General features: G+C 47.9%; 6 protein-coding genes across 15 annotated transcripts; 1 reads left to right on the top strand and 5 right to left on the bottom strand.

Moving 5' to 3' along the window:
- Window positions 1–3204: 3204 nt before the first annotated feature.
- LOC132003470 (CMRF35-like molecule 8) lies at window positions 3205–14644 on the top strand. 3 transcript variants are annotated; one of them, XM_059378959.1, is made up of 8 exons: window positions 3205–3479; window positions 5745–6080; window positions 6854–7019; window positions 9253–9347; window positions 12489–12526; window positions 12953–13051; window positions 13839–14002; window positions 14229–14644. In XM_059378959.1, exons 1-7 carry the CDS (start codon window positions 3419–3421, stop codon window positions 13971–13973), a joined length of 930 nt encoding a protein of 309 aa, XP_059234942.1. In that variant the 5' UTR covers window positions 3205–3418; the 3' UTR covers window positions 13974–14002; window positions 14229–14644. The 3 variants fall into 3 exon arrangements, with proteins under 3 accessions (XP_059234942.1, XP_059234941.1, XP_059234943.1); XM_059378958.1 differs by having other exon boundaries at window positions 14226–14644; XM_059378960.1 differs by having other exon boundaries at window positions 6911–7019; window positions 13839–14644.
- Window positions 14645–40980: 26336 nt separating this feature from the next.
- CD300LB (CD300 molecule like family member b) lies at window positions 40981–51134 on the bottom strand. 2 transcript variants are annotated; one of them, XM_059378606.1, is made up of 4 exons: window positions 50891–51134; window positions 44641–44970; window positions 43054–43141; window positions 40981–42197 (listed from the first exon to the last, which is right to left on the bottom strand). In XM_059378606.1, exons 1-4 carry the CDS (start codon window positions 50928–50930, stop codon window positions 42053–42055), a joined length of 603 nt encoding a protein of 200 aa, XP_059234589.1. In that variant the 5' UTR covers window positions 50931–51134; the 3' UTR covers window positions 40981–42052. The 2 variants fall into 2 exon arrangements, with proteins under 2 accessions (XP_059234589.1, XP_059234590.1); XM_059378607.1 differs by having other exon boundaries at window positions 44641–44745.
- A 1304-nt stretch (window positions 51135–52438) lies between these two features.
- Window positions 52439–58912, bottom strand: LOC132003696 (CMRF35-like molecule 6). Its single transcript, XM_059379372.1, has 5 exons — window positions 58472–58912; window positions 57631–57966; window positions 56011–56089; window positions 55388–55441; window positions 52439–54872 (listed from the first exon to the last, which is right to left on the bottom strand). Exons 1-5 carry the CDS (start codon window positions 58530–58532, stop codon window positions 54788–54790), a joined length of 615 nt encoding a protein of 204 aa, XP_059235355.1. The 5' UTR covers window positions 58533–58912; the 3' UTR covers window positions 52439–54787.
- Window positions 58913–65412: 6500 nt separating this feature from the next.
- Window positions 65413–71606, bottom strand: LOC132004242 (CMRF35-like molecule 6). Of its 3 annotated transcripts, none has more exons than XM_059380470.1 (5): window positions 71187–71605; window positions 70354–70689; window positions 68603–68726; window positions 68043–68096; window positions 65413–66050 (listed from the first exon to the last, which is right to left on the bottom strand). In XM_059380470.1, exons 1-5 carry the CDS (start codon window positions 71245–71247, stop codon window positions 65924–65926), a joined length of 702 nt encoding a protein of 233 aa, XP_059236453.1. In that variant the 5' UTR covers window positions 71248–71605; the 3' UTR covers window positions 65413–65923. The 3 variants fall into 3 exon arrangements, with proteins under 3 accessions (XP_059236453.1, XP_059236455.1, XP_059236454.1); XM_059380472.1 differs by having other exon boundaries at window positions 70354–70473; window positions 71187–71603; XM_059380471.1 differs by lacking the exon at window positions 68043–68096 and having other exon boundaries at window positions 71187–71606.
- A 19040-nt stretch (window positions 71607–90646) lies between these two features.
- On the bottom strand, window positions 90647–102439 carry LOC132004239 (uncharacterized). 5 transcript variants are annotated; one of them, XM_059380465.1, is made up of 7 exons: window positions 101883–102435; window positions 101026–101361; window positions 99430–99576; window positions 95902–96259; window positions 94606–94863; window positions 93699–93958; window positions 90647–91287 (listed from the first exon to the last, which is right to left on the bottom strand). In XM_059380465.1, the coding sequence occupies exons 1-6, from the start codon at window positions 102190–102192 to the stop codon at window positions 93727–93729; spliced, it is 1641 nt and encodes a 546-aa protein (XP_059236448.1). In that variant the 5' UTR covers window positions 102193–102435; the 3' UTR covers window positions 90647–91287; window positions 93699–93726. The 5 variants fall into 5 exon arrangements, with proteins under 5 accessions (XP_059236448.1, XP_059236451.1, XP_059236446.1 ...); XM_059380468.1 differs by lacking the exon at window positions 90647–91287 and having other exon boundaries at window positions 92956–93958; window positions 101026–101145; window positions 101883–102439; XM_059380463.1 differs by lacking the exon at window positions 90647–91287 and having other exon boundaries at window positions 92956–93958.
- Window positions 102440–113469: 11030 nt separating this feature from the next.
- Window positions 113470–119865, bottom strand: LOC132004240 (protein CD300H-like). Its single transcript, XM_059380469.1, has 3 exons — window positions 119667–119865; window positions 114804–115161; window positions 113470–113758 (listed from the first exon to the last, which is right to left on the bottom strand). Exons 1-3 carry the CDS (start codon window positions 119797–119799, stop codon window positions 113518–113520), a joined length of 732 nt encoding a protein of 243 aa, XP_059236452.1. The 5' UTR covers window positions 119800–119865; the 3' UTR covers window positions 113470–113517.
- Between the last annotated feature and the right edge of the window lie 20335 nt (window positions 119866–140200).

Here is a 140200-nt window from a genome sequence, read left to right as displayed (position 1 = left end):
AGAGTCACGGATGCCCTTCTTGCTACTGTGACTGGGACTCGGAGGAGCCTCCCAGGGCTGCCCCTCAGGGCTACCCCTCCACGTAGACCCTGGAGCAGACCCCCGGTGGAGGCCCCTGCTGAGCTCCGTAGGCCCCCATGAGATCAGGTCTCTGTCCCAGTCCTCTCTCTGGGGTGCGGACGCCTGTGAGGGGGGCAGGGCCTGCATGGAGCTGCGGCTGTGTGCACAGGAAGCCTCGGGAGCCCTCTGGAGGACAGAGAGTGCTCTCAGGCCTCTGGCCGGTCCTGCCCCATCTGCTCACCCACAGTGTCATCTCAGTCTAGAACACAGCATGCCCGGGGCCAAGCTGGAGAGTGTGTTATAGACCATGACCCCGCTGGTTGTAGACTGTGTCCCTGGGACTATGCAATGCACTGGAATGTGGGTTGGTCATGCTTGCCTGGGCCCCTAGAAGGTCTGGTTCCTTGACATGGGCAGGTGGGTGGCATGCGGGCAGTCCCGGGGAGTCCAGCGGAGAGGCAGGCTGGGCCAGACGGGGAAACCAGACACTTCCGGGGCTCTGTCCTCCTTCCCAGCTTCTCATTCCCGGTTATCCTTTTTACCTCCAGAGATCCCGAAGATATCAGCCCCCTGGAAACAAAGCATCTGGCGCAGGTGCTGGTTCCCCCCTCCTGCTTCATTACGGACTCGCCCAACGGTCAGCAACCCTCCCCGGCCAGCCGGTCATGCGGCCACTTCCTGCCGGTCAGCCCTCAGTGCCCGGCCTCTTGGCTTTTGGCCACACCTGAGGGACCCCCACAGTGGCGGAGGGGCCTAGATCTCTAGAAAGGAAAAGGCAGAGTGATGGGGAGCCATCGACTGCCCAGGAGAGAGGGCAGCTGAGATTGTGCCACCTTGGAAAGGGAAGTTCTGCTGAATGGCCCCACAGCTACCCCCCGCCCCGATCTTTTCTGAGGCGCCTACCGTTCTCAGGACTCCAGGCAGCGCCTGCTGCTACGACTGGGTCTACCCAGGGAGCCCCCATGCAGCACTGTCCACCCCTGTCCCAGCTGGCCTCCGAGCACGTGTGTCCACCCTGGGAAGGAGCTCCGAACCCGATGATCCCTAGGCCTATGGTTCTCAGGCTTCGTCTTCCCCTAAATCATGCCCACTAGTAGTTGTTACGGAATAGGGAGAAAGTGTCACTTCCCTAACCTTCTGACAGCATGGGGCAATTAAAAAAAAAATTTACTTGTTTATTTTAGAGAGAGAGAGAGAGAGAGCAGGTGGTAGGGCAGAGGGAGAGGGAGAGAGAGTCTCAAGATGACTCCATGCAGAGCACGGAACCCGGCGCAGGGCTCGATCTCGAGATCCTGAGGTCATGACCTGAGGTCGGATGCTTAACCGACTGTGCCACTCAGATGTCCCATCACAGGAAAATTTGTCTCATTTCGTTTCTTCCTCGGTGTTTGTGGACAGGATGGGGCCACCAGGATCAAGTCCCCTGCCCTTCCCCCTCCAGGAGTCCAGGTGTTTCCTTGGGTTCCTAAGAGAAACCTCCCCCAACAGGTTACTTGTGAAGCCCACACTCCCTATCGAATCTTATTTTCCTATTGTTTTGCTTTCTTTTTTTTTAATTTTAAAAAATTTTGGGGGCACCTGGGTGGCTCAGTGGGTTAAAGCCTCTGCCTTCGGCTCAGGTCATGATCCCAGGGTCCTGGGATCCAGTCCCACGTCGGGCTCTCTGCTTGGCCAGGAGCCTGCTTCCCTTCCTCTCTTTCTGCCTGCTTCTCTGCCTACTTGTGATCTCTGTCTGTCAAATAAATAAATAAAATCTTTAAAAAAATTTATTTTGTTTGTTACTTATTTTTTATATTTATTAATTAGGCTTCACACCCAGCATGGAGCCCAGTGTGGGGCTTAAACTCACAACCCTGAGATCTGAGCCCAGATCAAGAGTCAGACTCTTCACTCACTGAGCCAACCAGGTGCCTTTCTTTAGAGTAAAGATGTATTTCCAGGTGACATTGTTACCTCACCTTTGAGTATTTTTATGATTATTATACTGTTTATTTCCCCAGATTGGCTGTGATTGTTGACACCTTGAAGGAGCCACAGAATTTACCCACGGTTGTGCCAGTGCCAAGTGGACAAGCCACAGGAGATCCTAGCCTCCTGCTTCTCAGTCTGGTGCGTCCCCCTTTAAACCTTGACATTCAAGACCACAGCAGTGCCTTTGGGTGGTTGAACTGGAAAATATGCACTTCTGGGGAAACTTTATAATTACTAGACCAAGCAAACCACCAAGTATGACCCCTCTCCCACAGTCTCCTGTTCCACTCAAGATCTTGATCTTGGATCTCTGTGAGCTTTGATTAAACGATGACTGTACTGTCTTAGAAATTCTTCCGATGCCTACCTAACTCTGTGCTTGGAATCTTCCAGAGGAGAATGGGCAAGTCTTCTGGGTTCCCTTGTGCCTTACCAGGGAAGGTGCTCCTGTGGCCAGAATGGAGGAGGAAAGTGAAAATCCTTTAAGAAGCGGGGAAAGGACATTCTTGGGACTTCAGAGCTAGTGCAGGGCTCCCTCCAGGCAACACTTGGGGTAACCACAAGCACCCAGATGACATGTCACACGTTAGGGTTGGTTTCCTCTGCTCATGTGGCTGTTCTGTGCAAGCTGAGCACTTGTCACGGGAGATGTGCATGCGTGTGTGTGTGTGTGTGTGTGTGTGTGTGCATATTTAGAATCTGAACTCTCGGTGGATCAGGGCACGGGGGTCCTTGTAAGCTTGCTAAGTCCCCACTCTGTGCTCTGGGACCACTAGGGGCTGCAGAGGAAGGAAGGTCACAGCCTGAGGACACGTTTCCAAGAGTAAGAAACATTCAGGGACTCTGAAGTCACCATGCCAGCTTAGGAGGTCTGGTTCTTGAGCTGGGAGCTACTAGAAGGGGAGCTCCCTGGGGTGGCCTCACTGTGGGTGCCCCCAGGGCTGGAGAAGGACGCTGGCTCTGGCTCCGCCCCACTGGGTGCTCACCCTGACCACAAGGAAACCAGAGGAATTACTGGGCCCAGAGGAAGGAAACCAGGCCTTGTGGTCTTGGGGTGTGATGGAGGGGGGCAGGGCACAGGCCTGCGGCCCTGTAGGGGAGCGGGGGTCCTGGCACTGGAAGTGCGTGTGGCATCTGGGACACAGGTGGGATGGGTAGGAGGGTGCGTGGGTCGTGGGGGGTCTCAGCTTACCATCGTCCATGGAGGCTTCGTTCCCGCGGTGTCCTTCATTTTCTGACAGCTCTAGGAGCAGAGCCTAAAGGTACTAAACCAGGAAGCTGCAGGGACAAGGAAAAGCAGAAGTGGGAGGCTTGAAGACTAGACCCTCCTCCTCCAAGGGGCCTGAAGACGCCTGGCAGTGCTGCAGGTGACGTCTGTGCCGGAGAGATGAGCCGGCGGGGCCGGGTCCCGTGGCTGTCCTGGGCTCTGCTGCTTCTCTGGGTCCCAGGTAAGGGGCTGCCCAGACTGAGCCTGCCCCGGGGAGGGGGGCTTGGGGAGCAGGGCTGCTGGGGAGGCAGCGGCAGGTCCGACCTCGGAGCAGGGTGCAGTCTGTCCAGCACGGACGTGGACAGATGGAAGGACTGCACCCTGGAGGGGCCAGACGCGGCTCTGGCCATCCGCCTCACCTTCCCTGAGCCACCGCGGGGTGCCCAGAGGGGCTTTGTGGGCAGTTTTGGGTGAATTATTACAGGAGAAGGAGGCGAGAGCAGGTGACAGCAGCGTGGGTGGGAGAGTGGCCGCTGAGCCCGCCATGGGGAGGGGGTGTGTCTGGTGCAGGGGGTGGGAGGGCTGGGGACTGGCAGGGGCAGCCCACGGTGTCAGGGACACGGAGGCGTGTAGCCAGGGTAGCTCGAGGGATCTGGCTTTCCCATGGCAGGGAGATGGGGACAGAGCAGAGGGGAAGGCGGTGGGGACGAAGGGGAGGGCAGAGAAGCTGTGGGGAGGGGACGGAGGGGAGCTTCTCCAGGGAGCAGAGGGCTCCCTGCTTCTGGGGATCTGACATCTGTGTCCCTCAGGAGCTCGCCGCTCACAGGCGGGCACAACCTCGTCAGGTCAATCCCCGGGATACTCAAATCATTTTGGTTGTTTCGATGATAAATGGTATGTTTTCTCTAACTCTATCTGCTAACTCGTTGTCCATGGGAACGCTCTTCCTTTTGTATAGTAATTTGGAAGCGGTCACCCCAGCACGGCTAGTCTGTCCCTTACCCTCTGGGGTGTCCTTGTGTTTCATGGGATCTGTCTGCAGTGGGCGTTTGTGGTTCCTTCTGGATATCCATTTGTCTTGTTTGTTTCTCTCATCGGCCACAGGCTCGTGCGGCCGAATGATACCCAGGACGGAGGTGGCAGGAACCATCTCTGCCTTGTCCCTGCGGAGGGCAGCTGCCCAGTGGTTCCCATGAAGCCTGAAGAAGGCGTCCACTTGTGTCTCTTAACAAACGGTAGCAATGGGTGTAGGAAGCTTTTTCATGATCTGTGAAGATGATTATTTTTTCTTCTTTGGACTATTAAGACAGTGAATTATATTAAGAAATTTGAGCCAGATTTTTTCTCAGTGTATCATGCTACCTTCATGAAAGGAATTAGGGAGGTTTTCCCGCTTCTGCATTCTCTACAAATGTGTAAGTGCAATTGGAACTGTTTGTTCCTTGAAGGTTTGAGAGAACTAATTTACAAAACTGTCTGGGTTTTCCTTTTTTTTTTTGGTTTGGGGGAAGACAAAGAACTTTTTTTTTTTTTTCCATTTTCTCCAAGCTTTATTGAGTTTTAAGTACCAAATATAAATTCTGCATATTTATCATGTACAATGTGATTTTTTTTTGTTTTTTTTTTAAAGATTTTATTTATTTTTTGACAAAGAGAGAGAGAGCTCACAAGTAGGCAGAGAGGCAGGCAGAGAGAGACGGAGAAGCAGGCTCCCCGCTGAGCAGAGAGCCCGATGTGGGCCTCGATCCCAGGACCCTGAGATCATGACCTGATCCAAAGGCAGAGGCTTTAACCCACTGAGCCACGCAGGTGCCCCAGTGTGATAGTTTGATATACATGGCACCTTACAGACTTATTGCCAGGAAAAGTCTCCTTGCTAACACCCATCTTCACAGGTCTGCATTAAAAAGATAAATATTCTGGGCCAATATCAGTAATGTATATTTTTCTAAATATAGAAAATTATCAGTTTCATATAGGTTTACAGACTTAGTGGTAGAGGCTTACAAATAACCCTGGCTATTTTTCTTATGAGTTGTGTGTGTGTCTCTCCTGTGTTTTCTTGATTTGGCTACTCTCAGCATGTTTGTCTCTCCCATATGAAACATCAGTTTTCCAATGTATACGTTCATTCTACTGTTCTTCTGTTTCTTAATTCACTAATTTCTACACTGACCTTACTCTTTCTTTCCTCCTGGGTAGGGAGTATATGTGTGTGTTCCTCTCCTGACTTCCTGATTTGGAGGATTCACTTGTTCAGCTGGGGTTTGCTGGGATAAGATTTCATGACCCTGAGCAGCCAGAGAGGAGGCTGGAGTGTGGAGGAAGGGGCTGCTGTGATACACACACACACACACACACACACACACACACACAGACTTTGAGCATGACAGAAAAGAAGAAGAGGGGTGACCAATGTGAGATGGGGCAACTTTGGGGGGTGACTCCAGGGGTGCCCTAACCCAGGCCTCTCTGGTGAAGGGTCACCCTCGGCTGTGTTTTCCAGGTTGTTGGTCTCTGCGTGGCCCCACCTCCGTGATGAGCACCGTGGGGGGATCCGTGAGCGTGCAGTGTCAGTACGAGGAGGAATTCAGAGAGAATGACAAGTACTGGTGCAAGAGCCCATGTGTGTGGAGTTCGGTAAAAACCAAAGGGGCAGACAGAGAAGTGAGGAAGGGCCGTGTGTCCATCAGGGACCATCCTGCAAACCTCACCTTCACAGTGACCTTGGAGAACCTCACAGAGGATGATGCTGGGACATACAAGTGTGGGATTGATACATCAGTTCTCCAAGGGTATTTTCGTGACCGCACCTTCCCAGTTTTGGTGTCTGTGGACCCAGGTGAGCTGTGCGCACCCCTCCCCCAGCGCCAGCACCAGCACCAGGGCTGCCTGAAGGGTCTCAGGTTGGAATGGCTGAGGCAGGAATCAGGTCAGAGCCTTGGAGCAAACTATGAGCATGTGTGTGTGTGTGTGTGTGTGTGTGTGTGTGTGTGTGTGCGTGCGCGTGTGTGTGTGTGTACACGCACACACACATGCACACGTGTGTGTAGGACAGGTAGTAATAGAGAGAAAGAGAGTCAGGGAGGCTTCCTGGAGGAGTCGGCTCCTCTGCTCAGTCTCTAGAAGGCAAGGTGTACAAAGGAGAGAGGGGGAGCGCTGGTGCCAGCCCTGCTGACCCAGAGAGCCGCGCTGTGGGAAGGTGGGAGCCGAGCGGAGAGGCAGGTGCCCGCCCAGCGGAGAAGGTGCTGGAAGCAGCAGGAGCTCCAGTCGGGTCAGATTTGCAGGTTACACAGAGGTCTCAGGCAGACGGCCCGTGGCTATGACAGGACGGGGACAAGGCTCGAGTGCAGGGATGACCTGGGGCTCTCCCGAAGTCATGACCCTCCTTCTCAGGATGGAATCAGGACTACTGGGAGCGAGCAGGGCCCGTGTCCCGTTTGGAAATGCTCACTTGGCTCAGGAGAGCCCTGGGGAGACTTTGGCTCCTGGGGTCGTCCGTCCTGCTTCCAGCCCGAGTGAGCATTTTGTGTGAAATCAAACCAAAAAGGCCTTGGCAAGCAGAGGGAGAGTCCGAGAGAGCTATCCTGGGTCTGATTTGTGTTTCCACACCAGCAACAATGCCTGCCCCACGTGTCAGCATCATTGTAACCCAAGTGTCAACAACCACAGCTAAAATTACGACCACGCCGTCCCCGCCCTCCTCCGGGGCCCGGACCACCGTGGGAGCCACCTGCAGTGCAAGCAGCCAGGAGGAGTTCCTGCCGAGCCAAGGCCCGGGGTAAGGTGCCCGGACCCCTGTCCCCTGTCCCGGAGGTGGGCTCTCCCCTCAGGGATTGCTCCAGGCCAGGGAGAGGCCACGGCGGGGCTGGAAAGAGGAAATCCAGCGAGGGCTGACGATCCTACCAGGCACCTGCTACTTGCCTGTGTGTCGGTTCTCATCCCACTAGAGCCCTGTGTCAGCACAGCTCCGTGGTCCCGAGGAGCAGACAGTGTGTGTGTGGTGGGGTGGGTGGCGGTGCTTAGAGAGGTTAAGCGATTCGCAGGGTCACATAGCTATGAGAGGCAGGCTGGGCTTCAGCCCAGGTGACCCAGAATCTTGAATTTTTTCTTCCAAACTTGCGATTCTTGACCTTTTGGGGTCATGAGAATCCCACATTTATAGACTCTCTCCAGGAAAACACACGCAGATGTAAACCATTTCTGAGGTTTTCGGACTCCTTATACCCCCACCACGTAGTTTCCTGGGATTCAGCTCTGGCACTGACCCCTGGAGTTTGCACAGACCCAGCAGCCGGGGGGGGGGGGGGGGGGCTCAGCCCCATGAGACTGCCTGACTTTGGAGGCCAGAGCACTTTGGGGATCCCCAGGCCATCAGGTTTCTGGTTAACTGGTTATAAATTTGGGGGTTCCCATGACCCCCTTTGGTTTGATGATTGGCTAGATAGCTCAGAGAATCCAAGAAAGTGCTATACTTACAAATATGGTTTTATCATAAAAAATAAAGGCCGGGACCTGCCAAAGAAGAGGCACACAGGGCGAGGTCGGTCCTGAGCCCAGAGCTTCCCTGATGACTCCCAGGGGAACTGGGGCACGTCGCCCTCCTGGGACATCGATTTGCTCACCAACCAGGCAGCTCCTCCAAGCTTTGCTGCCCACAACTCTTCAAGGGGTTCCTTTACATAGGCGTGATTGGTTGAGTCATTGGCCACGTGATTGATCTCAATTCCAGCCCCGCTCTGCTCGCTGAATTTCAGGCTGACTCAGAGCCCCAAGTCTGTATAATCATGGGGTTAGGCCTTCTGATGACCAGCCCCAACCCTGACTTCATCTCTTAGCATGAACTCAAGTCTGATCCAAGGGACCCAATAGCAAAGGCACGCACACTCTTAGGGAAATCCCAAGGATTTAGAGCCTTCCTTCCAGGAGCCAGGGGCAAAGTCCATCCAGATTTTTTTCTTTTTTAAAAATCATTTCTACACCAACGTGGGGGCTCAAACACATGACCCTGCTGTCAAGAATCTCGTGCTCTACCGACAGCCCCCCAGGCACCCTCATTCAGATTCCTTATTATATGACCCCCTGAATCCCTCCCACGGGCCTCCTGTCAACCCGAGGGACAGTCTTGACATCAGGCAAGGTGAAATGCAAGCCCTGAACACATCACTTCCAGAACTGACTGCAGATACACACACAGGGCCGAGCTAGGCTTTGTGCAGCTTGGATCCTGTGCAATCTGGAGTGTGGGGGCCGAGGTGCATCTTTGAGGGAAAGACTAGAACATCGTGAATGCAAACTAGACATAAAAGAGGGGTCTGGTAACGTGAGGGACCCAACGTCAGCTTCCCATCTGCTGCGGCTTGTTCACGGCATCTGCCATAGAAAGGGCAGAGCTACCGGGCGCCTGGGTTGCTCAGTCGGAGAAGCATCCGACTCTTGATTCAGGTTCAGGTCGTGATCTCGGAGTTGTGGGATTGAGCTCTGTGTCCAGCCCCACGCTCAGCAAAGTCTGCCTGAGAGTCTCTTGCTCTCTCTAAATAAATAAATAAATCCTGAAAAAAGAAAAAGAAAGAAAGAAATGGCAGAAGTACAAGATGGATTTTTGGAATCATGTTTGCAGTTGCAGGAGACTGGGAGAAATGCCAAGTAAGAGGGAAGAATTAAATAAATGATGGTCTGGAGTAGTATACACGCCATGGAATAGTATGCAGCTGTGAAAAAGAGTGGGGGTCGTCTTTATGCACGGATATGGAGAGATGTCCCCCATGTACTGCCAAGTACAAATACAGTGCTGGCTTATGCCTCCTTTGTGTGAATGAAGAAGGAAAATAATGTACATTTCTATTTTCTTATATCTGGGAAAGAGCCTCTGGAAGGTTCTTAAGTATACTGCATGTGTGTAGAAAGGAGACTATACACTCTCTTTTTTTGAAATGTGATCTTATCATCTATTGCAAATGAGGGGGGCACGGCAAGCTCCCACCTGCTCAACACTGCCCTGTGTCCCCCTCTAGGCTCCAAGTTCTCCTCTCCTTGTTGGCACTTCTGCTGCTTCTGCTGGGGGGCAGCTCGCTGCTGGCCTGGAGGATGGTTTGCAGACGGCTCAAATGTGAGTCAGTCCCCAGCCAACTGGGGAGTGGGCCGGCACACCCTCTCGTTTTCGAGGCTCTATGTCCTAGTTCCCCAGAATGGGCATCACACACGTACCCTCAATCCACACATCCTGGCTGGCCCTCAAGGCCAGACCCCAGAGGGGGCATCTCCGCTATGTGGGAGGGGGGGTCCCTAGAAGGGAGTCTGTAAAACCATCACCTTCTTCTGTTTAACACCCTTCCATGGGGGCGCCTTGGTGGCTCAGTGGGTTAAGCCTCTGCCTTTGGCTTGGGTCGTGGTCTCAGGGTCCTGGGATCGAGCCCACATCAGGTTCTCTGCTCAGCAGGGAACCTGCTTCCCCCTCTCTCTCTGTCTGCCTCTCTGCCTACCTGTGATCTCTCTCTCTCTGTCAAATAAAATAAAATCTTTAAAAAAGCAAAAATAAAGCCCTTTCATGACCTCCCACACCCTCAAAAGTTCAGGTCTCTCCACTGACAGTCCCGCCCCCCCCCGCCCATTGTCATACTCAGGACAGCTGCTGCTCCCAACCTCCTAGGACCTAGGGGAGCTATACCTTCAGTCTTCCCTTCTGCGTTTGCTCTGGGCCCCTGGGGTGCCTGCTCTGCCTTCTCTCACTGGCTCTTTCCTGGTGGGCTTCAGGGCCCTTGGACTTCTTTCCCTCTGGCTCTTTCTCCTGCCCCTCACAAAGCAACTGGGGGGCCCTTCCTGGCTGCACCCCTCTGCACACACCATTGGGCCCGTTTCCCTGCTGATTGTCCCCACCTGCTTCCTTGCCTGTCTCCCTGCCAGCGTGGGCTACTCTTCAAGACCAGGGAGGAACCCGAGAAGGCACACGGTCATATTTGTTAAATTAACGTATTGTTAAATATCTCCCACCACAAGGGCACCCCAGATGCTGTGGACATCCTGGGGTCTACTTGCTCTCCTCTGGGCTCAAATTAAAAGAGAGAACAGAGGGGCGTCTGGGTGGCTCAGTTGTTAACCATCTGCCTTCGGCTCAGGTCATGATCCTGAGGTCTTGGGATCGAGCCCCACATCGGGCTCCCTGCTCGGCGGGGAGCCTGCTTCTCCCTCTGCCTGCCGTTCCCCCTGCCTGTGCTCTCTCTCTCTCGCTGTGTATCTCTGTCAAATAAATAAATAAAATAGATGGGACCTTCTTGTTGCTGGCTGGAGATCCAGCTGTCACCCAAAGGAGCTCAGATTTCTGCCTGCATTGGAATGTGGAACCTTACATTTCCTTCTTGTTCTAGAACTTTCTGACTCTAACAGCCGGTTCTCAGGGGGATCTATGTCCAGCCTTAGGGGAGGAGGCAGTGTTCTGGAAGCTGGTGCATGGCCACCCTGAGCTCTTACTTCCCGGACTCCCACTACCCCTCCCCACGGTGGGGGTCAGGCCTTCAGAAGAGAAGTCAGCCCAGCATGTGTGTGCCTGACGTAGGGAAGGAAAACCACTTCCTCTTCCCCATCTGCTTCTCTCATATCACTTTTGAGGGCCCTTCCCTTCATTGGGCCCATGTGATGTGGGCCTCCCCAGGGTGCGGGGGATTTTCCCAGCCCCAATTGCTACAGACCTCTCTGCCCTTTCACCTAGAGAGCCTCCCTTCTAAAAAAAAAGGGGGGGGGGATACGAGATGGTTCTAGAACATTCAAAAGATAAGTAAAAGCACAAAGAAGGAAATAAATTCCCCATAATAAATAAGAAAGAAAACTCCCAACACTCAGAGAGAGAGCTAACCACGGACATTTGAGGTGTGTCCTTCTAGCTGCTTTTCTCTCTTTTTAAAAGTAAATTGAATTAATTAACTTGAGAGCGAGAGAGAGCATGTGCTCAGGCATGTGTCGGGGGAGGGGCAGAGGGAGAGGGAGAGAATCCTCAAGTGACTCCCTGTTGAGCCCTTGGTGGGGCTCGACCCCACAACCCTGAGACCAGGACCTGAGCCAAAATCTAGGGTCAGACACGCAAGCGACTGAGCCACCCAGGCCCCCCTCAACTCCCAGCTACTGTTTTCAGTGCTTATTTATGTAGATATGATTTCTCACTTACGGTTTGCTTCATACCATAATCCCTCTTTTAAACCTTTTTTTTTTTTTTTGCACTTAACCTATTGTATCATTTTCCCTGCCCTAGAATGTTCTAGAAGTCTCTTACTGCAGAGTTGGACAGTGTGTTTGTGGGTGGGGGGGATTACACCTTGCTTCACTGATCCTCTGTAACAGGAGAAAAGCCTTCTGTTCAAATATCCTGACTCTCCCATCCCATCCCTGCCAGTCTCAGCTCCTGTCCCCTCCCCGCCCCCTCCCCTGTCCCAGAGCCTGATGCCTGCTCAGTCACAACCGCTGGCTGACGGTTCTCCCCTCAGCCTGCTTGCCGCGCTCTCGCTCATGCCCTCCTTCCCTCCCTCACACACCCAGCACCACTGTCCCGAGCACCCGCTGTGACACCAGGCCCTGTGCCGGGCTCTGGGTGACACCGCTGCGACCGGGTTAGACAGAACTCCACCTTCGGTGTTCCAGCGGGCTCCCGGTCACATTCCTTCCCCGACGATGTCCCTGCAGCTACACCAAAGGCATTCCCGGCCACGTGTGCATCCCCTGGGAGGACCCAACCTGCTCCTTGGGGCTCCAGGGGGCAAGGTCAGGGGCGCACAGAGCCTGACTCCGAGGCAGGATTCCTGCAGAGCAACGTTGTGGGCCCCAGGAGCCCGAGGTCGTGTGCCCCGAGCCACCTTCATGCTCAAGTTCCCAGTTCGGGGATGTTAAGTATATTCACGTTTTGGTGAAAGAGATCTCCAGGGCCATTTCATCCTGACAACGAGTCCTCCTAAAGGGGTGTCCCTTTTCCTGTCTTCTTCTGCCGGGGAACCATCTTTGAGTGGCTGTTTCGAGAACTAGCTTTGGTTTGGCCACTCTTCCCAAGCCAGAGCGCCTTCCTGCTGGCTCCATTCTTCACGCCTTCCATTCTCCTTTTTCTTCTTCACAAATTCACCCTCTCGGCAAAGCCTTGAACTCCTACCCTGTGGCAGATCGGAAGCAGCAAGTCCCTAGGGCCAGATTTTCTAGGGAACGGGATTTTAGGGAGTCCCATTCCTGCTTCGTTCTGGGATTCAAACTTCTAACGCTTCTCCTGTCTCTTTAGCTGGCGAGAATCCAAAGCAACTGCGGTCCCCCAGTCAGGTAAGACAGGCTGGGGGTGTACAGGAGTGGCTGGCGGGGAGAACAGAGGAGGTTGGGGGCGTGAGCAATCCCACTGGCCCCTGGAGGTCTGAATGCATCATCAGGGGATGGAGTGGGGTGCTCGCCCAGAGCAGGGAGAGTGATCCCTGGGAGATCTGGTCACTGGGTCTTGTCTTGAACCCTGGCCAATCTGTCCCCACTCCCAGCCCCCATACAAAGTGGAATGGGGGAGGGTCCTTTGATGCTGACCTGGGGGGCATTCCAATACTGCCGGAGATGACCGGAGTAGGGGCTGGGGTAGGAAGGCTGGGGCATCCAGGGCATCGAGGGAAGGGGGAGATATCTGCACACAGGCAGGAACAGAGACCCCTCTGGGCTGGACCATGGAGGGGCTCCGTGGAAACCCACAAAACCCCCCCATTTCAGCAAGGGGAACCCCACTATGCGAATCTGGAGCTGCAGACGTGGCCCCTTCGGGAAGAGCCCATGCACCCGAGGCAGCCAGAGGTGGAATACAGCACAGTGGTGAGTGTCAGGGCCTGGTTCCCACACGGGGTTCCTGGACTCCGCTAGGGGTACCATTCTGGGGGGTGGCAGCAGGCGGAGAGGGGAATGAGAGGGGCTGGCTTGGTGATCTCTCCAGCACAGGGCCATACACAATGCAGGGCAAGTGTCGATTCAGCCAGAGCTTGGTGTCATTGTAGCTGGGAGAGGAAGGGGCTTTCGGGGAGGTCAGTGATAGTCAATAGTCAGTAAAGCATATCATTTATTAAGCACCTACTGTGTACCACACACCGATATGCAAGCCTGAGATTTCCTGCTGTTTGGGGTACCATCATCTCTTTGGTATCAACTCTGCTTTTCAGGTTTTGAATCAATGACCCCCCCCCCCGCCCCGACCGTCAGTCAACCCTTAGGCACATAGACTGTAAAATGAAACATGGAAGAGATCCCCCCACCCCGCAACCCCAGGGTCAAGACCCACCTGCTAGTGAAAGAGTTCGGGGAAAACAAGAGTTCCTTGTTTTTCTAACTTGGGGATTAATGATCTCAAAGTAGATCCCAGGCAGCCCTCCACCCCCGCCCCGCCAAGCCCCATGTCCACATCTGGGTCTGATGCCTGGGACTTTGTGCTGTGTTTTCACAGATGGGGTGAAGCAGGGGTGTGGACAGGACAGTGAAGAAGTCCGGACCCCCCTCCCCAATGAAGGCCCCCTGCCATAAGTCCCCTCCCCCTTGGGTATCCCCTGTCTCCATCCTGAGCTGGGGGCCCATGCTTCTCTCTCTGAGCTACCCGTCTCTCTCTCTGCAGAAGGCTCCCAGGGAAGAACCTTACTACTCGACTGTGATATTTGACTTCCAGAGTGGGGGTTCTGAGGCCAACAGCATTCGCTCCCAGAGGACCCGGGATGAGGAGACACAGTACAGTGTGATTAAGAAGACATAATCCTGTGTCACCAGCCCCATCATGTGGAGGTCTCTGTGGGCCACAGAATACCAGGGCCCGGGCCCTCAGCCCTCACTGATGTCTGCCTCAGGCTGCTCCCCTCAACGGTCACCAATAAGGCAGCTGGGTGCCATCAGCTTGGTTGGCTTTGTTTAGGATGAGTGGGAGTGGGATTCCAGTGGGGACCTGTAGGGAACCCTCCATCCCACAGGCTCTTGTCACACCCTTCCTCTCTTCCCTGCTTCCTTCCAGCAGTGTGTGGAGGGCAGAAGCTCAGTCCCATGTGGCTCCAGGAAAAGACTTGACCCTCATAGGAGGGTACCTACAAAGTTTATAAATTACAGCTCCATGGACATGTCTGGAATCACTGCGGCATGGGGAGAACTGGAGGAGGGATCAGAATACAAAGACCCTGAAGATGGAGTCTCCCTTGTGTCATGGACAAGGACCCTGTGGCCCAGAGAGCAGAGACTTGCCCATGGTTCCAGAACCAGTGGCACGTTGCTCTGGACTCTTAGATAAACTTTATTTTTAATATTAAGAGATATCAAAAAAAAAGAGAGATATCAATACAGTTTAAAATAACCTTCAGAGAGAAGAAAAAAAATTATTTAAGCCATGCCTGCTACGTGCCTACGATCCTATATTAAAGAACACTCTTCCCTTTTGAAGTCTGAATAGTATTCCATTTCGAGGATCTATCTCACTATGCGCATGCTTTCATCCACCGATGAACACTATTTGGTTTTTGTGTTTTAGCTACTGTGAATATGTTGCCATGAACATGGTGTGTAAATGTCTCTTTGAAAGCCTGATTTTAATTCTTCTAGATATATACCCAGAAGTGGAGTTGCTGAATCATTAGCTACATCTATTTTTAAGCTTTTGAGGAATTACCATCCTGTTTTCAACAATAGCTGTACCATTTCACATTCCCACCAGCAGGGCACAAGGCTTCCAATCTCCCCATGTGCTCCCCAACACTTGTTTTATGTTTTTTGTTTGCTTGTTTTGACAGTAGCCCTCCTAACAGATGTGGTATATCATTGTAATTTTGATTGGCATGACCAATGGCAAGCATCTTTTCATGTGTTTGGTGTCCAGCTGTGTGTCTTCTTTAAAAACATGTCTGTTCAAGTCCTCTGTCCAGTTTTGAACTGAGTTTTGTTGTTGTTGTTGTTGAATTTTAGTTGTCTATATAATATGGATATTAATCCCTTGTCAGATATATAATTTGAAAATATTTTATCTCATTCTGTAGGCAACCTTCTAACTCTGTTGATAGCATCTTTGATGTATAAAACTTAATTTTTTTTAAAAAAAGATTTCATTTATTTATCTGAGAGAGAGAGGGAGAGGGAGAGCAAGAGAGGGAGTGAGCACCAGAGTGGGGAGTAGCAGGGGGAGAGGGAGAATTAGGCTCCTCACTGATCAGGGAGCCCAACACGGGACTGGATCCCAGGACACTGGGATCATGACCTGAGCTGAAGACAGACACTCAACAGACTGAGCCACCCAGTCACCCTTGATGCACAAAACTTTAATTTTCTTAATGTCCCATCTATTTTTTCTTTTGTTGCTTGTTCCTTTTGGGTCAGATCCAAAAAATCATTGCTGAATACAATGTTGTGAAGCTTTTGCCCTGTTTCCTTCTACGAGTTTTATAGGTTCACATCCTATATTTAGGTCTTTGATCTATTTTGAGTTTGTTTTTGTATATGCTGTTAGGTAAGGGACCAGCTTAATTCTTTCGCATGTGGACATCCTGTTTTTCCAGCATCGTTTATTGAAAAGACTATCCTTTCCCCATTGAATGGCCTTGACCCCTTTGTTGACAATCATTTGGCCACACATATGAGGGTTTATTTCCAGACTCTATTTTACTCCATTCATTTCTATGCCTGACTTCATGTCGGCATCACTGTGTTTTTTTTTTTAAAGATTTATTTGTTTATTTTAGAAAGAGAGAGAGAGAGAGAGAGAGAGAGAGTGCAGAGGGTAGGGACAGAGGGAAGGAGAGAGAGAGAGAAAATCTCAAGTAGACGCCTTGCTGAGTATGGAGTCCAACACAGGGCTCAATCCTAGGACTCTGAGATCATGACCTGAGTGGAAACCAAAGGTCTGATGCTTAAATGACTGAGCCACCCAGTTGCCCCAGCATCACTGTCTTTTAATTACTGTGGCTTTGTAGGAAGTTTTGGAACCAGAAATGTGGGTCCTCCAGTTCTTCTTTTTCAATATTGTTTTTACTATTCCCATGAGATCCCACAAGATTCTGTATAAATTTTAGGATGGGTTTTTCTATTTCTGCAAAAAAATATCTCTGGGATTTTGATAGGCATTGTATTGAATCAGTAGATCACTTTGAGTAGGATTGACATCTTAACAATATTAAGCCTTCCAGTCCATGTACATGGGCTGTCCTTTCATTTATTTGTGTCTCATTTCTCTCGGCAATGTTTTGTACTTTTCATGACACAAATCTTATATCTCCTTGATTAAATTAATTCCTAAGTATTTTATCTTATTTAAAAAATTGTATTGTCAATGGAATTGTTTTCATAAATTCCTTTCCAGATTGTTCATTGTTAATGTATGGAAATGCAACTGATTTTTGTGTGTTGGCTTTGTATCTTGCTACTTTGCTGAATTCATTTATTGGTTCTAGCTTTTTTTTTTGGTGGAATATTTAGGTTTTTCTACATGTAAGACCATATCATTTTCAAACAGAGATAATTTTACTTCTTCCTTTACAATCTGGATGACTTTTATTTATTTTTCTTGCCTAATTACTCTGTCAGAACTTCCAAAGCTATGTTCAATAGAAAAAGCACAAGTGAGTATCTTTGCCTCATTCCTGACCTTAGAGGAAAAGGCCTTAGTCTTTCACAGTTGAGCACGATGTGGATTTTTCATACATGGCTTTTATTATGTTGAGGTAGTTTGCTTCTTTTTCTAGTTTGTTGGGTGTTTTTGACCATGAAAGAGTGTTGGGATTTTGCCAAATACTTTTCCTGCATCAACTGAAATGACCATTTTTTCCCTTCTTCATTCTATTAATGTAGTGTATTTCATTGATCGATTTTTTCCATTGAAACATGTTTGCATCCCAGGAATAAATCCCACTTGATCATAGTGTGTGATCCTTTTGCTATTTTTGCTGAATTCAGTTGATTAGTATTTTGTTGAGGATTTTTTTGCATCAATGTTCATAAGGAATAGGGGATTAGTTTTCTTTTCTTGCAGTGATTTGTTTGGTTTTGGTATCAGGATGATGATACTGGCCTCATACAAGGAGTCTGGAAATGTTGCTTCTTTCTGTGAGTTTTGGAAGAGTATAGGAAGGATTGGTATTCATTTTTCTTTAAATGTTTGATACAATTAATCTGGGAAGCCATCTGCTTATAAGCTTTTCTCATCAGGATATTTTTGGTTACTGATTCAGTCTCCTTATTTGTTATCAGTCTGTTCAGACTTCTCCCCTCCCCCCTCCCCCCTCCCCTTTCCCCCGTCTCCCTTCCCCTTTCTCTTCTTCTTCTTGTTCTTCTGCTGAGAGAGAGAGAGAGAACATGTGAGTGGGGGGAGGAGCAGAGGGGAAGGCAGAGAGAGAATTGCAAGCAGACTCTCTGCTGAGTGCAGAGGCCAATGTGGGACTTGGTCTCACAAACCCGAGTTCATGGCCTGAGCCGAAATTAAGAGTCAAATACTTAAATGAGCCACCCAAGAGCCCCCAAAACTTTCTTTTCTTGATTCAGTCTTGCTAGTGTGTAGGAATTTGCTCATTTCATCATTATCCACTTTGTTGGTGTACAGCTGTTTACAGCAGTTTCTTGTAAATCGATCTGATCCTACGGAGTCATAGTAATGCTCTCACTTTCATTCCTGATTTTGGTAATTTCAGTTTTCTTTCTTTCTTTTTGTTTGTTTGGCCCCCATCTAGGTCAAGTTTTGTCAGTTTTTTTTTAATTTAATTAATTTATTTGACATACAGAGAGCACAAGTAGGCAGAGAGGCAGTGAGGGGGGGGGGGGGGAAGCAGGCTCCCTGCTGAGCAGAAAGCCCGATGCGGGGCTCCATCCCAGGACCCTGAGATCATGACCTGAGCTGAAGGCAGAGGCTTAACCCACTGAGCCACCCAGGTGCCCCAAGTTTTGTCAGTTTTGTTGATCTTTTGAAGAAACAAGTTTTGGTTTCATTGATTTTCTCTATTTTTTTTTTCCTATTCTCTATCTTGTTTATCTGTGCTCTAATCCTCATTATTTCCTTTTTTCTGGTAGCTTTTGGTTTATTGTGTTCTTTTTTTTTTTTTTTAATTCCCTAAATTGTAAAGTTAGGCTGTTTATTTGAGGTCTTTCTCAATTTTTAACATGAGCCTTTACAGCTATAAATCTCTCCCTTAGCACTGCTTTTGTTCATCCCATGTTAGGTATGTGGCATTCTTGTTGTCATTCATCTTTGAGTATTTTCTAATTCCTTCTTTGATCCATGGTTGTGTAAGAGTATGTTGTTGAGTTTCTATCAATTTGTGAATTTTCTGATTTTACCTCTGTTAATTATTTCTAACTTCATCCTGTTATGGTCAAAGAAAGTATTTTGTATGCTCTCTATTTTTAAAAATCTACTGAGATGTAGTCGTGACCTCACATATGGTTGACTCTAGAAAATTCCCACATGTACTAGAGAATGTGCTGTTGTTGGGTAGAGTGTTCTGTGTTCATCTGTTAGATCTCGTTGACTTACTATGTTGTTCAAGTCTTCATTTCGTTTATCTCCTGTCTTGTTTTCCATCCATTACTGAGAGTGGGTCATTGACGTCTTCAACTATTATCATAGAACTCTCTGTTCCTCCCTTCAGTTCTGTCAGTTTTGCTTCATATATTTTAATGGTCTGCTGTTAGCAAGACTGAATCAATCACATGTGTGTGATTGTTAAATATTCTCGCTGTCACTACTGATCCAACTTTATGCTGTCTGAGAAATAAACCTGAACATGATTTAAAACAGAGGGACGTGGTAGAAGATAGGATCTAAGACCTAAGGGGTTATTTGAAGGACTCTTTCTCTTCAAATGCAGAGGATTTAAAATCTTTATTTAGTCTGAATTTCCACCAATTAGGAAGAAATCCTCTGTAAAATGCCAAGTTCTAGAGTATGAGTATGTGTAATTGACGCTAGCTTCTATAACAACCACAACCATGCCAATAAAACCAGCTGGAGTGGCAGTGGGGGCTAGATCAAGAGGGTATTTCTGTTATAACTGCACACTGCCTCCACACTCCTGCCCCATGAACCTCTAAGGCATGGTGGGGGATAAATTTCCCAGTGTAGATCACCTATCATGGTGGCTACCCCTGGAGAGCCCTTAATGTCACTTTCTCAGTGATATTAATGGTCTCAGTTAGGACCATCCCAATTTTCCAGAGAAGTTCAGACAGCACAAGGGAGTGTGCTGGCTCTCCAGCTTTCCCCCCCCCCCCCAGAAGTCTTGTTGCTTTAATCTACACGAATTTGTCCAGCTCCCTTTTAGGAAGCTCTGAATACCCAAGGGCATTGGGAAAGGCAATCTCTGTCAAGTCAGACTTCTTAAAAGTTCTTTTATAGCCTTCTTCCAGGGCCCCTGGGGGATGTGCATCTTATAATCACATCATGAAGAATGGCAACATGGTGACTCTTCCCTGAACAAAGATTTGTTCTGGGGTGGTTGTTCAGGAAATGTCACAACCAACATTTTATTTGATTTCATATTTTTAATTTTATTTATTAGAAATTAAGCAATGTATTACATGACTTAGAACTCAAAATTTACAGGAGAAGGGACAGTGAAATTCAGCGTCTTTATTATGCCTATCTCCAGTCATCCAGAGATAATGTTAATATTTCTTATGTTTCTTCCCTGAGATATTTAATAATAGTGTACATCTGTATGGCATGTATCTGTATTCTATGTACCTTCCTATCTATATAACTATCTATTATCTATTTATCAATCATACATATGAATATATGATACATGTATATCTCATATACATATGAGATCTATCTATCTATCTGTCCCCGAACTTCAGTTTTCTTGTTTGTAGATGGGGAAATAGCCTGATAGTTCTCCATATATTTGTGGTGAAGTTACAATGACAGAGAAGGATGCCTCCTTAGATCGCACAATACAGTAGCAATGAAGGCAGCTGATACAAAATAATGCCCCTGCCCACTGAGAGTCAACAGTCTGCCTCATGTTGGTCTTCACTCCCCAGTCCTCTGAGTCAAACCATCATGCCCTCCACTGACCTCTGCTAATCCTTCTTATGCTCGAGCCAGGGACGCTGAAGATGCTGAAGGGTCAGAGGCTTAACCTGAAAAGAAGAATCCTCGAACTCAGAACTGTCGCTTCCTGCTGGAATGGGGGGGTTGGGGGAGTGGAAACCTTTCTTTTACTAGGGAGCTATCCACTGTTCTCCCCTCCCCACCACAGGGAAGGTAGTTATGAAATGGTACCCGATGCATTTCTTTTGCTCTTGCTTTTTCTTCTGCTCCATTCATTCCACTAAGCCTGCTGCTTCTGTAGCCTTGGGGCTGGCACCGCACAGCTGGAAAGCAGAGGACAAAGGCTGCTTGCCTCTGTAGTTCCAAAACCTTCAAGGATGTGCTGGCAGAAGAAATGTGCCCAGACCAGAGATGTTGAGCGAAAGGTAAGGAGCACGAGAGAACTTTCCAGCCTCAAACCAGACAAGGATGGCCTGGACAGGGAACGGGGGAGAAGGAGGATGGTGGCCAGGGGTGGGGCTGAGCCCTGACTCAAAGGTGCCCAGATCACCGGCACAAAGACCTGCAATGGGCCACTCGAGGCAGCCACTGGCCACAGGTGGGTCCTAGCTCATGAAATGTGCTAGTCTCCGTGAAGGGGGCTGTAAGTCTAAGGCTTATTACAAATAAGAGAAAGTTAAAAAAATAAAGAAAGAAATAAGAGAGAAAGTAAAATCTCTCACTGATAATTCAACACCATGATTACATGTTGAAATGGTTATACTTTGCCTATAGTGAGGCAAATAGAATACATTACTAAGATCAAGTTTGTTTTCTTTCTTTCTCTCTCTGGGAATGGGTAAGCTGAAGTTTACTCATGCAGTAGAAACTTTGCAGTAGTGGAAAGAGATGGCTTTCTTTATCTTATAGAAGAAGAACTACTGGCCAAAGAGGTTACTTGAAATGACAAATACCAAGAAGAGGGGTAATAGAAGGTGTGATTCTTACATCCAGGCCTCCTGGATCTTAGCATTTTAAAAACCTTTATTTTGAAACAATTTCAAACTTACAGAAAAAATATGAAAACAATACCAAAAAGTCCTGCATATCCATTACCCAGATTCACTCATTTTTTAAAAAAGATTTTATTTATTTAGTTGAGAGAGGAAGAGGGAGAGAATGAGAGCAGGGTGAGGGGCAGAGGCAGAGGGAGAAGCAGGCTCCCCGCTGATCAGGAAGCCTGATGTGAAGTGGGTCTCCACCCCCAGACCCTGAGATCGCAACCTGAGCCAAAGGCAGATGCTTAACTGACTGAATCACCCAGGCTCCCCCTCCCACGCTGCCCCCTGTCTTTTAAAGATTTTATTTCAGATTCGTTTATTTATTTTAATTTTATTTATTTGACAGAGATCACAAGTAGGCAGAGAGGGAGGCAGAGAGAGAAAGAGAGGAAAGCAGGCTCCCTGCTGAGCAGAGAGCCCGACATAGGGCTGGATCCCAGGACCCTGAGATCATGACCTGAGCCGAAGGCAGAGGCTTAACCCACTGAGCCACCCAGATGCCCCTCAGATTCACGTATTTTTAAAAACATCTTGCCACATTTGTTTTCTTAATCTGTATAAACACGTTTTTATGTTTATCTGTATAAATACAATTTTTCCCCCAGAAGCTTCTGTGAATAGGTTACTTACCTGACTTCCACGGGAGTAAGCCTGGGATACTCGGGGGCTGTCCTTCTGTGTGTCCCGTGGTGTCAGATGACGTCCTTCCCCACTTGTGCCTCGCCTTGCTTTGTAGTTCAGATTCGCCTTCACAGACTGCCAACGTGATAAATATTTTCAGGATTAAATAACGTTAGGTTAGGGATTCCTGGGTGGCTCAGTTGGTTAAGCCACTGCCTTCGGCTCAGGTCATGATTCCAGGGTCCTGGGATCGAGTCCCGCATCTGGCTCCTTGCTTGGCAGGGAGCCTGCTTCTCTCTCCACCTCTGCCTGCTTGTGGGTGCGTGCGCTCTCTCTCTCTCTGATAAATAAATAAAATCTTTTTAAAAACAACAACAACAACAACAACAAAAAAACAACAAAAAACCCACGTTGGGTTAAACATCAGTATATTTACAGCTGGCCCAAGGAGGTGGAAGATATTTCTAAATTAGCCCGAGTCCTTTTGAAGGATGACCCAGGGCTTCTTATCAGGGTTTAGAAAATGATTTCAAGACTACGTTGGTTTGTTTTTAAACCTTGCCACCCAGCAAGTCTGCTTTGGATAAACCCCTTGATGCAACTCAGCCCGGAGAGACACAGAGGGAACTGACTACTGTGTGTCTCCACCCTGTGGCCACATCTGGAATCACACATCCTGGATTCTAAGGCCACCTCGCCTTTGCTGGGGCTGGCAGGCCTGTGCAGAAGGAATTCTGTATTTTCCAGGTCAATGCAGCTGAGAAGGGCAAGGGCCTGAAATTGGGAAGGGAGAGGAAGACCCCTACTTGGCTTGGCAGTTCCCCTACCCAGCCACCCTTGGGGTGTCATTGTGCAGAAAACTCAATTCCTCCCCAACATTGAGATCCCTTATTTTGAATCCAATCGCCTCTTTCCAGTTCCTGGGTTTTCCCAGCCTGAATTCAGCATGTCAGAGGGAAGGGCGGTCTCCCCACCTGTAGTTGGCATGGCGCACTGGGTGTCCGACAGAACAGGTGTTAAGTCTCAGATCTGCGCTTACCAGCTCTCGGGGCGGGGGCTGGGGCTGGCCATCAAGGCCATCGGTAACCAAGGATGTCCTAGTGCTCCTCCAGTGCTCGCTCCCTTACTAGGCTCAGGAGCAAGTTCTTTATAAAGGCTCTCACCACTCCCTTACCCCCACCCCTCCTTTTTGTGGTCTCCAGACACCCCTGACCTGGATTCTCGTTGCAGAGAGCTCTTTGTTAGCAATTCTTCAGTTTTTCACTGGCTAATTTCTAGCAATTCTGAATTTGTCCCTCTGACTCCCCTTTGCCTCCCGTGCGAATCTGGGCCACCTGGGGCAAATGAACCCATAACACATCCTAACACCCAAGCCGAGGGCAGATCCTTGGTTCCATGTGTCTGGGAGGGAAAGTGGAAATGGGAATGGCAGGGTCTACTTTCAGGATCGCTGAGGGCGTCCTCGGGTGCGCTGAATAGAGGTCTTGAACCAAAACCTGTTCTCCAGATGCACGAATTTCTCTCTTCCTCCCTCTATCCTTTCCTTCCCTTGCTTCCCTCCTTTTTATAGTAACTGTGAAGCAAGTCTATAAGACTCTGTGAACTTCGTCTTAATAAATTGTAAGAAGGAGCATAGCGAGTCCCTCTCTGCCGGGTTCTCCGGCATTGGTTGATTGCAGAGTGATGGGGTAACTGGGCCAGCCTCAGCTGCCTTACGCAAGCGGCAACAGCCAGGGTTTTGTAGCAACGTATTAGAACAAATCGTAGTGGGGGTGCCTAGGTGGCTCAGTCAGTTGAGCGTCCAACTCTTGGTCTCAGCTCAGGTCATGCTCTCATGGTTGTGAGATGGATCCCCATGTTGGGCTCCATGCTCAGGAGAGGAAAGAAGACTCTGCAGAAACTGTGTGCGACTCTCTCCCTCTGTCCCACCCCTGCTCATACCCCCCCCACCTCAAATAAATAAATAAAATCCTAAAAAAGAACAAATTGTAAGGACGGTGGCCAAGTACCAAACAGACACATTAACTGTTTATTTTTTTTAAAATACTTTATTTATTTATTTGACAGACATAGATCACAGGTAGGCAGAGAGAGAGGAAGGGAAGCAGGCCTGAGCCGAAGGCAGAGGCTTTAACTCAGTGAGCCACCCAGGTGCCCCCCAGTAACTGTTTACTAAGGAAAGAATGAAGTTGGCATCTATGGGTGAATGTGTGCAAGCAGGTGAACAGAGAGATGATGGGTTAGAAGAAGAAGCAGGGAGCTTGGGTTGACAAGAGTCTGTGACACCTGACGCTCAATGAGCTGAATTCAAGATCAAAGGCACCTGCAGAAGGTCCGTTGGCCCAGTTGCCTTCCTGTGCACAGAAGCAGAGATGCTCTCACAGTATAGGACTGGTCTGAGCAAGAGGGTCGAACATGCCCTTCACTTGTCAGATTATCAGCCTCATGAGCTGCCGGCTAATCCCAAGGATTAGGTCAGGAGCAGGTCTGCATAGAATTTTCCATGAGTGTCAGAGAAAGAATTCTAGGACAATAAAGGCCATTTCTACTCATGTCCCAAATGAAGGGGAAACTGCTTCGTCATTACTCAAACCAGAGCTGACCACTCAGGAAAAACTGTGAGAAGAGAGACCAAGAGCCAGGGAGGGGTGTTGGTGTACTGGGGGCACAGCACGGGGGCTTCCTGATGAGAGAGATGACAGCCGTGTAATAAATCATCTGTAAGGGGCGCCTGGGTGGCTCAGTGGGTTAAAGCCTCTGCCTTTGGTTCAGGTCATGATCTCAGGGTCCTAGGGTCGAGCCCCCCATGGGGCTCTCTGCTCAGCGGGGAGCCTGCTTCCCCCCCCCCCCCCCGCCCCCACCGCCTCTGCCTGCCTCTCTGCCCACTTGTGATCTCTGTCAGATAAATAAATAAAATCTTTAAAAAAATCATCCGTCAGATGGTCCTTTCCCCTGAGCCTCCTTGTTCAACATTTCATTTGTGAGACACTGTCTGTCTTTTTATTTGGCAAACTTATCTACAATTCCTACCAAGTGTCGTTCGGGATCCTCTTGACGGATTCCCATTCTGATTCTTCTAAAGTTATGAGTTAGCAAGCTCTTCAGGCATATGAATCCGATGTACCCAAACTGGACCGACCCGACTAACCAGGTGCTAACGGTCATGAATCTGGTACGAGGAGGAGGAGTTGGAGGAGGACATCATTCATTCATGTTTCCATTCATTTGTTCATTCATTCATCCACTAACCCATGCCCGTGGAGTTTGACTATGTGGGGACACAATCCAGAAGGAACTCAGAGACTAGTTAGAAAGACTGACACTTAAATGTGAAAATCTTATAAAAAAAAAACAAACAAACACACACTGTAAGTTGCAATGAGAAAGATATACACAGTGTCTTAGGGAGCAGAGAGGTTGGGCGTGTATCCTGCTATGGTGGAGAGCAAGGAGTTTTTCTGGGAGCTTCCTGGAAATGACTTTTTTTTTTTTTTTAAAGATTTGTTTATTTGGGATGCCTGGGTGACTCAGTCAGTTGAGCATCTGCCTTTGGCTCAGGTCATGTTCCCCGGGATTCTGGGATCAAGTCCCGCATCAGACCCCTTGCTCACCAGAAGGCTGCTTCTCCCTCTCCTGCCAACCCCCCTGCTTGTGCTCTTTCTCTCTCCCTGTCAAGTACATAATAATAATAAAAAAGATTTGTTTATTTATGTGAGAGAGGGAGCGTGAGCAGGAGGAGGGGCAGAGGGAGAGAGGGAATCTCAAAGGGACTCCCTGCTGAGCACAGAGCCCGATGTGGGGGCTCGATCTCACGACCCTGAGATCATGACCTGAGCCAGAATGAAGAGTTGGACACCACCAACTGAGCCACTCAGGGTCCCCAAAGATGACTCTTGAATGAGCAATGGAGTCCTAAAAGTGTCACATTTAGGTGAACCAGGTGACATGGAAGGAAGCAGGCAGCGAGCGAAGAGGACCGGCCGGGGGACAGAGCTGCTGGGCCTACTACTGGAGGACAAAGTGAGAGGCAAGGGTGATAAGAGCTAGACTGGACGGGAGACCAGGTCTTCAAACATCTGCTACGGGACACCAAGAGGGCCTAGATTTTATTTTATAAGTAAGTCAGGAGCTATTGAAAGTTAACAGTTTTTTAAAAATGATTTTTACTGGGGCACATGGGTGGCTCAGTGGGTTAAGCCTCTGCCTTCGGCTCAGGTCATGATCCCAGGGTGCTGGGAGAGCCCCACATCGGGCTCTCTGCTCAGCGGGGAGCCTGCTTCCTCCTCTCTCTCTGCCTGCCTCTCTGCCTACTTGTGATCTCTCTCTCTGTCCAATAAATAAATAAAATCTTTAAAAAAAAAAAGAAAAAAAATTATTTTTACTATGCAAGAAATATATATTCATCATAGAAAATTTGGGAATGGTAGACAAACATAAAGAAGAAAGTAATAAAATGCCTGCCTATTTACATTTTTCCTTACTAAATATGGGTTCAAATCACCTCTTCTAAGGTTTGTGCAATATTCTCTTCTAGGAAGGTAATTTAATTGATGTAGTCACTTGCCTGCCACTGTACAGTTTGGTTGTTGGCAATTTCCTGCTACTGTTACTCCTGAACATACACATTTTGCACATAATTATTTCTATAGGGAATTTTAAATATGCAAAATCTATCCTTCTAGAAATAGCCATGCTAACATAATACATAATAATATTATTTATTTTCCCATCAGCTACACAGGAAAATATGCTTTAACATATCCCATGGCCAACATTGGGGGTGTGTGCCAAAAAATAGTTAAACCTTTGCCAAATCGACAGAAATGATATCTCATGGCTTTTCATTCAAACATGATTACTTTAGAAAAGTCTTTATAATTCTATCCCCAGATAATATCTCTGAAGCCAAAAACAAAGAAGGAAAGGAAAGAGAAAGGGGCCCATCTGAATTTCTCACCAGAGACAAAGCAGTGAAGGAGATACATATTGTCACTTCTTCTTCTACCTCGTTCTCCAGTGGGGGGTGGACAGATTATAAACATAATCAGCCCAGTCAGTTACTGGAGAAGCTTGGGCAAGGTGTCTGGAAACAAGTATCCTGTCGTGGCTCAGAGTCGGAGCAGTTAAGCTGGAAGAGATGCAAGAGGTCCTGCATCACCCATTTCACAGATGTGAAGACTGAGGTCTGGAGAAGCGAAGGGATGTGCCCTTGTCCGCACGGTTGGTACAGAACCTGGATTCAGGACCAGGCTTTAACGGGGTCTGAGTCACCTTCTTTGAAGATTCCTTCACCAGAGAAGTGGGCTTGAGACTAGCCTGCCCACCTGCCAGGGCGGGAAGAAGGGTGTTGAAAGGGGCGTGCCGGCTCCCCACGTGCTGTGTGCTCATGGGACTCGATGCCAATGGTGACCCGTGCTGTCACTTCCCTTTCCTCCCCTGATCATCTGCTCACGGATTCTTTCTGATTTCCGTCTTGCAGGCATTTCTATTTTCTTGTGAATTTTTGGCTCAACACAGTGATTTAACACGTGGGGGTGGTGCTGGGGTGGAGGGAAGGAGAAATGTGTGAGCCGCGAGAGGGCGTGGCGCCGGCGGGCGGACAGAGGTGCGGGGCCCCTTGCAGATCGTTCTCTGAGGTTACTGTGTGGGCCAGAGGGCCCCTGGTTTCATTTGGCTGGACCAATCCCCCAGGCGCTTTTGAGGTTAATGGAGTCAGGAAATGATTTAAGAAACGAGAGATTCTGAAACATGAAACATCACTTCAGTGAATTTACCCAAGTCTGGTCTTCATCCTTACAAATCTAGAACCCAGGCTCCAGGCAAGGGGAGATGTTTAGTTCTATGAGACTCGGGGATTTACTGGGCGAACATTCTTTCCCAGGGATCTGAATGCCTTCACAGGTGTCCCAGCACGTCCTTCTCCAGGTTTCTGACATCAGCTCCGTGCCGGGTGGCCTGAGTGGGCAGAAGGCAGCTCATAAGCCTGGTCAGGAGCAGGTGTCCCTGAAGGCCTCCCCTTCCATGGCGAGACTGGCCTTGAATGGCCCACTTGGTTGGTTTCCCTCCCTTCCTTCCGTCTGTCCGTCTGTCCGTCCTTCCTTCCTTTTTTTCCCTTTCTTTCTTTCTTCTTTCTTTTCTTTCTTCCTCCCTCCCTCCCTTCCTTTCTTTCCTGTAGAGATTTTATCTATTTATTTTTGAGAGAGAGTGTGCACACGCATTGGGAGGAGGGGCAGAAGGAGAAAAAGAATCTCAGGTAAACTCCTTGTTGAGCAGGGATCAACAATCGGGCTTAATGCAAGGCCCGATCCCATGGTCCCAGGATCAAGACCTGAGCCAAAGGCAGATGGTCGACCAACTGAGCCACCCAGGCGCCCGGTCTCCATCTTCCTCTGGGTTCCATCACCAAATAATTTTCATCGAGAACAGTCTCTCAAACTCGGCACTATTCCGTTGATTTTTTTTTTTTTAAGATTTTATTTATTTATTCGACAGACAGAGATCACAAGCAGGCAGAGAGGCAGGCAGAGAGAGAGAGAGAGAGAGAGAGAGGGAAGCAGGCTTCCTGCGGAGCAGAGAGCCCGATGCGGGGCTCGATCCCAGGACCCTGAGATCATGACCCGAGCCGCAGGCAGCAGCCCAAACCACTGAGCCACCCAGGTGCCCGGTCTCCATCTTCCTCTGGGTTCCATCACCAAATAATTTTCATCGAGAACAGTCTCTCAAACGCGGCACTATTCCGTTGATTTTTGAGTGTTTGTTTTTAAAGATCTAATTCCATTCAATCAAGTTCACTCTGTGGTTCTTGGCATATTCACAAAGGGCATGACCACCACCACGGTTCAATTTCAGAACATCGTTGTTATTCCAAAAGCCCCACCCCATGCCCATGAGCAGTCACTGATTTACCTTCTGTCTCGACATATCGCCCTCTTCTGGACACTTCATGTACATGGAATCCTACAACAGGTGCCTGTGGGGTTTTTAAGGTTTAACGTTTTCAAGGTTCATTCATGCTGTATTGGGGGTCAATACTTCGTTCCTTTTTATGGCTGAGTCATACCCCTGGTAAAGAGTAAACCATGTTGGGTGCCTGGGTGGCTCAGTGGGTTAAGCCTCTGCCTTTGGCTCAGGTCATGGTCTCAGGGTCCTGGGATCAAGCCCCGCATCGGGCTCTCAGCTCAGCTGGGAGCCTGCTTCGTCCTCTCTCTGTGCCTGCCTCTCTGCCTACTTGTGATCTCTATCAAATAAATAAATAAAATCTTAAAAAAAAAAGAGTAGACCATGTTTTGTTTATCCTTTTATCAATTGATGGACATTTGGATGCTTTTTGACTATTGTGACTCTTGCTACTATGAACATTCACGTACACATTTCCGCGTGGACATGTATTTTCACTGCTCTTGGGTATATACCTAGGAGGAGAGTTGCTTGCTCCTATGTTAATTCAATGCTTGGTTTTGTTTAACTCTTGACATTTTGGATGAGGTCATCCCTTACCGTGGAGGACTGTCCTGCGCATTATAGGACATTTAGCAGACTCTCTGCTCTTGACCAAGCAGACATAAGTAGCACCCTCCCTAAACGCACACCAATGGTGACAGCCCAAATAGCCTCAAACATTCACTAGATGTCCCTTGGGAGGCAAAATGGTCCCTGGCTGAGAACCTCTGGTTTAGAGGGCTACTTTGGCTTTTTAAGGTAAAGTCAAGTCATGACACTCATCCTTTGGACTTGGAAAACATTCTCTGTGTCCTTCAAAACTTCCCCTCGCAGCAGCCCCATTGCTGAGTTTTAATTTAAATTACCTTGTCCTTCCTACCATGGAACAGATTCCTAAGAACAAACAACACGGTGTGGCTGATTACCAGAGGGGAGGGGGTGGGGGATGGGTGAAACAGGTGATGGGGATGAAGCAGCGCTCCTGTGTGAGCCCTGGGCAATACGTGCAAGTGTTGAATCACTGTATGGTGCACGTGAAACTAATAGCACACTGCGTGCTAACTTACTGGAATTTATTTGTTTATTTGGAATTTAAAGAAAAACTTCAAAAAATAAATTACCTTGGGTGCCTGGGTGGCTCAGTTGGTTAAGCATCATCTGACTTGTTGAAGACATGGAGAAGACTTCAGAGAAGACTCTGACTTGTTGCTGACTTGTCTTCTCTATCTCCCTCTGCCCTTCCTCCTGTTTGTGCGTGCTCATTCGCTCTCTCTCTCTCTCTCAAAAAAATAAGTAAAATCTTCAAAAAAAACAAATTACCTTGTCTTTCTCAGAGTCCGAGTCCCCCATACAGAGAGGTACCCCCTTTTCTGTCATTTCTTCCTTCCCTTATTCAGCATCTACTTGCTACCTGGGTTGGGTCCCAGGGGTTGCCTGCACACAGGAGGTGGAGAAGCAAACAAAATACACAAAAGTACTGCTTTATAGCTTTCCTCTTCCTCCTTCTGCTCATCACCACCAATAACAAACATTTTTTGGTGCCCAACGTACAGAAAGAGGGATCAAGCGTTCTTGAACTTTAAGATGAAAAGACTTCTTAAAGTCTTCTTGGAAAACTTGAAGACATTCTGTCTGTGCCCTCACCACTCATAGGACATTGAAAGGACAGAAGCAGGGAGATCAGAGGAGAAGGACACACCAGCACAAGGACCAGGACCCACAGGTCCTGACCCCACAATAGTGCTCTTTTGCTCCCATTACTCAGAATTGGGTGTCTCTGTCCTGCTATGATCAACCCCCTAGGCCTTCTCAGGGTGCTTCATGAACCCAGCCTTGTCAATTGGTGAGCAATCCAAGGCTGGGTTTTTTGTTTCTTCTTTTTAAAACTATTTTTAGTCTTAAAAAGTTTCTTTTTGAGTCTAAAAGGATTCCAGAGAGTTACCCAGGAGAGGAAAGACTAGAAAACTTTACAGTACCCATCCTGATTTTATTCTCAGTTCTTGATCTTAGCTGAATGACCTTAACTCTCTGACCCAAACCTGCTCCTCTAGCCTCATGTCCCCTCCTCCTGCCCTCTCGAGAAGCGCCCCCTTCCCAAGGTACTTCCTCAAGCAGCGCTGGCAGCAGGCTCAGAATCCTCCTTCTCTGGCTCCTGCTTCTCCTGGCAGAAATAGGCAGCAAATCCCAACATCATGTGGATGTTACCCCCAGCACTGTCTAGAATGGGAATCACACGCGTAATTTAAAATTTCCAGTAGCTACATTAAGAAGGCTTTTTAAAAAGGTGAGAGTAATTTTAGTAGTACATTTAATCTAACCCAGTACCCTCAAAATATTATCATTTGATGATATTGGAGATATTAAACATTTTTTTTCATAGAACTTCTTCGACACCTAGTATATCTTCAACACCTAGATGTACACTTACGGTACAGCTCAGTGCCGACCACCCCCACTGTCACACGCTCAGTAGCCACGGGCGGCTTGTGGCTGCCAGAGTGGTCTCAATGCTCCTTACCCAGCTCCCAGACCAAATCCCTTTCATCTACCTTCTCCTCCCACACCTCCAGCTGTGTCTTAATTTCACATATTAGAAAAGGTAATGGTGACAGAAATTTCAGAGCTGGTTGAGTTTGGGAAACTTAATAAGCAGAATGCATGCAAAGTTCCAGGTGTGGCAACCTTCTACTTCTTGCACTACCACTCCCGACTCCCTGTCACAGCTTCGTCCTGCCTCTGGCCAGCCGCTTTCCTTTCCAAGGCTTTAATTTCCTTTCTTTGTGCCCTAAAAATAATTTTTCTGAGGGTGACAATTCTGCCCATCTTTCCTGTTTGACAGTGAAGTTACGATTCATGTTGGATTTTTTTCTTTCCATGTTGGCTTTATCAGGATTAGTTTCATCAGTGTTCATTCTGTTTTGGGGACATTGGTGCCGTATCCTGGGTGGTGGAGACACGTATGATTCTGGGTCAGTGTCTGTGACACCAACATCGGGAACGGCTGTCAGTTCTCTATTATTAATCTATTATTAATATAATCTACATTTTGTTATGTTTTCCCCAGGGCTGGTTGGTGTGAGTAGCAAATTGCAGGCACACATCACCCCATGAGACACTGAAGACACATCCAAAAGTTCTCCACTTCTTGCAGGAACTTGAGAGTCATATGTTGATAACACCTTGTGGGTCTCTGGCTGCTCTGTTTAAATAGATGGTGAACAGTAAATGAGCAGGGATGTCTCTGAGGCTCAATTGGGTATCTCTAACAAAGGATCAGACTAGACTCTACCACCACGTACAGGGGACCTCCTAACTGGGAACTCTGGTCTGTGCCTTGTAGGATTTCTCATTTTTCCTGCTCCCACGTCCACACCAATAATGCCCCATCTTTCCTCGGCTGATGTCAGCTGCGGATGTCCTGAGCACATCCTTCCCTGGGAACTGGGAAGAAAGCTGAGCCAAAGGTCATTCGTACTTGAAGGGCAGTTCTTCCCTGAGAAACCTGGAAAATTTTAGGAGAGAAATTGGCAGCCAAATAAAGCATTAGTACTTTTTTTTGTTGTTACCAGGGCCATCATCGCCCGAGTTTAACCCTAGAACCTGGAAAGGGAGACTAGCTAATGCAAGACTGGAGCTTTGAGGAGCTTGGGCCCTCCAGGAACCTGTTTGCAAAGAGGGAGTTGTCCTTGGCCCGGAGGAGACTGATCTGGCAAACCCAGGAGTGGAAGAAAGGGTCACACTCCCAAAGCTGCAGCCCACAGAAAGACCCAGGTCTTGAGAGGTGGGTGTGGGAGCAGGGAGTGTGTCATGTTCACATAAACTGAGGTGCAGCGATCCAGGAATACAAAAGATGAGCCAGAAGTAAAGTGGGTTCTTGGAAGGTTTCCACAGCAGACATCTGGGTGGCTTCCTACCCAATTTCTGGGTCCCCCCAAGATGGAGCCACCATCTTGCCTGGCAATCCCCCTTCCCCATGTGAATGAGTGATTGGTTGAAAGTGGTCACCTTTGTCTGAACCAGCCAGTGAGGTGTCAGGGAGAGCTGGTGGTCAGGGCTCCTGGAAAGTTTCTCAGAGCAGTCTCTTGGTTTTCTTTCCCAGAAGTCTTGAGTCTGGGTGTGACCTCTGTTTGCTTCATACTCCCTGGGGGAGAACTGGCCACAGGATGAAGGCAATGCTGAGACCATGATGCAAAGAGAAGGAAGCAACTTGCACCAACCAACTCCAAGGGCATCCCCAAAGGCCAAACAAAGCAACTAAACCCACAAAATGAATAGTTACCAGAGAAACCAGAGAGGAAACTGTGGCTGCTTCCAGCTAAATGGTCTTATAAAGGGGTCAGGGTTTCGGAATGAACTTGGAGTTTGGGGGCTAACAGGCTCAGCTCAATGAACAAGAGCTGTACCTGTGAGACCACTTAGGACCGGAATCCTTAAAGGGTCCATGTCCTCAGAAAAATAGTAGTTTGGGAATTACCTGCTTATAAACAAAGTGAAATGCATAAAATAGTAATAGGAATAATAATGAATAACAACGGTAGCCTCTCTATATCCCAGTTTCAGGGAGCAAAAGTTATTAGCAATCATGCTAATAGGAACAGAGCCCCTTGAGAATTATAAGCATGGGGTTGGGATTCAAATTTACCCTTCCCACACATGTAGGAACACCCAAAGCAGGAAAACTTAAATTACAATGATGCCCCGCAGAAGCAAACATAGATACTTCCCAGAAGGAAACATGTTCCATTCCCATTTGGCTACAAAAAATTTAGCCAAGTACAAGCTCCACCTGTATTACCCGGCATAGAAGAAAACTAGTCACAATAAGCATCAGTAGAAACGAACTATAGATTTGAATCTCTGAAGACTTCTGCTGCTGAATTGGTCTGATGAAGAACATAAAGTCTGTTGAATGGGCTTAAAGAAACCTAAGAGGACATTGCAACTATGACCAAGGGAGCAGAAACTACTCAACATTGACCAGGCAGGTTTGAAATTATTATATGTCTCTCCTTCTTGCATAGGACATCTGGAAGGAGAGACATATAATAATTGAAATTAAAAACACAATGGTTGTGCTATATAGCAGATTTGTGACCAGAGGGGACATTTTGATCTGGACAGGTCCCCGAATGTAGGCATAGAGACAAGCAGAGGACACCCATGCAAGGGAGTCTACGAGGCACAGAAGCCAGAATGGAAGACCGACTATGTGCCTACTCCAGTGGTTCTCTTCCAGGAGGATTTTGCCTCAAGGGAATATTTGACAATGTTGGGAGACAATTTTTTGGTTTTCACCCTTGCTAGGGGTGTTCCTGGCTCCGAGTGAGATGTTCTAATAACTTTTCTTCCCTACCAGGCTATAGACTTGAGAACTTAAAAAGAAAATTCACTGAGGTATAATTTATAACACAGTGAAAATCACCATTTGTAAGTACACAGTTGGACGAGTTTTAGTAAATGGTCTAACTGTGGAACAGCCACCATACTCATAATATGGAAATCCTCCATTATTCTGGGAATTTCACTTGTGCCCTTCTGCAGTCAGTCCACAGCTCCTCCTCCAGTCTCTGACAACTACTGAACTGCTTTAAAAGATTACAGATTTTTCCTCCTTGGTATTTTATGTGGAATTCACCTAAAATATGAATTTTAGATGAAATTCACACAACAGAAAATGAACCACTTTATAGTGGCATTTAGTATTTTCACAATGTTGTATAACCACCACATCTATTTTGCTCCAAAACAATCTCCTTTAAAAAAAAAAAAAGATTTTATTTGTTTATTTCAGAGAGAGAGAGAGAAAGATCACCCATGAGCAGGAAGAAAGGCAGAGGGAGACAAAAACCATCTTGAGCAGACAGAAAGGATCTCGAACAGACTCCTCACTGAGCATGGAGCCAGATGCTGGGCTCGATCCCACAACCCTGAAATCTGACCTAAGTCAAAACCAAGAGTCAGTTGCTGAACTGAGTGAGCCAGCCAGGCACCCCGCTCCGAAATAGTTTCATCGCCACAAAGGAAACGCCATGCAATGGTCACTCCCTGTTCCCCTTTGCCCTGGCCCCAGGCAACCACCAGGTTGCTTTCTGTCTCTATCACCGCTGTCGTTTTGCCTCTTCTAGGATTTTACTTGAAGGGAATCATGCAGACTTTGTCTTTTGTGACTGGCTTTTCTCACTTAGCACAGTTGTTTTATAATTCTTCCGTTTTAGAGCATCTCATAGGTTCCTCCTTTTTAGTGCCAAGCCGTTTCCCTTAGTGTGGACAGGACTTGTTTATGGGCTCGCCAGGTGATGGGTGTGGGGGTGGTTTCTTTGGTGTCTGCGTCATCGGGGGTCCCCTGCAGTGTCCCCTGCAGTGCTTTGTGCCTGCTTGGCGGTGCCATACAAATGTGCACAACAGAGGAATGAGATAATTAATGAAGAGAGAGTCTGAGTGCACCAGACGGGAGATGGGACCCAGGAGGGCTGGTGACTTCATGGGGCTCCTGGGCCACCCCACCACACTCTGGCTGGGATGGGGGCTAGGACCAGGGAATGAGCCTGGGGCTGGGTGAGGGGCCCAGGTTCATCTCCCCAGGAGGAGGGCAAGCAGTGGCTCGGTGGGCTTTACCCTCAGCAGGAACCACTTCTCGGGTTGATGGTGGGGCAGCCTGAATCCTCCCCAGAAGCCAGCTTTCTTCTTCCAGTCTTGTCACTACACGCATAAGCAGATGACACGAAACTCTCAGTTCCCAGTTCCGCATATGAACTCAAGGGCTCACCTTGGGCTGCCACCACAGAGCACTTCCACCTGTGGGATCTAGAAACTTGTGTTTGACCTTGGCTTTGTCCCCACCCAGCTGTCTCCTGAATCTTCCAAACCATTAATTCCCTCTTAAAAAGGAAGTGGCTTTTCATGAAACCAAGGTGTAAAAGGCGTAGCTCATTCCCATGAATTCAACTTTGTCTTGGGGACTAACTTAGCACAGAAGGATTTTTTTTTTAAATGTACTTTCTGTTTTACCTGCCAGTCTAGATGAACTCCTTTCTGAGCCCCTTTTCAGGTCTTTTCTGGTCTGGCTTCAGGTAGTTTAGTGTTAAATTGTGTCATCTATGAGAAGCCAGGGAAGCCTCTCTCCTATGCCAGGGAAGAGCTTTTAAAGAGGCTGTGTGGTCCTGTGTTCTCCCCGACTTCACCAAGCACCTCTTCTTTCTCCTCTCTCTCCCCCTCCTCTTCCTTCTTCAAGATTTTATTTATTTCTTTGACGGAAAGAGAGTTCACAAGCAGGGGGAGCAGCAGGCAAAGGCAGAGGGAGAAGCAGACTCCCCGCTGAACAGGGAGCCTGATGTGGGTCTTGATCCCAGGACCCTGAGATCACGACCTGAGCCAAAGTCAGATGCTTAACCAACTGAGCCACCCAGGTGTCCCTTCACCAAGCACTTCTGAGAATGGACCAAGGGCTCTGAGTGAACGTTCGACTAGCAGAGTCTTCTTGAATCCTGCAGTCATCCCCATTTTACAGGTAAGGAAATAGATGGTTAGTGAGAGCAAATGGTCCCAGATGGCAGGCAAGGAAGCTGCAGAGCTGGGATGTGAACTCAGGTCTGTCCAATTTCAGAGGCCATAATGTAAACCATCACCGTATAAAGTTTCCCTCTCAACTTCTTTGTCTTCAGACGTCTGTTCTTTGCTGTGCCTGAGCTAAAGATACCTTCCTCTCTCTTCTCTCTGTTGACATTTCTTGGTAACTCTTTAAAGCCTATTAGTAAGCTTCTGGTTCACTGTAAATGCAGCCTCTCCCAACTCCTCATTTCCTTGTTATGAGAATTTCTGTGGATCGCAGACACTGTGTGGGGGCGTAGAGGATGACTGGCTGATGAAGGGAGTGATTTTTCTTTTTTCTTTTTTAGAGAGAGAGAGAGAGAGCATGGGTGTGCAAGCAAGTGGGGGAGAGGCAGAGGGAGAGGGAGAGAGAGAATCCCAAGCAGGCTCCATGCTCAGCACGGAGCCCAAGGTGGGGCTTGATCTCACAACCCCCAGATCAGGATCTGAGCTGATATTAAGAGCTGGATGCTCAGCTGAGTGAACCGCCCAGGTACCCCAGGAGATAATTTTTCTGGCATCCCAGATGATGTGCTGAAGCCTCCAGTGGCAGAAGCTTTGGGGATCAGGTGTGATCTGTGTCACCCCTAAAAGCTCCCCATGGGAGGAGGGAGACCCAAGAGCCCCGGAGCAAGTGAGGCTACGTTCTACCCCAGAGGAGGCTCAGGGTCAGCCCGAAGAAGGTGGGGCTGCCTCTATAGTTGCTTTAGAATTGGGGACTTACATTTCCCCCAAAGTTTTCAGTATCCCATGCAAGGTCTTCATCTTCTCACTAGTCTTTTCATTTTTGTTTTCTCTAGTGGGCTTTATTTTTCAGACCAGCCTTACATTCACAGCAAAGTTGAGCAGAAATACGGAGTTCCCATGTGCCCTGCCCTCGCCCAACCTCCCAACCATCAACCCCTTGCTCCAGAATGGGACGTTTGTTACACATGACTGATGAGCCAGCATTGGCATGGCATGTCATTACCATACTAGAACATAGTTTTGTTTCGTTTTAAGATTTTATTTTTATATTTGACAGAGAGAGAGCAGGAGCGCATAAGCAGGGGGAGTGGCAGAAGGAGAGGGAGAAGCAGGCTTCCCGCTGAGCAGAGAGCCCGATGCGGGGCTCCATTCCAGGACCCTGGGATCATTACCTGAGCAGAAGGCAGTTTACTTAACCAACTGAACCATCCAGGCACCCCAAGAACACAGTTTACATTAGAATTTACTCTTGGTTTTCTACATTCTGTGAGTTTAGACAAAGGTGTGTCCGTGATTACGGTATCCTTCAGAGCAGTTACACTGCCCTAAAAATCCTGGTGCTTCCTCTCTTCCTCCTTCTCTCCTTCCAACCCCTGGTAACCACTGATCTCTTTACTGTCTCCATAGTTTTGCCCTGTCCAGAATGTCATATAGTTGGGATCATACAGTATATAGCCCTTTCAGATCGGCTTCTTTCATTTAATAGTAGAACTTTGTGTTTTCTCCATGTCTTTTTGTGATCTGATAGCTCATTTATTTGTAGGGTTGAATAATATTCCACTGTCTGGATGGACCACAGTTTATGTGTTCATTCATCTACTGAAAGACGTCTTGGTGGTTTCCAACTTTTGGCAATTGTGAATAAAGCTGCTGCTATAAACATTTGTGTGCAGGCTTTCGTATGGACATAATTTTTCAGTTGATTGGAGCCCATCTCAAGGATTGCTGGGTCACAAGGTTAGAGTATATTGACTTTTGTGAGAAACCTCCAAACTAACTTAAAAGTGCTTGTACCCATTTTGCATTCCCATCAGCCGTGAACAAGAGTTCCTGATGCTCCACATCCGTGTCAGCATTTAGTGTTGTCGGTGTTTGGGATTTTGGCCGTCCTTTTTTTTTTTCTTTTTAACTCTTTAAAAGTTTAAAATCAACTAATGACATATAAGCATTATTGGTTTCAGAGGTAGAGGTCAGTGATTCATCAGTCTTCTATGCTACCCAGGGCTCACTACATCATGTGCCTTCCTTAATGTCCGTCACCCAGTTACTCCCACCCCCCACCCTTGGATTTTGGCCATTCCAGTAGGTGCGTAGCGGGATCTCATTATTGTTTTAATCCCAAGATGTGTTTTCTAAATCATGTTCCATGCTGACTGCCACAGGAGAAACCATGATTTTCCTGCTCAGCTGCAACCTTTCTCTTCAGTGTTAAAAGGAGAGCAGCTGATGAGAGAACAGGCCCTCGCATTTCTATCTAAATGTGTAGAAGGAGACAGCAAGGGGCTCCCCTCATTCATACAATAGTCCATGTGCTCTGGAACCAGTGCCTAGACTTCACAGGCACTTCAGTTACATTTGTTGAAGGAATTCATGGGTAGATGAATAAGGGAGCAGTAAGGATTTGACCTGGCCCCAAACCCATGCTTTCAATGGGAACAACAGCCTTGGCCCTAATTCCCCCCCAAATCATCCTCCCAGCTCCCCACTGGACAGTGGTCACATCTCTTGGGGACTGAGGCTGGCCTCCACCTTCAGCACGCCTCCTGTCCTGGCCATGCTGAGTTGGCTCCAATCATGGGACTGCAGAGACTTAAGGGCGATTCAGGAAATATTTTGGGATTGGCAGGAGGTAGACAAGAGGGCTAAGTTTGAAGTAAGGTGATCAGAAAATTTGGAGCTGGGTTGGAGATGATGCAGGGCAGCAGACAGTGCCTTTCTAGTGGGAGAATGAGACAGTGGCACCCAGAGAGAGCCCAGACCAGACCTCTTCCCTGGTAGCCTTCACAGCATGGGCTTGAGGGGAGGTCACAGAGCTGCCAGGGCTGTACCTGGACCCTCATTCTGGTGGATACTTGACTCCCCGACAGCCCAGGTACAGAGCAGGGGTGGGGGGGACATAAGCAGACCAGCCATGGGGATCTAGAAAGCCTGAGCATGTGGAAAAAGGCAGACCAGTGAGCTGTAGGGGGAAATGCTTCAGAGGGTAGGCAGAAGGTGCTAGAAACTTCCTTTAACCTCATTTATTAAGAAAACACCATTCAGGACATAGCCAGCATCAAGAAGAACTAACCCCGTGTCCCAGGTAGTGGTAGGGGCCCTTTCCACTGGGGCGTCCTTTCCGGATGGGGCTGTCGTTGATTCTCCTGACACTGACCAGCTTCTCCCTGCTCTTGATAAACTTCCTCTGTGGTTCCAAAGCTTCTCAGAAGTGGGGTAATGGGGGAAGCTCCATTAAAAAAAAAAAAAAGGAAGTAAGGGCTCACAAGGAGGAACCCGTGGGGAAGGAGAAGTTATGCTTTCTTCTCAAAAGAGCAGTCAACTCTTGCTCTCTCCCCTTCTCTGCCTCTACTAACTCCTGGTTATCGTGTGTGCCCATGTGAGAAGGTGAGGAGCTGTCCCCATCCAGAGCTGTTTGCAAGCACAAGGGCTTGGGCACCAGGCTCCTAGTGGAAACTCATTTGCTGGAAAATTCTATCCTGCCCCAGTGGCTAACTTACAATTTTGTCTTTCTCCCTACCTTGGACAGCGAATGTACGAGGCAAGTTTTGCTTCACCATTTTCATGGGAACCCAAGGGGCAGTTTCCAGAAGTGTGTGTGTGTGTGTGTGCACACACATGTGTGATGGGGGTGGTGTTCAGGACAGACCCCCAAAGCCTACTCCAGTGCATTCTCTTTGACGATGTCCTGAGAGTAAAAGCCCAACCGCAGATTCTCCAAAGACATAGGGGTTGTTCAATATAAACAGGAAGACACTGTGGGTAGAGCATGGACCAAGGCAGCGATTACCAGGGGCCTTGCACCCGTTTGGGCCAGCTGGTGAAGCTGCTGGGCCTTGGCTTTGCCCCCCAAGGACTGCTTGTCACCCGAGTCTGTTTGCATCTTGGAAAGGCTGGATCCAAGGATGTATCTGCAGTCCATAGCTGGTGGACTATGGACCTTGGTCCCCAAGCAGGGTGATTCAAAGCCTATTAGTCTGGCTCAAAGTTTATCCTTTCTGGGGGCAGTGAAAGTGGGAGAAAGTTTCTCGTTGGCTAAAGGGCAAAGAGAGGGGGCTCTTGCTTCCCAGTGGGGAGGGGATGTTCCGGCTACCATGCTAAGGACAGGGATTCCTGTCTCCTTTTTCCCCGGGTGAGCCACCTTCCCATGGCTGCCTGAGGCTCAGAACCAAGGCCTACCTATGGGGACAAAGGACAGGGTGGACACGTCCTCCCAGGTGTTCCGAGGGAAACATTCCACATCGAACCAAGGGCTGGGGCACAGGACAAAATGGGGTGCTGTTGCTCAGAGGGCACAAACTTTCAATTATAAGCTAGGTTCTAGGTTTAGCATAGTGCATACAGCCTGATGACTATGGTTAGTAATACTGTGTGGTATACCTGAAATTTGCTAACAAGGTAGATCTGAAGTGTTCATCTCACATCAAAAAAAAAAAAAAAAAAAGAGAGAGAGAGAGAGAGAGATAAATATGTAAAATGATGGGTGTGTTAATGAACTAGGTTGTAGTGTTTATTTCAAGGAGTTTATATATGTTAAATATATAACATATATAAATCATCACTTTGTGCCCCTTTTAAAAAAGCACATTTACACCTTAAATATATACAATTTTATTTGTCACTTATAGCTCAATAAAGCTGCAGGATAAAACAAAGGGAAACATTCCAAATGGATGTGTTTGTGTGCGTTTGCTTGTGGGTGGACACATCTCAAATGGGGGGTGTTCCTTCTTACATGATGTGACAGTCCCTTTGGTGGGAGGATCCACGGCCCATAAGGTAAAGTGACCGAGTCCATCCAAATGGACAAACCAAAAAAAAGGCATTTATCATGACACTTTTAATGATTAAGGTTATTTAAACAAATTAATTATTAAGATTATTAAAATATCATCATGCTGGAGAGACCATATCGTTTTCCTCAGAGTTTTCCTGACTGGCCTCCCCAACCTTGAAGGAGTTTCTGAGGCCCAACTTGACTGGCTTATTAAAAAACCCTTATGTATCAGAAGCTCAGACATAGAGAGTGCTGAGCTGGTCTTAGCAATGAAGGAGACCAGGGCGTGGGCAGGGCTCCATCTCTCTGTCTGTCTGCGCCCCTACTGCTTCTCTCTGTGCTTCGGTCATTGGCTTTGTGCCCCCAACTTCTTAGAAAAGAGGTGGCTTGGGTTCCACCCCAATAGCTCTGACCATGAGCCCTGGCCCCATGTTGGGTAGCATGGGGCATTTTCAACCTGAAGGAGGGGGAACAAGTCCAAGAAGCCATGGAGCCTCAAGAGGGTCCTGAGTTGGGGCACCTAGGTGGCTCAGTGGGTTAAGCCTCTGTCTTCAGCTCAGGTCATGGTCTCAGGGTTCTGGGATCGAGCCCCGCATCAGGCTCTCTGCTCAGCGGGGAGCCTGCTTCCCTCCCCCTCTCTCTGCCTGCCTCTCTGCCTACTTGTTATCTCTGTCTATCAAATAAATAAATAAAGTTTTGTTGTTTTTTTTTTAAATGAGGGTCCTGAGTTGTGTCCCTGAGCTGTGCAGAGCCAGGAGGGTGACTGGCCAGCCCCTCAGCACCCCCAGCATCAGTCACTGCTTCCCGAGGACCCAGAGACATTTCTGCCACAGCCTGGGTCTCCTCTGGAAATGGGGTCCAGGAGTGGAAGGTTCTGCTCGTCCGTCTGTCTAAGGGGCTGTGTCTCCGACGAGATCAGAGGACAAGTTCCTATAGACGGACAGTCTCTGCTGAGACCCCTTCAACCAAAGGACAGCAACGACCAACATGAGCAAGACCGGCGCCTTCAGAAAAACCAGGAGAATGTAGTGGTTCCTGCAAGAGAGGACAGAGCTGTCAGAGCCCTAGGTGCCCAGGCCCTGTCACTCCCCGTACCCTGACCAGAGGGAGCATTGGCCAGCCCTGCAAAGCCTGAGATTCTGGACCTGGAAGCCCCAGGTCAAAGATCGCCATGGCTTTGGCTCAGTGGCTCAACCATGAGGGCTCCTCAGAAGGAACCTCACATTGTCGGTTTTGCTTGGCTCTGGGCCCACCTTTATTTCTAATCACGCCTCCTGCGTCTCCCCTTTCCTGAAGTGAGTCTCAGCACCCTGGGGTGGCCCACGACAGGCTCTGTGCCTTTGCTGCTCCTGAAAATGCCAGCTCCAGGTGGCTGAGCCACACTCCCGCTCCGTGGCCACCCGACGCCTCACATGGTAGGGATTTTTTTCTTATCTCCCCTTGGCATGCTCTAGGTCATCAGGACTTTGTTGTTGTTGACAACTGAACATAAAGAAAGGTTCTGGGGGCGCCTGAGTGGCTCAGTGGGTTAAAGCCTCTGTCTTTGGCTCAGGTCGTGATCTCTGCTCAGCAGGGAGCCTGCTTCCCCCCACCCACTCTGCCTGCCGCTCTGCCTACTGGTGATCTCTCTCTCTCTCTCTCTCTCTGTCAAATAAATAAATAAATAAAATCTTTAAAAAAAAGAAAAAGAAAGATTCTGCAGAGTGACTTTCTTGGGAAGTTGGAATGGGGGGATGGGGGTAGGGGCAACATGGGTGGGAGCGAGTTGTTGGGAGGGGTAGCGGCTTTGGGCCTTCACTCTGGCTGTGACTGCTCTGGTGGCCCGTGAGGGTGCAGAAGCAGAGTAGGAGAGGCCCCATGTAGGGGCAGGGGCAGGATGGCAGCCACTCACCTGATGTAGGAGTCGGATGTCCCCTCTGTACGTCTGCTGGTAGTTGTCCTGGATCTTGGGCTCGCCAAGGTGCTCAGAACCATGTCCACTAGACACAGGCAGAGTTGGCCACAGGTTATGGGGACAATGACTGGGGCTCATGGGTGGCTCCCTGCTGGGCCCCGTGGGAGCCACCCTGCCCCTCGACTAGGAAGTCAGATACAGCCCCCAGGCTTCTCCCGTCCTACTGAGTTTCCTTTCTCTTTCTTTCTTTCTTCCTTCCTTCCCTTCGTTCTTTTTTAAGATTTTGTTTATATATTTTAGAGGGGAGTGGAGAGGCAGAGAGAGAGAGGGAGAGAATCTCAAGCAGATTCCACGCTGAGCACAAAGCCCAACACGGGGCTCAGTCTCACCTCCCTGAGATCTTAGCCTGAGCCCAAACCAAGAGGCAGACACTAAACAGACGGAGCCAGCCAGGCGCCCTCTGCCCGAGTTTTCTGAACCGCCACTCAGTCACTTTCCATCGACTCAGGTAGAAATAAAAAGGAAACAGGAGCCTGTGCTATATGTGCTTCTGGGGCGAGAGATCCATTCTTTCACTTCTTTCCACTTCCCCCTCTAGGTGGGACTTTAGCCAGATGGGGGCCCGGGGCCAGACGGGGTCCTCCTCCAACATCATTGGTCCTAGAGCAGTGCCTGAGCTGGGCTCAAGGACACGTGGTTCTGGAAATGGGGCAGCCAGTTACTGGCATGGTGAGGAGGAGGAGGAGGACTCTGGAGGGCTGGTGAACAAGAGGGCACATTCTGGTTCTATCGAGAGCAATGGCTATGATGAATTAAACATCTGTATGAGAAACTATGAAGACAGTTTATGGTCGACTACTTGGTCATGGATTCCTGAGACCAGCTTGGCGCTGACTGTCCATGAGCTATTTTTAGTTGAGTCCTAGGCCTGCGGAGACCCCAGGACAGCCAGAGGGGTCCCTGATCTTGGCATAATGGTCAAATCCTTCCTTTCTGCTTACAGCATCCTCTGTTACCTGAGCCCCTTCTTGGGTCCCTCTAACTCCTTGCTCACTCTTATGCAGCCAGAGAAAGTAGAGGGCAGGGTGGCTGGGGGCCCAGAAAGGAGAGGCATTGTCACATGCCCAGAGCTACTCTGGGTTGGGCAAGTTCCTGGGGTTCAGTGCTGAGACCCTCTGGGCTTCCCCAAGTATCCCCTCTGCCTCTCTCTCTGTGTAGTGATGGGTCAGGAGTGTGAGTACCAGTGACCACTTCCTGGAGCCATGCCCTGGGACCCAAGGCATCCAAGGTCCACCCACACATCTGATGAGAGACTGGGAGGCTGCCAGGGTTGTGGGTCCCCAGGACAGCTGGGCTGGACCACGGGCAGTGATGCTGGGGTCCATGTTCTTGCCTCTCCCCCAAGACCTGCCAGCCCTGCGTGCATCATCTAGATACCTCAGGTGACCTCAGGGACTGTGATGGGGACACTGTTCCCAGCTACTCAGCCATTACCCTTCTGCCCTTGGGGAGGGGGAAGCGGAAACCCTCATTCTTTCTGTCCTAAGCAAGAGGGTCTCACTGTGTAGATGAGAAAGTTCTTACCTGGGTCAATGGTCACTTTGATAGATGCCCCAAGGTCAGGTCCAGATCTGTTAATCCCACACCAGTAAGTGTCTGTGTCACTTTGCCTGACCTCCTCCATGGTCACTGTGAACAAGAGGTGACTCTGGTTGTCCCTGATGGACACACGATCTACCTTCTTTTCTTGCTCTGATCCATCGGTTTCAACGAGGTTGTGGCATGACTCCCACTCTGCTCCGCGACACCACCACTTCTTGTAATTCTCCCATCCTGGTGTATATTGGCACTGCACGCTCACCGAACCCCCCTCCAGGCCCCTCACAGACTCTGGGCCTTTGATGGAGAAACAGCCTGGAAAACAGAATCCCAAGATAAAACCCCTGCCTCCTGGAGCCAGGTCTGGCCTGGGAGCCCCAAGGGCTCAGGTGGCCCCAGATTGGTATCCAGGGACTGAGCCAGGGTCCCGGCCTTTGCAGCTACCCACTAGCTGACCCCCACAGGTCCACCTCCTCTGTCCAGCTTCCCCATCAGCTCCTGCGGTGATAATGTCCAGCCTGTACTGTCCTCACATTCCTGGTCCTTCCTGCAGTGGTGACACTCCTGACTTTCTGACACTGTCTTTCTTGGCTTCACAACTCGGTCCTCTTCCACACTCTCCTTCTCCGACTGCCCATCTCTGAGGCTTCTACTGATTTCTCTTCCTCCCTCTTTAAATCTTGGTGCAAAAGGGGCGTATTGGTAAATACTTAACAACTAACCCTCCGGGGAAGAAAATCTCCATTTGTAACATTTTCCAATTTCTGTAGTGTAAATATTCCTACCCTGGGTTGATCTCAGGCAGTCAGTGCCGTGTCACTGGACACACAGCTGAGAAAAGTCGGTTCTTGCCAGCCAGTGTGAACCAGTCCCAGAGCACTGCGGGAGGAGCTGGGGGGGGGGGGTCTCTCTCCAGTCCTCATTTTGTCCCATCTTACTACACCCCCATGGAGGAATTCTCCCTTCCTATGATTTTGGTTATTGCCAACATGCTGATAATTCCCCAAATTCACATTGATGGCCCACATTCTTTCCTTAGCTCCAGCCTATTGTTTCCAAATACACACTGTACATCTCTACCCCAAAGTCAGTAGTCCCAGGACTAAATCCTCCTTGAACTTGGTCTGTTTCAGTATTTCCTCTCTCCCTTGGAGAGCTCATGTGGTGCACTAGCAAAGGTCTGTGGGGAGTGGGATGGGTTCGGGGCAAGCAAGAGTTGGAAGGGTATCGTGCTGCTCTGGGGATTGACTCCAGTCAAGCTGAGTATATGTGACTGGACAGACACTCTTTGTGCTTGGCAATGACCTCTTGTGCTTTGATTGCATGGAAGTGAAAAAGCAGGGAGAAGCAGAGAAACACAATAGAAGCCTCTCCTGACTGTCTTAGCCCGAGAGCCTCAGGATCATCCCAGAGGGGTGAGAGGGGTTGTCTTCTGGGGGCCGCAGGAGTCAGGTCTGTCGCACCAGGAAGGTGCACCTCCTCATACCCTGTACCTTCTTCCTCTCAGGTCACTTGAGGTTTGCATTTGTGCTCAGTAGAATTATGTCTCCCAAAGATGTTGATGTCATAATCCCAAGAACATGTGAGGAGGGGTAATTATCCTGGATTATATAGTTGGGTCTAAAGTCATCAGAAGGGCTCGTATAAGATGAAAATGAGTTAGTGGTCAGAGTCAGAGGGAGATTGGAAGATGCTGTGCTGCTGGCTTTGAAGATAGATAAAGGTATCCTGAGCCAAGGAATGCGGGCGACCTCCGGAATCTGAACCAGGTGAGAACACGGTTTCTTCCCCAGAACCTCCAGAGGGAATACAACCTTGCCCACAGCAGGATTTTATCCAGGAAGTCCATTTTGGACTTCAGACTTTCAGAACTGTAAGATAATAAATTTCATCATTTCAAGCCAGTTTGTGGTTTGTGGTCATTTGTTACAGCAGCCATTGGAAATAAACTCAGTATTCCATGAGCAGAACTAACTCTACTCTCTTCAAACCAACAGCGTTCCTAGTGCACCTGACGGAGAACTTGACATCTCCATTGAACCTGTCCTCCTCTTCTCCCTCAACAACTGATTGGTGAGCCCTTGAGTCGACTCTACCTCCAAAATGCTTCTTAACATGATTTCTTTCTCCCCCGCCACCCCCGTCCTGTCACAGTTCATGATGCCAGCATGACATAGCAGAAAGAGTGAATTTGGACAGAGAAAGTCACGTCTACCACACACTACTCGGGAAGGCTTGGGTAAGATACTTCACCTCCCTGGGTCTTGCTTCTCAATTTGCAAAATCGTTTCGCTACTTTCGAACTTTGCAGGTTATTGTAAGACTTGGGTCTTGGCCAAAACGCAGATCTTCTGTTGGGGGTTGCCCCCTCAGTGAGAGCCTTTCACCAGGTCAAGAGCCCATCTGGTGCCTGGATCATGGCCATAGCACCCAGAGAAGCTTCTCCAGTTCCTGTTACACTCCCTTCTCCACTATTCTCTGCATATCACTGTTGGAGCTTCATGCTAAAATAGTCCCCACCTTGTCCTCAGCAGCACTTGCCATGAGCAGGGTTTCAGGATCTCTTCTGCAGCTGCTCCCCACTGCCTCAGAATGATTTAAAATGCTTTTGTTGGACTTCCAACTTTTTTATTCTTCTAAATCCAAGTTCTCTGTCCAGCACCATTTCCTGCTCCCCCTTGCCTTCCACTGGACCCTATAACCCCCACCCCCCACTTTTCTTTTCCTCTGACCCTGGTAGGCCCTCCCAAGAGCTATGTCACTGCTCCCACCCTTCCTTCCACCTGGAAACCCTTCTCTGAACCCAGCCTGCCTACTGATCACCTTAATTCCTTTCCCAACTAGAACTGCTTCCTTCCATTGCTCCATGACCTCACGGAACCCGAGCGCCACACTGGTGTTTTATGATCACTACCAGTCTCTCTCTGTCTCCTTTACTAGGATGCTCTGTCCTGAAGGGAAGAGACTTTGGGTGTGCATTCTCCCTCTTCCCCGTCACCAGTCCCCGTGTCTTGCATGGTATCTGGATCCTGGAAGGTACCAATCAAGTTTATGATCATTTTTGCAAAAGAGCTTGTTGTCATGCTCTTGGACATTTTGATTTTATTTTGGACATTTTGAGTTGACATTCTGATTCTGGCATGAACTATAATTTCCACACCAGGGGGCACTGAAATATAAGGCTGATAATTGCAGTGCTAACATAAAACACAGTAGAGTCTGGAAACAAATTCAAACACCATTACTGGGAGATTGGGCTAATGAATTACCGTCCTCGCACATCATGGTTAAAAGAAGACAGATCACAAATGATAACAGGGAAGACATCCCTGATACATCAGTATTAAGTTTTTAAAAAGTTGCCTAACAGAGTGTTTAGATTCCATTTCTGTGGTTCTTCTGTGGCCCATGCATAGAAAAAAATAGGTCAATGAGTGTTCGAAACTCTTGACAGTGGTCAGTGCTGAACCTGGGACTTGGGAGGAAATTTCCCTTTCTAAATCATACATTTCTATTATGTGTAAATGTTCACAATATCATCAACTGATAAAAAAAATGATGAAGAAAAAATTTTAATAATCAAAAGGACCCCGTTAGGAAAAAGATTGCTAAGAAACAGTAATCATAAGAGTTGGCAGAAAAGGTGGTTTTCTTTCTTAAGACAACAACAGCAACGACACAGCTACCATCCGAAGCTGAGGGTCAGTGTACATGGTATTTTCAACAATCATAAACAGAATTAGAGATGTTGCTGCTCTGAAACAGAAGTTTCATCAATCCCAACTTTGCTAATTTAATCTTGCAATTAAGCATTCATAATGTGATTAGGCTTGTTTTAGAAAGAAATACATGCAAAGTTTCCATAAATGCATACTGTGATGGGTGGAACTATTGATCAGGTCTGTGTGTTTTGTGGAGAGTTGGTCTGAAGGAAGGTGGAGATGTTAGGACAGCAGTCAGCTGGGAGCAGAACTTGGGCTGATGGGTTTTAAAAGCATAAGGCTGTTTGAATCTCAATTTTTCCTTTCCCTGACTCTGAGATGTAACCTCTCTCCTTCATGTCAGTCCTTCGGGAAAGTCTGCCCCTTGTGCACATCCTTGCGTGAATAGTCTTGTGTCAAAGTCAAGAGAACAGTTGAGCTCCTGGTCTGGGTTGATAGCTTCCTGTCTGGGTTGATAAATCCCTGTCTGGTTTGACAATTTCCTGTCTGAGTTGATAGGTCCCTGTCTGGGTTGATAACAAGGCAGCCAAGGGAAGCGCTCAGAGCATAGGGGCTCATGGGGTGTGGGATGTACAAAGGGGTTTGAATATAACTTGTTTTGCACTGATGGAGCAGGGCGTCCCTGCTGGTATCCCCAAGCAGCCATGCCATCTCAAGCGCCAAAGAGTAATTTCTGGGGTACAGGTCGGTGCTCCTGTTCCCCCACTTGCTAACATTCCCTGAGCACCCATCAATGCCAGTGGCCTGCCTTCCCCTCAGGGCTGCTGTGGGACTGGGTACCAGAGCCAACAAGAGCGTCTTATGGGAAGTCGGGTCTTTCCAACTTCCCTCCATCCACTTTCTCTCCTTTTCATTTCACAGAAGAAACCTGAAGGCTGTCAGTTAGTGGGGTCGCTTTCCTTGCATCACTGACTACTTCCCTCCCTTCCATTGTGAAATGGCAGAGTTGGAGGAGGAAGGACACCCTGTCTTGTTTCTGCAGCCAAAGCCACAGAGTAGCCACTGTGAGTCTCAGCCTTCATCTGGGAGAGAAGATTCTTTGTGTGGGTCTGGGCATGTAAGGGACATAGTGGGTGAGTGTGTGAGTGTGTGTGCGCACACGTGAGTTTGTGTCAAACTCTGTAGGAGTGTGTGAGCACACAGATGTGAATGGGGGACATGCCTTGTGTGTGGAAGCTCAAGCAGTTCACCCTTCCCCTTGGCCTCTGGGTGAGCTGGGTGTTGGGATTAAGAGAAGGAGCAGATGGGGTTCTTTGAGCTCAGATGCAAAGCTAGAGTTCAGGGGGAGAGGCAGACATTCTGAACTGCTGTTTCTTGGGAATTCTGGGCTGTTTGGAGTCCTGCCTAAGGACCATAGTGGTCACAGAGAAGCCACTGCCCTCCCCACCTGTCTACAGGTAACATCACAGGGCCTCTGTCATGATAAAATCAGAAATGGCCTTGATAATTTGAGAATGACCACAGTCCTTGTCTATTTATATCTGATCTGAATAGCAGAGTCTCCCAACATTACAGCTAGAAAGAGCATCAGAGACCTTCCATTCATACCAGAAATCCAGGTCTTAGAACAAGGAGGGGGCTTGCCTGTGTCATGTGCTGCTATCAGAACTGGAACTCCAGCCTCTCAACTCCCTGGCTATGTCCTTTGTGGGGAATCCCTGTGGACCCGTTTGTTTTGCTAGAAGGTCTGTCTCCTGGCTCATAGACAAGACTGTGTGTGACCCACATGTACAACATACATTGTGCAAACTTTTGGACTGACCTTAATGCTCTCTCAGTGTATGCAGTGGCTTTCCATAGAGAAGATACATGACCCCCTCCTATCTCCCATCTGGGTTCCTGAGCAATTTTCTCTTTCTTTGAAAGTCTCGGTTCCTGGCCATGGTGTCCAAGAGCCTTCTTAATCTTGTCTTGTGCTTTTTCAACCTCATGACCTACCAGTCACCCCAAGGCCTCCTGCACACTGAGACCCTTTGTGCATGAATGTACCATCTTTTCTCAAGGCTCCGTGTCTTCGTCAAGCAGTCCTCTCTCCATGGAATGTTCTTCTGCCTTCTCTGTTTAAAGGGTTGATCCCTTTCTTCAAGGTTCATCAGATGGATGGTGTCTGTATGGGTTTCTGCAGCTCCTGTTCGGGCCTCTGAGTACCCCTCCATCAATTCCTGCCATTGTTTGTTCTTTATCTGCAAGTCTTACCATCTGAGCTGTCTGGGGTCCCCTTTCTAATGACTAATCCTGTTTCTTTTTTCCCTTCAAGTCCTCAGGGCCTGGTGAATGCCTGACACAGAGTAAGAACCCATTTTTTTTGCTTAATAAATTATAAATTATAAGTTATATTATTATATATATACATTATATTATAAAAAATAAATTATATTAATTTATAATAAATAATAAATTTTAAAAACCACATTTCATTTCCCCAGAAATCATATCCCCTGCTGCCTGGACTAGCTCTTGGTCCTCTGCCCTGCCACAGGGGTACTAAGTCCCCAGAACCCCTCCACACTCACCTGGGAAGTTGAGCAAGAGAAGAACTAGCCACAGCCTCATGGCTTCACCTCCCAGACTCCTCGCCCCTCTGTGGACAGTGGGAGGGCACACTTGGATCCCAGCTGGACTCTCGCAGCTCTGCCTGGGCCCAAGATTGCACTCTGAGTTTCTGGCCCTTCGAGTTTCTGACCCACTCACTTCCTTTTGTAGAGTATTTCCTGCTTTTAATTATTCAGCAAATTGAATGTCATTTCTTGAAAGGGATGGGGCACAGGGCACAGAAGTCGCCACTACATAAGAAAGAGGAAACTGGGCTGTGTGAAGTGGGGAGGGGCAGGATATGGGTCTGTAGCAGGGCTAGAGCAGGGGGCATCTGGTCTACCAGGCTTTGGGTCCAAGGGGTACAATAGTTTGGGTGTCAACTCTCCAGAAATGTTTCTCTAACACAACAGTGGGTCCCAGCAGCAGGCAACACGTGAGCAAGTTTGGCTTACCTGGAGATGCATTTGTTCTGGTGTTATAACCAAGGGCATAAAAGTGTCGGCTGGAGGGTCAGACACACCTGGACTCTCATTCTGAGCACCACTCACAAGCTGTGTGACTATGGACAATTACTGAACTTTTCTGAGCCTCAGTTTGTGTATCTGCAAACTGGGCTGTGATGGAGTAACAGAAGAGTTGTTATGGGAATGAAGTGAGAAAATGTATGTGAAGCTCTGAGATCACAGTCCTGGGATAGGGCTAGCACTCTACATCGGTGTCAGTGCCCGGGGCATAACTTCACATGCTGGATGAAAAGTCACATAAAGCAAGCCCAGGACAGGAGGCCAGGGGAGCAAGAAGGCGATGGACTGGGTTTCCTCATTAGTAATAAGGAAAATTCTACCCCTAACCTGACATAATTTAATTAGCATCCTGATTTATAACCCAGTAGCTAAAATTCTTGAAGAACAGTTTGGGGAAGCAGATGAGTGTCTGGCCTGGTGTCCAGGCCAGGCTGCAGAGGAAGGAGGTCTTCTGGAGGTCTTTTTTGGGGGAACATTCAAAAGGCTGAGAGGAGGAGGAGGGCTCAGTCCTATAGTGACGTAAATCATATTACAAGTAGGAGTCAAAACAGTATGGTACTGGCATTAAAAACATATAGATCAGAATTGGGGGTGACTGGCTGGCTCAGTTGCGAGAGTATGTGACTCTTGATCTTGGGATTGTGAGTTCAAGCCCCATGTTGGGTGTGGAGATGACTTAAATAAATACAATTTTTTTTAAAAAACCATAAACCTATAGACCAGAATTGAAAGCCTACAAATAAGCTACACATAAAGCCAATTAATACTTGACAAAGAAGCTGAGAATAACCCATGAGGGAAAGTGTAGTTCCTTCAAGAAATGGTGATCAGAAAAGTGGAGAACCATTTGCAGAAAAATGAAACTGCACACCTCACAAATATTAACTTAAAGTGGATTAAGACTTAAATGTAAGACCCAAAACTGTGACCCTTATAGGAGAAAATAGTGGAAAAGCTCCTTGACATTGGTCTTGGCAATAATTTTTAGGTGTGACACCAAAATTGTAAGCAATGAACGCAAAATTTAATTAGTACAATGGCATCAAATTAAAAACTTGTGTACAGCAATAGAAACAATTAATAAAATAAAAAACCTACAGAATGGGAGGAAATATTTGCAAATCATGTATCAGATAAGGCGTTAATATCCCAAATATATAAAGAGCTCATACAACTCAAAATCAACAACAACAATAAAATAACAATTTCTATAATGTGATTGGTCTCATTAAAAATATATATATATGTCAGGGGTTCCTGAGTGGCTCAGTCAGTGAGATGGCTGACTCTTCATTTTGACTCATGTCACAATCTCAGCGTCCTGAGATCGGGCCCCCTGTTGGGTTCAGCACTCGGTGGGGAGTTTGCTTGAGGATTCTCTCTCTCCCTCTCCTTCTGCTCTCTCTCTCATAAATAAGTAAATATTAAAAAAAATTAAAAATATGTGTGAAGTTTTCATAAACACAGACTGTGATGGGTGGCACTATTAATCAGGTCCATGTGTTTTGTGGAGAGTTGGTCTGAAGAAAGGGGGAGAGGGTAGAATGACAGTGAGCTGGGAGCAGAACTCAGGAACAGGGCCGATGGGTTTTAAAAGCATAAAGCTGTTTGAATCTCAATTTTTCCTTTCCCTGACCCTGAGATGTAAACTTTCTCCTTCATGTCCATCCTTTGGGAAATTTTGCCCCAATTGCACCATCCTTGTGTGGCCAAAGGTAGTCAAGGGGCAAGCTCAGCCCCAAAGGGCTCATGGCAGTGTGGGATATGCAGAGGGGTTGGAGTCCACTTTGTCTTGCACAGATGGGGCAGGGCATCCCTGCTGGTGTCCCCATGCAGCCATGCCGGCTCAAGAGTTATTATTGGGGTACAGGTCTGTGCCCTGCTCTTCTACTTGCAAATGCTTACTGATCACCTACTCACCAACTCCTTTAACCAGGTTAGAGTTCCCCTAATAGTGCACTTAGGTTTCCATTCCTCCACATTCCTGCCAGTGCTTGCTCTCTCTTGTCATTTTTGTGATAGCCATTCTGACAGGTGTGAGGTGATGTCTCATCATGGTTTTATTTGCCTTTCTGTGATGATGAGGGATGTTGAGCACTTTTTTATGTATCTGTTGGCCATTTATATGTCTTCTTTGGAAACTATTTAGTTCCTCTGCTGATTTTTTTTAAGAGATAAAGAAAGACAGAGAGAGAGAGAGAGCGCGCCTGAGTGGAGGGGAAGAGAGAGAGGGAGAGAACCTTAAGCAGATTCCACGAGCTCAGTGTGGAACTTGACGAAGAGCCTGACATGAGGCTTGAGCTCATGAGCCGAAATCAAGAATTGGAGGCTTAACCAACTGAGCCACCCAGGCACCCTTCTCTGCTCATGTTTTAACTGGATTGGTCAAAGGATACAAACTTCCGATTACAAGACAAATACATTCTAGAGACCTAACATATAGCATGAAGACAACAGCTAATAATATGCTGTTATATACTTGAAAGCTGCTAAGAGAATACATGTTAGATGTTCTCACCACGAAAAAGAAATGGGAGTGATGTGGCGTGATGGCAATGTTAGCTAACCCCCCAGTAGTAATCAGTTCGCAATATATATGCATCAAATCAACATGACCTACACCTTCAGCTCATATAATGTTATGTGTCAGTTATATCTAAACAAAGCTGGAAAAAATAAAAATAAAAGTAAACTTGGGAGGGGCACCTGGGTGGCTCAGTTTTAAGTGTCTACCTTCATTCAGCTCAGGTCATGATCCCAGGGCCCTGGGTTCGAGCCCCACACCGGGCTCCCTGCTCAGCAAGAAGCTTGCTTCTCTCTCTCCCACTCCCCCTGCTTATGTTCCCTCTTTCGCTGTGTCTGTCTGCCAAATAAATAAAATCTTTTTTTTTTAAGTAAACTTGGAGACTGCTAAAAAATACAAGTATATAGATTGAAAATATATATGCATATATATGGCAAACCCATGAAGAAAACAAGAACATGAATGTAAGATTCATAATTGGTTTCCTCAGAGGGCAGCTTGGGACTTCAGAAATATTAATGATGTTTATTACTTAAGCTGTGAGGTGGGCACCCAACGGTTGAAGAGTATTTGGGCTGTAAGGAGTATGCATTTATTGAGAACATTCTTTTTGTCTATGAAAGATTGCAAGGAAGTTACAAAAGAGTTTACAGAGTATTCGGAATGAGGTAAGGACAGTGGCTGGATGTGTTGGTCAGAAGGCCGTTCCCATCCATCAGATGGGCTGTGCTCCTGGGTGGGTCATCAAGGGGCAATTGGTGTTACTGACTTTAGTTATTGGGCTGATGCCGCCTCCCCACCCCAGATCCCTTCTGATGCCTGTTCCCTCAGAGGACAGCACTGAGCATACTTAGGACCAGGGGCACCTCCAGGAAGACCAGGAGCTGGAAGTAGATGCTGCTGAGCAGGGACCTGTGGGGGACAGTGACAGGCAGTGAGCCACGTCCTCAGGGAGATGCCCTGGTACCTTCCACTTTTCTTCTGTCCCTGTGCCCATGTCCTGAGGCTACAATAGTCCACACAGAGATCAGGCCCAGGTGGGTCCATGGGCAAGACAGCCCTACGTAACAGATACTCCCATGACCCCCAGGCTAACAATTGCCCTTGAGACAGGACTTTGAACATGGAGAGGGCCTGGCTATTGGAGTGACATAAGGGAGATCGCAGGGAGCAGGAGGGACCTTAGATAAAACCTAGGAAAAGGATTCTAATTAAGTCCTCCCCATTGGGGCTTATCCTATCTGTGGACTAGAAATCAGCACTAGGTTACTTGTCTAATGTCTGCTCTCCCATAAACAGTAGTTCCCATGAGGGACTGGGAGTGTTTGCTTTAGTCCTAGGGTCCGTCTGGCACCTGTGTGGTGCCTCCAAACCTTACCCTTGAGATTCAGTGGTTAATGATGGAGGGAACGAATGACCCCACTCACCTCTCCTCTCCCTTAGAAGCCTGGTCTTCAATAGGATGACTCCTAGGTGAGGACCTGTGGGGTGGAGAGCAGGGGAGAGACTGCAGGGGCCCCCAGAACACCTGGCCTGGGCCAGATGCTGAAGGACCCCTTTGCACAACATTGGCACTTGTCTTCCTTGTCCCTGGAGACCAATTTCTGCAGATACCTGAGTGCGGGCTCCCCCAATCCTACAGGTCTCCAGGGGAATGTCTGCCCAGGACTCACTGGCCAGGACTCCCTGATCATTGTGCATTGAAGAACGGTCCCGCCTTCCATCACTAACCACACCATGCTCTCCTCAACCCATCTGTCCTAGTTTCCCCAAGCACTCATCATGAGCTGGCATGTCCTCTATTGATGAACGTGTTGACTTCTTCACTGTGTGAATTTCCCAACTTTTGTCAGAGCCGGACTGTGTCTCGGTGACCAGGGCTATATCCCTAGAAGAGGGCCTGGCACATGGTAGGACTTCCACAGTGAGGTGGGGAATTGGTACCTAAGTGTGGGACCGAGGCCATGACAGTCACACCCACACACCTCAGCCCTCCATGTTCCCCAGAAATCACCCAGCTGTCAAAGGTCTCCCACAGCTAGCCCCTTACCCAGGATGTTGTCTGGAACTGGGGGACTCCTGCGAGGTCGCGGTCTTCTGTGTGGGGTCTGGCAGGGTCCAGTGAAGACCTGTTGTTGATGAGGGAGGAGAAAGCAGGCTGAGGACAGGCCAAAGCTGACACCCCACAACCCCACCCCCCATACTCCTGGGTGGGACAGGTGACACTCCTCCAGGAACTTCCCAGCTGTCTTCATGGTAATGCCTTCCTAGAGGGAAAAAGAACCCTAACACTGACAATGGCAAGGCCTCCGGTATCCTGGGAGTCTTCTTTAACACATGAAAAGCCTTCTGAAACCTCCCCTTTCCCTTACCTTCCCAAACTTCCAAGTATACAATCAGCCATCCCTCACAAGCCCAGGCAGCAGCTCTTTCTGCCCTGGGGTCCTGTCCCTGAGCTTTAATGAAACCACCATTTTGCACCAAAGATGTCTCAAGGATTCTTTCTTGGTTGTAAGCTCTGGACTCCACCCCACCAAACCTCACCCACATTCCAAAACCACATCAAGGGTACTGGGGGCCCTCTTGAAGTTGGGGGCTGCGATGCTGGGTGAGGGAGAAGCACATGTCAGGCCTGCTGTCCTCCCCCGGGCTCTCCCACTCTCTGGCAGCTGTGTGGTTCCAACTCACATAGTCCTGGTCACTCAGGACATCTGGACAGGTGTCCAGGCTCCACATCCACTCACAGCCACACCCAGGCCTGCCTGGAACTGTGGCCTCCCCGGCCCCCTCTGCAGGTGCAACCTGCCCAGATGGGCAATTTCAGAGGCAGAGCATCCTCCCAGCAGGGCATGGGACAGTGTGTGGAAGGAGCTCAGGGCTCTGGACTCAGCCACCCCGCCCCTGGTTTCTCCTGGCAGAGGATGGCCTGAGCTTTCCTCTGCAGAGACTGATCCAGAGCTGGGAGTGGGGGCCGGGTCCTCAGGCAGGGCTGATGTCTGGAGTGAGGACCATGAAACAGAACCCCCACATTAGGGTCTGGGGCTCCTTCTTGGGCCCCTGTCGAGACTGCTGCAGACCCCCAGGATCACAGCTGTGAGGCTGGTGCTCAGGAGTCATCCAAGACACAGTGATGTCCTATTAGAACCCCGGGGTCCTGGGCAGCCAGTAAGGGAGAGAAGCCAAAGCCCTAGGGTCCCGTTCCCCATTGGAAGGACAGAGAGACGTCCAAAAAGAGGCTCAGGACACTTTCAGCATGGACAGGACCCTTGTCAGGACAGGAAGGCAGACAGCTGTCCCCAGACTCAGGGCCATTCCCACTGCCCATCCTGGGAGAGCTTTAGGCATGAGAGTGTGACAGGGCGGGGCACACTGAGACGCTTAGGTCAGCTAGAGGTGTGCATGTGCTTGTGTGAGTGTGCAGACAACACCTGCACACACACTTAAACATGCAGACATAAACACAGACCAAATGCACGACATATGCACACACACACACACACACACACACACACACACACAGGCACACCCCCAGTGCCCTGCATCACCCAACCCATCCTCACCCCACTCTTCTATCCCACGTCCCACCACTTTCCTGACAGGGTCGGGGTGATCAGCCCCAGTCTCAGGCAGCCATAGTGCTGGTGTCGGGGGAGGGGTGTGCACAGCTCACCTGGAGTCACAGACAGCACAACTCGGAAGGTGAGGTCGAGCAAATATTCTGGGAGCCATGATGTATCGATCCCACACCGGTATGTTCCTGTATCACTTTCTGTGAGGTTCTCCAAGGTCACTGTGAAGGTGAGGTTTGCAGGTTGGTCCCTGATGGACACACGGCCACTCCTCACTTCTTTGTCTGCCTCTTCAGTCTTCATAATATCCCCCATACATGGGGTCTTGCACCAGTACTTGACATTCTCTTTGAATTTCTCCTCGTATTGACACTGCACGCTCAGGGATCCCCCCACGGTGCCCGTCACAGAGGTGGGGCCACGCAGAGACCAACAACCTGGAAAACACAGCCACGTGTGACCCCTCACCAGATGGGCCTGGATCAAGGGGATCTGTGGTCAAGGTGACCATTGATTCCCTGAAGGGACCTAGGGGTCTGGAGGAGGCCTTGGCAGGAGACAGGCCTTCCTGAGATTAGAAAGCAGATGTACCTTCCTCCTCAGAGTGGACCAAGGTTTCCTTGGTGTGTCTTGGTGTGTGTGTGTGTGTGTGTGTGTGTGTGTGATGCACTTAGACCTTCTTTCGGACTATGACACTACAGTGGCCACAGGAGCCCCTCCACTCAGGGCTGTTCTGTCCACTATACTGGACATGATTCACCTGCTTTATGTACTGAATCCTCCTGGTCATTGCTAAGGCACTGCTGGCCGATCCGAGAACCTTCTCTGCTCTCCCTCCTCCCTCCCATGTCCTCCTCCCCTCCCCTGCCTCACACCCCCATCCCCCTGTCTCCCTCCCTCCCACCCAGGGCAGACTTCCCTGCCCAGCTCAGCCCTGCTCACCTGGGACCTGCAGAAGGAGCAGCACTGCTGGTAGCCACAGCCTCCCATCCCCTGGGGTCATGTCTGCAGCACAGATGTCACTCACAGAAATGCCAGGCTTGTGATGGGGGACAATTTCAAGTCTCTCACAGAGGGTCCTCTCTGCAGGGCCCACTTCTGCTTTCTGGGGTCTCTTTGCTTCCTCGTCCTGCCTGTGTTTGGTCTCACAATCTTCTTCCACGCTGGCTCAAGCTGGTTGGGGTGCAGGAAGCTGTGGGACAGAATCAGCACGAGCTAAGGCAGAGTCCTGGACCTGGTGCACAGGATCTGCTCAATCCCAATGACAAGACAGCTCCTGGTCCTGGACTGGACTGGGATTGCCGTCCCCTTCCACAGCCAACATCTGCTCCTCTCACTGTCCACACTCGCCCAGAAATGGAGCAACACGGGAGCATTTCCTGCTCAGTGGAATGTCCGCCACCCTGTGACGTGTCACTTCCTTCTGGTCAGGATGGACTATGTCCGGGGTGGAACCCCCAGCAGCCCATCTTCTCAGGCATCAGTGGTGACCACAGTGGTATTAGGACCCCCCAGCCTGCAGCTCCAAGAACCCACAGTCCCCGTGAGACCCTGGCTCTCCTCTGACCACACAAGTTGACACTGTGAACTCTGATGCTTTCAAAGGTTCCATTTGGGTTCTGGGTTCCGAACCAGGGTACTAATTCCCCAGGTGTGCTTCCCTCCTGTGTGTTTGCCTGGTCTCAAGACACGGACATGGAACAGCCATCACCAGTCCCATGTGCACCTCATTTTTGAATCCTTCTTGTTTGGAATGTCCACCCTACTGTGACTCTCAGGGCAGAAGACTGCCAATGGACAAGAGGGTCCAGAGACTGAAGGAGCTGATGGGACGTTGGGGACATGTGAAGCTGAGACTGGGCTTCTTCTCTCCATCCAGTGGCAAGAGGAACCATTGTGTAAGAAGAGGATGGTCTGACAAAGCACTGGCTGCCGGTGTCCATTTTGGGTTCACATGGTGACCGGGGGCTTCTTCCAAGAGCAGAATTGGGGGATGGTCCATGCCAGGAGGTGGGGAGGTATGTCTGTCCTAACTCAGAGTGGCTTGTTCTCATGACATGATGGGTTTGGGGTGGGTTTACTCTGGAAATGGTAAGGAGGTGAGTCACAGTGCAGAGTCTTGCCTGGGTTATGCCAACTCCTCAAACTTATCAGAACAACCAGGTCAATCAATTTCCCCCTAAACACTCTCTGCCCAGATCTGCTCCTCCTCCACACTATCTTATCCCGATCTAAGGCCACAGTATTCCCAGAGTTATTGCAATCAGACCCTGTCATCTGGGATTCCTCTCTATGCTCCTCCCCATTATTATTTCTTCTAGCATCTCCATCTGCCCATATCCTCTCTTCCTCCTGACATAGCAATCCTCTCTTCTCTCAGTGTAGTAGTGCCATCCCTGTTCCTCCCAGTCCCCTTATGCTTTGTCCTCCCTCTGTTCCACTCATCAGCAAGAGAGCTTTTCAACAAAACTCAGAAGTAGCCAGTACACCCTTGGTCCCATGCCCTTCAGACGAAACCCCCTCTCCATGCTTGGCTTACATGGTCTGAGTGGCCCAGCTACTGCTGGGTTCTGCATTTCTATCTTGCTCCCCCACCACAATGTGCTCCATGTTCTATCCACTGTGCCCACCCTTCCCCAGGGCCTTAGCACCTGCTTGTCCCACTCCTTGGGTCCTCTGCCCACCTCTTCACAGTGCTTCATCCTTCTTACTCTTTAGATTGCACCTTGGATGTACTCCCTTAGAAAGGTCCCCCGGTCACTCTTCCTAGGGTCACCCTGTTGTCTCAATCACCAACCCTTGCTTGTTTCCTGCATAGTTCACTGAATCTTGTCATATGTTTACTTTTGGTGGTCTCTGTGCATCTCCACCACTGGGATAGAGCTTATATCATAGCAACATTCTGGGTCTGTTTCATTCTTCACACAATGACTCAGTGGCCAACTGCACTTTGTGACCAATGGTTGACTTCTGATAACTGTTCATAGAATGAGTGAATGAATGATTGAGTCAATGAATAAACACTGCATTGGCTGCAGACATGGCCCTAGACAACTGTGGTCCAACGAGATGCAATATCTATGGTGGTATAATGAATTCCCCCAGAACTTGGTGGCTGAAAACGTATTTATTATCTCACACTTGCTGAGAGTCACAAATCTGAGAGTGGCTTATCTGGGTGGTTGTGGCTCAGTGTATCTCTTTCACAGCACTGTGGTCAAGATGTTGACCAGGCTATACTCACTGGAAGGCTGGACTGGCCTGAAGGATCTGCTTCAGGGATAACAGTCCACTTGGGGGTTAGCAGGAGTCCTTAGCTCCTCCCCCAATACAACTGCTCAAGTGTCTTCATGAGGTGACATCCAGCTTTTCCCACGGAGAGTGATCCAAGAAGAGCAAGGCACAACATATTTATGATTTATCCTTGGAAATCGTGTACCATTGTTTCTGCCATATCTGGGGACTACACACCCACCCTGACACAATATAGAGGGCCCCTGCCAAGGGATGTGGAGATCTGATCTGAGTGGAAGCTATGAAAGGATATGATTCCTAAAATATCAGATATCTCTGTATTTATATTTCTGCAATTTCCTGTTCCCCTGTGACACTCCAATAGAAGATTTAAAAACTAAACATCAAAACATGAAAGTAAAGCTCTGAAACTTTGCTTGATTTGGGTGGGGGGTGTAGATGTTCATTGGTTTTCTGTCATATAGCAAAGAATTTCCATAATCTTCCCCGCTACTAGTTACCCAGCCTAAAGCTCAGACATTGATAATCTAACCAGATGATATCAGGATGGAATGCAGATTCCTCTGTTTTGACTGCTCAAGTACCTTTCCTCCAGACCATGATGCTGGCAGGCAGAGAGTGGCCAGCAACCAGCAATAGGGAGAAGCACCATCTTCAGACCCAGGAGAGGGTCTGCAGAATGAGAGGGTTTGTCAGGCAGCTGGTGGCCATTGTAACACATACTGGGAAACTTGACAAGAACTCACGGTTTCTTCAGTCTTCTCAGCCCACCACCTTCTCTTCCATCTCTCCTTCATTTCCTGGTGCATCTTCCTTTTCTACAAACTTGAGTTTCTGCAGCTTCTGGCTGAGCTGAGAAGTTGGAAGACCCACCAGGTGCACAGAGCAATTACAACAGAAATTTGACTTCAGGTTTGAGTCCGAGGTGTGATGGTTCATGGTATGGGTTAACTGTCCACGGGCAGCTCAGATGGAAGATGATCTTGGGTGTGTCTAGGAGCATGTTTCTAGAGGAGATGAGCCTTTGAATCCATGGACTTAGTGAGGTGGGTGTCCTCTCAGCAGACTTTTGCTTTGTGAAGCCCTCAGCATCTGAAGAAAAGAAGGATATCAAAGTAGGGTTACAAACATTCTGGGCTATTTGAGAGTGGGAAGAGGAAAGTGCTTGGCTTGGGTCCCAATGTTAGCTAGGAGGATGAAGAGTTCCATGGCCTGCCTGCACATGGAGCCTCAGTGTCCCCAGTCGCTGACAATGTCCTCATGGGCCCCAGCTTATCTCTAGGTCACCGGGAGAGGTGCCTGCGCTGTGTGCCCACGGCCTTTGGGCGTGCTCATGAATCAACTTTTGGACATGCAGGTGGTCATAGGGCATAAATAATTGGTCTAGAAAAATGATTCCTGATTCACAAAGTTAGTCCACTTGTGGTTGGCTGGAATAAGACACATGAAGAAATAGCAGGATGAACATCTAAGTCAGTGCAACCCTGTGATTGTATTGGTAATTCAATTTAGACATAATGTTAAAGATGAGTTTTGAAGCTGTTAATGGGAGGCCAGGCCAGAGCCAAAGGGCAGACTTTTCTCCCTGCACTGCAAGATAGACCCTCCCACCCCGACCTCCTGCCCATTTCTGCCCATCTTCTTGGTCCTGGCACCTCTGTCTCCTTGTTTCCCATCCCCTCAGCCACCTTTCCTTAGACCTCGCTGGCACGGATCCCAGGGAGCCCTTGAAAGAGCTGCTTCCCTCACTTCTGGGCAATAAGAGGAAGCATTGCCAGATGTCACCATACCAAGTTCCATGTCAGCTGACCGTGGTCAGGAGGGGGCACTGGGTCTATCGACCTCTTCCAGGGAGTATGGATTCCAGAAGAGCCATGTAGGCACTGCTTCTCAATAAAGCTTGAGGGGCTGGGCTAGAGTCTGAGGTGTCCTGTCTCTCTGCCTGGTTGTGTACCCTCCCCTGGACACAGGTGGTGAGGGTCCTGACTTATTCTCGTCTGAACTACCCTTTGGGCTCCGGTTCCCTGCTTGCATCTTGAGCTCTGGACTGTGAATGTCTCAGCCCACCTCTAGTTGAGACCAAGCAGACACAGTGATTCGAAAGCCAACAACTCAGGCTGATGTGCAGCATGGGGCTTGGAAAGGGAAGCAAGCTATAGGACTGAGCCAGAGGAGGAAAGATCATCAGGATACAGTGGGTTTAGTTCTAACCCCTGGGGTGGCCAGGACCAGCGTATTTGAATCATCTGGGGGGACTCAGCAGCTAAGAAGCAATCCTGTTAGAGGAGAATTATTAAGTCCTTGAAGGGGCTGCCCAGAAGCTCTGCAAATGATCACTATCGCCATCTTTTGGTGACTTGAAGAACTGCCCCAAGTGTGCTCTGGATGTTACCTTCATCCTCATCCTGGAGGTTAGGAACTAGAAATGCCTTTTGTGCAAAACATAAGAGATTCTTGAGCATAGGAAACAAACAGGTTTGCTTAAGGGAGTGGGTTGGGGGGATGGGGTAACTGGGTGATGGACATTAAGGAGGGCATGTGATGTAATGAGCCCTGGGTGTGATGAAAGACTGATGACTCACTAACTCCTACCTCTGAAACTAGGAATACTATATATGTTAATTAACTGAATTTAAGTTAAAAAGCGAAAATTGAGAAATGTCTTTTGGGGGTGCCTGGGTGGCTCAGTGGGTTAAAGCCTCTGCTTTCGGCTCAGGTCATGATCCCAGGGTCCTGGGATGGAGCCCCGCATCCGCATCCGGCTCTCTGCTCAGTAGGGAGCCTGCTTCCTCCTCACTCTCTCTGCCTGCCTCTCTGCCTGCTTGTGATCTCTGTCTATCAAATAAATAAGTAAAATCTTTAAAAAAAAATTTAAAAAATGTTTTTAAAAAGAAATGTCTTTTGTAGTTGAATATCAAGGCCTGTCATGATCCCTCCCGATCCCTCCAGACAGAGGACCAGAGCTCACGGAAATTCTGGAGCCCCATGGAAGAAGGATATTTGGTTTTCAGTCAGAAGGATGAGAACTCGGGTTTAGGGAGAATGGCCTTCTATTTATATAAATTTTCTTTGATTTCCGACAACAGCAGTTTGTCATTTTGGACATCCATACCCAGGACATATTTGGTTCTGCTTATACCTAAGGATTTCATTTTCTTTGGAGTAAGTTCACATGGAATGCATTTTCCATATGTTCACTTGTTTCCTTATGTTTCCATATGTTCACTTGTTAGTATATGGACATGTGATTGACTGATGTGTGTTCATCTTATATCCTATAACCTGCTGAACTCACCTCTTAGTTCTATGAGGTTTTGTAGATTGCTTAAGATTTTCTTTTTTTCTTTAAGTCTTTATTTATTTATTTGACAGTAAGACATCCTAAGTCGACGGAGAGGCAGGCAGAGTGAGTGGGGAAGCAGACTCCCTGCTGAGCAGAGAGCCCGATGTAGGGCTCCATCCTAGAACCCCCAGATCATGACCTGAGCTGAACGCAGAGGCTTAACCCACTGAACCACCCAGGCACCCCTGCTTGAGACTTTCTACATAGACATTTATGTCATCTGCACACAGGGACACCTTTATGCTTTTTTTTTTTAATTTATTTTCAGCATAACAGTATCATTATTTTTTCACCACACCCAGTGCTCCATGCAATCCGTGCCCTCTATAATACCCACCACCTGGTACCCCGACCTCCCACCCCCCCACTACTTCAACCCCTCAGATTGTTTTTCAGCTTTATTCTTCTTTTCCATCTTCTATCCCCTCAATTCTTTATCTGACCTACTGCAATGGCCAGAATTTCCATGGCTGAGATGACTACATGGCGAGAGAGGGCATCTCTGCTTGCTCAGGGTCATACAGGGAAAACTCAGTTTTGATCACTAACTCTAATGTTAGCTGTATTTTTCTTTTAGGTGATCTTCATCACGTCGAGGAAATTCCTTCTTTTTCCTTCTTAAAACTAAGAAATTCCTTCTTGAAAATTATTTTTATGAGTTTCTTTTTGATCATGAGTGGGTATTGGAGGTTGTCATAGGCTTTTCCAGTGTCATTTGATATGATTCTATGATTTTTTTTCTCGTTACTTTGGTATGGTGGAACGCAGTGATTCACTTTTCAACGCTGAACCAGCCTTCTCTACCTGGAACAAACCTCACTTCCTCACGGTGCATAATTCTTTGCTGGATCCATCTGCTGGCCTTCCCTATGCATCTACCTGACCCCCAGATTCCTGCCCACTGGCCTCTCAGGACCCTCCCTTGCCCGGAGCTTTGCCTTTGTTCAGACCTTCAACCTTCCCTCCCTCAACAGCCTGAGGCTCTCACCCAACAGAAGACAAATCCTGAGAGAATATGGACTCTGGGAAACAAAGGGAGGGTTTTAGAGGGGATGTGGGTGGGGGAATGCAGTAGCCCGGTGATGGGAATTAACGAGGGCACCTGTTGTGATGAGCACTGGGTGCTCCATGCAACCAATGAATCACTGAGCACTACATCGAAAACTAATGATGTGCTCTACAGTGGTTAACTGAACATCATCATCATCATCATCATCATAAAGAGTCTACTCCTGTCCTCTGTCACCACATTCATTGAACTCTCATCCATTCCTCTTCAAGACACTTCTTATAAACCATTATTCTTTATTTAGTTTTCAAAAACACCCATTCGAATAGAAAGGCCTTGTTTTGTTGACTGCTTTCTTCCCAGCACCTAGAAACAAGCCTGGTGCTACACAGGCTTTTGGTGAATATTTGGTGAGTGGTTGTAGGAAGGAAGGAATGTTGAGTTGAGAGCCAGCACTGGGGGTTCTCAGGAGGACAAGGTCATGGAGAAGCAGGCCTTCCCTCACCTCGGGCTCTCCGGTCACCTGGGCTGTGCACCAGCAAGCTATGAGTCCTAGGGCGTCTCTCCCCCATTCTTCCCAGCAAAACACCACACACATCGACTTGTGTGAGTGATGGATCTCATTGCTTCACTCAAGTATTGAATGATTTGTTTGTTACCAGTTTTTGGCAATAAGGGGAGAGGAGACAGGTCTGGGGCCAGAAGTTCTTCCTCTTCTGGTCTGCGTGGTGTTGTCTCTGGACAGGATAGGGATGCGCAAGGAGGGCTGAAGGTTGTCTTCATCAGGCTAACTCTGGTGCCCACAAATTGCCCACTGAGGCCTGTTGACCCAGAACACGGCACTGAGCATCATCAGAAACAGGGGCACCTTCAGCAGAACGAGGAGCAGGAAGTGGACGCTGCCCAGCAGGGACCTGTAGGAGGGACACGGTGACTGGAAGGAGTTTCTCCTGGACATGAGTCCCAGGCTCTGTCCCCACCTGCCTTTGTGCTCAGGTCATGTGGTCTCAGAAATCAATATCAGCCTCAAAGCTGGAAGGTCCGGCACCAAGGGCCCGTCTCATGTCCTCCATTCAAGACTTGACCTTGAGCATCAGGACACAGCAGACACTTGAGGGTGTGGTGGGGAGGAATGGAGAGAACGGGAGAAGAGGGGACCCAGGAGGCTCTGGCTCCCCCAAAAAGCCCTCTGAACCCACAACCCTCAACACTCCCTTGCTCCTGCGGGGGCAGATTTTGAGGGTGAAATGCTCCCTTATAAAAGCTCTCCTCTCTCAACCTAGTCTGGAGTCAGCTTCAGTATGATCGCTGGAGAAGCTCTTCTGCTGAAAAAAGTGACCACCCCAAGCTCAGCTCATGGCCAGTCCCCTCACCTGTGGGTCCCAGTAACTGTCCCCACACCAGCTCCTCACAAATGCTGTGTCCCCTCCCTACACGAGACCTTTCTAGAAGCTCTCCACCTCGCCAGCCCCTCCCCTGGCTCTCAGCCTGAGGTTTGGCGGATGTCCTCTCCAAGGTCACATTGAGACCCTCTTGCACACCCGCTTGGCACCCTGGCTCATATCCTCTTTGCCCACTTGAACTCCAGGCCTGCTCTGGACAGTCTTGGACCGGCCAGTGGTTTCCCCCCTCCAGCTCCCTCACCTCTTTGCCTGAGGACTCTCTTTAGCTATAGGAGAGTTCAGCTTGCTGAGTAGAACAGGCCAGAAATGGCACAGAATCCATGTCCCCAGGAGGCACCCTCTGCCTGCCAGACTCTTTCTCCAGATGAGGGGCCTTCCCTCATCACTCTGTGAGAGTATAAGAAGCCTCTCTGCCTGCACTACTCTCTCTAGATAAGGGGACGTCCCTCATTTTCTGTGAGCAACAGGAAGCCCCACCTTCCCCACATGAGGACAGATGGATGTTGATCATTGTCTCAGCTTTCAGGGCCGGTCGGACAGCTCTGGGGTGCGTCCTACACAGCACATCCGAGGATACCCAGTGACGGAGCCCAGTTGCCCTGTGGTAGCTCCTCCATCAAAGCACGCTTCATTGGCTTTACCCATCCCCTCGTTCCCTTTTTATGCTTCCCGGGATCACCATTCCATAGACTAATTGCACCTAAGTCCTTGTCTCCCCATCTGATTTGAGGAAATCCAAACCCAAACAGGCTCTTTGTCATTTGTTTTCAATGAATCTGGATTCCTTTCGTCATGCCCACCGTCTTCCCGTGCACCCCCTCTTCCTATCCTTTAATGGACAGTTGGCATTACTGGCTTTATCAGGCTGAAGCCACCTCCCTCTAGATGCCCTCTGAGGCCTGTTCCCATGGAGGACAGCACTGAGCATGCTCAGGACCAGGGGCACCTCCAGCAAGACCAGGAAGGAAAGGAAAGTAGATGCTGATCAGTAGGGACCTGTGGGGGACACGGTGACAGGCAGTGAGCCCCATCATTACAGAAATGCCCTGGTGCCATGCATTGTCCCTTTGTCCCTGTGTCCATGTCCTGAGGCCACAGCAGTCCAGAAAATAATCAGGCCTCTGTGGGTCCATGGCTGGGACCGCCCCATTATCAGACAAGTTCTCTGAGCCTCAGGCTTACAATTGCCCTTGAGACAAGATGTGGACATGGAGAGGGCCTGGCTATTGGAGTGACATGAGGAGACCCCAGGAAGCAGGCAGGACCTGGCCTGGGAAAAGAGTTCTATCTAATCCCTCCCCATGAGATGTGACCCTGTGTATGGACTAGAAATCAGCATTAGGTTACTTGTTTAATGTCTGCTCTCCCATCACCAGTATTTCCCATGAGTGAATGGAGTGTTTGCTTTAGTCCCAGGGTCCATCTGGCACCTGTACGGTGCTCCCAAACCTTAGCCTTGAGATTCAGTGTTTAATGATGGAGGGAATGAATGACCCCACTCACCTCTTCTCTCCCTCTGTGGTCTGGTCTTCAATAGGATGACTCTCCAGTGAGGGCCTGGGAGGAGCAGGGAAGAGAGCTCAGGGCCCACAGAGCTCCTGGCCTGGGCTAGAGCCTGAAGGCCCCCTTTGCACAACCCTGGCACTCGTCTTCCCTGTCCCCGGAGCTCGATTTCTGCAGATACCTGAGTGCGGGCTCCCCCAATCCTACAGGACTCCAGGGAAATGTCCTCTCACCGGCCAGGACTCCCTGATCATTGTGTATGGAACAGCAATCTCGCCCCATGGCTCCCCACACATGCTCTCTCTGACCCATCTGTTCTCAGGTTGAGTCATCCACGGTGTGAATTTCCCAGCTTTTGTCGGAGCAGGACTGTGTCTCGGTGGTCCCTGGCTATATCCGTAGCAGGGCGCCCAGCACTCGGTAGGACTTTCACCGTTAGGTGTGGAGTTGGTAAATAAGTTTGGGACTGAGGCCATGATAGTCACACCCACACAACCCTGTCCTCCGTGTTCCCCAGAAATCACCCAGGTGTCAAAGGTCTCCAGCTGCTAATCCCTTACCCAGGACGTTGGCTGGAAGTGGAGGACTCTTGCCGGGTCGCAGTGTCCCATGTGGGGACTGGCAGTGTCCTGTGAAGACCTGGAGTGCTGGGGGACCTCACAGAGCTGGGGGTTGCAGTGCTGGCTGCGGGGGCGGGGGGAAGCACATGTCAGGCCTGCTGTCCTCCCCTGGGCTCTCCCATTCTCTGGCAGCTGTGTGGCTCCGACTCACATAGCCCTGGTCACTCAGGACATCTGGACAGGTGGAACTGCCTGGAACTCCAGCCTCCCCGGCCCTCTCTGCAGGTGCACCCTGGCCAGGTGGGCGATTTCAAAGGCAGAGCATCTCCCAGCACGGCTTGGGACAGTGTGTGGAAGGAGTTCAGGGCTCTGGGCTCAGCCACCCTGTCCTGGTTTCTCCTGGCAGAGGATGGCCTGAGCTTTCCTCTGCAGAGATTGATCCAGAGCTGGGGGTGGGGGCCGGGTCCTCAGGGAGGGCTGATGTCTGGAGTGAGGACCATGAAACAGGGTGCTCAGCAGAGTCCACACTGAATGATGGGTCAGCCCGGAACTCTCAGACAGAACTGTGAACCTGGGTGGCCACCGGACAAAAGGATAGACAGAAAGAAAGACCTAGTGAGACAGACACACACCCAGGCTACCACACAGAAAGTCCCCTGTCCTGGACCCAACTAGACAATGGTCTTTGTCTTCCAGGCGGTGGTGTCCGAGGACACTCAGCTCCTCACTGTTAAATAGGAGCCCACAAGGGGCCTGGGAGGGCAGTGCCCTGTGTGACAGAGACGCCCTGCAGGAAGGACGTCGGAGGAGCCAAGGCCAACATCGGAGTAAGAACACAAGACCAAACCTGAACACTCAGAAGGATGACCTCCATGTGGGTCTCAGGAAACAAAAACAGGGTTCTAGTAAAGAATTCTTCGCAGTACATAGAAGTATATTTGGGGCCATCGGACCTACGAACTCCTTTTTCTCATTTTTCCCCTCCTTTGTCTGAGCGGAGCTTTCAGCTATTTCTCTGGGTTCCCCCCTATGGAAATGACGGAAGGCATGGAGAGCGTCAAGCCAGAGGGTGGGGTGTTCCCCAAATGCTCACAGAAGCTCCAAATCAGGGTACTAGGGCTCCTTCTTTGGCCCCTGTCGAGGCTGGTGCAGAACCCCAGGATCACAGCTGTGAGGCTGGCACTGAGGAACCATCCAGGACATAGTGTTGTCCTGTTAGAGCCCCGGGGTCCTGGGAAGCCAGTAAGGGAGAGGAGTGAATGGCCTAGGGTTCTGTTCCCCATTTGGGAGGACAGAGAGAAGTCCAGGAAGAGACTTGGGTCCACTCCAACACGGACAGGGCTTTGTCAGGGCAGGAAGGCAGCCAGACATCACCAGACCCGGGCCATTTCCGCTGCCATCCCTGGGAGAGTTTTAGGCATGAGAGTGTGTCAGGGCACACAGAGACACCCAGGTCCGCCAGAGGTGTGCATGTGCTTCCATGAGTATGCAGACAACACAACCCCTGGACACAGAAATGTACACCCACCTAGACACACACGGACATATACACAAACAGACACACACACTCACACACACACACACACACACACACACACACAGAGGCTCATCCCAGGTGCCTTGTGTCACCCACCCATCCTCACCCCACTCTCTTCCCACATCCCACTGCTTTCTTGCCAGGGTTGGGGTGATCAGCCCAAGTCTCGGGCAACCCTGGTGCTGGTGTGAGCAGAGGGGTGTGCACAGCTCACCTGGGGTCACAGACAACACAACTTGGAAGGTGCGGTCAAAAAAATATCCTGGTTTCCCTGATGTATCGATCCCGCACCAGTATGTCCCGGCGTCATCCTCTGTGAAGTTCTCCAAGGTCACTGTGAAGGTGAGGTTTACAGGATGGTCCCTGATGGACACACGGCCCTTCCTCACTTCTCTGTCTGCCCCTTCGGTCTTTAGCGTCCTCCTCACACATGGGATCTTGCACCAGTATTTGGGAGTCTCTCTGAATTTCTCCTCGTACTGACACTGCACGCTCTGGGATCCCCCCACAGTGCCCGTCACAGAGGGGGGGCCATGCAGAGACCAACAACCTGGAAAACACAGCCGAGTGTGACCCTTCACCAGAGGGGCCTGGGTCAACGGGATCTCAGGTCAAGTTGACCGTTGAGTCCCTGAAGGGCCCTTAGGGTCTGGAGGAGGCCTTGGCAGGAGACAGGTCTTCCTGAGATCAGAAAGAGGGAACGTAGGTCCTTTTCTGGAGCGGCACAAGGTGAGTGTGTCCCTGATGTGTCTGTGTGTGTGTGATGCACGGAGATGTCATTTCTGACTGTGACCCTACAGTAATGCTGGTCACAGGCCCCACTCTTGTCAGGGCTGCTCTTTCTGGCACAGTGGTCACGACTCACCTGCTTTATGCACTGAATTCTCCTGGTGGTTGCTGAGACAGTGCTGGTCGATTGGAAAACCTTCTCTGCTCTCCCTCCTCTTTCCCACGTCCTCCTCCCCTCCCCTGCCCCACAGACCCATCCCCCACCCTCCCTCCCTCCCATTCAGGACAGACTCCCCTGCCCAGCTCAGCCCCGCTCACCTGGGACCTGCAGAAGGAGCAGCGCTGCAGGCAGCCACGGCCTCCCGTCCCCTGGGGTCATGTCTGCCGCACAGACGTCACCCACAGCAATGCCAGGCTCCTGAGGGGGACAATTTCAAGTCTCTCACAGAGGGACCTCTCTGCAGTGCCCACTTCTGCTTTCTGGGTCCTCTTTGCTTCCTTGTCCTGCCTGTGTTTGTTCTCACAATCTTCTTCCACGCTGACTCAAGCTGGTTGGGGTGCAGGAAGCTTGAGGACAGAAGCAGCACAAGTTGAGTCAGAGTCCTGGACCTGGTGCCCTGGATCCACTCAATCCCGATGACAAGACAGCTCCTGGTCCAGGACTGGATTGGGATTGCAGTCCCCTTCCACAGCCAACATCTGCGCCTCTCACTGTCCACACTTGCCCCACACAATGGAGCAACACTGTGAGCATTTCCTCCTCAGGGGAATGTCCTCACCCTGTGACGTGACACTTCTTGTGGTCAGAATGGATCATGTCCAGCGTAGAGCACCCAGCAGCCCATCATCTCAGGCATCGGTCATGACCTCAGTGGTGTTAGGGATCCCACAGCCTACAGCTCCAAGCACCCACAGTCCCCATGGGACCCCTGCTCTCCTCTGGCCACACAGGTTGGAACTGTGACCTCTGGTGCTTTCAAAGGCTCCATTTGGGTTCTGGGTTCTGAACCAAGGTACTAATCCCACAGGCTTGCTTCCCTCCTGTGTGTTTGCCTGGTCTCAAGAATGGAAAGGGAACAGCCATCACCAACCCCATGTGCACCTCACTTTGACTCCTTCATGTTTGGAATGTCTACCCTACGTGACTCTCAGGGCAGAAGACTGCCAATGGACAAGAGGGTCCAGAGACTGAAGTAGCTGATGGGATGTTGGGGACATGTGAAGCTGAGACTGGGCTTCTCCTTTCCATCCAATGGCAGAAAGGGCTGTTGTGTAACAAGAGGGTGGTCTGACAAAGCACTGGGGGTCGGTGTCTCTTTTGGGTTCACATGGTGACCAGGGGCCTCTTCAAGGTGCAGAGTTGGGGGATGGTCCTTACCAGGAGGTGGGGAGGTGGGTCTGTCCTAACTCCGAGTGGCTTGTTCTCATGACATGATGGGTTTGGGATGGGTTTATGCTGGAAATGGTAAGGAAGTGGGTCACAGTGCAGAGTCTGACACTTCCCTGGGTTACGCCAACTCCTCAAACTTGTCAGAACAACCAGGTCCATCAATTTCCCCTTAAACACTCTCTGCCCAGATCTGCTCCTCCTCCATACTATGTCTTCCTGATCTAAGGCCACAGTATTCCCAGAGTTATTGCAACCAGACCCTGTCATCCGGGATTCCTCTCTCTGCTCCTCCCCATTAATATTTCTTCTAGCATCTCCATCTGCCCATATCCTCTCTTCCTCCTGGCATTACAGCAATCCTCTCTCCTCTCAGTACAATGGTGACATCCCTGTCCTTCCCAGTCCCCTCATGCTTTGTCCTCCCTCTGCTCCACTCATCAGCAAGAGAGCACTTCAACAAAACTCAGAAGTAGCCAGTACACCCTTGGTCCCATCCCCTTCAGATGAAACCCCATCTTCTTGCTTGGCTTACATGGTCTGAGTGGCCCAGCCACTGCTGGGTTCTCCATTTCTATCTTGGTCCCCTTCCCCAGTGTGCCCAATGCTCTAGCCATGGAGCCCATCCCTCCCCTTAGCATCTCTTTGTCCCTCTCCTTAAATCCTCTGCCCACCTCTTCTCACTGCTTCTTCCTTTTTACTCTTTAGATTTTACCTTGGGTGTACTCCCTTAGAAAGGTCTCCCCAAACACTCTTCCTACGGTCACCCTGTTGTCTCAACCACCAATCCCTGTCTGTTTTCTGCATAGTTCACTGAATCTTGTCATGTGTTTACTTTTGGTGGTCTCTATGCATCTCCACCACTGGGATAGAGCTCATATCATAGCAGCATTCAGGGTCTGCTTCATTCTTCACACAATGACTCAGTGGCCAGTTGCACCTTGTGACCAATGGTTGGCTTCTGATAACTGTTCACAGAATGAGTGAAAGAGTGATTGAGTTAATGAACACAGAATTGGCTGCAGACATGGCCCTAGGCAGCTGTGGTCCAATGAGATGCAATATCTATGGTGGTATAACAAATTCCCTGAGAACTTCGTGGCTGAAAACGTATTTATTATCTCACACTTGCTGAGAGCCACAAATCTGAGAGTGGCTTATCTGGGTGACTGTGGCTCAGCGTGTCTCTTTCACAACATTGTGGTCAAGATTTTGACCAGGCTATACTTATTAGAAGGCTGGACTGGCCTGAAAGATCTGCTTCAGAGATGACATGTCCACTTGGGGGTTAGCAGGAGTCCTTACCTCCTCACCCAATACAACTGCTCGAGTGTCTTCATGAGGTGACATCCAGCTTCTCCCGTGGAGAGTGACCCAAGAAGAACAAGGCACAGCATATTTATGATTTATCCTTGGAAGTCGTGTGCCATTGCTTCTGCCATATCTGGAGACCGCACACCCACCCTGACACAATATAGAGGACCCCTGCCAAGGGATGTGGAGATCTGGTCTGAGTGGAGACTTTGAATGCATATCATTTCCTGAAACGTCAGTAAATTGTGTATATAGGATATGTGCAATTTCCTGTTCTCATGTAACACTGCATAAAAATTTAAAACACAGAATCCAAACCATGAAAGTAGACCTCTGAAACTTTGCTTGATGTCCGAGGGGAGATTTTCTGTTTATTGGTGTTTTTTCACATAACGAAGAGTTTACATAATCTCCCACACCCCAGTTACCTTGCCAACAGCTCAGTCAACAAAATGACCAGAAGCTTATCGTAAGTGATGATGGTAGGATTTGAACCCAGATTCCTCTGGCACAACTCCTCAAGTGTCTTTCACTCAGACCATGACTCTGCAGAGACACACAGTGGCCAAGAGCCAGCAAGAGGGAGAAGAAGGAAGCAGAATGAGAGGGTTTGTTAGGCAGTTTGTGGCTTTTTCTTCAGTCTTCTCAACCTGCCACCTTCTCTTCCTTCTCTCTTTCACTTCCCGGGGCGTCTTCCTTTTCTAAAAACTTCAGTTTCTGCAGCTCGTGGCTGAGCTGAGAGAGAAGTTGGAAGACCCACCAGGTGCACAGAGCAATTACAACAGAAATTTGACTTCAGCTTTGAGTCCGCGGTGTGATGGTTCACAGATGGGTTAACTGTCCACGGGCAGCTCAGATGGAAGATGAACTTGGGTGTGTCTGGGAGCACGTTTTTGAAGGAGATGAGCATTTGAATCCATGGACTCAGTGAGGTGGGTGCCCTCTCTGGGGTGGGTGGGCCTCATCCCATCCAATCTGTTGAGGGTCTGAGTAGAAGTGGATGACCAGCAGAGGAAGGAGGAATTCACCCTTTGCTGCCTGATGGCTTCAGCTGGGACATCCGTCTTTTCCCACACTCTGTACTCCGGGCTCTCAGGCCCTTGAACTCAGAATGGATTTCACCACCAGCTCTCTTGGGTACTCCTCCACTCCCATCACCATGGGAGCCTATTCCTTTAATGAGCTCTTCATAGGCAGGCTTCTCCTACTGGTTCCATTTGTCCAGAGAACCCTCACTGATACACGTGTGTATTTGACCCTGTGGCAATTGACTTCTTCAATGCCAAGCCTGCACACGAGGACCTCATTCAGGAAGATCCCTGTGAGGACTCAACAGGAAGATCCAAAACCTCACCACTTCCTCTCACCTGCAGCGTGGCCTCCCAGGACATCTCCTAGAGTTGATGGAATGTAGGTGTTTCAAGGGCTGCTACACAGAAACAGAGAAAACACTCAGGATGTCAGCATGCTGAGCATGGAAGAGCATGGGGACCCCCCACACACACCCCGTGAACTGGGTCTGCGTTTTGCGAGGGAAATAGTGATGAACAAAGGCCAAGTTAGAGGCAAATGTTACTGCCTTTCCTTCGGCTGGAATCAGAAGGATCTGCTTTACTCCTCTTTGGCTTTAGGCCTCTGTGAGGCTCAGAGACGTCTGGGAGACTTTTGTTTTGTGAAGCTGTCAGCATCTGAAGAAAAGAGGGATGTCAAAGTTGGGTTCAAACATTCTGGGCTATTTGAGAGTGGGAGGAGTAAAGTGCTTGCCTTGGGTCCCAATGTTAGCCAGGAGGATGAAGATCTCCCCAGCCAGCCTGTACCTGGAACCTCAGTGTCCCCAGTCTCTGACGGTGTTCCCATGGGCACCAGCTTATCTCTAGGACACCAGGAGAGGTGTGTGCCTATGGCTCGTGGGCATGTGCATGAATCAACTTTTGGACATGCAAGTCCATAATTGATTGGTCTAGAAAAATGATTCCTGAATTAGAAAGTTAATTCACTCGTGGTTGGTTGGAATAAGACACATGTCAAAATAGCAGGATGAACATATAAGTCAGGGCAGCCCTGTGATTGTATTGATAATTCAACTTAGACATAATGTTAAAGATGACAACTGACGCTGCTAATGGGAGGCCAGCCAGAACCAAAGGGCAGGTTTCTCTCCCTGCACTGCAAGATAGATTCTCCCACCCCGACCTCCTGCCCATTTCTGCCCATCTTCTTGGTCCTGGCACCTCTGTCTCCTTGTTTCCCATCCCCTCAGCCACCTTTCCTTAGACCTCACTGGCACAGACCCTAGGGAGTCCTTGAAAGAGCTGCTTCCCCCACTCCTGGGCAATAAGAGGAAACATTGCCAGATGTCACCATACGAAGTTTCATTTCAGCTGACCGTGGTCAGGAGGGAGCACTGGGTCTATCGACCTCTTCCAGGGATTACGAATTGCAGAAGAGCCACAGGGGCACTGCTTCTCAATAAAGCTGAAGCCCTGGGCTAGAGTCCGAGGTATCCTATCTTTCTGCCTGGTTCTGTACCCTTCCCTGGCACAGGTGGTGGGGGTCCTGACTTCTCGTCTGAACTACCCTTTGGGCTCCAGGCCCCTGCTTGCATCTCAAGCTCTGGACTGTGAATGTCTGCGTCTACCTCTAGTTGAGCCCAAAGGAGACACAGCTCAGGCTGATGTGCAGGATGGGACATGGGGAGGGAAGCAGGCTGTAGGACTTAGCTTGAGGAGAAAGGTCATCAGGATACAGTGGGTCTAGTTCTAACCCCTGGGGTGGCCAGGATCAGAGTATTTGAATCATCCCAGTGGACTCAGCAGCTGAGAAACAATCCTCTTAGAGGATTTTTTTTTTTCAATTTCTTTTCAGTGTTCCAGGATTTTCCAGAATTCATTGTTTATGCACCACACCCAGTGCTTCCTGCAATACGTGCCCTCCATAATACCTACCACCAGGCTCACCCAACCTCCCACTTCCCTCTCCTCCAAAACCCTCAGTTAGTTCCTCAAAGTCCACAGTCTCTCATGGTTTGTCTCCCCTTCCAATTTCTCCCAACTCCCTTTTCCTTATTTTTTTATTTATTTATTTTTTAAAATTAAATTTATTTATTTTCAGCATAATAGTATTCATTATTTTTTCACCGCACCCAGTGCTCCATGCAATCTGCGCCCTTGAAGAGGGGTTGCCCAGAAATGCAAATGGCCACTATCGCCATCTTTTGGTGGCTTGAAGAACTGCCACAAGTGTGCTCTGAGTGTTACTTCATCCTCATGCTGGAGGTTGGGAACTAGAAATGCCTTGTGTGCAAAACATAGGAGACTCTTAAGCATAGGAAACAAACAGGGTTGCTGGAGGTGAGGCAGAAGGGATGGGGTAACTGGGTGATGGACATTACGGAGGGCACGTGATGTAATGAGCCCTGGGTGTGATGTAAGGCTGACGACTCACTAACTCCTACCTCTGAAACTACTAATACAACAATTGCCTTCCATTTATATAAATTTTCTTTGATTCCCAACATCAGCATTTCGTCATTTTGGGCATCCATATCCAGGACATATTTTGTTACACTTATACCTAAGCATTTCATTTTCTTTGGAGTAAGTGTGTAAATGGAATGTATTTTTTTCTAATTTTTTAATTTATTATTATTTTTATAAACATATAATGTATTTTATCCCCAGGGGTACAGGTCTGTGAATTGCCAGGTTTACACACTTCACAGCACTCACCACAACACATACCCTCCCCAATGTCCATAACCCCACCCCCCTCTCCGACCCCCCTCCCCCCAGCAACCCTCAGTTTGTTTTGTGAGATTAAGAGTCACTTATGGTTTGTCTTCCTCCCAATCCCATCTTGTTTCATTTATTCTTCTCTTACCCCCAAAACCCCCCATGTTGCATCCCCACTTCCTCATATCAGGGAGATCATGTGATAGTTCTTTCTCCAATTGACTTATTTCACTAAGCATGATACCCTCTAGTTCCATCCATGTCGTCACAAATGGCAAGATTTCATTTCTTTTGATGGCTGCATAGTATTTCATTGTGTATATATACCACATCTTCTTGATCCATTCATCTGTTGTTGGACACCTAGGTTCTTTCCATAGTTTGGCTATTGTGGACATTGCTACTATAAACATTCAGGTGCACGTGCCCCTTTGGATCATGACATTTGTATCTTTAGGGTAAATACCCAGTAGTGCAATTGCTGGGTCATAGGGTAGTTCTATTTTCAACATTTTGAGGAATCTCAGTGCTGTTTTCCAGAGTGGTTGCACCAGTTTGCATTCCCACCAACAGTGTAGGAGGTTTCCCCTTTCTCCACATCCTCGCCAGCATCTGTCATTGCCTGACTTGTTAATTTTAACCATTCTGACTGGGGTGAGGTGCTATCTCATTGTGGTTTTGATTTGTATTTCACTGATGCTGAGTGATGTGGAGCACTTTTTCATGTGTCTGTTGGCCATCTCGATTTCTTTGCAGAAATATCTGTTCATGTCCTCTGCCCATTTCTTGATTGGATTATTTGTTCTTTGGGTGTTGAGTTTGCTAAGTTCTTTATAGATTTTGGACACTGGCCCTTTATCTGATATGTCGTTTGCAAATATCTTCTCCCATTCTGTCAGTTGTCTTTTGGTTTTATTAACCGCTTCCTTTGCTGTGCAAAGGCTTTTGATCTTGATGAAATCCCAATAATTTATTTTAGCCCTTGCTTCCCTTGCCTTTGGCGATGTTCCTAGGAAGAAGTTGCTGCGGCTGAGGTTGAAGAGGTTGCTACCTGTGTTCTCCTCAAGGATTTTGATGGATTCCTTTCTCACATTGAGGTCCTTCATCCATTTTGAGTCTAATTTCATGTGTGGTGTAAGGAAATGGTCCAAATTCATTTTTCTTCATGTGACTGTCCAATTTTCCCAATTTATTGGGAAAATTTATTGAAGAGGCTGTCTTTTTTCCATTGGACATTCTTTCCTGCTTTGTCAAAGATTAGTTGACCATAGAGTTGAGGGTCTATTTCTGGGCTTTCTATTCTGTTCCATTGATCTATGTGTCTGTTTTTGTGCCAGTACCATACTGTCTTGATGATGACAGCTTTTTTTTTTTTAAAGATTTTATTTATTTATTTGACAGAGAGAGATCACAGGTAAGTAGAGAGGCTGGCAGAGAGAGAGAGAGAGAGAGAAAGAGAGAGAGAAGCAGGCTCCCCGCTGAGCAGAGAGCCCCATGCGGGACTCGATCCCAGGACCCTGAGATCATGACCTGAGCCAAAGGCAGCGGCTTAACCTACTGAGCCACCCAGGCGCCCCGATGATGACAGCTTTGTAAGAGAGCTTGAAGTCCGGAATTGTGATGCCACCAACTTTGGCTTTCTTTTTCAATATTCCTTTGGCTATTCAAGGTCTTTTCTGGTTCCATATAAATTTTAGGATTATTTGTTCCATTTCTTTGAAAAAAATGGGTGGGATTTTGATAAGGATTGCATTAAATGTGTAGATTGCTTTAGGTAGCATAGACATTTTCACAATATTTGTTCTTCCAATCCATGAGCATGGAACATTTTTCCATTTCTTTGTGTCTTCCTCAATTTCTTTCATGAGTACTTTATAGTTTTCTGAGTATAGATTCTTAGTCTCTTTGGTTAGGTTTATTCCTAGGTATCTTATAGTTTTGGATGCAATTGTAAATGGGATTGACTCCTTGATTTCTCTTTCTTCTGTCTTGTTGGTGTAAAGAAATGCAACTGATTTCTGTGCATTGATTTTATATCCTGACACTTTACTGAATTCCTGTATAAGTTCTAGCAGATTTGGAGTGGAGTCTTTTGTGTTTTCCACATATAGTATCATATCATCTGCAAAGAGTGATAGTTTGACTTCTTCTTTGCCAATTTTGATGCTTTTAATTTCTTTTTGTTTCTGATTTCTGAGGCTAGGACTTCTAGTACTATGTTGAATAGCAGTGGTGATAATGGACATCCCTGCCATGTTCCTGACCTTAGTGGAAAAGCTTTCAGTTTTTGTACATTGAGAATGATATTTGTGGTGGGTTTTTCATAGATGGTTTTGATAATATTGAGGTATGTACCCTCTATCCCTACACTTTGAAGAGTTTTGATCAGGAAGGGATGCTGTACTTTGTCAAATGCTTTTTCAGAATCTATTGAGAGTATCATATTGTTCTTGTACTTTCTTTTATTAATGTGTTATATCACATTGATTGATTTGTGGATGTCGAACCAATCTTGCAGCCCTGGAATAAATCCCACTTGGTCGTGGTGAATAATCTTTTTTTTTTTTTTAAGATTTTATTTATTTATTTGACAGAGAGAGATCACAAGTAGACAGAGAGGCAGGCAGAAAGAGAGGGGGAAGCAGAGAGAGAGGGAGGAAGCAGACTCCCTGCCAAGCAGAGATCCCCATGTGGGACTCGATTCCAGGACCCTGAGATCATGACCTGAGCCGAAGGCAGTGGCTTAACCCACTGAGCCACCCAGGCGCCCCGTGAATAATCCTTTTAATGTACTGTTGAATCCTACTGGCTAGTATTTTGGTGAGAATTTTCACATCTGTGTTCATCAAGGATATTGGTCAGTAATTCTCTTTTTTGATGGGATCCTTGTCTGTTTTGGGGATCAAGGTGATGCTGGCCTCATAAAATGAGTTTAGAAGCTTTCCTTCCATTTCTAGTTTTTGGAACAGTTTCAGGAGAATAGGAATTAATTCTCCAAACATTTAGTTTGGTAGAATTCCCCTGGGAAGCTGTCTGGCCCTGGGCTTTTGTTTGGAGATTTTTGATGACTGTTTCAATCTCCTTACTGGTTATGGGTCTGTTCAGGTTTTCTATTTCTTCCTGGTTCAGTTGTGGTAGTTTATACGTGTCTAGGAATGCAATGGAATGCATTTTTTTAAAAGATTTTATTTACTTATTTGACAGACAGAGATCACAAGTAGGCAGAGGGGCAGGCAAAGAGAGAGAGGGAAGGAAGCAGGCTCCCTGCTGAGCAGAGAGCCCAATGCAGGACTCCCATCCCAGGACCCTGAGATCATGACCTGAGTTGAAGGCAGAAGCTTTAACCCACTGAGCAACCTAGGCACCCAATGGAATGCAGTTTTAATTTTGGTTTCCATGTGTTCACTTGTTACTATAGGGACATATGATTGACTGTTTTGTGTTCATCTTGTATCCCATGACCTGATGAACTCAGTTCTGGAGCCCAAAGGGTAATTCAGATGAGAATAAGTCAGGACCCTCACCACCTGTGCCCAAGGGAGGGTATAGAACCAGGCAGAAAGACAGGACACCTCTGACTCTAGCCCACCTCTTAGTTCTCTTAGTTCGCCTCTTAGTTCTAGGAGGTTTTGTAGATTGCTTGAGATTTTCTACATAGACAATTGTGTCATCTGCAAACAGGGTCAGCTTTATTCTTCTTCTTCATTCTCTATGCCCTTATTTCTTTATCTGACTTATCGCAATGGCCAGAATTGCTCTGGCTAAGATGACTATATGGTGACAGTGGGCATCTCTGCCTTGCTCAGGATCATACAGGGAAAGCATTTAGTTTTTGATCACTAACTATAATGTTAGCTGTGTTTTTCTTTTAGATGATCTTTATCAAGTTAAGGAAATTCCTTCTACTCTTATTTTTATGAGGTTTTTTTTTTTTTTATCATGAGTGGGTACTACAGTTTGGCATATGCTTTTTTGGTGTCATTTGATATGATCCTATGATTTTTCTTCCTTAGTTTGCTGTGGTGGGTTACAGTGATTCATTTTCAAAGTTGAACCAGTCTTACATACCTGGAACAAACCTCACTCCATCAGGGTGCATAATTCTTTGCTGGATTCTTTTGCCTGCCCTACCTATCCACATCTACCTGACCCCCCAGAATCCTGCCCCACTGACTTCTCAGGACCCTCTCTGCCCTGAGCTTTGCCTTTGTTCAGACTTTCCACCCTCCCTTCCTCACCTGCCTGACGCTCTCTCCCAAGAGGCTGTCCCTGTCCTCTGTCACCCCGTCCTCTGAACTCTCATCCATTCTTCATGACATTTCTCATAAACTAATATTTTTAATTTATTTTTTGAAAGTACCCATTAGAATAGATGGCCGGTGTTTTGCTGACAGCTGTATCCCCAGCACCTAGAAAGAAGCCTGGTGCTCCAGAGGCCCTTGGTGAATATTTGGTGAATGAACGGAGAAAGGAAAGATAGTTGAATTGAAAGGCTACACTGGAGGTTCTCATGAGGGCAAGACCACCAAAAAGCACACTCACACCTTGGACTCCCTTGGCCAATCAGGCTGTCCTTGGCGCTCTCTACCTGCAAGTTAGGAATCCTATGGAGTTCTTTCCCCATGCTCCCCAGCAAATCACCACACATATTACGTGTGTGTGTGTGTGTGTGTGTGTGTGTGTGTGTGTGTGTGATGGTTCATTGCATCCATTTAAGTAGGTATATATGTATGTATAGTTACCAGTTTTTGGCAATAAGGTGAGGAGAGACAGGTCTGGGGCCAGAAGTTCTTCCTCCTCTAGTCTGAGCGGCAGTGTGTCTGGACAGGATATCGATGGGCAAGGACAGCTCCAGGTTGTCTTACTCAGGTTGACTCTGTGTCCCACAAATTGCCCACAATTGCCTGTTGATCCCAAAGGACTGTGCTTGCCCTGTAACCATCAAGCCACTGATGCTTCCTATGGCTATGACTTGTGAAGATGCTGCCTTTAATAATCTTAAAAAAATAATAATTATAAAGGGACCTCAGTCTCCTGCCTATGAGCATAAGAGCAAGTAAATGGCTGGACTGATTTACCTCTTTTAGAAGCAGGAGGCTGGCTTAGCTTGAGGTCTCTTCTGGCCCCCCTGCTGGGCTGTAGCAACTTGTCCACAGCATCTCTATTCCTGTAAGGTCACAGTCTAGAACCCAGGCTCATGTGTTTTCCCTTTGTCTGCCATCAGTCTTCCTACTGGACAACCAGCTCCTGTGCATTTTCAGACTCAGGCTTACAGACCAATTGAATCATAACTCTCCTTAATTACAGAAAGCCTTCTCAATATCATTGAGATAAAAAGTAGGACAAGAGAAGCTTGCGTTGCTGGAGGCTGCCTTCAAGAATGAGACTTCTTCCCTGAATTCTTCACCGTCCCCATGCCAGAGCAATAAACCAAAAGGATCCTATTCAGTATGACCTAGTTGAGAGTCAGTACAATTTTTTTTTTCATCTAGATGATCCCAACCCTAAAGGGCAGTGGAGCTGTGTCTTTTCATGCCTGAGACTCCAATGTCACTCTGTAGGACACACATGCTTGATGTGGGCCATCTCAGATTTGTCTTAGTAAGTGTAACAAATTACTTTTTAGATCCTCAAATTTATAAGAAAATTACTTTACCTTCCCAATCACCAAAACTTGGGTGTTTTTAAGGAGCTTTATTTTTAATTTTTTTTTATTTAATCACCTCTTTAAAGCATTACTTTATTATTATTTTGAGAGAGAGTGAGCAGAGGGAGGGTCAGAGAGAGAATGAGAGGGAGAATAATTCCCACTAAGCAGGGAGGCTGATGTGGGGATTGGCTGCAGGGCCCTGAGATCATGAGCTGAAGGCAAATTTTCAATGAAATGAGCCATCCAGGAGTCACACTAAAGCATTATTATTTAACAGTCAGTCAAGGTTTAAAGTTCTAAGATGTGCTTTTCTGTTCAGACAGCTTTATCTTCCAGAGTTTCTTTATGTTCTGAGATTTAGTGTCCTGTTTTGGGAGTAATATTTTTAAGGGTTTTGGTGGACCTTGATTAATACAGCTAGAAGTGGGGAAAATGGGATTAAGGTAATAAAGATTCTTTCCTACTTGGGTTCTGAAGGTTGGCTCTGACATCAGATTACTTTGTATTCTAATTGCTGCATTTCATAAACACAGTTTCCCTCTCTCTTTTTTTTTTTAACACTGGAAAGAAAATATTTAATTATAAATTTTAAAAAGTAAATGATAAAATTAATAATTTTAAAGAATCAAGACAATTCACCAGTTTTCTCTGATCCTGTCCAAACACAAGTGTAGCACAACAAACCTGTGAGTTGTCTTGATTTTTTTCTCCCATTCTCCCATTCCCAGGCCTGTCAGAGGCATAGGGACCCCATCAACACCTGGAATACATAAACACCATTCACAGGGAGGCTTGTGCAATAAGTGACCATTTTATTATATAAAAAGGGTGATGGCTTGGGAAAGAAGTATTATAAGAAGACCAATCACCTTGGAAATAAAAGTTGTTTTTTTTTTTTTTTTTAACTTTGGTGCCTTTTATGAACTGACCTAGAGTAAATAATTTGCAAATATGTGGCAAACCCATAAAGAAAACAAGGATAACATGACTGTAAAATTCATAGTTGGTTTCCTCAGAGGGACTTCAGAAATATTCACGATATATCCAAGGGTTGAAGAGTATTTGGGCTTCAAGGAGTATGCATTTATTGGGAACAGTCTTTGTGTCTATGATACTTTGCAGGAAAATTTACAAAAAAGTTTACAGAGTATTTGGAATAAAATAAGGATGGTGGCTGGATGTGTTGGTCAGAAGGCCATTCCCATCCATCAGATAGGCTGTGTTCCTGGGCAGGTCGTCAATAGGCAATTGGTATTACCAATAGTCATTATCAGGCAGATATTGCCTCCCACCAGATCCCCTCTGAGGCCTGTTCCATCAGAGGACAGCAGTGAGCATGCTCAGGACCAGGGACACCTCCAGGAAGACCAGGAGCCAGAAGTAGATGCAGCTGAGCAGGGACCTGTGGGGGACATGGTGACAGGTGGTGAGCACGTCCTCAAGGAGATGCCCTGGTACCCTCCACTTTCTTTCTGTCCCTGTGTCAATGTTCTGGGGCCACAACAATCCACACAGATATCAGGCCCATGTGGGTCCATGGCTGGGACCGTCCTATCAACAGACCACTTCTGTGACCCTCAGGCTAACAATTTCCCTTGAGACAGGATGTGGACTTGGAGAGAGCCTGGCTATTGGAGTGATGTGAGGGAGACCCCAGGGAGCAGGCAGGACCTGGGCCGGGAAAAGAGTTCTATCTAAACCCTCCCCATTGGGAGTTACCTATCCGTGGACTAGCAAATAACTGGGTTATTTGTCTGATGTCTGCTCTCCCACAAACAGTAGTTCCCATTTGGTATCATAAATATTTGCTTTAGTCCCAGGGATGATGTGGCAGCTTCTAAATCTTAGCCTTAAACTCAGTAGTTAATGCTGGAGGTAATCAATGACCCCACTCACCTCTCATCTCTCTTAGAGGCCTGGTCTTCAACAGGATGACTCTCCCAACTGTAAGGGCCTATTCAGCCAGAGTGGCCTCACCCCGGTTGAATGGCCTTTTTGTTGTAAAACTTAAATTGACCTTGCCCCCCACCCCCAGGGGAACTTATTTAAAAGCAAGTCCGGGGAAACCAGTCCCAGGTAACAAAGTCCCAAATTCAAGGGTGGGTCAGGCCAGGTGTAGGTATTCAATCAGTGGGGGTGCATACTGTCTCCTAGCTACTGAGGAGTATGGGCCCCACCATTTGGGCACCTTTTGGGTGCCAATTCTGAACTAGGTGATAGGCTGGTTCAAATGTCTAATAGGGTAAATTGTAATTCAGTTGGTCACCTAGCATCACTGTGGAGTTTCCTGTGTGTGTCACAATCTCATTGGCCACCTGTGTGTGGCCAGGCCCAACCACATGGCCTTTGCTCTATAAAAAGTTAGTTTGAAAAGCAGAGAGGGGTCACCCTCTCTGTAAGAGGTGCGGCCCTGGCCATCCAGTTTGACTCCTGATGCTTGGTGTGAAATAAAGCTTTGCTTGACCTTCGCTTTGTATCAGTCTCACTCCTTTAATCATGGACCCATTATTGGGGTACCCAATTTTGGGGGGACCCAATACAACGAGGGTGTGGTGAGGAGGGGGAAGCAGAGAAGAGAACCAGGGGCCCCCAGAGCACCTGGCCTGGGCCGGGACCTGAAGGCCCCCTTTGCACAACACTGGCACTTGTCTTCCCTGTCCCCAGAGTCCAATTTCTGCAGATACCTGAGTCCCAGCTCCCCCAGTCCTACAGGTCTCTAGGGAAATGTCCTCTCACTGGCCAGGACTCCCTGATCATTGTGTATTGAAGAGCAATTCCCACCCCACCCCCGCACCCCCCACGCCCGCCGCCCTATGGCTCTCCTGCACATGCTCTCCCCCACCCATCTGTGCTAGTTCCCCCAAGCACTCATTAGGAACTGGCATTTTGTCTATTGATGAACATGTTGACTTCTTCACTGTGTGAATTTCCCAACTTTTGTCAGAGCCGGACTGTGTCTTGGTGGCCCAGGGCTGTATCCCTAGAAGAGGGCCTGGCGCATGGTAGGACTTCCACGGTGAGGTGTGGAATTGGTAAGTAAGTGTGGGACTGAGGCCATGACAGTCACACCCACACACCTCAGCCCCCCGTGTTCCCCAGAAATCACCCAGGTGTCAAAGGTCTCCCACTGCTAGCCCCTTACCCAGAATATAGGCTGGAGGCATAGTAGTCGTCGGAGGCTTCGGTATTCAATGTGGGGTCTAGCAGGACCGTGTGAAGACCTGGGGTTGATGAGGGAAGAGAAGGCAGGCTGAGGATAAGCCAAAGCTGACACCCCACAACCCCACCCCCCATACTCCTGGGTGGGACAGGTGACACTCCTCCAGGAACTTCCCAGCTGTCTTCATGGTAATGCCTTCCTAGAGGGAAAAAGAACCCTAACACTGACAATGGCAAGGCCTCTGGTATCCTGGGAGTCTTCTTTAACACATGAAAAGCCTTTTGAAACCTCCCCTTTTCCTTACCTCCCCAAACTTCCAAGTATACAATCAGCCATCCCTCACAAGCCCAGGCACTGCCCTGGTGTCCTTCCCTGAGCTTTAATGAAACCACCATTTTGCATTGAAGATGTCTCAAGGATTCTTTCTTGGTTGAAAGCTCTGGACCGCACCCCACCAAACCTCACCCATATTCCAAAACCACATCAAAGGTGCTGGAGGGGGGTGGCTCACGGAGCTCGGGGTTGCAGTACTGGCTGGAGGGGAAGCACATGTCAGGCCTGCTGTCCTCCCCCGGGCTCTCCCATTCTCTGGCAGCTGTGTGGCTTCGACTCACATAGTCCTGGTCACTCAGGACATCTGGACAGGTGTCCAGGCTCCACATCCGCCCACAGCCACACCCAGGCCTGCCTGGAACTCTGGCCTACCCGGCCCCCTCTGCAGGTGCAACCTGCCCAGATGGGCAATTTCAGAGGCAGAGCATCCTCCCAGCAGGACATGGGACAGTGTGTGGATGGAGCTCAGGGCTCTGGGCTCAGCCACCCCACCCCTGCTTTCCCCTGGCAGAGGATGGGCTGAGCTTTCCTCTGTAGAGATTGATCCAGAGCTGGGGGTGGGGGCCGTGTCCTCAGGGAGGGCTGATGTCTGGAGTGAGGACCTTGAAACAGGGGCTCAGCAGAGTCCACACTGAATGATGGGTCCTGCACTCAGTGCACTCAGCCCTGGAACTCTCAGCCAGAACTGTGAACCTGGGTGGCCACGGGACGGAAGGATAGACAGAAGAAAGATCTAGTGAGACAGACACACACCCAGGGCACCACACAGAAAGTTCCCTGTCCTGAAGCCAGCTGGACAATGGTCTTTGTCTTCCAGGCGGTGGTGTCCAAGGACACTCAGCTCCTCCCTGTTAAATAGGAGCTCACAAGGGGCCTGGGAGGGCAGTGCCCCGTGTGACAGAGACGCCCTGCAGGAAGGACGTCGGAGGAGCCAAGGCCAACATCGGAGTAAGAACACAAGACCAAAACCTGAACACTCCGAAGGATGACCTCCATGTGGGTCTCAGGAAACAAAAACAGGGTTCTAGTAAAGAATTCTTTGCAGCACATGGAAGTATATTTGGGGCCATAGAACCTGAGAACTCATTTTTCTCATTTTTTTCCCTTCCTTTGTCTGAAGGGAGCTTTCAGCGGTTTCTCTGGGTTCCCTCCGGTGGGGACAAGATGACGGAAGGAACGGGGAGGATCAAACCAGAGGGGCAGGGTGTTCCCTAAATGCTCACAGAAGCCCCCCCATCAGAGTCTGGGGCTCGTTCTTGGGCCCCTGTCAAGGCTGGTGCTGACACCCAGGATCACAGCTGTGAGGATGGTGCTCAGGAACCATCCAGGACACAGTGATGTCCTGTTAGAGCCCCTGGGTCCTGAGCAGCCAGTAAAGGAGAGGAACCTGTACCCTACAGTCGTTCCCCATAGGGAGGACAGAGAGAGATCCAGGAAGAGGCTCAGGTCCCCTGCAACGTGGGCAGGACCTTGTCAGGACAGAAAGGTAGACAGCCGTCCCCAGACTCAGGGCCATTCCCACCGCCCATCCTGGGAGAGCTTTAGGCATGAAAGTGCACACTGAGACGCTTAGGTCAGCCAGAGGTGTGCATGTGGTTGTGCGAGTGTGAAGACAACACACAACTCACACACACACACACTCACACACCTAGACACACACAGACAAATACACAGACACAACACATGTGCACACACACACAGGCACACCCCTGGTGTCCTGTGTCACCCACCCCATCCTCACCCCACTCTTCTGTCCTATGTCCCACCACTTTCCTGCCAGAGTCAGGGTGATCAGCCCCAGTCTCAGGCAGCCCTGGTGCTGGTGTCGAGGGAGGGGTATGGACAGCTCACCTGGGGTCACAGTCACCACAACTGGGTAGGTGAGGTCGAACAAATATCCTGGAAACTCTGATGTATCAATCCCACACCGGTATGTCCCAGCATCCTCCTCTCTGAGGTTCCTCATGGTCACTCTGAAGGAGAGGGTTGCAGAAACATCTCTGATAGACACACGGCCATTCCATGCTTCTACATCTGGGACTGCGGTCTCCACAATCTTCCACAAACATGGGCTTTTACACCAGTATTTGGTATTGTTTTCGTAGATCTTCTCATATGGACATACCACACTCACGGATTGCCCCACGGTGCCCACCAGGGAGATGGGACTATTCAGAATCTGGGAAACAAAGCCTGGAAAACACAGCCAAGGGTGACCCTTCACCAGAGGGGCCTGGATCTGAGGTCAAGGTTACCCCCACGTCCCTCAAGGGCCCTCAGGGTCAGGAGGAGGCATTGGCAGAAGTCAGGGCTTTCCTGAGATCAGAAAGAGGGGATGTAACTCCCTCCTCACAGAGTGGCACAATGAGTGTGTGTCCCTGATATGTGTGTGTGTGTGTGTGTGTGTGATGCTGATGAGGGAGCAGGAAGCTGGCTGAGGACAAAGCAAGAGCTGGCGCCTTGCACCCCCTCTTCACCCGCTCCCCTCCATAAGTGTAGCATCCCTCAGGCAGCCCTGACTGCCATGAACAAAAAGCAAATAGTTAACTTGCAGAGCTCACAATCCTGCTAGACAGGAGTCTCCCTTGGCTTACAAATGTCCTAAATCTCACTAACAAAGACGATTGATAGCAGGATTGTGAGACCCCACCAAAAAGTCTCCCAAAGATCTTAATGTTAATGGCTGGTCTAAAGACAACACTGATCCAGCAGCAAGGGCAAGGCCTCCGGCAGGCCTGGAACATCCTGGCACCTTGTAGGCCCTCTTTAGCATATGAAAACTCCACTGACACCTCCCTTCCCCTCACCTTCCCCCAACAGCAGGGTACAGAACCTGCCATCCCTCAACAACCCGGGGCAGCAGCTCTTCCTGCCCACGGGTCCTGTCCCCGTGCTTTAATAAACCACCATTTTGCACCAAAGATGTCTCAAGAATTCTTTCTTGGTCATCGGCTCCGGACCTCAGCCCACCAAACCTCACCTAGGTTCTAGAACTTCATCAATGCAACAAGATCTTGTTTCTGCCTGTGACACTACAGTAATGGTGGTCACAGGAACCCCTCCACTCAGGGCTGCTCTGTCCACTATAATGGGCATGACTCACCTGCTTTATACACTGAATCCTCCTGGTCACTGCTGAGGCAGTGCTGGCCAATCTGAGGAGAATCTCTGCTCTCTGTCTTCCCTCCCATGTCCTCCCTCCGTCCCTCCCCTTGGGCTGCCCTGCACCCTCATTCCCCTGTCTCCCTCCCTCCCACTCAGGACAGACTTCCCTGCCCAGGCCCTGCTCACCTGGGACCTGCAGAAGGAGCAGCGCTGCAGGCAGCCAAGACCTCCCATCCCCTAGGGTCATGTCTGCAGCACAGACGTCACCCACAGCAATGCCAGGCTAGTGAGGGGGGATAACTTCAAGCCTCCTCACAGAGGGTCCCCTCTGCAGGGCCCACTTCTGCTTTCTGGGGTCTCTCTGCTTCCTCGTCCTGCCTCTGTTGGGTCTCACAATCTTCTTCCACGCTGACTCAAGGAGGTTGGGGTGCAGGAAGCTTGGGGACAGAAGCAGCACGAGCTGAGGCAGAGTCCTGGGCCTAGTGCACCAGATCTGCTCAATCCCGAGGACAAGACAGCTCCGGGGTCCAGATCTAGATTGGGATTGCCATCCCCTTAAATAATCAACATCTGCTCTTCTCACTGTCCACACTCACCCCACACAATGGAGCCACACTAGAGCATTTTCTCCTCCGTGGGACTTCCTCACCCCTGTGACATGTCACTTCCTTGTGGTCAGGATGGATCATGTCCAGCATGGAGCCCCCAGCAGCCCATCCTCTCAGGTATCAGTGGTGACCACAGTGGTGTTAGGACCCCCCAGCCTGCAGCTCCAAGCACCCGCAGTCCCCATGGAACCCCTGCTCTCCTCTGGCCACACAAGTTGGCTCTGTGACCTCAGAGGCTTTCAAAGGTTCCATTTAGTTCCTGGGTTCCGCACCAGGGTACAAATCCCCCAGGCTTCTTCCCTCCTGTGTGTTTGCTTATTCTCAAGACATGGACATGCAACAGCCATCACCAATCCCATGTGCACCTCAGTTTGGATTCTTTCTTCTTTGAAAAGTTCAATCTACTGTGACTCATAGGGCAGAGGATTGACAACAGACAAGAAGGTCCAGAGATTGAAGGGGCTGATGGGACGTTGGTGCCATGTGAAGCTGAGACTGGGCTTCTCCTCTCTATCCAGTGGTACAAGGGGTCATTGTGTAACAAGAGGGTGGTCTGCCAAAGCACTGGCTGCTGGTGTGCCTTTTGGGTTTGCATGATGACCAGGGGCCTCTTCAAGGTGCAGAGATATGGGATGGTCCATACCAAGAGATGGGGAGATGGGTCTGTCCTAACTCACAGTGGCTTTTTCTCATGACATGAGAAACATGGTTTGGGGTTGAGTTTATGTTGGAATTGGTAGGGAGCCAGGTCACTAGTCATTAGGAAAATGCAAATTAAATCCACGAGGAGATAACACCGCACACCTGTTAGAATGGCCAAACTCAAAAAGACAAGAGATAACCAATGCTGAAAACGGATGTGGAGAAAAAGGAACCCTACAGTGGTGGTTGGTGGAAATGTAAATTGGTGCAGCCACTACAAAAAACAGTGCAGATGATCCTCAAGAAATCAAAAATAGGAGCACCCTAGTGGCTGAGTCGGTTAAGTAATTGCCTTCAACTCTGGTCATGGTCATGGGGTCCTGAATTGAGCTCCACATTGGGATTCTTGCTCAGCCAAGAGTCTGCTTCTCCCTCTACCTCTGCTCTTTGTCCCACACTGGCCCATGCTCTCTCTCTCTCTTTCTCTTCCTGAAAAAAAAAAAAAAGTAAAATCTTAACAAAAAATACAAGTTTTAAAAAATTAAAAATAGAAATACAATATGATCCTGTAATTCCACTTTTAGGAATATACCTAAACAAAATAAAAATAGCTCCAGGGCCTGGAGATTATGACCTGAGCTGAAGGCAGATGCCCAACCACCTGAGCCATCCAGGTGCCCCTGTTCAGAAGCTTTTGGGTTTCATGTAGTTCCACCTATTTCTTTTTTTATTTTGTTGCTTGTGCTCTGTCTGTCCAAAAGATCATTACCAAGACCCATTTCAAGGAGCTTTGTTCCTATGTTTTCTTTTTTTTTTTTAATTATGTCATGTTAGTCACCATACATTCATTAGTTTTTGATGTAGTGTTCCAAGATTCATTGTTTACATGTAACACCCAGTGCTCCATGCAATACGTGCCCTCCTTAATACCCATCACCGGGCCAACCCATCCCCCCACCCCCTCCCCTTCTAAAACCCTCAGTTTGTTTCTTGGAGTCCACAGTCTTTCATGGTTTGTCTCCCCCTCTGATTTCCCCCCTTCCTTTTTCCTTTCCTTCTCCTAATGTCCTCTATGCTATTCCTCATTTTCCACAAGTAAGTGAAACCATATGATAATTCTTCTAGGAGTTTCATGGTTTGGGGTCTTATATTTGTCTTTAATTCTTTGAGTGGTGTAAAAAAAAAAAAAAAAGGAGTCCTGTTTCATTCTTTTACATGGGAATATCCAGTTATCTCTGCACAATTTGCTAAAGAGACTGCCTTTTCTCCATTGCATATTCTTTGTTCCCTTGTCAAATATTAGTTGACCATATAGGTTTGGGTTTATTTTTGTTCTATTCCATTGGTCTATTTGTCTGTTTTTATGTCAGTATCATACTGTCTTCAGGACTATCACTTTATAATATGGCTTCATATATAATCATATATCGAGTCATATATATATGTATGACTAGATATATAATTGCTATATAATATAGCTTAAAATCAGGAAGTGTGATGCCTCCTGCTTTGTTCTTTTTTCTCAGAATCCTTTTGGCTATCTGGGGTCTCTTACAACTCTACAAAAATTTTAAGAGTTTTTTGTTTGTTTGTTTTGCCACTATAAAAAATGCCATTGGAATCTTGATAGAGATTGCATTGAATCTATAGATGGCTGGTTCTTGGTAAAGTAAGTGATTTTTCTATTAGATCCTGGACTTTTTAGATACTATATTATGAGTCTCCCAGTCCTATTAGTCTCCCTTTTTATTTTTCTTTTTATCTTTCTTCTAGTGTTTTCTAAAAAAAGGTATAATGTGGAGGGGCTTTATATGGCTATCATGGTTAGGACAATATGGGAACAAACACAGATAGGTAAGGAGCTTGATTAAATAGCATAGAGCCCCCATAAACAGCCCTGTTTTTACATGGACACTTGATATAACTCGTGTAAATGAGGAAAGAAGGAGAACAATAGATACGCTGGAGGATATGATTATTCATGCGGGAAAAAAGAAAGTGGCTCCAACCTCACAACATGTAAGGGAAAAAAATTCAATCCCAGATGGATCCAGGACTTTAAGTATTTAGAAAAAACATAGGAAGATATTTTTATAACTTTGGGATAAGAAAGGCTTCTTGAATATGGTACAAAATATACAAACCGTAATACTCTGATGAATTCAAATACTCTAAAGTTGTGGTGTATTTGTGAAAAGACTCCAGAATGAAAAGACAAACCCCAAATTCTGTGAGCCCATATTTGAAAGGCATCAATGATAAAACTTGACCAGTGAGAGTGTGCGTCCTATAATTCAGGAAGGAAAAAGAGAAACCCAAGAAAGATGGGCCAAATCTGAACGGAAGAGGGAATGCAACATAAGTGAAAATGTGCTCAGGATGACAAGTGGAATGCGTTCAGCCACACCGCCCACACGGGCCGCTGAGGGGATGCACCCACCATGGGGGAAGGATGTACCACCTGATCCCTCCCTCTCTCCTTCTGCTGTAAGGAAACTCTGCACACCCTGAGCCTGTGTGCATGTTGTCTGTTCTCATCGACTTCAAAACCTGCACTGGCCTTTTTCCTTCTCACACTTAGCTACTTTTGACCATGGGCTGCACTGCCTAGCCACCCTGTAGATGGTGCAACAAAGAACTATTTCAAACTGGCAAAAGTTAACAATTAAAATGTCTGATATTCTAGGAAGTCACACAGAGAGGCAGGGCAATAGGAGCCCTCAGTCAAGCTGATGGGGCCATGAATTTTGGGTTTGGAAAATCACTGGGCATTATCTAGTGTGGTTGAGTGTGCACAAACCCTAAACCCCAGCAATTCCATCCCTAAGTATGTACCCTAGTGAAATCATGTCACATATACACTAGGTGACCTGTACAAGAAAGTTCATGGCAGCACTCACTGTGGAATAGCCCCAGCGGGCAGCAACCCTAAGCCATCAACAGAAAAATGGGTAAATCAGATGTGGTGAATCTTCTCTTCTCTCCTCTGAAGAGCTGTGTGTCTGGGCAGCATATCCAAAGGCACGAAGGGCTAAAGCTTCTCTTGGTCAGGGTCCCCACAAGGAGAGAGGACACACCAAGGCCATCAGCGAGCATGGTCAGGAGCAGGGACACCTTCAAGATGACCAGGAGCAAGAAGTGAACCCTGCTAAGCAGGGACCTGGGAGGGAAGGACACAGGGACAGACACTGAGCTGCCACCTCAAGAGGAAGGCCCGGGTCCCTCCTTTCTGCCCCCAGATGTCTCTGATCCAAGACCCTGGACACCTAATAACCACATTTGGGCCAGACTTTGATATCTGGACATATATTCACCCCAACCCCTCAGCTTAGTAGTTGACTTTGGACATTAGATGGTCCAATATTGAGAAGAGAGAGAGGGTTTGCCTGGGCAGGACCGGGCTCCACAAACAGCTGCTTTGTCCTAAGCCCTGCCCCTCCTTCTACCATCCACGCTCCCAAGAACCCAGCTCAGGCTGGGACTGTTTTTTGTGATTTCTCATAGGTCAATGTCTATATAGGCTGGTGCTACATCGATTCTCGGATGGAGGAAGAAAGGAATGTTGAGTTGGGAGGCTGCCCTGGGGGTTCTCAGGGGGGCAGCATCATTGAAAAGCAGGCCCTCACCTTGGGCTCCTCTGGCCAACCAGGCTGTGCTTGACACTCTCTGCTGGCATTTAGGGGTCCTACGGGATGCTTTCCTCCTTCTCCCAGCCAAGCACTGTGCACTTCTACGTTATACACACAATTGTGTGTATGTGCGTGTGGCATATTTTATTGCGTTTTCACAAGCTTTTCTTAAATTTACCAGTTTTGGGGAACAAGGTGAGAAGAGATAGGAGGCTTGGGGCCAGAAGTCCTTCCTCTTCTAGTGTGAGTGGCAGTGTCTCTGGACAGGATGTTGATGGACAAGGAGGGCTGCATGTTGTCTTCATCAGGCCGACTCTGTGTCCCACAAATTGCACATTGAGATCTGTTGACCCAGAGGATGACACTGAGCATCATCAGAAACAGGGGCACCTTCAGGAGTATGAGAAGCAGGAAGTGGATGCTGACAACCTGGGACCTATAGGAAGACACAGTGACTGGCAGGAGTTTCCTCCTGAACAGGAGGCCCAGGCTCTACCTTTCGCCCCTGCCTTTGAGCTCAGATTCTGTGGCCCTAGAAGTCAATATCAGCATCAAATCTGGTTGGTACTGGTGCCAAACAGCTCTGGGCTGAGGGCCCCAGACTCCTGTCCTTCAGCTCAAGACCTGACCTTGAGCATCAGGACAGAGCACACACATGAGGATGTGGTGGTGAGGAATGGAGAGAACGGGAGAAGAGGGGACCCAGGAGGCTCTGGCTCCCAGAAACTCTCAGAGTTCACAAAGCAGAGGGAACTCAGGGAAGGAGAGGCACAGAGCTTCCGGGGCCATCATCTCCCACTAGCCAGACCCAGGGCTGGCCAGAGTGTGGTGTAGCCCCATTCAACACCATCCCAATCTGCTCAGCAATGGATGTATCATAAACCAGGACCAGAGAATCATCACCTTCCCCATCAAGCATTACAGCATCCCTCATCTCACTGGAAACCAGAGTGTTTGAAAGTTGGCACTGGAGCAAGACCTCAGGTCCCAGCCCCAGACAGTGCATCCCCCTGCCTTGTCCACCCTGCCAGAAGACTGCAGAGGTCACTTCAGGAAGTTTGTTAATGGGACACACAACCCTGGAGGACAGGAGGGTATACAAGCTGCCTGAGTTCTAATAGAGATGCATAGCCCAGAACTCCCCTTGTGGACACCACCCTCAGAGTCCCCGAGGCCCAAGGCTCTTGTCAGGAGACTGAGCTCATGGCAGGGACCTTGGATGTCACAGTCCCGCCATCCTTCATTCTCAGGGGCTTGCACACATACTCTCTCATGCATACAAGCACACACACATTCTTTCACACTCCTGTACACTCCCACCACTCACATTTCTCTCACACTCACACCCACACAACCCACTTGGTCCCCAGTCTCTGAGCCACAAACACCAGGCCTCGTTCTGCACTCCTCAGATGCTCTGCAGGGATTAGCTAGATCTCTTCCCCTATGGCAGCAGAGAAAAGCAGGGTCTCACCTGGGGGAAACAAACACTTGAACCTGGAAGAAGAGGTCCGGCAGGAAACCATGGAGTCCTTCTTCATGCAGTATCGTTGCGATCCCACACCTGTATTTTCCTGCATCGTCTGCAGTGAGGTTCTCCAAGGTCACTGTGAAGGTGAGGTTTTCAGCATGGTCCACAATGGACACGCGGCCACTCCTCATCTTTTCCTCAGACCTTCCGGTGGCCACAGTCTGGTTCCAAGATGGCAAGCATGGTTGTCGGCACCAGTATTTGGTAAATGTCTTGTACTTCTCCTCGTACTGACACTGCACGCTCAGGGATCCCCCCACGGTGCCCATCACAGTGCTGGGGCCACTCAGAGACAAAGAGCCTGAAAGACACCATCAGTATTTTCTTCACCTGGAGACCTGGGCTGGAGGTGCATTGTGGGGTCGGGCCCCCTGGAAGCCCAGACGTCACCCTGAGGCTGGAGGAGGGAAGGGTTAGGAACCAAGGAGGCATGGGCTGTTAGCCTGAGGTCCTCCGGACACAGGTTTGTGGTTAGGGGGAGTGGGGGCATCAACACTCAAACTTCTCTGTGCAATTGCTGCCAATGGGGGCTAGGGGTGCCTGGTGGGGGTGAATGCACCCTTCAGAGCAAGCTTCCCACTTTGCCTCCTCTTTCAGTTGCTTATGGCCCAGCCTTGAAGATGTGGGGCTGCTTCTTCGGGGCTGGATGAGAAAACGTTATCAGGGACGCTCTGTTACACCCAGACATGACCCTGAGCCAGCACGGTGTCCCCCTCACCCACACTCCACTCCTCTACCCCCACAGCAGGCTTCCTGCCCACCAGGGCCTGGGAAAGAAACTCCCAGCTCCCAAGGGCACTACAGGACATTCAACAAAACCCTTGGCCCCTCCACACTAAATACCAGTAGCCCCCTTCCCCCAGTGGCAAGAGCCAAAATTGTCAACTGGCATTGCCTAATGTCCCCTGGGAGTAAGTCATCCCTGCTGAGAGCCACCGCTTTAGAAGAGGAGGGTTCATCCAGGAGAACCTGGGGTAGAAATTCCCAGGCAAGAGGATAGACTGTGGGTTCCTGTCCTTGGCATGTCCTCTGTCCTGGTGAGCATGCTATATTCGCAGCTGTTCTTTCCTGGCATCTCTTCCCCACCAGCTCAGTCCTGAAGGGTCGTGGGTCATGGTGCTCTCTGCCCTGTGTCTCAGCTGTCTCTCAGGGGCTGCTTACTCCTCTCCCGCCCCAGGTTCTTTCTAAGATCCCAAGGGACCATGTTTGCTCTGTAACCATCAAACCCTGATGTTTCTTACAACTTGTAAAGATGATGCCATCTATATAATCTTAAAAATAATCTTAAGAGATAATTATAATCTTAATATATAATCTTTATAATCTTATAAATATATAATCTTAAAAAATAATTATAAAGTTAGAGACCTCGGGTTCTGTGCCTATAAGTGTAAGGACAAATAATTGGCTAGACAGAGAGGTTTATCTCCTTGAGAAGCAGGAGTCTGGCTTAGCTTGAGGTTTCTTCTGGCCCCCCTGCTGGGCTGTGGCGACTTGTCCACAGCATCTCTGTTCCTGTAAGGTCACAGTCTAGAACCCAGGCTCATGTGTTTTCCCTTTGTCTGCCGTCAGTCTTCCTACTGGGCAACCAGCTCCTGTGCATTTTCAGACTCAGGCTTACAGACCAATTGAATCATAACTCTCCTTAATTACAGAAAGTCTTCTCGATATCATTGAGATAAAAAGTAGGACAAGAGAAGCTTGCGTTGCTGGAGGCTGCCTTCAAGAATGAGACTTCTTCCCTGAACTCTTCACAGTCCCGATGCCAGGGCGATAAACCAAAAGGATCATATTCAACACAGACGGGACTGGAGGAGATTATGCGAAGTGAAATAAGTCAAGCAGAGACAGTCAAGTATCATATAGTTTCCCTTACTCGTGGAGCATAAGGAATAACATGGAGGACATTAGGAGAAGGAAAGTGAATTGGCGGAAACTGGAGGGGGAGACGAACCATGAGAGCCTGTGGCCTCGGAGAAACAAACTGAGGGTTTTGGAGGGAAGGGAGGTAGGGAGATGGGTAGGCCTGGTGGTGGCTATCATGGACGGCCCGGATTGCAAGGAGCACTGGGTGTGGTGCATAAACAATGAATCTTGGAACAGTGAAAGAATAAAATTAAATTAAAAAAAAAACAACAACAGATGGGGCACCTGGGTGGCTCAGTGGGTTAAGCCTCTGCCTTCGGCACAGGTCATGATCCCAGGGTCCTGGGATCAAGCCCCGCATCGGGCTCTCTGCTCAGCAGAGAGCCTGCTTCCTCCTCTCTCTCTGCCTGCCTCTCTGCCTACTTGTGATCTCTCTTTCTCTGTCAAATAAATAAATAAATTCTTAAAAAAAAACAAAACAGAAAGAACCCAAAAGGGTCCTATTCAGTATGATCTAGTTGAGAGTTTAATTTTTTTTTCATCTTGCTGATCCTATTCCTAAAGGGCAGTGGGGCTGTGTCTTTTCATGCCCAGGAAGCCCAGTGTCACTCCGCAGGACACCCCTATTGGCTGTAGGCCAACTCAGATTTATCTTTGTAAGTGTAACAAATTCCTTCTTAGATACTCAAATTTATAATAAATTTATATCGGCTCTCCCAGTCACCAAAACGTGGTGTTTTAAAGGCGCTTTATTTTTTAAATTTATTTTTTAATTTTATCACCTCCCTAAAGTATTATTATTATTGTTGTTGTTGTTGTTGTTAATTTGAGAGGCAGAGAGAGAAGAGAGCGTGAGCAGAGGGAGGGGCAGAGGGAGAAGGAGAGGGAGAAGCAGAATCCCCGCTGAGCAGGGAGCCTGATGTGGGGGTCTAGGCCAGGACTCCAGGATCCTGACCTGAGCTGAAGGCAGGCATTCAACTGACTGAGCCACCCAGGGGGCCCCCTAAAGCATTATTATTTAAAAGTCAGTCAAAGTTTAAAATTCTATGATGTGTTTGTCGGTCCAGTCAGCTTTATCATGCTGAGTTTCTTTTTTCTTTTTTTTTTTTAAAGATTTTATTTATTTATCAGAGGGGGGGGGGTGGAGAGCGAGCACAGGCAGACAGAGTGGCAGGCAGAGGCAGAGGGAGAAGCAGGCTCCCTGCTGAGCCAGAAGCCAGATGTGGGACTTGATCCCATGACGCTGGGATCATGACCTGAGCTGAAAGCAGCTGCTTAACCAACTGAGCCACCCAGGCGTCCCTCATTCTGAGTTTCTTTATGTTCTGAGTTTTAGCGTCCTGTTTTGGGAGTGACATTTTTAAGGGTTTTGGTGCACCTTGATTAATACAGCTAGAGGTGGGGAAAATGGGATTAAGGTAATAAAGATTCTTTCCTGCTTGGGTTCTGAAGCTTGGCTCTGACATCAGATTACTTTGTATTCTAATTCCTACACTTATGCTTGCAGGATCAGAGCAAACTGGTAGGTTGTCTTAATTTTTTCTCCCATGTATAATAAAATATTCTCCTTCCAGTGTTTAAACACAAGAAAGAAACTATGCTTACGGGAACTCTCAGAACACACCACTGTTGATGGGAACTCAGAGTAGGACTGCGCACAAGTGCCCAACACTTTCACCTTCGAGCAGCTCCTAGTGCAGGGCCCCTGAGGCCAGCCCAGGCCTGTCCGAGGCCCAGGGACAGTATCAGCACCTGGAATACATAAGCACCATTCACAAGGAGGCTTACGCATTAAGTGACCATTGTATTATTTAAAAAAAAAAAAAAAAGTGATAACTTGGGAAAGAAGTATTATAAGAAGAGGGAGGATGTTGGAAATAAAAGTTGGTTTTTTTTTTTTTATCCTTGGTGCCTTTTATGAACTGATCTAGAGTAAGTAATTTGTAAATATGTGGCAAACCCATGAAGAAAACAAGGAGAACCTGACTGTAAAATTCATAGTCGGTTTCCTCAGAGGGCAGCCTGAAACAATAGTAATGATGTTTATTACTTACGCTGTGAGGTGGGCACCCAAGGGGTGAAGAGTATTGGGGCTGTAAGGAGTATGCATTTATTGAGAACATTCTTTGTGTCCATGATACTTTGCAGGAAAACTTACAAAAGAGTTCGCAGAGTATTCGGAATGAGGTAAGGACAGTGGCTGGATGTGTTGGTCAGAAGGGCCGTTCCCATCCATCAGATGGGCTGTGCTCCTGGGTCGATCGTGAATCGGCAATTGGTGTTACTGGTTTGAACTATTGGGCTGATGCCGCCTCCCCACCCCAGATTCCCTCTGAGGCCTGTTCCCTCAGAGGACAGCACTGAGCATGCTCAGGACCAGGAGCAGCTCCAGGAAGACCAGGAGCTGGACGTAGATGCTGCTGAGCAAGGGACCTGTGGGGGACAGTGACAGGCAGTGAGCCACGTCCTCAGGGAGATGCCCTGGTACCCTCCACTTTCCTTCTGTCCCTGGGCCCATGTCAGATGGGCTGTGTGCCTGGGCAGGTTGTCAGGGGACAATTAGTATTACTGATTTTCATTATTGGGCCCCTGACAAGGCTGCTGCAGACCCCCAGGATCACAGCTGTGAGGCTGGTGCTCAGGAACCATCCAGGACACAGTGATGTCCTGTTAGAGCCCCAGGGTCCTGCGCAGCCAGTAAGGGAGAGGAGCCAATGCCCTAAGGGGAGGACAAAAAGAGGTCCAGGAAGAGGCTCAGGACACCTTCAGCATGGTCAGGACCCTTGTCAGGACAGAAAGGCAGCCAGCCAGCCAGCCAGTGGGCCATTCTCACTGCCCACGCCGGGAGAGCTTTAGTCGTGAGAGTGTATCAGGGCTGGACACACAGAGGCGCCTAGGTCAGCTAGAGGTGTACATGTGCTTGTGTGAGTGTACAGAAAACACAATGCCCGCACACACACTTACACACACATGGACATGTACAGAGACACACATACAGACTTGTAAACAGACACAACACATACACCCACACACACAAACGGACACATACACACACATCTGCCGTGCCCTGCATCACCCACCCCATCCTCACCCCGCTCTTCTATCCCACGTCCCACCACTTTCCTGACAGGGTCGGGGTGATCAGCCCCAGTCTCAGGCAGCCATAGTGCTGGTGTCGGGGGAGGGGTGTGCACAGCTCACCTGGGGTCACAGACAGCACAACTCGGAAGGTGAGGTCGAGCAAATATTCTGAGAGCCATGATGTATCGATCCCACACCGGTATGTTCCTCCATCACCTTCTGTGAGGTTCTCCAAGGTCACTGTGAAGGTGAGGTTTGCAGGTTGGTCCCTGATGGACACACGGCCACTCCTCACTTCTTTGTCTGCCTCTTCAGTCTTCATAATATCCCCCATACATGGGGTCTTGCACCAGTACTTGACATTCTCTTTGAATTTCTCCTCGTACTGACACTGCACGCTCAGGGATCCCCCCACGGTGCCCATCACGGAGGTGGGGCCACGCAGAGACCAACAACCTGGAGAAAACAGCCACGTGTGACCCCTCACCAGATGGGCCTGGGTCAAGGGGATCTGGGGTCATGGTGATCCTGGTGTCCATGAAGGGCCCTTGGGGTCTGGAGGAGACCTTGGCAGGACTGGCTTTTCCTGAAACCAGAGGGAAAGGATGTAGCTCCCTCCTCCCAAAGTGGCACAAGGAGAGTGTGTTCCTGGTTGTGTGTGTGTGTGTGTGTGTGTGTGTGTGTGTGTGATGCACTAAGACCTTATTTCTGACTGTGATACTACAATAATGGAAGTCACAGGAGCCCCTCCACTCAGGGCTGTTCTGTCGACTGTAATAGACACGACTCGCCTGCTTTATGCACTGAATCCTCCTGGTCACTGCTGAGGTAGTGCCAGCCGATCCGAGAATCCTCTGCTCTCCGTCATCCTTCTCATGTCCTCCCTCCCTCCCCTTTGGTCTCCCTGTACTCCCATCCCCCTGCCTCCCTCCCCTCCACTCAGGGCAGACTCCCCTGCCCAGCTCAGCCCCGCTCACCTGGGACCTGCAGAAGGAGCAGCGCTGCAGGCAGCCACGGCCTCCCATCCCCTGGGGTCATGTCTGCAGCACAGACGTCACCCACAGCAATGCCAGACTCCTGAAGGGAGATAATTTCAAGCCTTCTCACGGAGGGTCCAGTCTCCAGGGCCCACTTCTGCTTTCTGAGACCTCTTTGCTTCCTCGTCCTGCCTGCGTTTGGTCTCACAATCTTCTTCCACGTTGACTCAAGGAGGGTGGGGTGCAGGAAGCTCAGGCACAGCAGCAGCACTGGCTGAGGCAGAGTCCTGGACCTGGTGCTCGAATCCATTCAATCCAGATGACAGGACGGCTACTGGTCCAGGTCTAGATTGGGATTGCCATCCCCTTCCACAGCCAACATCTGCTCCTCTCACTGACCACACTCGCCCCACACAATGGAGCAACACTAGAGCATTTCTTCCTCAGTGAGATTTCCTCACCCCTGTGACATGTCACTTCCTCGTAGTTAGAATGGACCATGTCCGGGGTGGAGCCCCCAGCAGCCCATTCTCTCAGGCATTAGTGGTGACCACACTGCTGTTAGGGCCCCCACCCCCGGCCTACAGTTCAAAGCACCCACAGCCTCCATGGGACCCCTGCTCTTCTCTGGCCACACAAGTTGGAACTGTGACCTCAGATATTTCACAAGTTCCGTTTGGCTCTGGGTTCACGACCAGGATATTAATCCCCCAGGCTTGCTTCCTTCCAGTGTGTTTCCCTGTTCTCAAGACATGGACATGGAACAGCCATCATCAACCCCCTGTGCACCTCACTTTGACTCTTTCTTCTTTGGAATGGCCATTCTACTGTGACTCGCAGGGCAGAGGACTGACAACAGACAAGAAGGTCCAGAGATTGAAGGAGCTGATGGGACGTTGGGGACATGTGAAGCTGAGACTGGGTTTCTCCTCTCTATTCAGTGGCAAGAGGAGCCATTGTGTCACAAGAGGGTGGTCTGCAAAGCACTGACTGCTGGTGTCCCTTTTGGGTTCACATGGTGACCGGGAGCCTCTTCAAGGTGCAGAGATGAGGGATGGGCCTTGACAGGTGGTGGGGAGGTGGGTCTGTCCTAACTCAAACTGAGTGAATGGCAAAACACTGCATTGGCTGCAGACATGGCCCTAGGCAACTGTGGTCCAACAAGATGTAATATCTATGGTGGTATAACAAATTCCCCCAGAACTTCGTGGCTGAAAACACTTAATATTATCTCACACTTGCTGAGAGTCACAAATCTGAGAGTGGCTTATCTAGGTGGTTGTGACTCAGAGTGTCTCTTTCACAAAGTTGTGGTCAAGATATTTACCAGGCTCTACTCATTGGAAGGCTGCACCAGACTGGAAGATGATTTTTGTGTGTTCATCTTGTATCCCATGACGAACTCACCTCTTAGTGCTATGAGGTTTTGTAGATTGCTTGAGATTTTCTACATAGAGAATTGTGCCGTCTGCAAACAGGGATAGCTTTCTTCTTCTTTTCCTTTATCCACGCCTGTATTTCTTTTTCTGGCCTAGTGTAAGGGCCATAATTTTCAGTGCTGAGGTGAATAACAGTAGTGAGAGTGGGCATCTCTACCTTGCTCAGAACCTTAGAGGGAAAGCATTGAATTCTTCATTGTTATGTATGTTAGCTATATTTCATTTTTAGATGATCTTCATCAAGTTGAAATTCCTTCTATGCTGCTTTTTATGAGTTTCTTTTTTTATCATGAGTGGGTGTTGGAGTTTGTCCTATGCTTTTTCAGTGTCATTTGATATGATCCTATGATTTTTCTTCTTTAGTTTGGTATTGGGGTTGCAACGATTGATTTTTCCATGTTGAGCCAAACTTGCACACCTGGAATTAACCTCACTCCATCATGATGTATAATTCCTTGCTGGATTATATTGGATAATATTTTGTGGAGGATTTTTGTGTCTATGTTTATGAGACATAACTGGCATTTTCATCTTGATTTGGTTTTTTTTTTTTCCCACTCTTCCCCTATGGTCCTCTGTTTTTCTTTAAAGATTTTGCTTATTTATTTGACAGAGAGAGAGAGAGAGATCACAAGTAGTCAGAGAGGCAGGCAGAGAGAGAGGGGGAAGCAGGCTCCCCACTGAGCAGAGAGCCCTGATGGCTCAATCCCAGGACCCTGAGATCATGACCTGAGCCAAAAGCAGAACCCACTGAGCCACCCAGGTGCCCCCTCTGTTTTGTTTCTTAAATCCACCTGTCATGAGATCATATGATAGTTGTCACTCTCTGATTGACTAAATTCACGTAGCATAATACCCTCTAGTTCCATCCCCATTGTTGCAAATGACAAGATTTTTTTTTTTTTTATGGCTGGGTAATATACCACATCTTCTTTATCTGTTTATCTGCTGATTGATCTGGGCTTCTTCCACAGTTTGGCTATTGTGGACGTTGCTACTACAAACACTGGGTTGCAGGTGTCCCTTCAGATCACTACATTTGTATCTTTGGGGTAGATACCTAGTAGTGCAATTGCTGGGTCATAGGGTAGCTCTATTTCAACTTTTTAGGAACCACCATACTACTTCCCAGCTTGGATTCCCACCAATGGTATAAAAGTGTTACCCTTCCTCCACATCCTCATCAACATCTGTCATTTCCTGACTTGCTAATTTTAGCCATTCTGACTGGTGTAAGGTGATCTCATTGTGGTTTTGATTGTATTTCCCTGATGCCACGTGATGTGGAGCATTTTTTCCTGTGTCTGTTGGCCATTTAGATGTCTTCTTGGAGAAATATCTGTTCATGTCTTCTGCCTATTCCTTGACTGGTTGATTTGCTCTTTGGGTGTTGAGTTTGGTAAGTTCTTTATAGATTTTGTTTATTAGCCTTTTATCTCATAAGACATTTGCAAATGTCTTCTCCCATTGTCAGAAATCTTTTGGTTTTGTCAACTCTTTCCTTTGCCGTGCAAAAGCTTTTTATCTTGATGATGTCCCAATAGTTCATTTTTTTGCCTTTGGAGATGTGTATAGCAAGAAGTCACTGGGGCCGAGGTTGAAGAGGTTGCTGCCTGTGTTCTTCTCAAGGATTTTGTTGGGTCCCTGTCTCACATTGAGGTCTTTCATCCATTTTGAGTCTATTTTTGTGTGTGGTGTAAGGAAATGGCCCAGTTTCATTCTTCTGTATGTCGCTGTCCAATTTTCCCAACACCATTTGTTGAAGAGACTGTCTTTTTTCCATTGGCTATTCTTTCCTGCCCTGTCAAAGACAGTTGACCATGGAGCTGCGGGTCCATTTCTGGGTTCTCTATTCTGTTCCATAGATTTGTGTGTCTGTTTTTCATGCGGATACCAGGCTGTCTTTATGACGACAGCTTTGTAATAGAGCCTAAAGTCTGGAACTGTGGTGCTGCCATCTTTGGTTTTCTTTTTCAACATTCCTTTGGCTATCTGGGGTCTTTTCTAGTTCAATACAAATTTTAGGATTATTTGTTCCAGCTCTGTGAAAAAAACTTGATGGTATTTTGATAGGGATGGCATTGAATGTATAGATTCCTCTAGGTAACATAGACATTTTGACAATATTTGTTCTTCCAAGCCACAAACAAGGAACTTTTTTCCATTTCTTTGTGTCTTCCTCAATTTCTTTTATGATTGTTCTATAGTTCTCTGAGTACTGATCCTTCGCCTCTTTGGTTAGGTGTGTTCCTAAGTATCTTATGGGTTTTGGTGCAATTGTAAATGGGATAGACTCCTTAACTTCTCTTTCTTCTGTCTCATTATTAGTGTATAGAAATGCAACTGATTTCTGTGCATTAATTTTATATCCTGCCACACTGTTAAATTCCTGTATGAGTTCTAGAAATTTGGGAGGGGGAGTCTTTTGGGTTTTCCACATAGTATCGTGTCATTTGGGAAGAGTGAGAGTTTAACTTCTTCCTTGTTGATTCAGATGCTTTTTATTTCTTTTTGTTGTCTGAAGACTGAGACTAGGCCTTCTAGTACTCTGTTGAATAGCAGCCATGATAGTGGACATCCTGACCTTAAGGGGAAAGATCTCAGGTTTTCCCCATTGATAATGATATTCGCTGGGGCTTTTTGTGTATGGTTTTATTATACTGAGATATGTTCTCTCTATCCCTACACTGTGAAGAGTTTTAATCAAGGAAGGATGCTTTACTTTGTCAAATGTTTTTCTGCATCTATTGAGAAGATCATGTGGTTCCTGTCTTTTCTTTCATTTATGTAGTGTGTCACATTGATTGATTTGTGGATGTTGAACCACGCTTGCAAACCAGGAATAAATCCATCTTGGTCGTGGTGAATCATCCTTTACTGTTGGATCTTATTGGCTACTATCTTGGTGAGAATTTTGTCATCTGTGTTCACCAGGGATATAGGTCTGTAATTTTACTCTGTGATGGGGTCTTTGTCTGGTTTTGGAATCAAAGTAATGCTGGCCTCAAAGAAGAGTTTGGAAGTTTTCTTTCCATTTCTATTTTTTGAAACAGTTTCAGAAGAATAGGTATTTATTCTTCTTTAAGTGTTGGGTAGAATTCCCCTGGGAAACCATCCAGTCTTGGACTTCTGTTTGTTGGGAGATTTTTCTTTAAGGTTTTATTTATTTATATGACAGAAAGAGATCACAAGTAGGCAGAGAGGCAGGCAGAGAGAGGAGGAAGCAGGCTCCCCACTGAGCAGAGAGCCTGATGTGGGGCTCAATCCCAGGACCCTAGGATCATGACCCAAGCCAAAGGCAGAGGCTGTAACCCACTGAGCCACCCAAGTGCCCATGTTGGGAGATTTTTTATTACTGCTTCCGTTTCCTTGCTGGTTATGGGTCTGTTCAGGTTTTCTATTTCTTCCTGTTTCAGTTTTGGTAGTTTATGTGTCTCTAGGAATGCATCCATTTTTTCCAGATTGCCTAATTTGCTGGCATAGAGTTGCTCATAATATGTTCTTAAAATTGTATTTCTTCAAAGTTGGCTGTGATCTCTCCTCTTTCATTCATGATTTTATTTATTTGGGTCCTTTCGGTTTTCTTTTTGATAATTCTGGCCAGGGGTTACCAAACTTATTCTTTCCAAGAACCAGCTCCTAGTTTCATTGGTCTGTTCTACTATTCTTTTGGATTCAATTTATTAATTTCTTTCTAACCTTAATTATTTCTCTTCTCCTGCTGAGTTTAGGCTTTATTTGCTGTTCTTTCTCCAGCTTCTTTAGGTGTAAAGTTAGGTTGTGTATTTGAGACCTTTCTTGTTTCTTGAGAAAGGCTTGTATTGCTACATAATTCCAGCTTAGGACCACCTTTACTACATCCCAGAGGTTTTGAACACTTGTGTTTTCATTTTCCTTTGTTTCCATGAATTTTTAAAATTCTTCTTTAAGATTATTTATTTATTTATTTATTTGACAGAGATCACAAGTAGGCAGAGAAGCAGGCAAAGAGAGAGGAGGAGGGCACCTGGGTGGCTCAGTGGGTTAAGCCACTGCCTTTGGCTCAGGTCATGATCTCAGGGTCCTGGGATGGAGTCCTGCATCGGGCTCTCTGCTCAGCAGGGAGCCTGCTTCCCTCTCTCTCTCTCTCTCTCTGCCTGCCTCTCCATCTACTTGTGATTTCTCTCTGTCAAATAAATAAATAAAATCTTTAAAAAAAAAATCTTAAAAAAAAAAAGAGAGAGAGGAGGAAGCAGTCTCCCTACCAAGCAGAGAGCCGGATGTGGGGCTCGATCCCAGGACCCTGGGATCATGACCTGAGCCAAAGGCAGAGTCTTTAACCCACTGAGTCACCCAGGTACCCCAAAATTCCTCTTTAATATCCTGGTTGACACATTCATTCTTTACTAGGATGCTCTTTAGTCTCCATATATTTTAGTTTTTTCCAAATCTCCTGCTGTGTTTGAGTTTCAGTTTCAAAGCATTGTGGTCTGAAAATATGCAGAGAATGATCCAAATCTTTTGGTACCTGTTCAGACCTGACTTGTGGCCCAGTATGTGATCTATTCTGGAAAATATTCCACGTGCATTCAAGGAGAATGTGTATCTTTTGCTTTAGGATGGAATGCTCTGAATATATCTGTGAAGTCATTCTGGTCCAGTATATTATTCAAAGCCCTTATTCCCTTGTTAATTTTCTGCTTTCATGATCTGTCCATTGCAGTGAGGGGTGTTGAAGTTCCCTATAATTATTGTATTGTTATCAATGTGTTTCTTTGATTTTGTTATCAATAGGCTAGTATAATTGTCTGCTTCCATGTTAGGGGCATAAATATTTACAGTTGTTAGATCTTGTTGGATAGGCCCTTTAAATTATGATACAGTGTCCTTCCTCATCTCTTATTTCAGTCTTTGTGTTAAACTCTAATTTGTCTGATATTAGGATTGCCACTCCAGCTTTCTTTTGATGTCCATTAGCATGATAAATTGTTTTCCACCCCCTCACTTTAAATCTGGAGGTGGATTTGGGTCTCAAATGAGTCTCTTGCAGACAGCATGTCAGTGGGTCTTGCTTTTCTATCCATTCAGATACCTTGTGTCTTTTGATCAGGTCATTTAGCCCATTTATATTCAGAATAACTATTAAAAGATAGTAATTTAGTGACATTGTATTACCTGTGAAGTCCCTGTTTCTGTATGTTTCTATTCCTTTTTGGTCTATGTTACTTTTGGGAGCTCTCCTTGCTTAACAGATCCCTTTTACTATTTCTTGCTGGCCTGGTTTAGTGATCACAGATCCTTTTAGTTTCTGTTTGTCTTGGAAGCTTTTGTTCTCTCCTTCTATTTTGAATGACATCCTCGCTGGATAAAGTATTCTTGGCTGCCTATTTTTCTCATTTAGCACTCTGAATATATCATGCCAGTGCTCTCTAGCCTGCCAGGTCTTGTGGATAGTTCTGCTGCCAGTCTAATGTTTGTACCTTGTTGTTTACAGACCTCTTGTGCCGAGCCTCTTTCAGGGTTTTCCTTTGTCTCTGAGATTTGCAAGTTTCACTGTTGTATGTTGGGGTGACCTATTTTATTGATTTTGAGGGGTGTTCTCTGTAACTCCTGGACTTGAATCCCTGTTTCCCTCCCCATATTAGGAAGGTTTTCTGCTATAATTTACTCCAATATTCCTTCCGCTGTCCTCTCTCTCTTTCATCTACTTCTGGGATCTTAATTATTCTAATATTGTTTTGTTTTATGGTATCATTTATCTCTTGAGTTCTCCCCTTGTGATTCAGTGGTTGTTTGTTTTTCTCAGTTTCTTTATTCTCCACCATTTTGTCTTCAATATCACTAATTCTCTCTTTAGTCTCATTTATCCTAGCAGGTAGAGCCTCCATTTTTTATTGCATGTCATTGATAGCTTTTTTATTTCAACTGGATTAGATGTTAGTTCTTTTATGTCCCCACAAAGGGATTCTCTAGTGTGTCCTATGCTTTTCTCAAGCCCAGCTACAGTTTTTATAATCATTATTCTGAACTCTAGTTCTGACATTTTACTTATATCCATACTGATTATGTCCCCAGCAGTCAGTACTGCCCTTTATTCTCTCTTTTGATGTGAGTTTTTCATCTTATCATTCTGTCCAGAGAAGAATAGATGAATAAGAGAACAATGACCCCAGAGAAATATACACTAAGAAAATCAGAAGAGACCCGAACCAAAAATCTAAATAAATAAATAAAAATAAAATTAAAAATAGAGAGAAATGTTCATCAGAAAAGTGAACAGGACAGAGAAATGCACTGGGTCCTGTGTGTATGTATGCTGGTCTGTTTGTTAGAAAACTTGATCCCTAGATTTCAAAGAAAGAATAACTTATATATGTACAAAAATAAAATTAAATACACTGAAATGATAAAATGTCACTGTGAAAATGAAAATTAAAAGACAAAAAAAAAAGAAAAAATAATGCATATCAATAGACAGGTGAACAGAACAGAGCAATATATGATATCCTGAGTGTATTTTGCTTAGTTTGTTAGAAGAAATTACATCTCAAAAATTGTAAAGAAAGAAAAGCTTATATATGTATACAAAAATAAAATTAAATATACTGAAAGGATAGAATGTAACTGTAAAGATGAAAATTTAAAAAGACTTTAACAACAAAAAAGAGAAATGATATCATCAGACAAGTGAAGAGAACAGAGCCATACACTAGACTCTGGGGGTATTTTGGTCTGTTAGTTAGAAGAAGCTATATCCCAAAGTTGTAAAGAAATAAAAAACTTCTCTCTCTCTCTCTCTCTCTATATATATATATATATATACACACACACGTATATACACATACATACATGTATATATACACTTATTCATGTATACACATATGTACATGTATGTATATACATATATACATGCACGTATATGTATACATATATGTATACATATATAGAAGTTTTTAAATTTTTAATTTGTTTTTTGGTATTTTCATATTTTGTATTTTTTAATTTTTAATTTGTATTTAATTTTATTTGTGTGTGTATATATACATATATATATTTTTTAATATTTTAAATTTTTATTTTTATAGTTACATTCTATCCTTTCATTGTATGTAATTTTATTTGTGTGTGTATAAATATACACATGTATATGTACATATGTACATATATGTATATATATACATCTATATATATGTGTGTATATATACACATGTATATGTATATATGTACATATATGTATATATATACATCTATATATATATATATACACACACACAAATAAAATTACATACAATGAAAGGATAGAATGTAACTGTAAAAATAAAAATTTAAAAATATTTTTTAAAAAAGGAGTTGATACTATAAGAAATTCATTGAAAAAGGAAAGAGGAAAAACATTAAAATTAAAAGACTAAAGACTCGTCAGGGAAAACCCATGAATTACATGTATTATTTTCTAAGCTCTGGAGTTTTGCAGTTCTCTGTGATTGGTAAACTTGGTCTTAGCTAATGTTTGCTGATCTTCCGGGGAGGGGGCCTGTTACACTGATTTTCAGGTGTCTTTGCCCCGGGGGGAATTGCACTATCCTTGCCAGGGGGGCATGATAATTAATCTGCTTCAGATTGCTCTGTGTGGCTTTTGTTCCCTGAAGGCATTCCGGAGGGCATTAGAGACTGAGAATGAAAATGCCTGCTCCCAATCTCCAGTCCTCCAGCTGAGAACTAGGGGCCCCACTACTCAGTGCCTCCTCAGGGAAATACAGTCAGTCACTCCTGTCTCCCTGGTCTGTTTCTGCCTTCTCTGCTCAAACAGCCTGTGACTGAGCATTTGTATCTCAGGCACACAGCCCAGTTTTGAGTCTCCAAATCCTGCAGACTCCTGCAGCTCACACTGAGCTGCTCATCCTGTGGTGGGTGGGGGTGGAAAGGGAGGGGGATCTCGCTGGTTCTGCCACTTGCTGGGCCCCGGCTTGGAAAGCAGTCCCCTAACCATGCTGCGGTTTGTGGTTTATGACAACCACAAACTGAGAGCCAACGCCTGGGCTTGCTGATTGCAGCCAGCTTCCTCACTGATGCCTGGGAACTAGGTGACACTGAGGCACTTCTGGTCTTCTATGATCCTGGGGATCCTGAGACCACATTGTCCCAGTTAGGATTCTATTCTTCTTTACCACTTGAGCACCTACAAAGCATGGATTTCCCTCACTGGAGCAGACTTCTAAAATCTCTAATTTTGTGCTCTGCTACTGTATCACTTCCTGGTGCTGGCTGATGGAGTCTCTCTCCCCCTGTGGTTTATATTCTAATATATCACATCAGATTCATTTCTCCACACCTCTACCTTGCAGAAAAGAAAAAGCCACCAATTATGGAAGCACATATTTGAAAGGCATCATTGATAGAATTTCACCAACCAGAGTAGGACTCCTATGCTTCAGTAAGGAAAAGAGAAACCCAGGAAAGACGGGTAAGACTTGAACAGAAGAGGGAATGCAATAGTAGTGAAAAGATACTCACCATGAGGCAGCCAGATAAACTCAAATTAAAACACTGGAAGATTGGGAAAGGCAGCCTCCTCCTTGATTCCTGCTTGGCCACATGGAATATGTCTGGGGCCAGAACACTTCCTCGCTGAGAGATAAAAAACCCACAAGGACAGTGCTGAGCTTATTGTCTGTTGTGGGAATACTTTCCAGGCTCCGTGAGGGCTCCTCTGTTCTGCTTAAATGCATGAGCCAGGGACCCTCGGGTGTACCATTAGGGCCGGGATTCTACCACAGGACAAGTGGAATGCATGCAGCCACACGGCCTACACTGGCCACTGAGGGGATGCACCCACCATGGGGGAGGGTGTACCACCTGATCCCTCCCTCTCTCCTTCTGCTGTAAGGAAACTCTGCACACCCTGAGCCTGTGTGCATTGTGTCTCTTCTCACCGACTTCAAAACCTGCACTGGCCTCTTTCCTGCTCACACTTAGCTACTTTTGACTGTGGGCTGCACTGCCTGGCCACCCTGTACATGGTGCAACAAAGAACTATTTCAAACTGGCAAAAGTTAACAATTAAAATGTCTGATATTCTAGGAAGTCACACAGAGAGGCAGGGCAATAGGAGCCCTCAGTCATAGCTGATGGGAGCTAAGTGGGACCATGAATTTTGGGTTTGGAAAATCACTTGGCATTATCTAGTGTGGTTGAGTGTGCACAAACCCTAAACCCCAGCAATTCCATCCCTAAGTATGTACCCTAGTGAAATTCATGTCACATATACACTAGGTGACCTGTACAAGAAAGTTCATGGCAGCACTCACTGTGGAATAGCCCCAGCGGGCAGCAACCCTAAGCCATCAACAGAAAAATGGGTAAATCAGATGTGGTGAATCTTCTCTTCTCTCCTCTGAAGAGCTGTGTGTCTGGGCAGCATATCCAAAGGCACGAAGGGCTGAAGCTTCTCTTGGTTGGGGTCCCCACAAGGAGAGAGGACACACCAAGGCCATCAGTGAGCATGGTCAGGAGCAGGGACACCTTCAAGATGACCAGGAGCAAGAAGTGAACCCTGCTAAGCAGGAACCTGGGAGGGAAGGACACGGGGACAGACACCGAGCTGCCACCTCAAGAGGAAGGCCCGGGTCCCTCCTTTCTGCCCCCAGATGTCTCTGATCCAAGACCCTGGACACCTAATAACCACATTTGGGCCAGACTTTGATATCTGAACATATACTCACCTCCAACCCCTCAGCTCAACTGTTGACTTTGGACATTAGATGGTCCAATATTGAGAAGAGAGAGAGGGTTTGCCTGGGCAGGACCGGGCTCCACAAACAGCTGCTTTGTCCTAAGCCCTGCCCCTCCTTCTACCATCCACGCTCCCAAGAACCCAGCTCAGGCTGGGACTGTTTTTTGTGATTTCTCATAGGTCAATGTCTATATAGGCTGGTGCTACATCGGTTCTACATTCGGATGGAGGAAGAAAGGAATGTTGAGTTGGGAGGCTGCCCTGGGGGTTCTCAGGGGGGCAGCATCATTGAAAAGCAGGCCCTCACCTTGGGCTCCTCTGGCCAACCAGGCTGTGCTTGACACTCTCTGCTGGCATTTAGGGGTCCTACGGGATGCTTTCCTCCTTCTCCCAGCCAAGCACTGTGCACATCTACGTTATACACACAATTGTGTGTATGTGCATGTGGCATATTTTATTGCATTTTCTCAAGCTTTTCTTAAATTTACCAGTTTTTGGGAACAAGGGAGCCAGAAGTTCTTCCTCTTCTAGTGTGAGTGGCAGTGTCTCTGGACAGGATGTCGATGGACAAGTAGGGCTGCATGTTGTCTTCATCAGGCCGACTCTGTGTCCCACAAATTGCCCATTGAGGTCTGTTGACCCAGAGCACAGCACTGAGCATCATCAGAAACAGAGGTACCTTCAGGAGTATGAGAAGCAGGAAATGGACGTTGCTAAGCAGAGACCTACAGGAAGACACAGTGACTGGCAGGAGTTTCCTCCTGAACAGGAGGCCCAGGCTCTGCCTTTTGCCCCTGCCTTTGAGCTCAGATTCTGTGGCCCTAAAAGTCAATATCTGCATCAAATCTGGTTGGTATCAGCACCAGACAGCCCCTGCTGAGTGCCCCAGACTCCTGTCCTTCAGCTCAAGACCTGACCTTGAGCATCAGGACAGAGCACACACATGAGGATGTGGTGGTGAGGAATGGAGAGAACGGGAGAAGAGGGGACCCAGGAGGCTCTGGCTCCCAGAAACTCTCAGAGTTCACAAAGCAGAGGGAACTCAGGGAAGGAGCGGCACAGAGCTTCCGGGGCCATCATCTCCCACTAGCCAGACCCAGGGCTGGCCAGAGTGTGGTGTAGCCCCATTCAACACCATCCCAATCTGCTCAGCAATGGATGTATCATAAACCAGGACCAGAGAATCATCACCTTCCCCATCAAGCATTACAGCGTCCCTCATCTCACTTGAAACAAGAGTGTTTGAAAGTTGGCACTGAAGCAAGACCTCAGGTCTCAGTCCCAGACAGTGCATCCCCCTGCCTTGTCCACCCTGCCAGAAGACTGCAGAGGTCACTTCAGGAAGTTTGTTAATGGGACACACAACCCTGGAGGACAGGAGGGTATACAAGCTGCCTGAGTTCTAATAGAGATGCATAGCCCAGAACTCCCCTTGTGGACACCACCCTCAGAGTCCCCGAGGCCCAAGGCTCTTGTCAGGAGACTGGGCTCATGGCAGGGACCTTGGATGTCACAGTCCCGCCATCCTTCATTCTCAGGGGCTTGCACACATACTCTCTCATGCATACAAGCACACACACATTCTTTCACACTCCTGTGCACTCCCACCACTCACATTTCTCTCACACTCACACCCACACAACCCACTTGGTCCCCAGTCTCTGAGGCACAAACACCAGGTCTGGTTTGCACTCCTAAGTTACTCCGATGCTCTTCAGGGATTAGCTCAGATCCCTTCTTCTGTGGGAGCAGAGAAAAGCAGGGTCTTACCTGGGGGAAACAGACACTTGAACCTGGAAGAAGAGGTCAGGCAGGAAACCATGGAGTCCTTCTTCTTGCAGTATCGTTGCGATCCCACACCTGTATTTTCCTGCATCATCTGCAGTGAGGTTCTCCAAGGTCACTGTGAAGGTGAGGTCTTCAGCATGGTCCACAATGGACACGCGGCCACTCCTCATCTTTTCCTCAGACCTTCCAGTGGCCACAGTCGGGTTCCAAAGTAGTAAGCATGGTTGCCGGCACCAGTATTTGGTAAATGTCTTGTACTTCTCCTCGTACTGACACTGCACGCTCAGGGATCCCCCCACAGTGCCCATCACAGTGCTGGGGCCACTCAGAGACAAAGAGCCTGAAAGACACCATCAGTATTTTCTTCACCTGGAGACCTGGGCTGGAGGTGCATTGTGGGGTTGGGTCCACTGGAAGCCCAGACATCACCCTGAGGCTGGAAGAGGGTGGGGCAGGAACCAGGGAGCTTATGGGCTATTGGCAGACACAAGTGGGGAGACCTGAGGAGATTTTGGTGTGGGATTCTGGGATTCAAGAGGCCATGTCCAGCCTTCATGTGGTCAGTCAACCTGGAATGTGGGGGAAGAACGATTTTGGGTGGCCCCAGACAGGTTCTGGGTCCCCAGACATGTCAGTAGTGAGAGGAGATAGCTATGCCCATCAATCGCCAAGACCTGAATGACACTACAGAGCATACTCTGAATAGATGGATGGATGGATGGATACATGAATGCATGGACACATGGATGGGGCATGGATGGATGCATGGATGGACGGAGAGATAGACAGTTGAAATAGGAAAAAGGAAACAAGAATGGGAACCAAGAAAAAAAAAAAAAGAATGGGAACCAAGAAAGTCCAGCTGAAGCACAGAATTGAGAGCTAAAAGGAAACCTTCAGGTTCTGACTACATCCCCTTCCCAAATGATCACCTGTAGGCCCCAAGCTTATAGCCCCCTCTTGTATAGGTGGAACCTCCTGCTCACAGTCTGGGTCACTCAAGGGAAGCCTATTGACCAAAGGGTATAAAGAGGCAATCAGGAAGGGGTTCCTTTTGGCTATGATTTAAGGACAACTTCCTCCTTATTTCTTTCCTGGAACAGAATCCTGTGACAACACTTGCCATCACCTAACATCCTTAGGGACTTCTTGCCCCATGCTGCTCCTTCCCCCACCCCTTGGCAGCCACCTACCAACTTTGGCATGTCCTGGCCTCATCTCTAGCACTTCTGCCACCTTCAAGTTTTTTTGTTTTTTTGTTTTTTAATATATCTATTTGACAGAGAAAGAGAGAGCACAAGAAGGCAGAGAGGCGGGCAGAGAGAGGGGGGAATGAAGGGGGAGCCCCGATGTGGGGCTCGATCCCAGGACACTGAGACTATGACCTGAGCCGAAGGCAGACGCTTAACCCACTGAGCCTCAGGCTCCCTGTGCCACCGCCAGAGTTTTGACATTGTCTTCCCTCATCTAGACACCCTGGAGGCTCCGGTTTCAAATAATCAGGATGCAACCCCCTAAACTCTAGCTTCCTGCCTAGAGAGCCATGCCTGCCCCAGACACCCAAGGGGTTCTCATTACTCCAATGCATGGCTCTTGTCTGACCTTCTCTTAACAAGGAAGGGTGGTAACCCAGGGCAAAGGGACACTGAGAAATAATTTGGGCAAAATACCAAACTTCTGAAAAAGAACTGTGCATGTCCTCTACTTACCTATCATCCATCTGTCTGTCTGTCTACCCATCTTTCCACCCATCCATCCATTCTTCTCTCCCTCTATTCACCTATCCAGGCAATATATTGTCATCCATTGAATGTGAGGCTTTCCTATCTTTTATGCTATAATTAGAAGAAAATTTGTATTTTTTGTTTCTTCCTATTAAATACCTTACATTTTCTCACTGCATTTCCCAGCAAGTAAGTTCAAGTGACCTACTGACAGATATTCTCCATCACAAGGCCATCTGTCTCTCCCACCAATAATCTGAAAAGCAGTGGCTCTCAACCAGGGGTGACAGTGCTCCCCCGAGAGACATTTGACAATGTTTGAAGACATTTTTGGTTGTCACAGCTTGAGGGGTGGGGAGTGGCTACTGGCATCCAGGGAGTAGAGGCCAGAGATGCTGCTAAACATCCCACAGGGCACAAGACAGCCCCTCAAACAGAATGATCCAGTCCCATTGTCAGCAGTTGGGAGGTTGAGGAACTGCGCTCAAGAGGATGAAATGCCCCAACTTGAGGTCCTCCAGACACAGGCTTAGAGCTGGGGGAGTGGGGGCATCAACACTCAACCTTCTCTGTGGTTGTTGCCAACAGGGGCTCAGGCTATAGGAGTGCCTGGTGGGGGTGAGTGGACCCTTCAGAGCAAGCTTTCCACTTTGCCTCCTCTTTCAGTCGCTTAAGGCCCAGCCTTGAAGATATGGGCCTGCTTCCTCAGGGCTGGATGAGAAAACGTTATCAGGGATGCTCTGTTACACCCAGACATGACCCTGAGCCAGCACGGTGTCCCCCTCACCCACACTCCACTCCTCTACCCCCACAGCAGGCTTCCTGCCCACCAGGGCCTGGGAAAGAAACTCCCAGCTCCCAAGGGCACTATAGGACATTCAACAAAACCCTTGGCCCCTCCACACTAAATACCAGTAGCCCCCTTCCCCCAGTGGCAAGAGCCAAAATTGTCAACTGGCATTGCCTAATGTCCCCTCGGAGTAAGTCATCCCTGTTGAGAGCCACCGCTTTAGAAGAAGGTTTATCCAGGAGAACCTGGGGTAGAAATTCCCAGGCAAGAGGGCAGACTGTGGGCTCCTGTCCTTGGCATGTCCTCTGTCCTGGTGAGCATGCTGTATTTTGCAGCTGTTCCTTTGTGGTGTCTCCTGCTTATTACCTGTCAGTCACGGAGCATGAGAGCACTCTCCCCTGTATCTCAGCTGCCTCTCAGGTGCTGCTCAGCCTTCTCCCACACTGGGTTCTTTCCAGGATCCCACAGATGGTGCTTGCTCTATACCCATTAAACCCCTGATGCTTCCTACAGCTCTGACTTCTAAGAGACCTCGGGTTCTCTGCCTATGAGTGTAAAGGCAAATATTGGCTAGATAGAGAGGTCTATCTTCTTGAGAAGCAGGAGGCTGGCTTAGCTTGAGGTCTTTTCTGGCTCTTGTGTGTATGGCCTCCCTGCTGGGCTGTAGTGACTTGCTCACAGCATCTCTGTTGCTGGAAGGTCACAGTCTAGAACCCAGGCTTGTGTGTTTTCCCTTTCTCTGCCATCAGTCTTCCTACTGAGCAACCAGCTCCTGTGCATTTTCAGACTCAGGCTTAAAGACCAATTGAATCATAACTCTCCTTAATTACAGAAAGTCTCCTACATATCATTGAGATGAAAAATAGGAAAAGAGAAGCTTGCACTGCTGGAGGCTACCTTCAAGAATGTGATTCTTCCCTGAACTCTTCACCATCCCCGTGCCAAAGCAATAAACCAAAAGTATCCTCATCAGTATGACCTAGTCGAGAGTCAGTTTAATTTTTTTTTTTCCATCTGAATGATCCTATCCCTAAAGGGCTATGGTGTTGTGTCTTTTCATGCCTGAGATGCCCAGTGTCACTGTAGGACACACGTGCTTGATGTGGGCCATCTCAGATTTGTCTTAGTAAGTGTAAGAAATTACTTTTTAGATCCTCAAATTACTTTACCTATCCTGATCACCAAACTTGGTGTTTTAAATGTGCATTTTTTTTAATGTAGGTTTTAATTTAATCACTTCACTAAGGCATTATTATTTAAACGTTGGTCAAGGTTTAAAAGTCTAAGATGTGTTTGTTCAGTCAGTTTTATCATGCAGAGTATCTTTATGTTCTTAATTTTAGTGTCCTGTTTTAGGAATAATATTATTAAGGGTCTTAGTACACCTTGATTAATACCTCTAGATGTGGAGGGAAATGGGATTAATGTAATAAAGATTTTTTTCCTACTTGGATTCTGAAGGTTGGCTCTGGTGTTGGATTACTTTGTATTCTAATTCCTACATTTGTGTTTGCATGGGATCAGAGCAAACTGGTGAGTTGTCTTGATTTTTTCTCCCATTTATAATAAAATATTTTCCTTCCAGTGTTCAAACACAAAAGAGAGAGAAAATTGTGTTAATAGGAACTCTCAGAACCCACAACATTGTGGGAGCTCTCAAAGTAGGATTGCTCACAAGTCCCCAACAGTTTCACCTTCAGGCAGCTCATAGTGCAAGATCCCTGAGGCCAGCCTGGGCCTGTCAGAGACACAGGGACTCCATCAGCACACAGCATATATAAACACCATTCACAAGGAGGCTTATGAAGTAAGTAACCAATGTATTATTTAAAAAAAAAAAAAAAAGGTGATGACCTTGAAAAGAAGTATTATAAGAAGAGCAATGGCCTTGGAAATAAAATTATTTTACTTGGAACCTTAGCTGCCTTTTATGAATGGATCTAGAGTAAATAACTTGCATCTCTCTGCATCTTGGTCTCTTGTTTTCAAGGATTGTGATAAGAATTGGATTCGGTTACAGGGAAAGCCAGGTAGTACAGGATTAGTCAATTCCTGTTAGTTTTCTGCTCCCCTCCCCGGGATGGTGCCTAAGACAGTATTCCCATTTTTCAAAATGGTGGGAATGATGATTCAAGGGGCCAATTTCTTTAGCGCTCAGTATGCGCTCTCCTGTGGGAATCATCTTATCATCCATAACTCCTCCTCTTTGCCTGGGTGAGGTATCTCCGTGCTCACCTCCTCCCCGCTTTGCTTGTCTCCTCATCTCTTCCCTTCCCCATCGCCAGCCTTGCCCCACACCATTGTCACCCCGACCTGCCCGGCCCCGCTCACCTGGGACACAGAGGAAGAGAAGAGCTAATGGCAGCCTCATAGTCTTGTCCCACTGGTGTGTCTCCAGTTGCAGCTGGAGCCGCCTCATCTGGGGCCCACTCACCCCATCTCCCTCTTCTGCTTTTCTTGGCATTTCTCTGCTTCCTTCTTTAGCCTCTTAGTTTTTTTCTCAGAGCTGCTCAGAAAATGGAGGAAGCGAGGAGCTCAGGGCATTGGGAAGTCAGCTGACGGCCTGCTGAATTTCATCCTCAGAAACACATTTGAATGCACAGTTCTTGTTTCTGTTCCCTCTGAGGATGACGCCTTTACCATAACTTCACCCGCAGCTGACACACCCTCGAGCCTTTGGCCAGGCTGTCACATTGACTTCTATCTAGATTTTCTGAGCCAGCTTCCACCCCTCCCCAACCCCCATCTATGGATGGTAAATGTCCTGTGGCTGGTGTGGCTGGCATGAGCAGTCCTGAGAAGAAAAGGCATGACCAAGACTTCTCTGGACAAGACCCTCTATTTGCAGGGCCCAGTGCAAAATGAAAATGCCTTTGTCCCATTTACCAATAATATCAAGATAACAACAGTGGAGTATTAACTCAAGACCTTCCGAGTGCGGGCCTGGTACGTCTGCAAAGGTGCACCTCCATGGGCCAGACCTGTCTCTAACCCTTGCTGGAGCAGAGTGTGAGGCTGGGTCCCCTCTACGGGTATACTCTGCTCCTCTCAGCTCCCAGCCCTCAGTCTGGCCTTCCGCCAGAGACCTTGAATGGTTTCCTGTCTTGGTCATGCACTCTTGACCAGGGCCCAGCACTCTGGCACCAAGCCATGCTCAAGCCTCACCTTTATTCTGTGTGGTTAAATGAGCCCCAAGATACCCATGGCTACAAGAGTTTCAGTATATTGAATGGTAACTCAGGTGCACTTAGCCAGAAATGTGCCCAATGACATGACAGCCATGGGGTACTTATAGAGGTAGGTGCAAATTTGGGATGTCTTAACCAAGAACCCAGGTTCACATAAATAGAAAAGTCTAAAATTCTGGAATCCTATTGCCAAACATTCTTAGCTGGATGTTTCAGTAAATAACTTGCCTGCTTGCTTTTGCTGTACTGGTAGACCTCATACAGTCTGATGTTTTGTGTGCATGTGCATGGGTGTGTGTGTGTGTGTGTGTGTGTGTGTGTGTGTGTGTGTGTATGCACCTTCCCCTTCGTGGTGGAAAGTCATCTCCCGCACCATGTGTTCAGCAATGACATGGAACTGACAGAGCTAGAGAGGAGGAAGTTTGCCAGAAGCTGAAGGATTCTCCATTTCATTAGCTTCCATTTACTTGGGAAGTAAGACCCTTAGGGATTGGGTACCTGAAGAGGTACAAAGATTCATATTCATCTTTTATACCCTTATTTCACTAGTCCTTGTGACATTTTGCCTGAGAATTATTATTTTCTTTTCAACATGACCTTGAAGGAAAATCATTCCCCGATGTGATCTGTGACATGCCCAGAAAGTTCCATCTTTCTATTTATTAGCTGGGGGATCCTAAGCAAGTCACATGATTGCTCTCAGCGCAGGATTTGAATTCCTCCTTCTCAGCTCACCCCACCTGGATGCAGTTGACAGTAGGTGAGGGTGTGTGTGCATGGGTGTGTGTCCCTTTTTGAGCCCCAAGATGGTTCCATCCGCAATAGGCTCAGACAGCTCAGACAGGCTTCTTAGGGACATATCTGTCCTTTCTGTGACTGTTGTCTGCCAGTGAGAGGCCACTCTGCCTCCACTACCCATTTTACACCACCAGCCCTGTCAGGGCAGAGCCCCCAAGAGCTTCTCATGGCCCTGGAAACAAGGAAAAGGGCACCTGCTCCTTAGTCTCCTGGGAGGAGCCCCTTTGGGTCAAGGCAGGTTCAGGGAGCACTACTTAACTTTCCTTCCTTGGAATGCAGTGTCTGAGTCTGTGAAGGGGATAATTCATAGCCACAGACTTTCCCAGAAAGGCACTCTCACCATCCACATTCTGAGCAAATGTAGGGCTGTTGAACTCATGGCTGTATCAGTCAGCTTTTTCTAAGTGACGCTGCTATAACAAAACTCCCAACCCTCAGAATGTTGGAATCACACAGGTTGCTCTCTCACTCATGTTACATGTCTGCAGTGGGCCACCTTTACTTAGGAACCCACTCTAAAGAAGACCTCCCTGTCTGCAACAGGGAGAGGGAAACCACACAGCAGCTCCCAGAGCTTTGGCTCGAAGGGGCACATGTCTCTTGGGCTCTTCGTTCATTGGCCAACCCTGATGTCAACAGGACAAAGTAGCATAATCCCCTCATAGGGACAGATGGAAGGAATTGCAAACCTGCAACCAGAGGTTTCTATTAGCTTAGCTGGAATTTTACTCCATGGCATGCTGGTGTCATGGCTTCCTCTAGGTCTCAGGTCAAGGCAGGAAGAGGTTGCAGGGTCTACTTAGCCAACCCAGGTTCATTTCCTCAGCCACAGATAGGACACTTGGCTGTATGCAAAGGCCATGGCAATAGGACAGGAACCAAATTTATTTTTTAAATTTTTTTGTGTGTTAACAACCTCTTAGATTGTCTTACGAGATATTAATACATAGCTAATGAACATAATATTATATAATAGAAGTCATGACAAAGTGTATATTAAACCTAAAATGGCAACTGAATTATAATTATAACTTTTTAAATTTCCCTTAGAGTTACCTTTTCTAGTTTTAAAATTTATTAATTTAAATGGATTAATTAACATATAGTGTATCATGAGTTTTAGAGGTAAAGGCCAGTGATTCATCAGTCTTATATAATACACAGGGCTCATTACCTCACATTCTCTCCTTAATGTCCATCACCCAGTTACCCCATCCTCCTGCCCCACCCCCTTCAGCAACCCTCAGCTTGTTTCCTAAAATTAAGAGTCTCTTATGATTTGTCTAGCTCTCTGATTTCCTCTTGTTTTATTTTTCCCTCTCTTCCCTTATGATGCCCTGTTTTGTTTCTTAAATTCCACATATGAGTGTGATCACACGATAATTGTCTTTCTCTGATTGACTTATTTAGTTTAGCATAAAACCCTCTAGTTCCATCTATGTCATTGCAAATGGCAAGATTTCATTTTTTGATGGCTGAGTAGTATCCAATTGTATATACATATATACACCACATCTTCTTTATCCATTGATCTCTTGATGGACATCTGGGCTCTTTCCATAGTTTGGCTATTGTACATTGGGGTGCAGTTGTCCCTTTGGATGCCCACATTTGTATCTGTGGGGTGGGTACCCAATAGTGCTCTTGCTGGGTCATAGGGTAGCTCTATTTTCAACTTTTTGAGGAACCTCCATACTGTTTTCCAGAGTGGCTGGACCAGCTTGCATTCCCACCAACAGTATAAGAGGGTTCCCCTTCCCAGAAACCAATTTTAAACCAGATGCACAATGTGCCTTCAAGAGAGATGACCCCTGGTGATGGCACCAAGGAGGAACTTGCCAGGGAAAATCAACAGTCACTTTCACAGTAGGAGAGGTCTCATTTAATTTCAAATATCCACTGCCTGCATTATCAGGAGAACCTCCCTGAGGTTCTCCATGGTATTGTGAAGGTCGGGTCCCAGAGATGGTAGTAGATGGAAAATCAACACATTTAAATTATCTATTGATTCCATGCCTTAAAAAGATGAAGACTTTTGCATCTCACCCTTTGTCCACCCTCCTCTTTCCAGTGCTGTTTTTGCTAGCACAGTGCTCTTTGCACCTATGTTATTTATACTCTCTTCTGTAATACTTCCCGCCATTGCTTAGGGGTTTTCTCTTTTTAAATACATTCATCGCTGACCACAGTTTCTCTTTTTTTTTTTACATTTAACTTACCCCTTTGTTGGCAAAATTTTATCATGATATAAATTTTCTATTTTTAAAGGGCTCACGGGTGCTGTATTTCATAAGGACTGTCTGTTGTCAGAATATTCCCAGGATATTCTCTCATTTGCTCAGAGCATGTAAATTTTCCTTGACTGTTTCTGGAAAGGGGTGTGGTTATCATGTCTGAGGCTAGCCTATTTGTGTCGCACACAATGAGCTCCTTCTGGTATGATCTTCTAATTCGATCACCGTTGCTGATACCAGCCCATAGATTCTGTCTTTATCCTCTGTAACTTTATAATATTCCAGGTGTGGATCATCTGTATAGTCCTTTCCTGGGTCACCATGTGGGCTCTCAGTTACAGCCTGAAACGTCTCCTTATTTCTGGTTAGTTTGTAATTCAATTGTTTACTTTGGCTTCTCTCTTCTCCAAGGCAACAGCCAGTGTGCATTTGTGGAATCACCTCCCGGTCTCCTATACCTAGTTTTCTGCCTCTCCACATTTTTTTGTATTGTGCTCATTTAAAGATTTTATTTATTTATTTGAGAGGAAGAGAATGAGAGAGAGAGAGAGCATGCACAAGAGGGGGAAAGTCCCAGGGAGAAGCAGACTCTCTACCAAGCAGGAAGTGCAATGTGGGACTCGATCCTGGAACTCCAGGATCATGACTTGAGCCAAAGGCAGTCGGTTAACCAGCTGAGCCACCCAGGTGCCTATTGTGTTCACTTAAATCTCCCTTCATGAACTTTCCCAAAAAACCACATCTGTGTGTGCAGACATGCTTAATCATTGACTTCTGTGGTTCCTTCCCCTCGCTATTTCTTCCCGGCTACGCCCTGTCTTGCTCTTCTGCTCCTTCTCTATCCGGAGGTCGGCCTGCCTGCTTCTCATTGCCCTATTTTTACTGCAGTCTCTTTACATTTCTAGATTCATCCCATTCTCTGTCATTTCCTTGAGACTAAATAGAGCTGTTTATAAGAGCAGTTTTCCTTTGGGCATTTCCGCTCAGGATATATGCTCTGTATTAGTTTTGTGCTAGTATTCTTCTCTTTTCTTGCCACCTGTAAGCTTTGGAAGGTGCTACTCCCCTTTTGGATAAAAGTTGGTACTTGCTAAAGACAGTGTGGGGAGGGAGGTGGCTGGGAGGGTCTGCAACCTGGAACCTCCCCTACCCTGAGGACAGGTGTCCCGTTGGTTCTCAGCCCACCCAGCATCACCTACCTGGTGGCTCCTGCTTGGTGCCTATCACTACTCCTTCTCCCCACTGTCCTTCACCCCCATCCCCTACAGTGCTCTCCTCTGCCTGGGAGCCCAGGTCACATGCTGTCAACATGCCAAGTCTGCCAATCAGAGTGTAAGACAAAAACTTGACGACACCCAATGTTGGGGGTGGGAGCTGACTGTCCATTAACAGATTCAGACAAGGGTAGAAATGTTTACAACCTTTATGAAAAATTGGAAAAATGCACCAACCAATAATACAGCTATTTTTTTTTGTAGGAAGATACCCAACAGGCATAGCCATAAATGGATATCAAGCCACATACACAAGAGATTCATTCCACAATTGCATGTAGTTGCAAAAAACCCACAACAATGGATATGCCCATCAGGAGCAAAAAAAATAAAACAAATCATGATATGTAGATAGCATGGAATGCAGTGAAGCCATTAAAACATGTATGGATACTGATATGGAGTGATTTTCAAAATACATTCAGTGAAAATAGGCAAGCTTCAGAAGAATACATGTTGTTTTTCTTTGAGGGAGGGAAAGATAAATACCCTTATGTATGCTTTAGATGCATAGAACTTATACACACATACACACACACATTGTTGTTTTATTCACCCCAAATGGTCATGGAGAATGTGTGTTTTTCCTGATTGATGGACACAATGTTCTTCTTTAACTCTGATCCAGAGGTTTGAACAAGGATACTTCACTGGGTAGGGTGTCCCTTGCCAGGGTGCCTGAGGAGCTGGGAAGCCAGCAGCCAGCAAACCAGGTGACACAGTGCAACAGGGACCAGATACCTGACCCTCAGAGTGTGGGTCCAAGGAAGTGATGGAGACACATTGGGTTTGCACGTGGGGAAGAGCGCAGTGCTCAGGGCTTACACTCAGCCTTGCTGGACACACAGTCCCATCTTAAGTCTCTTTCTGGGCAGCCCACCTGAGGGCATCCCAGACCACCCCTCTCTCCCTGGGCCCTGGTCCAGCCCTGAGTCTACCCTTCCCTCTGAGTCTTCCTCATGAGGTCCTGAGTCTTTCTGACAGGTATCATGGGAGATTTTAAGGAAGAAGAAGTAGCCTTTCCCCATCAGCCTCATTGTGGCCTAGATGCTTCCTCTGCCATCTTTTGGCGTTACTTCCCCTGACTGTGGACTAAGGCCTCTTCCCAGCCCCAGACTGCTTATGCTAATGCCCTCCTAAGTGCTTTTCCCACAAAGGTCTCCTCATCCTTCACATGTCCTCTCCTCCCTCTGTCCTCTGTCCCCTTTCCCTCTCCACTCTGAGTCAATTCTTCTGTCCCCTTTTTTCTTTTATGTTTTCCGCATTTGTCAGCTTAGTTCTACCTCTTGGGAGGATTTGGTTTGGTTTTGTGTATTTATTCTCTCTTCCAATCTTTGGATGAAATGTTTAGTTTAGGAACTATTATTTCATTTGAAAAACTCCTTTCTTGGGGGCGCCTGGGTGGCTCAGTGTGTTAAAGCCTCTGCCTTGGGCTCAGGTCATGGTCTAAGGGTCCTGGGATCGAGCCCTGCATCAGGCTCTCTGCTCAGCAGGGAGCTTGCTTCCCCCTTTCTCTCTGCCTGTCTCTCTGACTACTTGTGATCTCTCTCTTCTGTCAAATAAATAAATAAAATCTTTTTTTAAAAACCTCTTTTTTTGTTCTCTGCTTGCTGATGTTTTCAAAACTCTCCTCACTGTGTGGTCATGTGTTGAGTTTGGTCTGGTCTGGTTTGGTTCTTCTCTTTTTATATCCCACATATGCCTCACATGACTGATCATTGTTGGTTGTCTGACTGTAATGGAAAATGAGCCAGAACATAGTTGATCAAGGCTCTGAGTATGTGAAACAGGGGGTTAGAGGGTGCCAAATTCTTTGAGCTTCCATTCTTTCTTGAACTATAAGCTATGCTTTCACAGGTGGTGACAGGGGGTCTTCTAAATTCCAGAATGAAGAGAACTGATGGTGGCCCCCAGCATCCTCTCTAGCTGCCTCGGTTTCCCCACATATTTTATGAAGTTAAAGAACCTCCTGGGCTATGGGAACGTTTGGTTCTTGATCTAAGTGCTGGTTCATGGGTTTGGGGTCTTTTATGTGCAAATATACTGAGCTGTGCTCTTCTGATGTGTGCGCTTTCTGTGTGTACTTTATACTCCAATGAAAAGGTTTTAAATTTTACCATGAAATCTCTCCAAGCCTGTGCTTACTTAATCCTTTAAATAGCAGCCTCAGTATTCCATTATGTGGCTGTAGCATAATTACCTATTCCTGTTTTGTTGGCATTGACCCTTTCCATCTCTCCTCTTGCAAATCTGTGCTACGGGATTCCAGATAGGTGAGATGACGTTATCACATGCCACAGACTTCTTCCCGGACTACAGCTAAGAACCCAGACACATTATACGGACCACCTACCTGAGCACTCGGCAAAATGAACCCTATCAGGGGCCCTAAGAGCTCAGGATGAGTAGAGAAAATAGGCCCTAGGGAAGAGGGGTCAGAATCCAGGAGATTTCTTGGGGTTTATGTTTTCTTTCCCTCCCACCAGGTCCCCAGCAAGCCTCAGGACAGAAGCTGTAATTCCACCTGCCGCCGCTGGGGGCCGATAGCTAGAACGCGGAAGGAGGAGAGTCCTGGCTGCCCAGAACAGTTAGGGTCCCAGAACCTGGAGGGGAAACCACCACTGCCTCTTCTCTCTCTTTGTTCTCCTTCTGCTTGGTCCTGGAAGAAACCCCAATCGCAGGAAGTACGCAGCAGACTGGGGAGAGAAGAGCCCCAGCTTGCCAAGCTTCCCAGCCAAAGGACCAGGAAGGGGCGGGTGGAGGCTCTGAAAGCGAGGTTGGGCCTTAGGGGGACCGACAAGAGGAAGCCCCTGAAGAAAGTGACCCTAGATCTCCGAGACTTGCGGCCCAGCTGTGCACATCTGATCAGGCCCTGGAAGGAATACCCACTTTAAAAGCTTGGGGAAGACCCTCTCTGGTCACAGACTGGCCACCAGAGGTTGCACGTGGGGGCACATCCGGGGAGCACCTGCAGGGCTCCAGAAAGCTGAACCAGAGCACGTGGGAACCACAGTCCACAGAAGCCACATCAGCACTTGAAGTCCTAACCTCACCAGGGGGTCTGCCTGCCATTAGAGAAACGGAAGTCTTCGTTAAAGAACTTTCTGGCAAGGGGCTAGCATTGCTTTGTATGTGTGCGGTGGTTCCCTGAAATGGTGTGTATGTGAAACACATAGAACTGAACACCACTCCCAAAATCGTACCACATGTAAAATTTGGAAAAATGGTTCAACCTATATACTTTAGAAGGATGTGGTTTCTTTTTTTTTTTCTTTTTCTCCTTACACCTCACTAAAACTTAATAGAGAAAGAGTGGGAGGGGTAGTTTTGAGGGGAGGTGGATGATGCTGCCCTCCACTCCTTCAGAAACTCTTTGCCTCAGGCAGAAACCCCAGGGTTCACTGAGATTCCCCAATCGTAGGAGAAGGCTCAGTTCTACAGGTGAACACAAACAGAGGTCTAGGGCCTGAGTCAGGCAGCCTGAAGATGGGCCATTTTGTCATTATTTGGAGCTAAAGGCCCTCGAGACACTGCAGGCTCCAGAGTAACTTTTGCCCCTCCCTTAACTACATAGAGGAATCTCAGTTGCAGGGGCTTTGCTGAATAAGGATTATTATCAGGAATAAATCTTATCTGAGTAACACAAGCACATGGCAGGGCAAAGACTTGACTACCAAACTTACTGATTTTCCTCTTCCTGTGAATCGCTTTCCTTCTCTTTGAAGACCCAAACCCCTACCCCCTTCTTTTAATTCAGGATGGCATTTGTACCCCATTATGTCTGACTGCCATGTCTGTGTTTGTTTCCCAAACATATGCTATTAAATTGATAGTCTCCTGTTAATCTGTCTCACATCAGTTTGATTCCTAGCCCAGCTAGAAAGACCTTGAAGGATACAAGAACTCTTCCTCCTCTTCACTGCCTGGAGCTGACCCACCCCACCCTCTCCTCCTCCTGCTGGCAAAGCCCTTGGATGCTCCAGCTCCTGTCCCCCCATCCTGGCAAGGCCTTCTGAGGGCAACAGATGTCAGGAAGACCCCATGGGCTTTGTCTTAGGAAGGCTAGTCTGGTGGAGGCAGGTGGAGAGGGAGGCCCTGGATGCATGGACCAGGTGTAGGGACAGCCTGACTTTAGGAGTGAAGATGACATGAAATTGCATTTTGAGCACATTTGAGCTGCTAATATGGTAGACAGCTCTACAAAGACACCAGAAGCCAATGGAAGTCCAGACCCGGGCTGAGGGATGGGAGTGGCAGAAAGTAGGTACCCACAGACTGAAGGTGGTGCTAGAGACTGAGGCAGGGAACCTCCTGAGAAGGTCACTAGGGACAGACTCCAGGGGATGCTGCAGTGAGGGGCCAGAGGGAGAGAGCACACCTCATCACGTAAGCCATACACTCCCCAAATGACCCTGCCTTTCTCCTAATTTTGAAGTTAGGAAATAACAAAAGAAAAAAATTAAGAACATAGATGAGAAAATATTTTAAAAAATTTTTTTTAGAAAAATAGAAGGCAGGTTGCCCCTGAGTTCAGTTCCAGACACTGGAGAGCAGCAGGCATCAGCTGAGCACCAGGGAGACAACCCAGGCAGGCCGGACATGTGGCTTCTCTGGGTTCTGCTTCTTCTCCTCATCCAAGGTGAGTGGGGCTGGGGCTTCAGAAGGGAGCACTTCCAGAGCTGGGGCAGGACAAGCACAGGACCTGTCCCAGGGGAAATGGCAGAGCATTTCACTCATCCAGACACTTATTCATTAAAAAAACATTTTTTAAAGTTTTGTTACGTGAAAACAAATAAGTTTTGTGTTGGGGAAAGAAAATAAAAATGAATAACACAAATAGTGTCCATTTTCTAGTGCATTACTTGTCAACCCTGGCAGAGAGATGCATAGAGAGTTAATGAGTGGATGGATGGTTGGATGGATGGATGCATGGGTAGATGATAGACACATACATGCACACATATGTACACACATATATAAATGCATGAATTCAAGAGGAACTTTGAAGGAGCCCAGAAGCCCAGCCTCCAGCTGATACCTACTCAGTCAAAGTGAGGTTCAGACATCTGGATCATTTATAAACCTGCATAACTGGTCTTGACTTGTAGCTAGAGCTGAGATCTTCTTTTCTGAAGAGCTCAGATACAGGGAGCAAGACAGGCAGCAAAACCTGGGTGTGACAGGCTCTCTGGAGACTTGCTCAACCCCACACATCAGGCTGCCTGAGTCTTGCTCTGCATGAGCCAAGGACCAGACCACCATCCAGTGTTGTAAGCACAACAATGGAGACAGGGACAAATGCTCTGATGGCACCAGGAGTGACCCAGTTGGCTGCAGAATCGTAGACACCATAGAAGAGACACTGTTTGAGCCAAGCCTTGAGGGGTGAATATAAAGGCTTGATTCTTTCAAGCAGAGAAGAACATTCCAGGCAGAGGGAACAGCTTGTGCAAAGGTGTGGAAACTCAGAAGAGCAAAATGTGTAGTAAAATAACAAGCAGTCACCTGTGTGAGTGAATGTGTGTGTGTTAGTTCTGTGCCACATGTTGATTAGAAGGTGAAGTATTTTAAGTGTTTAGGGGTTAGAGTGCCAGGGGGTGGGTGGGGAGGGGTCTCTCTGTCTCACCAGCTCTCGGATTCAGAAGTACACCTGGGACTGCAGTGTGGGCTTTGCGCTGCTGGGGAGAGGAGTTGGTCAAGGCCAAGGGAGGGGTGGTGATCAGTAGCTGGCAAGTGAGGACAGGATCCTGTATTGAGGAATTAGGAGCCCCAAGAGGAACATCCAAGAGAAGAGACAGCTAAAGACATACCACAGGGATGAAGGAACAGGAGGAATGTGACATAGACAGAGACCAGAGACTCCTGGCCTGTCCTCAGGGCAGCGTCAGACGCTCCAGAAGCATCCAGACCAGCCCAGAGCTCAAGGGAGGATGAGACAAATATTGGGTTTCTGTCTTCTGGGACACTTCTCCATCTGCCAGGAGGGGATGGTGAGGGGCACAGAGGGGAGGACACTGACCACATTCTATGAGTATGGCCAAGGATGGGAACCCTACAAGAAGTGGTGGTGCTGCAGGAAGAGCTGGATTTCCTGCAGAATCCTTATAAAAACCACCGGGACAGACAAACTGGTGAAGAATGGCCGAGCGTCCACCCAGGACAATCCCAGCCGATGCACATTCACCATGACCTTGGAGGAACGCCATCGAGATGACGCAGACACCTACTGGTGTGGGACTGAGAGAACAGACGCTGACCCGGTGTACAAATTATCTGAGATTGTCGACCCAGGTAGGCACTACTCTCTTCTGTGCTCGGGGACCCTGGTACCACCTGCAGAGGAGTCAAACTGCTCTTCTCTCTTCCCCAATGGACGGAGAGGAGTCTGCAAACAAGCCTGAGACTCCACGCGTGTCCTTGTGTGTGCCTGTGTGTGCATGTGCAAGCATCATTAGAGGCACCAAGATTCTGGGAAAGACTGGAAGAAAGAGCGAGCCCCACATCTCTGCATGTCTCCACCTGCTCTCCCCAGAGGCAGCAGAGAAGCAGAGACTCGGCTAGACTTGTCTGGGGAAAGCAGCTCCTCTTTCCCTAGTCACAGTATCCCCTTTCCACCCCAGGCTGAGTGGGGCCTTGTCAGGTGTGCAGGGAGAAGTGGGTGCTAGAAAGCTGTGATCCTGATGGTCTCAGCTGCAGGACAAGAGACCCTCTCCCTGCCCACTCCTTCTCCCTCTCCCTCCTCTGGCAAGAGAAGCACAAAGGAGCAAGAGACTCTGAACCCATTTCTGGGAGAAGGAAAGGCAGACTCCAGCAGAGGGCAGGGGCCCCCTCTCTGGCTGCCTCTGAGCCTTGGAGGGGACTCTGGGCTCCCCCACAGCTGTCCCAGAGGCACTAGGGCCTCCCTGGAGAAAAGCCTCGATAGGGTGTTCAGCTGGGCCCCCCTCCACACAGCCCCACTTCTGGACCCCTCAGTCTTCTCCCCAACATGCAGACACACAGACTAAATGGGAAATACATCTGCTACTCGTTAGTCTTCTCACAGTTAGCATATGCAAATATGGTCTGTGAATGTGGGCAGTGGACAGCTATGCTGGTGTAGAATGTTCCAGAGATTAACTGAAAAAGAAAACAAAGGTGGGTGGATGTGTACAGGAGTGCAGGAGGAGCTGGGGCCAGAGACATGAAGTCTGGATCCTCCAACCAGACAAGCCTTCGCTGGCAGGCCTGGTGCAGGAAGAAAGGCCCCAGAGAGATGCGCAGGACTGAGGGGACAGCGGGGGCTCCAGGCTCTGGACAGCTGCAGGAGACAGGGGACCCTGGGCCAGTCAGCTCATGGGTCACAGTGCTTCGAGCAAGGCTGAGACACAGAGAAAAGCTGATTGAAAGCTCCAGGGTTGGGGACGTGGCTCAGACATGCTCAGTGATGCCAAAAGGAGATTGAGCTGATTTTAATTGCTACAGCGCTCCCCACCCCCACACACCTCCCACAGTGGTGAACTGGTGTTTCCCTGCAAATGACGTAATTGCAGGTTTGGGGTGAGAAACCAAAAAGATGCAAGAGCAGACCAATGTGCCTGAGCGATGTCCCTAAGACAGAAGCTTCTCCACCCTGGGGGTGGGGAGTGGAGAAGGCCATGGGAGCCACCTGCGACACTCTCACAGCCTTGCTCTGCTCTGTGTGTTTAGAACTGGATCCAACAGACTCTCCCAAGCCTGTGCTAAGCAGCACACCAGCCAGCTGGGACTCCTCACCTCTGTTTACCCAGGGCACCAACAACAGCCAGCCCATGACTCCAATCAACCCCATCAACAGGTGAGCAGGGCATTAAAAGATGGGGCTTTCTATGGCAGCACTGTGACCACTCCCCTCGGGACAATCTACCAAGGAACCCGCCCCCTTGGCCCCACTGATGTTTCCTGGGAGGGGAGAATCAGCAAGGTCTACACTGACCTCCATCCTTTATACCTCTGAGCACTTAAAGAACTCCCCACACCCTATGAGGAAAATAACAAAGTGCCTTAGCTGGGCTGTGAGAGAGAAGGCTCTGGTCTCCTTCTGATCTGCCTCCCAACCCACAAGAACCTCAAAGAGAGGTAGTTGGTTCCAGCCTCGAGTATGCCAGAGGGAAATGCTCTGTATTCTTTTCCTGTGGCTTCTAGAACAAATCACCACCAACTTGGTGGCTTAAGACAAATAGTTTTATGACCTTATGGTTCTGGAGATCAGAGGTCTGCAATAAGTCTCCCTGGGGTAAAATCAAAGTGCTGGCAGGGTTGGTTCCTTCTGGGCACTCTAAGGGTGAAGCCCTTCCTTGTCTTTTCCAGCATCTAGAAACCGAGCACCCCCTGGCTTGGAGTTCTTTCCATCCTCATAGCCAGAAGTGGCAGTCAAGTCCTCCACACACCACATTACTGGGACACTGGCTTGGCTCTCCCCAGTCCTTATACTTATAAAGACACTGGTGATGACATAAGGTCCACCCGATAACCCAGGATAATCTCCCCATCTCAAGGTCAGCTGGTTGGCAATCATCTCCATCTGCATCATGAAATTCCCCCTTGCTATTTAACCTAACACATTCATGGGTCTGGGGTTTACAACATCTCTGGGTGGGGGGTGGTTACTATGCCCACAGACACTCATGGGTGGGTACCTGTTCCATGGATCCAGCCCTGCCCTCCCCAAGCGTTAAGGAAATGCTGGGAAGGAGGGGGAAGCTGGGATTCCTGCTTTCTCACATTCCCAACATGGCCGAGAGGCTGGGCCATCAACCTGAAACAACCGCCCCCCCCCCTCCCCGGGCGAAGAAGCATCCAAAGGCAGCCAATTTGCTCTTTCATCAGAGGGCAAACACACTGTCTCAGTTTCACCCCATCAGAGACCAGGGTGAAGGTGCATTCCCTCTCTGGGTCCCGTCTCCCAGAAACACCCTCCACCAGCTCCTTTCCAGCTCCAGTCCAAGTTCTTTTCCTCTCCAGGGCCCTATTCCTTCGAACCTGGCCCCTGTAGACAGTTTGTTCAGTCAATCCTCTGAACGAGGAAAGCACTGGGTTCACGCTTGACGATGAGCTTCTGTCCTGCTGGTGACTATTGGAGACCAGTTGTTCTGTTGAGTGGGGAGTGGAAGATGCAGGATTTTTAGGAGACCAAGCAGCACAGGAAGAAGCCTGTGGGGTGGAAAGACGGGATAGCATCCCCAAAGAGATTGGAACTTAAGAAAAGAACACAAGGCCTTAAAGGATATTTTAAGGAAAGGCAAAGCAGCATGCCCCTCTCTCCAAAAAACCACCTGTGAAATCCACATGACCCATAATGCTCATGGATGAAGGACAGAGCAGGGCTGGCCTGCAGGGCATCCTGGTCCTGCTTGTGGAAGAAGACTTGAGGTCAAGGGTGAGGGATCCAGACTCTTGGATACTGAGAGGGACCACCAGGGGGACACATGTAAGCAAGACCCATCATCCATCTAGAACCCTGTACACTATACAGGATGTATGAGCGTACACCCCATAATGCTACCATGGGGGGTGTGAAGCTGGGAGAGACCCCTCCCTGGAGAACCCTGAAGGTTAATAAATAGATGGACAGGGCTGGAGGAATGCTCCTCTGCTTCAAAGAGGTAATATTAGATGACAGAAGGAAATTTGGGCAGAATTGACACAAGGTAGGACACAAGTAGGATGAGAAAGATGGGCAAAGGCAAACCCTTCAGCTTGGCTGACCTGCAAGAGAGGTGGAGATGAATTGTGGGAGAGGAGTCAAAAAGCAGGATGAAATCAGGGGCAGATCATCAAAAATCTCCAAACAAGAGCCCAGGGCCAGACGGCTTCCCAGGGGAATTCTACCTAACATTTAAAGAAAAATTAATTCCTATTCTCCTGAAACTGTTCCAAAAAATAGAAATGGAAGGGAAACTTCAAACTCATTTTATGAGGCCAGCATCACTTTGATCCCCAAAACAGACAAGGATCCCATCAAAAAAGAGAATTACAGACCAATATCCTTGATGAACACAGATGCGAAAATTCTCACCAAAATACTAGCCAATAGGATCCAAAAATACATTAAAAGGATTATTCACCATGACCAAGTGGGATTTATTCCAGGGCTTCAAGGTTGGTTCAACATCTGCAAATCAATCAATGTGATGCAATACATTAATAAAAGAAAGAACGAGAACCATATGATACTCTCAATAGATTCTGAAAAAGCATTTGACAAAGTACAGCATCCCTTCCTGATCAAAACTCTTCAAAGTTTAGGAATAGAGTGCACACACCTCAATATTATCAAAGCCATCTATCAAAAACCCACTGCAAATATCATTCTCAATGGAGAAAAACTGAGAGCTTTTCTGCTAAGGTCAGGAGCATGGCAGGGATGTCCATTATCACCACTGCTCTTCAACATATTACCGGAAGTCCTAGCCTCAGCAATCAGACAACAAAAAGAAATTACAGGCATCAAATCGGCAAAGAGGAAGTCAAACTATCACTCTTTGCAGATGATATGATACTATATGTGGAAAACACAAAAGACTCCACTCCAAATCTGCTAGAACTTATACAGGAATTCAGTAAAGTGTCAGGATATAAAATCAATGCACAGCAATCAGTTGCATTTCTTTACACCAACAACAAAAGAGAAGAAAGAGAAATTAAGGAGTCAATCCCATTTACAATTGCACCCAAAACCATAAGGTACCTAGGAATAAACCTAACCAAAGAGGCCAATAATATATACTCAGAAAACTATAAAGTATTCATGGGAGAAATTGAGGAAGACACAAAGAAATAGAAAAATGTTCCATGCTCATGGATTGGAAAAACAAATATTGTGAAAATGTCTATGCTACCTAAAGCAATATACACATTTAATGCAATCCCTATCAAAATCTCATCCAGTTTTTTCAAAGAAATGGAACAAATAATCCTAAAATTTGTATGGAACCAGAAAAGACCAAAGAAAGCCAAAGTTGGTGGCATCACAATTCCAGACTTCACGCTCTATTACAAAGCTGTCATCATCAAGACAGTATGGTCCTGGCACAAAAACAGACACATAGATCAATGGAACAGAATAGAGAGCCCAGAAATAGACCCTCAACTCTATCGTCAACTAATCTTTGACAAAGCAGGAAAGAATGTCCAATGGAAAAAAGACAGCCTCTTCAACAAATAGTGTTGGGAAAATTGGACAGCCACATGCAGAAGAATGAAAGTGGACCATTTACTCCACACATGAAAATAGACTCAAAATGGATGGAGGACCTCAATGTGAGAAGGAATCCATCAAAATCCTTGAGGAGAATACAGGCAGCAACCTCTTCGACCTCAGCCACAGCAACATCTTCCTAGGAACATCGCCAAAGGCAAGGAAAGCAAGTGCAAAATGAACTATTGGGATTTCATCAAGATCAAAAGCTTTTGCACAGCAAAGGAAACAGTTAACAAAACCAAAAGACAACTGACAGAATGGGAGAAGATATTTGCAAACTGACATATCAGATAAAGGGCTAGTATCCAAAATCCATAAAGAGCTTATCAAACTCAACACTCAAAAACAAATAATCCAATCAAGAGATGGGCAGAGGACATGAACAGACATTTCTGCAAAGAAGACATCCAGATGGCCAACAGACACATGAAAAAGTGCTCCACATCACTCGGCATCAGGGAAATACAAATCAAAACCACAATGAGATAGCACCTCACCCCAGTCAGAATGGCTAAAATTAACAAGTCAGGAAATGACAGATGCTGGCGAGGATGCGGAGAAAGGGAAACCCTCCTCCTCCTGGTAGGAATGCAAGCTGGTGCAACCACTCTGGAAAACAGCATGGAGGTTCCTCAAAAAGTTGAAAATAGAGCTCTCCTAAAACCCAGCAATTGCACTACTGGGTATTTACTCTAAAGATACAAACATAGTGATCCAAAGGGGCACATGCACCCAAATGTTTACAGTAGTGAGAATAAGACCCGACCATACTAGAGGGTCTGAAGTGAGTCTAAATCCAACACTAGAGTCACAATGTGTCCAGAAACTGGGAGGTGGGAGACAATAGAAGGGAGAGACCTGGATGATGCCTTTTAATCCCCTCCAAGACTTCCCAGTGAGGGCTCCCCTCCTATAGATGGGAAATTTCATTGATAGCCAGGAGTGGATAAAGAAAAGCATAGGGACTTGGGTTTGAAGTTATTTTCTGTGTTTCTGTTAGAGAGAGAGTGGGCATGCGAGCTGGAGGAGGAAGGGACAGAAGGAGGGTGAGAATCCCAAGCAGACTCCGTGCCCAGCATGGAGCCCGAGGCAGGTCCCCATCTCATGACTTTGAGACCATGACCTGAACTGAAATGAGGTGCCCAAAGCTTAACTGTCTGAGCCACCCAGGTGCCCTTTGTTTTCTGGAATTTTCAAAAAGAGTATCATGGTATATATATACCTCACATATTGAAAGCCTTCACAAGCCAGATGTGTAGTGAATGAGGAATGCTTGGTTTACTGTCACTGCAGTCAAGATCTTAATAGGGATGCAGATAGAGGACTATAAATCAGTCAAAACTAAGTGAAGTTTCTTTTTCCCTGGTAAGTAGTTAAGTGTTTTGTGGCGAGGGGCTTTGAAACAATGTACATAGCCATGTGTCACTCTATCTATATTGGTGGCCTCCAAAGACAGGGGACTCACCCGGTGGTCACAAGAACAGTTCATTTCTGTCCCTCACCTTGTCCCTTAGCCTCTCTGGTCCTTTAGGTGCAGGGCTCCAGGGACAGTCTGGACGTTTCCATCCAGACAGGACAAATGAGGGCTCAGATCTGTCCGCTTCATGCCTGTGATGCTGTCCATCTCCAGTCAACTCAGACCACATCACTTCCTCCTGGGTTTCACCTGAACTTTGCCCTGCCCACCCTCCCATGCTCCCCAGCAGAGCAAGGGCAAGACAGAATGCTGGTCCCTTCCTGTTTAACTTCCTCCCACGCACATCAAAAATAACGCAAGTCTTGTCCTTTTCTAATTTTCAAAGGCATACATATTTCCTTCCAATAAAACACTGGGGCATTGCCAAAGCTGGTGTGTCGGGTTGGGGGTGGGACATTCTGCAGCAGCGGGTGGCTTCTGGTGGGGAACACCTCCACCACATGCCTACAACTGCACCCACACTGTTCTGGGTCGCCGGTCAGGAAACGGTGAGACCTCAAAGCCCAGCAGCCTGTGACTTACCATGTGGGAGCTCCCAGCCTCTGTCCCCTTTGCAGGGCTGAGTCCCAGAGGGGCTCTTTGCAGCAGCCAGCAGCCTCTCCACAGCCCTCCGTGCCCACGGCAGAGGTATCACCTTCCTCTTTACCGTCTTGCCCGACCCTGGAACGGACAGAGCCAAATGGTTCCGTGATCCATACTTAGATTTTCCTTGTGACATAAAACAGCAATCATTTTGTCATGTCACAGATTCCGCGGTCAGGAATTCAAAAGGGCTGAGAGGGGACAGCCTGTCTCTGCTCCCTCATGTCTGGGGCCTCAACTGGGATGACATAATGCTGGTGGGTGACTCACATGGCTGGGTGCCACTGTCATCCAGAAGCTTCTTTGCCCGTGTGTCTGGAACAGGAGCCAGGGTGACCCAACACGGAGCCCAGTCCTGACTGTGGACCCAAGACCGTACAGGTAGCCTCTGCATGGGGCCGCCGGGTTCTGAGTGGGACAGTCCCCAGCACCAGCATTTCTAGAGCCTGAGCAAGGAGCTACGGGATTCCTCCTGGCCTGGCCTTGGATGTCACACAAGGTTACTGTCCCCAGGCTCCATCCGGGTCTTCCGACGGGGACGAACATTGCTTCTTGGAGGGTGAAAACATTGCTACTCTTTTCATATACAAAACATAGATGATCCATTGGTAGACGGATCGACTGATGGACAGATCAGTAGAATATGGACATATACAGCATGTCTTTAGTACTAAAATTTCATAGCTTGGTGAGGGGCATTTCTAGGAAGAGAAAATGAGTAAACAGGATCCTTAGAAGATAATCATGGAAAAAAGTTGGGGCAGCGCTTCTCTGGGCTTCTGTCTGCAGCAGCCACAGCCCATCCAGACCCAGGGGTGGGGACATACCCCCAACTCTTAATAAAATGAAGTGTCAAGAAATTTGCAGCCCCATGTTGGAACTGCCACATGGAAGATTTTTTTTTTTTTAAGATTTATTTATTTATTTATTTGAGAGAGAGAGAGAACCCTCAAGGGCAGAGCCAAGGGACAGAGCAGCAGAGAGGGAGGGATAGGAGAAGCAGACTCCCCAGTGAGTGGGGGGCCCCATGCGGGTCTCGAGCCCAGGACCCTGAGATCATGACCTGAGCCCAAACCATGAGTCAGATGCCCAAGTAGCTATGCCCCCTGGATGCCTCTGGAAGAATATTAATTTAGTGTCTTCATGTCACATTATAGAACGAGGAGGAGCCCAGAAGGGCTGAGGCCCCGGCCCCCGTCGTAAGGCCCCGGAACAGACTTGGATCTGCCCCAGAGCCGGCCTGGGGCTCGGCCACGCGGCGTCCCTGCGAGCTCATCTGTGGACTGGAAAGGTCAGTTCTCAAGCCTGCCGGGCTCCGTGCGGCCCCAGGTGCAAACACTAGGCAGACGCGGCGACGTCCCGCCATTTCTCTGCTGTGCTCACAGGTCACAGACTACACCCATCAATCGCATGAACTTGTGAAATGTTTTGTTTGGGTCGCAATTTTATTTTTTTTAAATGGAGTTTGTTGCCAACAGGAAAACACAAAAAATTTCACTTCTGGTTTCTCTTTTAAAAAGCAGAAATGCTGGGCGCCTGGGTGGCTCAGTGGGTTAAGCCTTTGCCTTCGGCTCAGGTCATGATGTCAGGGTCCTGGGATCGAGCCCCACATTGGGCTCCCTGTTCAGCAGGGAGCCTGCTTCCCCCCCTCTCTCTCCCTGTCTCTCTGCCCACTTGTGATCTCTGTCAAATAAATAAATAAAATCTTTAAAAAAAAAAAAAAACAGAAATGCTGGAGAACAGCAAGTCCTGCATGGCCACCAGAGTGTCTAAGACTTTCCAGCTGCTCCCTAGGGTTTCTAGAACACTATGAAAGCTCACAGACTAGAAAGAAATAAAACTGTCCCTTTGTGCAGATGACATAATTATGTAGAAAAACCTAAGGATTTCACACACACACACAAAAATATCAGCTGCTAGAAATAAAAAGTGAGTTTAATGAGTTACAGACAAAAAGATCAACAGAAACGCATATACACATACACACGTGTACACATATGTGTACACACACATATGTGTACACACACAGAGTCCTATTTCTATACTAGCAACAAGCCTGTAGAAACTGAATTGAAACACACAGTGTTAGTCACA

This window comes from Mustela nigripes, chromosome 16 (genome assembly GCF_022355385.1).
Source record: "Mustela nigripes isolate SB6536 chromosome 16, MUSNIG.SB6536, whole genome shotgun sequence".
Taxonomy (NCBI): domain Eukaryota; kingdom Metazoa; phylum Chordata; class Mammalia; order Carnivora; family Mustelidae; genus Mustela; species Mustela nigripes.
The sequence above is the reverse complement of the archived record's forward strand: the minus strand, read 5'-3'. Positions and strand labels throughout refer to the sequence as shown.

Excerpts from the sequence above, each read along its gene's own strand:
- LOC132003470 (XM_059378959.1), top strand. The coding sequence starts at position 3,419 with ATGAGCCGGCGGGGCCGGGTCCCGTGGCTGTCCTGGGCTCTGCTGCTT. Across the intron at positions 6,081-6,853 it reads TTTGGTGTCTGTGGACCCAG|CAACAATGCCTGCCCCACGT; the intron begins GTGAGCTGTGCG and ends TTTCCACACCAG. Across the intron at positions 12,527-12,952 it reads AACTGCGGTCCCCCAGTCAG|CAAGGGGAACCCCACTATGC; the intron begins GTAAGACAGGCT and ends CCCCCATTTCAG.
- CD300LB (XM_059378606.1), bottom strand. The coding sequence starts at position 50,930 with ATGAGGCTGTGGCTAGTTCTTCTCTTGCTCAACTTCCCAG. Across the intron at positions 44,971-50,890 it reads TCTCTTGCTCAACTTCCCAG|GCTGTTTCTCCATCAAAGGC; the intron begins GTGAGTGTGGAG and ends TCTGTTTTCCAG. Across the intron at positions 42,198-43,053 it reads ACATCCGACTCCTACATCAG|GAACCACTACATTCTCCTGG; the intron begins GTGAGTGGCTGC and ends CCTCTCTTGCAG.
- LOC132003696 (XM_059379372.1), bottom strand. The coding sequence starts at position 58,532 with ATGACCCCAGGGGATGGGAGGCTGTGGCTACCAGCAGTGCTGCTCCTT. Across the intron at positions 57,967-58,471 it reads GCTCCTTCTGCAGGTCCCAG|GTTGTTGGTCTCTGCGTGGC; the intron begins GTGAGCAGGGCT and ends TGTGTTTTCCAG. Across the intron at positions 54,873-55,387 it reads GCTTCTAAGGGAGAGGAGAG|GTCCCTGCTCAGCAGCATCT; the intron begins GTGAGTGGGGTC and ends TGTCCCCCACAG.
- LOC132004242 (XM_059380470.1), bottom strand. The coding sequence starts at position 71,247 with ATGACCCCAGGGGACGGGAGGCCGTGGCTGCCTGCAGCGCTGCTCCTT. Across the intron at positions 68,727-70,353 it reads TGTGTTGTCTGTGACCCCAG|CCAGCACTGCAACCCCCAGC; the intron begins GTGAGCTGTGCA and ends CCGCCCCCGCAG. Across the intron at positions 68,097-68,602 it reads ACTTCCAGCCAACGTCCTGG|GCCCTCACTGGAGAGTCATC; the intron begins GTAAGGGATTAG and ends TGCTCCTCCCAG.
- LOC132004239 (XM_059380465.1), bottom strand. The coding sequence starts at position 102,192 with ATGGATTCGAGCACCAGGTCCAGGACTCTGCCTCAGCCAGTGCTGCTG. Across the intron at positions 96,260-99,429 it reads GGTGTGTTCTGAGAGTTCCC|GCTCTTTGTCTCTGAGTGGC; the intron begins GTAAGCATAGTT and ends GGTGTCTTTCAG. Across the intron at positions 94,864-95,901 it reads CAAGTGTTTGTTTCCCCCAG|GTCCCAGGTTGTCAGCATCC; the intron begins GTGAGACCCTGC and ends GTCTTCCTATAG.
- LOC132004240 (XM_059380469.1), bottom strand. The coding sequence starts at position 119,799 with ATGCCAAGAAAAGCAGAAGAGGGAGATGGGGTGAGTGGGCCCCAGATG. Across the intron at positions 115,162-119,666 it reads TCTCTTCCTCTGTGTCCCAG|GCTCTTTGTCTCTGAGTGGC; the intron begins GTGAGCGGGGCC and ends GGTGTCTTTCAG. Across the intron at positions 113,759-114,803 it reads CAAGTGTCTGTTTCCCCCAG|GTCTCTGCTTAGCAACGTCC; the intron begins GTAAGACCCTGC and ends GTCTTCCTGTAG.